At 37.8% G+C, this 107064-nt stretch overlaps 7 protein-coding genes across 10 annotated transcripts; all 7 read right to left on the bottom strand.

Annotated features, from left to right (window-relative positions):
• Window positions 1-4995: 4995 nt before the first annotated feature.
• On the bottom strand, window positions 4996-19271 carry LOC121956908 (troponin I, fast skeletal muscle-like). 4 transcript variants are annotated; one of them, XM_042505345.1, is made up of 7 exons: window positions 19229-19271; window positions 10126-10161; window positions 9235-9271; window positions 9017-9145; window positions 8667-8756; window positions 7413-7589; window positions 4996-5833 (listed from the first exon to the last, which is right to left on the bottom strand). In XM_042505345.1, the coding sequence occupies exons 2-7, from the start codon at window positions 10134-10136 to the stop codon at window positions 5753-5755; spliced, it is 525 nt and encodes a 174-aa protein (XP_042361279.1). In that variant the 5' UTR covers window positions 10137-10161; window positions 19229-19271; the 3' UTR covers window positions 4996-5752. The 4 variants fall into 4 exon arrangements, with proteins under 4 accessions (XP_042361279.1, XP_042361277.1, XP_042361280.1 ...); XM_042505343.1 differs by lacking the exon at window positions 19229-19271 and adding an exon at window positions 18036-18123; XM_042505346.1 differs by lacking the exon at window positions 19229-19271 and adding an exon at window positions 14493-14514.
• A 1205-nt stretch (window positions 19272-20476) lies between these two features.
• Window positions 20477-24342, bottom strand: tnni2a.1 (troponin I type 2a (skeletal, fast), tandem duplicate 1). Its single transcript, XM_042505342.1, has 6 exons — window positions 24309-24342; window positions 23832-23868; window positions 22557-22685; window positions 22380-22469; window positions 21617-21793; window positions 20477-20586 (listed from the first exon to the last, which is right to left on the bottom strand). Exons 1-6 carry the CDS (start codon window positions 24314-24316, stop codon window positions 20491-20493), a joined length of 537 nt encoding a protein of 178 aa, XP_042361276.1. The 5' UTR covers window positions 24317-24342; the 3' UTR covers window positions 20477-20490.
• Window positions 24343-34632: 10290 nt separating this feature from the next.
• LOC121956890 lies at window positions 34633-40917 on the bottom strand. Its single transcript, XM_042505319.1, has 4 exons — window positions 40265-40917; window positions 40097-40177; window positions 37902-38086; window positions 34633-36652 (listed from the first exon to the last, which is right to left on the bottom strand). The coding sequence occupies exons 1-4, from the start codon at window positions 40350-40352 to the stop codon at window positions 35771-35773; spliced, it is 1236 nt and encodes a 411-aa protein (XP_042361253.1). The 5' UTR covers window positions 40353-40917; the 3' UTR covers window positions 34633-35770.
• A 4401-nt stretch (window positions 40918-45318) lies between these two features.
• syt8 (synaptotagmin VIII) lies at window positions 45319-59431 on the bottom strand. The gene is given in 11 exon segments (XM_042505317.1): window positions 45319-46019; window positions 46917-47050; window positions 49579-49696; window positions 50620-50787; window positions 51772-51852; window positions 51854-51940; window positions 52682-52777; window positions 53840-54012; window positions 54993-55066; window positions 55068-55179; window positions 59352-59431. Coding segments are annotated over 10 exon segments (1275 nt in total). The 5' UTR covers window positions 55166-55179; window positions 59352-59431; the 3' UTR covers window positions 45319-45773.
• Window positions 59432-62890: 3459 nt separating this feature from the next.
• Window positions 62891-76211, bottom strand: dldh (dihydrolipoamide dehydrogenase). The gene is made up of 14 exons (XM_042505314.1): window positions 76106-76211; window positions 74523-74598; window positions 74057-74136; window positions 73041-73109; window positions 72581-72650; window positions 71223-71323; window positions 70995-71138; window positions 69781-69882; window positions 68572-68762; window positions 66943-67113; window positions 65461-65650; window positions 64096-64233; window positions 63556-63645; window positions 62891-63309 (listed from the first exon to the last, which is right to left on the bottom strand). The coding sequence occupies exons 1-14, from the start codon at window positions 76142-76144 to the stop codon at window positions 63244-63246; spliced, it is 1527 nt and encodes a 508-aa protein (XP_042361248.1). The 5' UTR covers window positions 76145-76211; the 3' UTR covers window positions 62891-63243.
• Window positions 76212-77028: 817 nt separating this feature from the next.
• Window positions 77029-87468, bottom strand: LOC121956327. The gene is made up of 3 exons (XM_042504473.1): window positions 85114-87468; window positions 81960-83282; window positions 77029-79272 (listed from the first exon to the last, which is right to left on the bottom strand). Exons 1-3 carry the CDS (start codon window positions 86758-86760, stop codon window positions 77632-77634), a joined length of 4611 nt encoding a protein of 1536 aa, XP_042360407.1. The 5' UTR covers window positions 86761-87468; the 3' UTR covers window positions 77029-77631.
• Window positions 80893-83916, bottom strand: LOC121956886 (E3 ubiquitin-protein ligase TRIM39-like). The gene is made up of 2 exons (XM_042505316.1): window positions 83835-83916; window positions 80893-83282 (listed from the first exon to the last, which is right to left on the bottom strand). The coding sequence occupies exon 2, from the start codon at window positions 83271-83273 to the stop codon at window positions 81948-81950; it is 1326 nt and encodes a 441-aa protein (XP_042361250.1). The 5' UTR covers window positions 83274-83282; window positions 83835-83916; the 3' UTR covers window positions 80893-81947.
• Window positions 87469-107064: the final 19596 nt, after the last annotated feature.

The raw sequence follows: 107064 nt of genomic DNA, 5'->3' as shown, positions 1-107064 counted from the left end.
TGGTTGGGACAGAAGGCAGAGAGTTCGTTGGTTACTGAGCGATAAGAAAACATGCATTTAGGAATGATCACGGCAACGATATAATCAGTCAGTCAGTCATGTACATTATGGCCGGTGATGCATTGAAAGGAAATTTTGTGGGGCGGGCAGCACTCGTCAAACAACAGTGTCACAGTGTCACAGAGAAACCATATTTTCCAAAACGCATCAAAACTTGAGAGATTTGATACAATAACATGTCAGTTTGAAGTAACTGCTACTTTTGTAGTTAACTCGTGTTTTATCTCTCATCTCTTCTAACCTTTTTTAGTGGAAATGATCCTCAAACTGTCAGCTGCTTCTTACCTGGAAGTCTTGAAGACAGTTTTCATTCATGTTCAGGGCTCTAAGATAACCTTTCACCTCCTGCCTGAAATAAAAAAAAAAACGTATCAATAAAGAGTAAAGAGATGTTTTTCTGAAGTTTTCCACATTATCACAGTGTAAAGTGTCTTCCCCACAGGTCAACAGCACAGCGGCCATTGTGAGAAGCAAACTGCCGCAGCTCTCTCTCTCCAGACGGCCCTCCTGCTCTGTTCACTCATTTCTAAATCTGGCTGGTGTGAGCCGAGGAGAAGAGGCAGCTGTTATCTGAGGATATGATACAGCCGTCAGCAGGGGTCATATATAACCTGCATTAACTCTGAGGAATGACATGCCAAACACAAGACATTGTTGAGGCTGTTTACTGTTTAGAGAGGTGTGAGCAAAATGGGAGCAACGAAACAAATCATAAAGATTATTTACCGCCCGGTGAGCCATAAAGCAGAGGCTGTTTTCGACATGTCGATATTACCTGTCAGTGCAGGTCAGAGGCCGACGTGATTCACACCGTCATGACTCGAGCGCTGTAACATTGTGCAGTAGAGATCAGGACAAACTCAGGCCTCTGGACTGAATCTGGCTTCATATTCTACAGCAGGGAGCCTCAACGTGCTTTGATTAGAGGGCACTCTTAAAAAATGACAGGAGGCCAGTTGCAGCAGCCCCATATTTCTAGAATTTTAGGACATCTCTTTATTTTAAGTACATTTCTAGGATTTCAGGATATTTCTCAGACTTTAGGACATTTCCAGGATTTTAGGACATCTCTAGGATTTTAGGATATTTGTTGGATTTTAAGACACTTCTGGGATTTAAGGACAATTCTTGGATTTTAGAATGTCTCTAGGTTTTTCGGACATTTGTACATTTTTTAGATATTTCTGGTAATACTAAAAGTACAAAAGAAATTACTAGAGCGAATCACTTTTTTTTCTATTTGAGTGAGATAATGGTTGGGTGGTGGTTTGTATTGTAAGATGAGTAACGCTGTTCCACAGGCATCATTATATACAAGATATACGACTGTTTGTTCAATACAGAAACAAATCATTATTTTTACAAGTTGGGAAGCCAACCATTGACAGGCCAAGTCCCCCTCCCACCTTCTGCACACTGACTTGTAATTTTAATCTGTGACACATCCACAAAACACTCCATCTGTCTTTATGGTACTGGAAACAACTGCACCTCTCACACCCAAAGAACGGAGCAGCTGAAACTGAAACCAGCACCCCCTCTGCATACACAGAAATAACTTTTCGACATTGTTATGCTTGTTTTTTATTTCACTGGCTGTCAAACCACAGGAATGGCTTCAGATTTATGGTGTAACTTACCAAAAATGACCCTTACTGTTAACCTGTTATATTTTTGACTTTGTGTATATTTTTTTACACCATATATATCCACTACTTCCTACTTTGTACTGCAACTGCTGCACAACAATTTTCTTCAGAATGAATGAAATAATATTTTATCTGTCTTATCTAACTGCAACAAGAAATTGAATAAACATACCTCTGCAGCAAACCATGCCAGGTCACATTTAAGTTAATCTGTAAGCAAGAAAAGAGAAAACCAAGTAAATACTGTGGGAAAAAAAACACAATTTTTAACATACACAAATGATGTAATAACTCACCTTATCTGCTCCAACTGGAAAAGGGTATATACATTTCCATTTATAGGTTTGAACCAACAGCAGATATATGCAAGGGCTTAAAAATAAAGAAACAATAATGAGGATTCTGCTGTCACAGATAGTGTCAAATTTTCTCTCAGTATCACAAATGAAAAACATACAAGTACTGGGGGCTCTAATACATTAACTGGACTTTTACTTGTCTAAAATAAACTTTATTTGCATTCCTATGAAGGTTATTGTTTTTTTACAGGAATACAGTTACCAAGTTTGCATAAAGATTGGCACCAAAATACTTTGTTTTCTTCAATCTTCTTCATAATCTGTTGTTCATGCTAACGGGTACAGGTTTGTTAATGGTTAGCTGCAGTATGAAAACCTTTCAAAAATAGTAATAACAAAATTTTAAAAAATCACAAATAATTAGCATTGTATTATATTCTGTGACTATACATTTTAGCACAAAATCATTTCTGTCTCTATTGATAAATAAAGATTAATATATTTTACAGATAGGCCTATCTATACCTGTATTGCTCATGCTAACGGTTACAAGTTCAGTAACGGTTAACTAAAATAATTGAGTGTAAGCTTAAGTAACCTTTCAAGAATCTTAATAAGATATGAAGAAAAAACTTTCGAATTATTACAATGGTTTTATCTTCTGTGACTTTACATTTTTGGTACGACAAGACTTTCTGTTTTTGTCGATATCTGTCTGTTGCTCATGCTAATGGTTACAAGTCTGCTTATGGTTACAAGTTCCCTAACAGTCACAAGTTTGCTAATGGTAAAAATTTCGCTAACGGTTACAGGTTTGCTAACGGTTACACGTTTGCTAACGCTTAAAAGTTCCCTAACGGTTAAAATTCGCTAACGGTTAAAAGTTCCCTAACGGTTACACGTTTGCTAACGGTTAAAAGTTCACAACGGTTACAGTTTTGCTAACGGTTACAGGTTTGCTAACGGTTACAGGTTTGCTAACGGTTACAGGTTTGCTAACGGTTAAAAGTCCGCTATCGGTTCGCTTACGGTTAAAGGTTCGCCAGCGGTTGGAAGTTCGCTAAAGGTTACCTTTATGCAAAGGAGTGTTAGATTATTTATGTAAACCTTTCCAAAATCCTGACAACGGATGAAAAAAAAAATCACAAATTATTAGCATTATTTCATATTCAGTGTCTTTAGGATTTAAACATTTTGGTACTAAAATATTTTTTGTTTTCATAGATATCTGTATGTTGTTTATGGTTACAAGTTAGCTAACTTTTACCTAAGGTAACCAAGTGTTATCTGTGTGTTAACTTTTCAAAAATCCCAAATTGTAAGTAATGTTACACAGTCTGTAACTTAAGAATTCATACATTAAAAACGTCTAAATCATATCACTGAGCTACTATAAATCACAATGATCTTCTCCATCATAAAATCTCATTAGCTACGGTATAGCATAAAGTTAACGTTAGCATAACGAGCATAGCAGCCTATTAAACCGAGGGCAGTTCAATTGCGTCGAAAAGGAGAACAACCGGTAATTTAAGCAAATAGTTATTTACCAGTCGTCCTACTGTACAGAAGCGTGGTGGATTTAAATGCCTTTCGACTGCTACAGGTTCGTCTTCACATCCGCTGTTTTTACTGATGGACAACTTCACTGTAGCCATTTCCGCGATATCGAGTTCCGCCCATACACCCAGCCGACCAATCGTGAGCAGCAGAATTGAACATACGCACACTGATTGGCTTCCACCGCTGTCAACCAAAATGCTTTTTCTAGCATCTTAAAGCTAATCAAAACCAAACGTATAAGAAAAACAAACACTTAAACAAACATCAGGGCGTCAGAATCGATCTTAAATGACTGAAACTATAGTTGGAAAAATGTATTTGACGTGTATTTATGCGTTTTTAGTGTGGCTCGTGTCCCATTGGCTAACGCGGAGGGGGCGGGTTTATGACCTATTCTGCAGCCAGGCACCAGGGGGCGATAGAGATGTTTTGGCTTCATTTTTTGGTGGCTGTCACGTCTTGTCATACAATGATCAGCTCATGTGCGTCGTTACCTAAGGGACTGTTGGTTATTTATGTGAAGGAGGGGGTGGTGTAAATACGGGGAGGCATATATTTTTGAAAGGCTGTATTTTTTGACAGATTTCTTTTAAATTCTTTTTTTTAAGAAAACATACCTTGAAGTAAGAGTTAGATGGAAGCAATTAAATCACAATTAATGTCAGGTGGATTTCATGCTTGTTTAATGTTCTTAAAAGTCTTCATCTATACTATTTGTTTTTTCTTCTATGTATTTTCTTTTTAATGAAGCCATATTAATTGATGTATTGATTTGCTGTTTATCCCTCGTGTTTTGGGGTTAGGCTGAGTGGATTTGTGTGCTGGATTGGTGTTCATTTTTTGTTTTGTGTAATTTAAAAAAAACCCAAAACAACTAAGTCATAAAAAGAAAACATGCCTTCAAAACTGCTGTTTTCATTAAAAAATCACCAAAATTACAGTTTTTCATACCCAGAATCTGTAAGTAGAAAGGAATTTAAAATTTCTGAGTTTACTTGGACAAATTATGCAATGAATGGTTACATCAGAAAAAAAATCGTAACCAAATCTGGGCTTAAAACAGTACTGTTTCATCAAAATCGCTTTATTCTACGTCTCATTTAAGCCAAATCAAGTGGTCCAAAATAAACCACTTGCACTGATTAACCAGCATGCACGAAAAGAGTGAGGTTTTTTTCAGCTCCATGATTTCATCTTCAACTTTTAACTTTCAAACATCAAACACTATTTAAAAACCAAATTCATGGTGGAGGGATGGTCATGCATTTTCTGCCGGCCACTCAGGGAAGATAAAGAAAAAACAATATTTGTGGAGGGTTAAAAATAAAACAAAAAAGATATGAAGTCAGACCCAGCCAAAATGAACCTGTGCGTACTACACAGCAAGCAATGTGTTTACAAATTCAACAAGACTATGAACAAGATGAACATGAAGCTTTTTGTATTTAATGTGACAGCAAGAAGAAGAGAAAAGTACATCACATTTCTGTTTGAACAGTTTAGAAAAGACGACATGATGCCGTTTAGTACAGACTGAAGGCTGAATTACACTCCTGCAGCAGAGAAGTCGTTTCTTTGAAGGTGTAGCGATATTTTTACGCCGCAGCGTAAGTCAGCCTTCACAGAATAAAAGCAGGTTTGATTCACCACGTACTAATACTGGCATCAGTACACAACTTGGAGTACAAATACATCACAGTACAGTGTAAATACAGGCAAAAGCAGAAGGAAGCTTAGATTCAACTGGAGAGTTTTGTTCCAATGACAGATATCCAGAAACGACCCAAACACTGCCTCAGGTTTTACTACAGGTTTTCTATATTTGAAAATAAAGTGTTTAACTCAACTCTTTCTTTGGAAGAAAAAATGGCCACATTAAAAGGTAAAAAGATTTTAAAATCCTGTAAACCAACTGAGGAGATTATCATTCATCACTTGCGGTACCAAATCAAAACACCATCTTTTTTTGTAAGATGTGTTGAAATATTATTCAACTGTTTATCGATCAAACCTCCACTTCAGTCATTTCTTATCCTCACATCTTATCTTCAGTAAAAGTAGTCCTTCAGTGGATATGCAGCTTTTTTTGGGAATAAAACTCTTCAGTTACAAACGACATCAGACCTGAATTCTGTCCTGAAAAGCGCTCGTTTAAGCCCAACAGTCGATGACGGATCACATTTAACTATCAAACATCTTCTTCCTATCAGACTTGTCTTCGATGTTCTTACGCCAGTCGCCCACATCGCGCAGCTGCTTGTCCTGTGAACACAGACGATATTTCATTTAGACCAAAGACAGAGAGAAAGAGGCGGCGAGTGTATAATAATCAGGGCTTCTACAGCTTCAGGCATGTTAGATTTAAGACTTTTTAAGACTTTTTTAATACCACCAGGGATGAAATTTAAGAACAATTTTACAGTAACCAAAATAAAAAAAAAATTAAAAAAAAATTAAATTAAAAAAATAATTATTTTTTTATTTAAAATAAAAAAAAAGTAGTTAAAAAAAAGTAATACATTTTTATTTTAGATTACAGTCAATTTCGTCCAAATGTTTATTGTTAAATGAAACATTCAAGTCCAGCGAAAAAAACTGGGAAATACCTGGCTTTTGTTGGCGAGTTTTCTTTGTGACTTTTTTTAAAATAGATGTTTCCATGTATTTTGAGATATTACAATGCAGCGTAAAAAAAAAATTGACTCATGCCATGTCTAAGCATTTCTAATATTTTTGAAATACTGATTTAAGACATTTGAATACCAATTAAGGCCTTATTTATAAAAGAATGAATTCAATGCCTTTTAAGACTTTTTAAGGATTTGCGTGAAATATGATATTTCACACAAAATAGTGGCAAGCTTTATTTTTGACAGTTAAATCTTTCAGTATCCTCGGCCACAGACGTTCTAATATGAATTGAATTTCAGGTTTTAATCGTTATTCCCGGTCCCGTGGCGTGTAATAGCGACTCTGCATGCACCCCGATATCTCCTTTGACACGGCCGGTTCATGGCAGGATATCACGCTGTTAAAAAATAACCACTGTGAAGTAGATCGACTTCTCTCGCCTTTAAGCCGGCGGCGAAGTTAATAACAACGCCAAACTGAGGTCTATGTGGAGTTTTTGACGGCGATTTAAAAAGCAGCTGATCACAGCAGTTAGCAGCTAGCTCAGCGGACGTAAATGTCCGCAAACACAATGACAATGAATAAAGTGCTTTTGGGGTTTTGTTACTCTTGAAAAGCAACAAGTAGCAGTGAGCCGCTAACGTGAAGAAAAAGAAGATCAGCAGCCGTACGTAAATGTCCACAAATTGGACCAACATTGCGGACCAGGACAAGAGGACGAGATCCGCCGCCACATAACGGGGACGCCGAATGGTTGTTACGGACATGTTGATGTCATCAGCTGTGTTTGAAACTGTTCACCATCACGATAATAATGCACTATATGTTGTGTTTGCCAATACTTGTAGTCGTGTTCAAATTCTCAGTTTCATCCACTATATAGTGCACTATAAAATACCCACAATGCAAAGCAAATTAGAACGTACGTATGATGTACCGTACATTTAACTCCCAATTCTGAATCATTTCCAGTATAATCTAAATATATTTACAGATTTCTTGCAATTTGCAGAGGATTTTTTTAAGCTTATTTTTTTCGAGTTTCTCATTGCCTTCCAACACGTTTTTCTTGCTCGGGAACCAAACGCTGAAATACTTGTGAAAAGCGTCTGAATGCAGCACAAAAAAGTGACGTTAATCAAAGGGTTAAAGCTGCTGTAAAGGCAGGATGATAAAAAGGGAAATGAGTCAGAGGACCATTGAAGCTCACCTCCTCTTTCACCTCCTTCTTGACCTGCTTCAGGTTGGCCCTCAGGTCCATGTTGACGGTGTGTTTGGAGCCCAGCAGAGCCTTCAGCATGGCGTCAGCAGACATGCGCACTTTCTTCAGACGGGGCCGCTTGAATTTTCCCCTCAGATCCACAATCTTTATGTTGAGGTCTCGGACCTTCGGGAGGATTCGGGATTATTACAGGTCAAATTATCATACGTCGTTACAGGCGTGACAAAATAATTTAAATTCTCACACAGAGAGGTGTTTGACTGCTGACACGTAACGTCACGATACATTCACAATTTATTTCAAACACTTCCAGACAGTGGCGAGCTGAAACACGACATAAGAGAAAGAATGTCAAAGTTCCTGAACAAGAAAAAGATCCTATGTGAGAACAAATTCACCTTAACACGGTGGAAAAATAATGTTTTAATCAAAATATTACCTACTTTTTTAAAATAAATTATAAATATATATATATGTATATGTGTGTGTGTGTGTGTGTGTGTGTGTGTGTGTGTGTCATTCTGGTGTTGTTTGTCTTGCTTTTATTTTATTTTGTTCATTACGCATGTTTGAAATAAAGAACAAACTTACTAAAACAGCACATCAGGTATTTTCTTGCCCTTTGAGTGAAGTTCATGTACAGAAGTGAATCACGGTAAACACCTCACAGAGCTGCACTATATTAACCCTTTGAAACCTGAGCAAAGTGACTTGATTTATTCAGGAAGTACAGAAATAAGAAAAGGAAGCAATAAGCAACATCACAAGAAAAGGCCCAAAAATGTGTGAGAAATCTTTAAAACAAGAAAATTTCCTTCAAAATAAGAAAAAAACGTTTTAAAGTAAAGTAAATTAAAAAGAAAAAAGAAATGAGTGGATTACCTTGAAAAACTGCTTTATTTTTTTCCCTGCAGCAGAATTTTAAATATATAATAATAATAAAAAAATATGAATATAGTTTTCTTGGCACTTTTTCCTTAAAAAAAACCCCCAAAAAACCCTAATAATCTCCCCAACAGCTAATTTTCAAGTTAATTTCTTGTCACTTTACACTCATTTTTTGCAATTCACTGGACATTTGTTGCCAAGTTACTCATTGCCTTTTTTTTCAAGTTTTCAAAAACCCCCAATTTTCTCAGGTCCCAGAGGTTTTAATGCTTCAACAAAACTGCCGTAAACCCAGCGTGTAAAGGGTTAACTTCAGGCGCAGGGGAAAGTGCTGTGAAAAGCGGAGAGTCTCACCTCATTCAGCACCATGTTCAGTTTGAACTCTATGCAGTATCTCTCCTCCTCACTGATGTCGATCTGCTCATGGAGTTTCTTGCAAAGTTCCTGCAGAGAAAACGATTTTTAAAAGTCGTCATTGTTGCACCTGTGAGCTGATGCAAGCTTTTATTATTAATTTGACTTCATTTTGACAAAAAAAAAGATTTTTAACAAGACTTAAACCAACAAAACAGCCAAAACTGAGTTAAAATGTGTCTCAGGATTTCCTCTGCGCTTTTGTTTCGGCAGGTTACAAACGTCTGAGCAGTGATGTACGTGAACTCTTTTCCTCGTAAAGACAATGCAGAGTCCGGTTTGTGTCTCACCAGGAGCTCGTCCCTCGAGTACGGCAGCTCCAGAGGAGGACACTTGTCTGCCAGGAACTTCTCTCTCTCGTCCACCTTCATTACTGATTCGGCCTCCAACAAGTTAGTCGCCACCAGCAGCATACATCCCTGTTAACGAAATTTAGCATTTTCAGCCAAAGATTTCAAAACAGCATTTCTGCTCTTTTTTGTAGAGAATAAAAAAACTCATTTCTTACCTTCAGAGTATGCTTACGCCGCGCAGACAGTCTCTTTCTGCAGGTGAAAACACAAAATATCAATCATTTTATTCACATTTTTTAAGTCAACAAATACATTACATACAAAAAATGTTTAACAAAGACTATTTTTATAAAAGTCAACAGTTATACTTAGACAAGTTGTTTTTTTCACCTTTTATTAACATATTTTTTTAAAAAAACACACACACACACATTTAACAAAGAGTGATGCTATAATGATCATTTCATATAAAATTTCCAGCTCTCGGATAAGATACAACCAATAATTTCTTTTTGTTATTTGATTATTTGACAAAAAGTGGGACAGTTTTTTGTAAAAGAGCAAAATTTTGATTTTTATATTTTTGGGTTGTTTTTTTTTCCCTTCAACTTGAATTGTACAAAAATAATGCCGAAAATAATATTGTCTTAGAGTTCTAGTGGATCTATAGAGAGGAACTTTCCCCAAATGGAAGCAGCAGCTACAGAACTTATATGACCACACACATCCTTTTATAAGGACAACCATAGAAAGGAACTGGCGTGGAACAGCGAAACCATGGCAACACGGGCGAAATCAAAGCCATTTCTGCTTATCTTATTATTATCGGCCAAAAATGTTGTAATTGGAATTATCAGTATGACGTCATCAGTTCCATTATTGGGCTGATAATTATCGTGCATCCCTAATATATACATATACATATAGGCTATATACATATATATATATATATATATATATATAACTATAACTATATAACTAAGTAGGAAAAAATATCAACACACTGTCAAAAACAGTATATGACAGTAGCCTATATATGACACACTGCTAACTAACTAACTAACAAAACAATAAGCGCAGTGACACAGATCAAACTGTGAACTCACTCAGTGGCCATCTTAGCTGCAGGATCTGGATATTATCTGAAAAAAAACAACAAAAAAACAACAAACAACACACAGACACACACAGAAACACACAAAAAAGATGCCATTAAAATTACAGTTGTACCTTCACATAGGCCTATGTGACATTTAAGTGTTTCTGCAGCATAAAAAGTAACACACATCACATACATGACCCCATCCGTTTTAGTGTTGCCAAGCAATAAATTACCCCAAAAAAAAGCAACAAAGGAGAAAAAAAAACAAGCAAGTGGCCTGGAAAACATTCTTTAAAATTAAAATATAGAATTATAAAAATATTTTGTTATTTTTTTCCTGTAATTTTATAATTACAATAATTCTTTTTTTTTGGACATTAAATATAAAATTTTCTAGTAATCCCATTTTTTAAGAAAGTTTTCAGGAAAAGTTTCTAACACACAAATTTATCGCAGTTTGCTCTACATTTCTTGTCAAATTGTTTACCTTTCCCCCATGTGTTTGGAAAGAGTAAACCTTTCTGCTCAGTTTTCAGAGGTTTTAACGTTTGTTTCAGGCGTCTGAAAGCAGCACAAGTGAATGTGACGTGATGCAGCTTTTCTGCCGACGGCTGTAGGAAAAAGCATCAGGTTGGTTTTGTTTTTTTCTTATAAAGTCTGTTTGTAGTTTCACAGAAAGGTAAAAGTTAAACTCGACACGTTCACTTTCAGCTGTTCTGAGCTCGTTCTGATCCCATCCTGCTGCAGAGACTCATCTGTCTCACATTTCATGTTTGGATCATATTAATTCTATCTTAAGACTTCAATGTTGATTCCAGGACATTAAATGCAACTGAACTTTGAAACTGAGGCCGCGTTAATGCCTTAAAGGACCAGAAGGCTATTTTTAGCTACGTGGCTCTGGGGACGGCGGTCCAAAATCTGTTTGTGGTGCAGAGCAAATAACTCCACAACTGTGAGATGGACTGGCACGAAATTTACTTTCAGACGTTTTAGAAACCAGAGGATGACTCGTGACGGCTTAATCCTCTGACTGTTCTTTCAGCGACACCAACAGGTCAAAACTCCTCACTTCATGGCAGGATAAATAATCCGGATTTTTTTTATGATGGCTTTTTGATCCATGCAGGTTTTGCATTTGTAAAACTTGTCTCAAGCACAGCGGAGCCAGCGGGAGAAACACTGCTGCGTGTGTTCAGCGGGCAGCGCACAACAGCAGTAAACCCAGAAACTGTGTTTGGCATGTGCACCAGGTGAGCAGCTGTTGAGCGATCCAGGGGTCCAGTATGTACTTATTATTACACCCAACCAAATGAAAAAACTCCCCCACACTGTCCGCATTCAAAAAGGTCCTCGAAGCTCACCGCAGCTTTAATATTCACTTTATTTTAATGATCACATTAAAGAAATGACTGTTTTTTCCTGCTGTCTTTTTCTTATGTATTTATATCTCATTTGAGGAAAAGAAAAGCACTATATAATTCTGATTTATTGTTATCGTCATTATTAATATTATTAATACTAGTTATGCAGTACGCAACATAGTTTTCTGGACACTTTTCCCAATTTACTTATTTTTTGTTATATTTTTCTAATATTGCTCCCTTCTTTTTTTTTGGGTCTTGGCATTTTTTCCTATTTTTCCACAAAGATCTCCCACAAATTAGGTTTCAAAAGGTCAAAAAGCTTGTGAAAGGCATTTAAACGTACACAAGAAAAACTATGTTGATCCAAACAAACAAAGCAAACAATAGCATGTTAGCATGTTGTCTATGCTATGCTAGTTCATAATGCTATAGCACATATAGCAAGGTAGCATGCTATTGTTACCATGTTACAATTAGCCTCAGTTAAGGTTGAAGGAAATTCAGTCTAATTTTAGAGGTTCTCTGCCATGATGAGAGAAGTTAGCATAACATGCTAAATTTCAATAATAGATCTTAACAAGCTAAATGACATTATGGCAACATATGCTAAATAACATGTTAGATGTGACATGCTAAAATGTAGAATTGTAGTAAACTAAATGCTACATATTAAATGTTAGCTTGATATCAGTTTACATTTCAGTCACTGAACTCCTGCTTTACGTGTACTTTGATTCAATTGCTAACATGACATGCTAACATTAGCATGTTAATATGCTAAACGTTACCTGACTTTCTAAATTTTATGTTGCTATAACAAATATAGGCAAGAAAGTATGTTAGCAAAGGTAAAATAAGCATGATAGAATGGTAGCTATGTCAAAATAACATGCTAAATAACATGTTAAATTTGACACATAGCATTATAGCACAGTAAATTCAACATAATACATGCTAGCATGATAACAGTCATATTTTTAGCATTTTAGAGCGACGTGCTATTAGCAAACCAAAATTAACACTTCATTTAATGATTTAATACCTCTAAAATTCAAATCATGAATGCTAACATGGCATGCTAACACTAGCATGCTAAAATGCTAAATGCTACCTGACTTTCTAAACCTTATCATGTCACAATAGCAAATATAGGAGAGAAATTATGCTAGCAAAGTTAAAATTAGCATGATAGAATGCTATTTATATTGACGTTAGCAAATCTAGCATGCAAACATGCAATTGTGCTATATTAGCATGAGCACAATAACATGCTAATGTTGCTCACATCTGTCTGGTGTTGTTAGAGCATCAAACAATCTTGTTTTGAGGTTTATAATTAGCATTTTAGCCTCTACAACCATGTAGTTTTTGTGTCTTTTTGTACTCTATCAACTATTAATGATCTATTCTAAACAGTAATACTGACCAAAGGCTAATTGTTAGATTAATTTCTAACTGTTCAGGGAGATTTCGATTATGTTTCAGTTATTCAGCCGGTGTGAAACGTGGACGTGAAACGTGCCTGCGAGGTAAACATCGTGTCTGCAGCTGCTGCTGTCAGTTCTGTTATTGGTGCTTATTTAAGTCTGCATGACCACACAGCAGTTACGTAATCTTAAAAACAGCTTTTCAGTTTTTTCTTTTGATACGTGGGAGCAAAGATTAGACTGTGCCTCTGTGCATGTTACTGTCACACACACGCCAACCACTGCAAATTTAAAGATATGGAAGATAAACAATGTTTTTCTTCAAGCACCACAAAGGAAATGACATTCACGTTTGGGGATAAAGCAGAAATCTGACTCACAAGTAAATAAAACCAAAATTTTGATCTTTTACTTGAAGTTAAAGAACCAACGCTGCAAAAGTAGATCTAACTTAACCCTTTGAAACCAAAGTGAATGGGCTTAATTTAAGTTACTTTTATTTAAACACCAAAAAGCAAAAGCAAAATAAAAAACAAACAAGAAAATGACCAGAAAAAAGTGCTTAAAAATTATAAAAATTCTGTGCCATGTTTTAAAAATGTAATTATGACAATTACAAATATAGTTTTTCCCAGGCTTTTTTCATAGTAAGATCAACTTGTCAGATTTGACAGTTACTGTGACAATATGAAAATACTCCTTTACAAGTAAAAGTCCCGAATTAATTAACTTTATTGGAGCGACATTATTTTCTTGTGCTGCTGTCAGATGACCTTTGAACCTTGAGAAAAATGATGCAAATTTCTTTCAGAAGCCTGAGGAAAAAGACAATGAGCGACTTGGTATGAAATGTTGCACATTTCGCAAGAAATTGGTAGATTTTACAAAATTATTTTACAAAAGCTGGAGAAAAAAGCTAGGGAAAAACTATGTACAGTTGTTGTAATTATGTATTTAAAATTATTTTACAGAATTATAAAAAATTTTGAGCACTATTCCAAGTCTTGTTTGCCTTATTAAAAGAAAAAACTAGGGAAAAACTATAATTATAATTATCATAATTATGTATTTTAAATTATGTTGCAGAATTATTATAATTAAGTGCTATCCCAAGTCTTGTTTGCCTTTTTTTGGTATCCCCCCCCCCCCCCCCCCACCGCCATCTCCCCACTCTTTTTTTTTTTCTAATTTATTGGTTGCTGTGTGTTGGATGATTTCTTCTTTGGTTGCTCATTACCCATTTTTTAAAAGAAACAAAGACAATTTAAAAGGTTTCAAAAGGTTAAAAAAAATCCCTCTCAAGTAAAATCATGGAAATATTAGTAGCTACATACACTTGTAGTATCACAGTAAATATAAACTCAGTAAAATATCCCCCCATAGAAGCATAAAGTAGCATCAAATGGGAATATTTAACTGCCAAATAACTCAAATCAGTACAGTGCTTGAGTCAATAAGTTAAATTCCACCACTGTATCCAGCAGACGCAGTAACAGGATGAAATAATGTAAATGGACCCTCTGAGGCCGAGCCCGGAGGACTTTGAGGCCACTTCCAGAGGTACCAGGAGGCCAGACCTGCTGTAATGTTTAGGAGCTGTGACGGAGCGGTGGATTAAAGCTCTATTCCTGGAGCCGCAGCTGTTCCCAACATCTTCATTATGGAGAAAAAAATAAACGACAGCAGGCTCGTCTTAAAAGAAAAGACGTCTGACAACCAGCGCAGGCATCCTACAACACATAGCTGGCCCGGGAACAAATGGCTGTAAACCAATAACGGGCAGGGGGCATCTCCGGGGCTGACGGGGTATTTTTAGGACACTCGAAACTCGCTGGACATAACAACATGTTGCTCTGGAGACGGGATAATATCTAAATCTGGGGCCTGATTTTGTCTTAAGTAAGTGCGAGTGTGTGTTATGTGCAGGATTGTCTCCAGAGGGACGATGAACGGGTTCACAGTAACTCAACACTGCAGAACATCCCTCAGGCGGACAAGACGCTATTGCAAAAATAACTCGCTGCTGGGCTGACGTCAGATGCATCTGCTTCACACAGACAGAAATACAGACAAGAGAGCACAATGGCATTTAAACCCCGTGCAAAAAAAAGAGCTGAGAGAGAAGAGATATCGCAGAGAAAACGTGCTGTTCACGTCTGTGAAACTACGAATTAAAAAAATTAAAAAAAGCTCCTCTATTGAAATAAAATGTTTGACAATCTGACAATTAACTCTTTGAAACTGCAATTTTTCTTTTTTTTCAAAATCTAGGTAATTAGCAACTTAAGAAGAAATTAACCCAAAAATAGCAAGAAAAACTGCAAAAAAAAAGACTCTAAAATTTTGAAATGAAAGGTTAAAAAAACAAACAAGTGAGAGTGAGAAAACAAAAATAAACAAGGAAATTACTTAAAAGTTCCTCAAATGTCCACTTGCATCAAGCTCAAACACACAGTCAGTCCCCAGAGACCTCCATGTAAAAACGGCCAAGAAATAAACACGTTAACAACCTGCTACAAAAAAACGTTTAAGATGAAAACGGCCAAAATGCTACATTTGAGTCTTTAAAACTCGGCCCCTATAAGTGCACTGCCTTAGAGGCCAATTTCCGTAATGGCAAAAAAGCAGAATTACAACTCTAGAGTCCGTCACTTTATGCCATTTGGCCCAAGAAGATTTTTTCCCGTTGATAAAATAGCAAAAAATTTCGAAAACTTTTTTAGTGTCACAGTCTCCACAAAATGTCTCTTATCTCCGTCAGAATTTGATGCATCAGGTTCGATAACATTTGGAAAGTCTGAAAAAGCCACAAGATTAAATCAGTTTATTTCCATTCAGATCAGAGTGTTAAACTAAAAGTAGTCAGCTCGAGGGTTTTGGCTTCGTGCATCACTGAGCGACTTTCACAGGAATGAACATGGCCCCCCCACCAACGCTGTATCCACGTCTCTGAAACAATCCACGTTCAAAACTAAACCAGCAGGTGACATCGTGGAAGTTACGTCTTTATTTTCAGTCTGCGGTGTAGACCAGTGGTCAGAAGAAGTCTAGCGATCTTTTACTCAAGTAAAACTAACAATAACACAGTATAAAAACACTGCATTTAAAATGCTGCCCAAGTAAAAAAGTCTAAGCATTAAACAGTACTTATAATATCTAAAATAAAGGTACTGCTTATGCAAAATGACTCAAGTAAAGTACTTGAGACTCAAAAGTACTTCGCTTTATAAATTAAGTTCTTGTACATTACTTAAGATACGCGCTTGTACCTTAAAAGTGTACACAGATACAATACTTAAATAAAAAGTTGCATTCAACAAGGTTCAACGAGGTTTAGGTGAGGTTTCCCTCCAAAGATTTGTCACTAATTACTGACAATTTAAGTCACTCATTATTTTCTGTTTAAGGTTTGACTGGGATTTAAGGAAATACATCATACGTACATTAATTAGATTTTTCTGTATATAATTATATTTTAAAAAACTAATCTCTTTAGAATTAAGACTTGAAATGACGACAGGACTTGAGGGCAAACGACAAGGTATTAAAAATTGGAAACCATCCTATGTGCTTCATGTTTTCCTCTTCACTTTGGGTTTAACCCTTTGAAACCTGAGCAAACTGGCCTTATTTCTTGAGCAACAAAAGACGAAATTACCCAAAAAATGGCAAGAAAATTGTTTAAAGGGGAAGAAATTTAGAAATATTTTTTTAAAAACACAGAAAAAGTGCACAAAACTTATAATGATTTTGTAAAATAATTTCAAATATATAATTACAATATTTATGAATATAACTTTTCTGTACCCTTTTCCCCTAGCTTTAAAAAAATAATTTTCTAAATCTAGTAACTTTTACTAAAAAGTTTTTCAGGGTTCAAAGGTCGAAGTACTTGTGAAAGTCATCTGAAAGCAGCAAAAGAAAAGTGATGTCGCTGCAGGTTACAAAAATCATTAAAATTTTCTCTTTCCTAAAAAATTAACCAAAATGCAGACGATGTGGAAGATCTCAGGTGTAATCTTGAGAATAAATATGAAACAAAATTTTCATCATCATACTCGCTGAATTAAAATCAAACACCATTAAAATGCTCCTCCCTGAGCAAAAACAAAAATTAAAAAAGACAGAATGTACTTTTTTGTTTGCCTGTCTACTTATTTTTTTTTACCTTTATTTTATTTTATTTTATTTTATTATTTTTATCTACCCCCCCCCCCCCCCCCCCCCCCATTTATTTGTATTTATTTTATTTTATTTATCTATTTATTTTCCATTTTTAAATGATTGAAAGGTCCTCCTCATGTTAAAAAAAATACTGTCCATGTAATTTCTTTCCATACAACCTAAAGCTACAAGTTAAAATAAAAAGAAAAGTTGCCGTTCAGGGCAGACGGAGACAAACTTGGTAATAAAAGCTCCTCTGTTGTCAGGTCCTTGTGCAGTAAATCACAGCTTTAACATCTGAACGCTTGAGGAAGAAAACAGTCTAAATTTGGTGAGCGGGGATCAGAGTGAAGACGGAGACCGGGTTTGGCAGCCGCTGCAGATTACCGCAGGGTCTCCGCTGAAGCCCCTCGGCGCTGACAGGAGGATAAACACTGACGGGTCCGCTTTCACGTTCATGCCTTGTCGTGGTGTTTCCTTTCAGCGTGCCACTATCACCAAGCCGTACATCACCGCTTTGCTACCACAGCACTTCTCCAAAACCCGCACAAAAAAAACCCTAATCCTGAAGAAACCAAAAACTTCACACTTTTTAACCTGATTTAACAACAAAAGGACATGAAAGTAATAAAATATCTATCAAACGTCATCTAGAGAGCGTGCAAATTGCTTTAACGCTTCCTAAAATCCCCCAAAACATCAAACAGTCGTGAATATTTGGCATTTTACCGTCACAAACACATCAAATATCACCTCCATAACAAATTTAACAAAACCAAATATTCAGCAGACTTTTTTTTCTAACTCACAACCGTCCACTGACAAAAGATTTAAACATACCGACAACATGAAGCACTTACAGCTGCTGCCCTGCAAACACTGCGCATGCAAACCAACACACACACGCACTCACACACACACACACACACACACACACACACAAAAAGAGGTCTTACTCGAAGAGAGCAGAGCGGTCGGCTTGTTAGAGACGCAGACTGAGTCCCGGACACACCGAGTGTTAAGAAGGTATATATTGCAATCTGTGATAGCCTCTAAATCCTCCACTTTCTCTTTATGGAAGTGGATTACTGGTCAAACCAATGAGCTGGCAAGGTCATGAAATACAGTACAGTGTCATCTGCCCCCTCTCTCTGCTGCCTCATTATAAATAACCCGCCCTTTAAGATTGTTATCTGTATTATCTTCCAGCTTCTGACGGACGCAGCGCAGGAAAAGTGATTAAACCACGCAGGCATTTCCTAATCAACAGTCCATAAATTAATGTATTAATGTTCTCTGCTGTTGGAAAGCTTGTAATCAGCTGTTATATTTATTATTTTCCTTTAAAAATAACCACGTCATCGGCGATAAAAACTGTAATTCAGACATCAAGTGTAAAATTTACGCCTGCATGTCACATCACATGTTAGTGTTTTATATATAGAGAGATTTACAGGAAGGAAACGCTCGCGGACACGCTGCTGCATGAAATCTGAGCCTGCGGAGAGTCCTTAACATTTTCATACTTTAGGATGTTTCTAGGATTTAAGCACATTTGTTCTTAATTTTGGGATTTCAAGACATTTCCAGGATTTTAGATATTTCTGTGATTTTAGGATACTTCTAAGATTTTAGGACATTTCTGGGACATTAAGACAATTTCAAGTAATTTAAGCCTTTCCCGGGGTTAACCACATTTCTACAGATGCTTCAAGGATTTTAGTACTTTTTTTTAGGATTTTAGGACATTTTTAGAATTTTAGGATGTTTAAGGACTTAAGGATGTTTCTACGATTATTGGACATTTCAATAATTTTAACACATTTCAAGGATTTTAGGATATTTCTAAGATTTTAAGACATTTACAGGATTTTAGGACATTTGTAGGACATTAGAACATTTTTAGAAATTTAGGCCTTTACTGGGTTTTTAGGACATTTGGAGTACTTACGGATGTTTGTAGGATTATAGGCAGTTTTTTTAGGATTTTATACATTTCTAGGATTTTAGTAAGTTTCATGAAGTTAAGGATGCTTCTATGATTTTGGGACGTAAGTGTCTTAGCTTTAGAGTTTGATCATGGTGCAGCACTTTTTCTTCACATTTAAATCACAGACTGTACCTAATAAAAAAAAAAAGTTGCACTCACAGTTGTTGTTGCAGCTCAGCAGCAGAAACTGAAACACTCATTTGAATACCTGAAACGCAAAAAAGAAAAGTGAGACAAAACAGACGACATCTCCTCGATGTAAAGTCATGAATCAAACTAAAACATATTAAAACAATAAATAATTTAAGACTTCACTAACCTCAGATCTGTTTCTCCTTTTCTGATTCAGTTTGTGTGTTTGATGTTCAAGTTCAGCAGCAGGAGGATAAATACGTTCAATTAAAGTTGAAGAAGTTGAGAAACTTTAAAAGAAATGATTCGGGTTCATATTTCTCTGCGTCTCCATCAGCGACGTGCTGAAGAGGACGCGTCTTAGTGGGAGTCCAAGCTTACTCCGTCCGTCTGACACCATTCGAGGCTTTGCACGTCATAAAACGGCAGAAACTGCAGCTCAGTGACACACACACACACACACACACACACACACACACACACACACACACACACACACACACACACACACACACACACACACACACACACACACTCATTCATGTCCATCAGCCCGCTGTATCGACCCTCGTCTTCAACACTCACAGATTAATTGTGCACAAATCATCCAGGCTGGGACTTTTTTTAAAATTTGTTTTGACAATTTTGATTATAATTTTTGTTAATTAAAAACAATAAAAACTATTGTTTTTTTTTGTTTCTACTTATTTTCTACCCTTGTTTTATTTTTATTTAATCACCCCTCCTTTTTTTTTCCATTTTTCTTACTAGTTTGTTCATTCTATTTTATTTTTGTTATTTATTTACCTTTTTATTTGATTTCTTTCTATATTTATCTGTTTATTTATTTACCTTTTTTTTTCTCTTTGCCTCCATTTGAGCTTGTAGCCGACGTTACTTTCACAGATTCGTTACGATGCTGGACATCAGTCACATTTCAATCAATTTTAAATATTGACGCAAAATATTTCACATTTAAGAGGGAAATTCTACATCTCGTTTGAAGTGTTGACATTAGCGTTTGTCGGTGTGTTGAGCTGCTTCTGCTTCACGCATTCATAAAATCCGTAAAAGCGACGATGATGATGAAAATATAAATCGGATTGGAGTAATCTGATTTTTTTTTTAGTACTGAGTCTCCATGTAAGCATCACAAAACGGCTCCTTCACCCTGTTTATTCAGCTTCTGCAGCTCACAACAATCGTTTAATTCGTTTTATCTAAATGTGTCTGATGTGATCAAACCGATCAGCGACAAAACCGCCGCAGCTTCGTTCAGAGCCGATCATTTAAGCCTCGGCCTCAAACATCTTCTTCCTCCCGTCCATGCCGGCTTTGTCTTCGATGTTTTTACGCCAGTCGCCAACGTCCCGCAGCTCTTTATCCTGAAACACCAAAATCGAGCAAAAATCTCAGCTGGACCGTCAAAGTTTCTCTGAAAATCACAGATCTGAACACACCATAACGGATCTGCTGATCCGACTCTCCGACGCCTCCTCACAGCTGATGATGAGGACTCAGTTAGGTTCAGTTTGGCGCCATTTTTTTAAAAACCGTTTTTCTTTTTTTCTTAAATCTCACATATGAAGTAGAAATAGAAGCTGTGAATCACAGCTGATGGCGCAAAAAATATGATATAATGTTTGTTGTGAAATACTACGACGGAGGATCAGGTCCATGTTAAATTTATTAAATTTTATTTTATTTAGTCTATATTTAACCAGGTTGGTCCCACTGAGATTAAAAATCTCCATTTCAATTTTTAAAAAAAAAATAAAGTCATAGTACGAGAAAAAAAAACTTTTATATAATGAAAATAAAGTTGTTATATTATGAGATTAAATTTACAAAAAAAAAGTCACAATATTACGAGGTTAAACTTGTACGTTTAGGTGAAAAGTCAGAATATTATGTGATTAAACTCGTAATTTTATGAGAAATAAAGTTGCAGCTTGAGACTGGAGAGTAGGGTTACACAAATGATCAGAAGTGATGGATGAATGGTCAAAATTATGAGATAAAATGTTGGAATTATTAGATAAAAAGTGGAAAATAATCTTCAACTTTATTCCTCATAACAGGACAAGTTTAGTCTCATGAAATGCCATGGTTGGTGCCGCTGGATTCCTCAGGTCTTTGAGTCTCATGTGTATCATCACTCTAGCTTTAAAAATCAGCCTGCTGCAGCCCCTAAAAGACACGAATGTCGGCCGGTATCGCCGGAAATAAACGTGATTCGACCCTTAACTGCATCACGATTAACACATCAACACAGACGGCCCTAACCCCCCCGCCCCCCCAAAATCTTCTGTTTCTATTCAAATGTGCAGAAATTCAAAACAAAAGCAGGCGAATACAACACACTTACAAACCTTTACTCTTCTTATAGCTACTGTTTTGTCTCCTCCTCCTCACCTCCTCTTTCACCTCCTTCTTGACCTGCTTCAGGTTGGCCCTCAGGTCCAGGTTCACCGTGTGTTTGGAGCCCAGCAGAGCCTTCAGCATGGCGTCGGCAGACATGCGCACTTTCCTCAGGACGGGCTTCTTAAATTTGCCCATCAGGTCCTGAACTTTGATCTTCAGGTCGTCAATCTGGAAAGTGGAAATTATTCAAAGGTCACAATGGATGAAAATAAAGTCAGCTTCAGGGTTCCCACACATTTTCATGGACAACATCTCATTTCCATGACTTTTCAAGGAACCACATTTTTTTCCTTGGCCCACTTGCCCACCATTTTTCAAATATATAAGATTCAAACTCTATTTTAACATAACTTCAGCTTCCCAAATGATGTGTTGAAGGACCATCGAAAACTAAACTTTGCTTTGTTTCAATACGTAGTGTAATTTGGCCAATTTTTAAAGAAAGCTTGCCTTTCAAACACCTTTTCTTGGGGGAAAAAAATCACCATTTTTTTTTCCAGTTTTGAATAAAAATGAAAATGCCGAAAAAAATCAGAAGAAAAGAGAAATCACCAAACATTAATAATAATAATAATAAGAAGAAGAAAAAATCAAGTATTTTAGGCCATATTCTTGGCAACTTTTCCTAATTTCTTTCAGTTTGGGGGACTTTTCTTGTTATGTTGGTCACTGCCTTCTGACAGAAATCAAACCGAGTCGTTCAGGTTTTCAAAGGGTCAAATAACTTCAGTATATCAGTAATTTCCTGACGTACCTCCTTGTTGGTTTTATGGACCTTCATGTCCAGGTCGTACCGCTCCTCGTCGATCACTTCGATCTTGTGGTGGATCTCTCTGCACAGCTCCTGAACACAAACATCAGTAACATCGTCACAACACCAGAATCACGGCGAATCGTCGCGCCGAGCTGAGAAGTGAATCACAGGACACACCTGCAGCTCCTGCATGGTCCTGGGCATGACCACACGAGGACAGTTCTCAGCCATGTACCTCGCCCTCTCCAGCTCTCGCTCCCGCTCCTCCTCCTCCAGTAAACCTTTGGCGATGGACAGCATCAAACTCTGCCAGACGACAGAAACGCAGTGAACATCTGTGGTTAACTCTTTGCAGCCAAAGGCATCATCTCTCTCGTCTTGTGACTGCAAAGATTTTTGTACGTTGCTGCTAGGGCTGGGGATATGGAAAAACGTCTTTAAACAATAATTTTTCACATCAGCCGATATCAATATATATCACGATACACATCAAATCACTATTTCTGTCGAGCTTGAAGGTTCCCTTTGACTCCTCAGTGAGATATGAAGATATCATCAGGTTAATTTTGGTTTAAATATGTATTTTCTGTCAGACATTGAACATGACAAATATACTGTAGAACAGGCGTCACCAACTGGAGGACCTATTCTACTAAAACTCACAGAGGTCCAGTTACTAAAATTTCCTCCTAGCAAAGGACCGAGCCACATACCTAAAATCAATATCACCATCAAACTTTCCAGCATTATATAAAAATGAAAAGCTCCATCTTAAACAAACTTCAGGTAAATTTCAGCACATTGTGCTGATAATAGGCCAACCTCTCCTGACTGCAGGACTCTGACTTCAGCTTCTATCAAACTTCTGTGCTATTAATCATTTTACTCAGGAATTAAAAACTTTTGAGTCGGCCTACTTCTCCTATAGCTGCCAACAGCCTGCTGCCAACATTCACAGTTTCAGACACTTTGGTGCTGTGAGGAGAAGCTGCGCTCTGTGCGTCTGTCTCACTGCGCTGCTGTCGGACCATCAGCTGTTTGATCCGCCGTGATGAAATGCTGTGGCTGTCAAACACTCAGCTGTTCTACAGTCAAAGTCCTTCACTGCATTTGGTTCTCCGCGGCGCTATTCTTATTATCATTGGCTGTTCGTGTTGTCTGTCAAAACATGGCTGGAATTCGTTCTATCGACATTCAATCGACAACGTCTCATATTTTTAATCGAGGAAAAATTATACTGCAATTGATATCGTTTTCCTTTTATCGCCCAGCCCTAGTTGCTGCAAACATTTTTCATATGCACATTCCTAGGATTTTAGGATGTTTCTAAGATTTGAGGACATTTCTTGGTTTGCAGAACATTATATGATTTAGGATGTTTCTATGATTTAAGGACGTTTCTAGGATTTAGGCACAGATTTGGCCCGTAGAAGATGTAAAGGAATCTTTTACCTTCAGATGATGCTTGCGACTCGACGACATCTTTTTCCTGAAGAGTGTGAGAAAACATCCATTTGTTATGATGCATTTCTAATTAAATTATTATATAGTTTATATTGATAACAAACCCAGCATGCAATTTAACTATTTCTTAAAAAAAAAACCAACAACCCTGAAATCAATTAATTTTTAGAGGAAAAAGTTGGAAGCAGTTATTTTTTTACTTATTTTCCAAAAAAATGCAAAAAGGTTTTTGGGACTCCTTCATGGACTAACTGTGATGACAGTTCAAAAATCACTTTAAAGATACGTCTGTTTTGTTTTGTTTTTCAATATAATATGTGGTTCTTCCAGTGGGATAATTTTATAAATATTAAACATTCTGTAAAAGTTTGACGTGGATGTGGCATTTAGAAATGTTGCTGTGTTTGTGATTAAAAAATGAAATAAAATTGAACATATGGATGAAAGAGGCCCAGAATTACTCACTCTGACATCTTGGTGTTTGTTTGGCTTCAAAGCCTGCAGAAAAAAACCAAAAAACATCTTAAAATATTGTAAAAGTAAAAATGTCAGAAAAAAAGAAAAGTCATTAAGTGCACAGCTGAAACAAACATGGGAACATGAAACCAGGTGAAGGTGGGGTCACACCGAAGAGGAATTCCTCTTTAAGAAATAATAACTCCACTTAGAGGAAACGGGACACCGAGCATCGGAAAAACATCTCGTCTATATTAGGACAAGGATCTGGAGTCCCCAGTTGTCCCCCCGGGCATCCCTGTCATCAAAGATCTGTCTTCTGGAAGATTATCAGAAAACACCGGACACCTCCTCTGTTAGTTCAAACATCTCGGACATGACTGAGACGGGATACGACTTCTCTGAAAATAGAGACAGTCCAGAACAGTCCAGAACAGTCCAGATCAACCATCCGTCCACCAAACCGAAAACTGAAGGCTCTGCCATCTTTGTCAAAATGTCTTAAATACTGCAATATTTTCTCCGCCATGATGTAGAGTCAGTAAACACAAGGGGTGTTGACATCATGTTTTCTTTTAACAATGATTATCTGCCAAAACTGTTACGGAGTTTGATCAATTTTTTCTTTTAAAAAACAGTCAATCTATATTTTAACCCTTTGAAATGTGGATCAGCATCATTTTTCTGCTGCTGCTTTCAGACGCCTTCACAAGCATTTTAACCTTTGAGCAACATGGTTTGTTTGCTTTTTTTAAAAACATAGGGGAAAAAAGGCAATGAGCAGCCTGGCAAGAACTGATCCGCAAATTGCAAGTAATATGTATATTTAGAAATTTATTTTTTAAAAATGCTAGGAATAAAAATTCAGAGAACCAAATTCATAATTATTATAATTACATATTTAAAATAATTATTTTCAAATTATTATTTAACACTGAAACCTGGAGAATGTCGAGAGAACTATATTCATAAATGTATATTTAAAGTTTTAAATCAACAGAAAAAAAATATTAATTTAATTTTTTAGCACTTTTTCAGGTAACTTTGTTTTTTATTTTTTTGCTTATTGTCATATTGTTTTTTTTTTTTTTTATTGTTGTTGTTGTTTTACTTTTAATTATTATCTTGATAATTTTTGGACCATTTCTTGAGGAGCTCATTGCCGTCTTCCCATAATTTTGGAAGAAATCAAGCTTATTAGAAGCTAATGGGTTTAAGGCTGTAATAGTTGATTATATATAGTCATATTTGCTTTAACTGTTGCTCTATTAGGAAATGTTTCCACCATTTGCAGAAAATCAGTAGATTTAGAAAATTAATTTTAAAAAAGCTAGGGGAAATGTCTGTAGAAAAAGATGTTTAAAATTATGTTACAGAATTTCTTGCTTATTTTTTGTAATTTCTTCTCTGATGCTCATTGCCTTCTTCCCATGATTTGAAAGAAATCAAACAAATTTTCTCTATATTTCCCACGACATCACTCACTGTCCCAATATCAGTTGAAACCGCTGAATGATTTCAGTGGAGACCGCTGGTGATTAGCAAGCCAGTGGAATACAAACATGCACTAACATGCAGAGAAGCTCGTATCACGACACAAAGACCTGAAGCGCGACTTCATTCTCCGCAATATCGTCACATACGTGTTACACATGTAATAGTGTTTTGCTGCTAATAATGCCCTGAATATCCCATAAAGCTTCTTTAAAGATACACTCCCTGAACTTTTGCAGAAGCAGAAAACAGTCACTTTCCCAAATTTCCTGATCAACACCGATGTTCAGAAACTCAACGAAGTTCACAATGAAATTTTTAAACATTAACAATGAACTTTTGATGGAGTCGGGGGGCAATGTCTCAAAATCAGAGAAAATATTGTCCAAAAGACCATCAGCTCAGTCCAGATCACAGCTTCACACACAACAGAAGAAATTAGACAAAAATGAGCCAGAACACGACATTTTTAGTGATTTTCTTCTTTTCTTTTTTGTGGGCCATATAGAAAATTTTAAATTTTTGGCAATTTTGTTTAATTTTTAGGGGTTGCTTTTATTGAAAACTTTAATATAGAATGTAGAAAACATAAAAAAAGAAAAAAAACAAGGGTTTGGAAGCCAAGTTTTCTTTAAAAAAATGTAGCTTTTCTTTTTCCTTTTTTAAGGATATATATGTATACATATATATATAATATATATATATATTGTATACATATATATATATATATATATTTGAGGGAGAGAGACAATCATGATCTTTTTCTTAAATATCGATGTCGTAATGATATTGCAATGATATTCAATAATAATACTTTCATATTATGCTCACAAAATGAGGATTATGATAAATAATTAGTTACAATATGGATATTATGACTAAGTGGGCACAGGGAAATAATAAAACAGCTTGGATAGTGGCTTTGGTAAGTTCAGAAAGAGCCTTTACAAACAGGAAAACACAACACACACGTTACCATATCTTAACTCTAAGACAATAGCTATTCTCAAATCACAATACTGATAAAATATCAAAACATTGCCCAGACTTGAAGACCATTTTATAAATCCAAGCCATCAGCCTGAGCTCTGACACGTTAAATCTATTCCAACAGTTGGTGGTGACAGCGATAAACACTGGGACTATCGCTTTCCAACTCCAGAGACCATTTACAACAACACACCTCATCATGCTTCACTTAACACCTGCAGCATCGACCGCTTCAACCCCAAAAATGAACCGATTAACATCAAAAACTGGACATCATCACCATCATGCCACCGTTTCACCAACCTGTCGATAACAGTTTTAAACATCCAAAAACAGCTAAAAGAAAACAAACTAAAACTTCAAAATCAAATCTGTGCAAAAGCAAGAAAAGAGAGAAGCTTTCTCACCACAGAAACCGAGCGGAGCGACAGATTTGGGAAGCAGCTCCGTTTTGGCATTATAAGTTGGTATATATTGCATTCCCCAAAGGCAGAGGAAACCCCAGCTTTCTGTTTATGGAAGTCGATTTTCTCACAGACCAATGGGCTCACCATCACGTGAAATATTATATCTGACCCCCCCTTCACCCTCCTATCTCCTCCCTATCTGACCATTATAAATATAACCCTTTCCCTCTAGATTGTTTCATTACATTATTCCCCAAATTACCCCCCCCAAAAGGTGCTCGAGAGCCTGGAGGTGACAACAAAGAAAAGCAGAGCGGAGATCATATAATCTGACTCAATATACAGATTATTAACATTGATGAACGCTGTGTGAAGCGTGGCATGATAACAGAAACCGGCGAGCGGCAGTGATGAAAGTTGAAGGGATGGCAGCTGGGAGGGAGTTTCAGGGCGATCATTTCAGAAACACAAGCTAAATGGATGCTATTAAGAAGCTGTTAACAGAAGCCCAGAGAGAGAGAGGAGGAGGAGGAAAGTGAGAGGAGGGAAACTTTCTGACGAAGATCACACAGGATTTTCTGTGCAGGAGGCGGGTTTGTAACCATGGCGATGGATGTTCAAAACATTAGCAGCTTTATTTCTACAGCAGCCACCGCACTCTGCGTCATTATTTCAATCCAAGGCCCCGTAGGCGTGTTATGGAGCCATGATGGAGCATGAGCGATAAACAACGATAAATACGTTCTTTCCGAGGAGCACATGGAGGCAGCATGAGGGATGATTGATTTTTCGACAGTCAGAAATGAAGCAAAGAGTAAAAAAAAGTTTATAAACATGCAACAAATATATAGAATAAACAAAAATATAAACACGTATAAAGAACATAAATAATAAACCAAACAAAATGAAACAATACTGCTGCACCCTGACAAAAGACGAAAGATAAACCTGTTTTACTTTAAAGTGACGCAGCAAAGATCTAAATACAGCTGTTATTAATATTATTATATTACACGAAAAGCATTCGCTGTGGTGTTTCTCTAAGAGTGGGGAGAGCCGGACAGACGGAGGTCAGTCATGGCTGCTGGTGACAGACGAGCTGCAGCATGTGAAGCCGCGAATAAATAAATGATGAGAAAAATAATTCTTAAACCAACATCCCCTCTAACACAGCTCATCACGGAGTCAAAGCTTAATTACACTGGAAAATGTGACGTGTGCCTGCTGCTTGTACGAGGGATCTTTTTGCTCTGAGCAATATTTTTCCATTTATCATCAGACATTCAATGAGGCACCAAAAGCACTTTTCTTTAATTTAATACGGTCATTAATTTTTCATTAAATTTAGAAGTCCTCATCTGTAGAATTCACAAACTAAACACTGACGTCATCTTCTTCCTTAATCACTTTCAAAACTCATTAAAAAAGTGGCAAATATCTAATTGAATTAACTATATGCAGTGCAACTCTTGCACACTTAAATTATTTATAGCATTTTCTTTTTCCATTTTTTAAATTTATTTTTTCTTGATTTTTGTTCTATTTTTAATTTACTAGGTTTTAATGACTTGTTGAAGTTCACTTTGTAGTTTTACTATTTAATATTTAAATTGTTAAATTTGTGCAAATAAACCAAACTTAACAGTTACTGCTGCACTTTTGAATTGTCAGCTGGTGAGTCTACAGGATGTTTGTGATGATGTTTGTGGTTTTTACACGTGTTTCAATGCATAAATTGTTTGGTCAGTAGTTTGATGCAAAGTGTTTTTTAGGACTATTGGAGGACAACTGCTGGAGCGATTTTAGTTAGTTTTTCAAAGCGTTCCACCCCTGCCCAGGACTAAATCCATCAAATCCTGTACCAGAGATGCTTTGAGGGGACAAAACCAAAAATAGAAAGAACAAATGTCACCTAACAAAGTGGATAACAAATTACAGCGATGACAGAGTTAAATCTGAACTCTGCAGCTCTCTGATACTGATTTGAGGGTACTGAGCTATTTCCACTTACAAAAATAAGGTAAAATTCATGATTCATGATTTCTTCCTAAAAAAAGCATCAAACTAATACCCATAACATAGAATAGAGTACATTTAACAAGTTAAAGTTCCCTTAAACATTTACTTACCAAACAAGCAGCTCCTCTGATGTCTCTGTGTCAGCATCGTCCCAGAAAACACCTGCACCTGCAATCTGGACACAAAACCACGAGACTGCATCTGTCTGCTGCATCATTTCAAACATCTGACTTCACTTTCATTTTTTTAACGATCACTTTGGTACCACGAGCTCTGTTCCACGTACTGCGGTTAACTGTAAAGACGAGTACGCTCAAAGTATTTTACTGCGTCTGAAACATGTTTAACCCTTTAGGGCTCACTTTAATATCACACACACTCTGCCCACAAAATGTGCTTCTCGAAATCAAGCTTTAAAAAATATTACACATAAATATTATTTTCTACTTTCATTTAGTTATTTTTTTAAACCAAAATCAGTCCTAATCATAAATATCTGTTCATTTTCAGAATTTTAACCCCTAAATTCTAGGTTTTTGTCATGATGCCACTTTGATTTTAGATGAAAAAAAAAATTAATTATTTTCCATATACTACATGCTATGTAGATTATTATTTGACTATCAGGCCTGGGACGTGATTAGCAGCAACATTGATAGTTTTACATTATTTTTTATGCAATGTCAAATATTCACATTCATACCGCTCTGCAAACAAATTGTGCTTCTCAAAATCAGGCTATAAAAATATTATTCCTTCATATGATTTTCTACTTTGAGTTCATTTTTTTAATCCAACATGAGTCCTAATATCATTATCAAATGTGAATTAACTTTCAGAATTTTAACCTTTTGAAGGCAAGGTTTTTGTCAAGATGCCACTATGTTTAAGAAATGAATGTATGTAAAAAATTAATTATTTTCAATATAATAAAAGCTGAGATTTTTTTGTTGCTGATGACAGTCTGGGGATACGTCAATGATGAGCAGCAACGCGGATTGTGGCAGTGCACCGTGTGGAAATAGCACGTATTTTCTCAGTATGTCAAATATAGTAAAAATGATGTTATCAAATTACATATCCCAAGTCCAAAATGACGCCCAGAAATAATACAAGTCGTGTTTTTCTGCTCTGATGGCTGTGGGATCAAAAATGTCAGTTTGAATGGGTTTCAATGGAGCATTTTTGACCTTAACAGTCTGAATGTAACTATTTAGTTTCCACAGTGTATTTTAGACTTATTGTAGGAGCTGAGCTGGAAATTCACTGATTAAACAAAAATACAATATCTTGACAAAATGTATGCCATCTGCATGAACACAGCCAAAATGATCAAAAATGGAGTATGAAAAAGCGAGTAAAATGCGCCAAACAGTCACCAAGGGTTAATGAAGTATCCTGTTTTGTACTTTTACTGCTTTGTCCTGCGCGGTCGGTTCGCTAAGTCATCACCAAAACAGCAGTTCAGTACATCCTTTTTTTTTTTTTAATATTTCAACAGTACAAATTATATCCGACTTACGAAACATGACATGAGAAATACATCGCTTCACATTTCTGAATATCATATTCATTGAGAACATTCTGGGCCACTGAGAAATTACCTGAGTGAACGAGTTAAGAAAACCTATTCAGTTTGATATGACCTTGCCTTGGAGCACGGAAAAACAAAAATATGCTGATACTGTTTACTACGGTGCCTCGCATGAACATGTCGAGAAATATATCGGTTTCTTTAGTCTTATCACCGCCTGCATTAGTAAAACACCGGTACTGTGTGACTAGCAAATATATTACAGCAAAGACCACTTCACAAAAATGTCATGTTCCTACTTTTTCTTTTTTTTTGCTCAAAATAAAACACCAAAAATATCCCACATTTTACATATCCAGAGGAGTTCAAGTCATACAAAGTGTGCAAATGTCACCGTACGGTCACAAGACGACTCCAAATGAAGGCACCATACTTTCAGCTTCCACTCCTCCCACACTGCTGGGGGTTAATGTCACGAATATTCGAAATATCCTGTACAACTGATTCTCACTGAGGCTGCCCGTGAACTCAAAACACATCAAAATAAAAATAAAAAAATCCAATTAAATCATAATTTCAGTATTTGCATGATCTTTATGGTCCAAAGGTTTTGTCACGCGCTTAATATCATGATGTTCAAAATTATTAGATTCAGAATTTTTTTTAACATTAGGGATAAAAAACAAATGTTAGGGAAAGACTATAATTAACATAACTACATATTTCAAATTGTTACATCATTTTAATTTTTAAGCATTATTTAAAGTCCTGTTTGCCATGTTGCTTTTTTTTTAAACTTTCATTTTAATTTTTTTGTTTTGTTGTTTTTCTAATTTTCAGGGTTTTGCTTTTTTTTGGGTCATTTCCTCATATCTCACTCAGTGCCTTCTTCCCATGATTTTGAAAGCTAAGGAAGTTAGGAAAAAGTCAGGGAAAGACTATATTATAATTAGCACACTACATATATAAAAAAAATATGTTAAAACAAAATTATTAGAACTTTTAAGCACTTTTCCCAGGTAATTTCCTTTTTTTTCAATTTTTCAGGTAATTTGCTTATACCTTTTCACCAATTTGTTGCAATTTTTTTAAATAGCACCCTCCAAAACATAAAAATTGCATTTTCAATTATTATCCCTATGCAATTATAACAGCATGACAAGCCATGATAGTATTTGCAAAGAGTCTGATGCATAAAATCAATCTCTCCTATTAGAGTACAGGCTCAAGAGCTAACCTTACTAGCAGCTAATAACAGCATCCCACAAGTTAACCCTTAGAAACCGGGATCAACATCATTTTTTGCGCTATGTTCAGATGCCTTTTACAAGCTCTTTGACCCTTTAAAAACTGAGAAAATTAGGGGGAAAAAAATGACCAATATGGTGACAAATATCCTACAAATTTCTAACTTTTTGTTTTTTAAAGAGGGCAGGAAAAAATAGGCAACAATATCTAAAAAAATAAATTTTTAGATATTATGTAATCGATAGGACGACACAGGAATAAAAATTAAAAATAAATCCATTTCATTCTTATTTTCTGCTTTTTCTTTTCTTTTTCACTTTTGCTTATTTTCAGGCAATTTTCTTCTAACTTTTCTACGATTTTTTGCTCATTTTAAGTTGCTTGTTGCCTTCACACTGCATTTAAAAATAAAACATTTTGCTTAGGTTTGAAAGGGTTAAAAAAAAATAGAAAAATCTTTGTCATTATCCCTTTCTGTTCTCTAGCCGCCATCCGAACAGCATCGCTCTTGTTCTGCATCAAGTTCTTATTTAAAAAGGGGGTTTACCTTCTAACTGTGAGGAAAAACATTATCTCAACTCAGAGCCCTACGATCCTCTTCACCTCCAGACTCATGCTGCTCTGTCTCACCGCCATTATTTGGCACCATCGCTGCTCTCACCTGGACAAACAAAAATAAAGCAGGATGAGTTTAGAGTTGAGATAATCTGGTGTAAAAAAAACAAAACACAACTAACATGTCATTTTCAAACAATTCACTACAGATAGCTGAAGTTTAAAAAAAAAAAAAAACATCCAATGTGAGGATTTGCCGATCTCATGTTTTATATTAATCTAAGTTGAACATTTTGGGGTTTGGGGCTTTTGAAGATACCTCATTAACTGTGAGGGCCATTTTTTTCCTATTTTCTGTCATTCTCTTCACCAAGATACTGAATATGTCATGAAAAAAATAATAAATCGTCTAGTCAGCACTGGTTATGTGTGACCAAAAATCAGCTGTATAAAAAGAAACATGTTTGTATACAGAAAAGTCTAAGACTAAAAAAAAAGGATTATGGTCGGACTAAAGCGTGTATTTTTGGGTGGCGGGCCCACACATCAAAAAAAAAAAGTAAACTCAGATGATCAGGGATATCATAAAAAAAACATGTAAACACTTTAATTGTACCAGCTATCCTAATAAGCTTGTAAACATCTTCCTTGTGTGAAATGTCATGAGCCATACTCCCAAAATAACAATAATTCAAACAATATTAAAATCAAAGGCAATAATTAGCATGTTGGACAACCCTGTGAGTAGTGCAAAATCATCTCTTGCAGTGTAAACCCTGGATCGCAGTTCAGTGGCACGACACTATAATACTGATAATCCACAGAGATGCACGTCAACCCAGCGTCACTGCATACACTAAAGTTCAAATTCACAAAGCAACAGTCTGAGCACCACCGAAGAGATTTAACCAAACAAACTGTGGCTGAAAATGGGGCTACAGTCTTCCTCACAGAGGACAGGTTCGGCCGTTCACCTTCCAGCGACGATGACCTCGGAAAACACACACACATAAAAAAAGAAAAAATGGCGTGAAAAGGTCACAGAAGAGAAGCAGATTTAAAATGTGTGTCCGTGTGCAAAGTTCCCTCCTGCGATAGAAGCAGAGTAACCAGTGATGTAATCCTGTCAGTGGCGATCGATCCGACGGTAACTAATCACATGTGCGTCCTCCAATCTTCAGAGTGTCAGCAGCAAAGTTGCCGCTTTGTTTCATCAGGAAAACAGCTCCTTTTTTTGTTTTTTTTGTTTTACCCACCGACCACAACGGCTAGTACATCCACACGACCATTTTACCAGCAAGATAGATTTTTAGGAAGAAAAACAAAGCTCCAAACAAATGGTGGACAGTTACTTGCTTCAGATCTTTGCAGACTGTGTCAAAACTCATCAAACTGTTCACACCTGGCATCAGAAATATTTGTAAAATGTATCTCTGGTGAGAGCTTGTGTCAGTTTTACTTAAAATTTTTGTTTTTTATCTGTGAGGTCCGTAAAACTGCATGTAAAACGGTATTCAGCATCAATAGGAATACAGCCAGAGAGGAAGGTTAGGCTGTGTGATAACTCACTTAAGAAGAAGATCTTTATTTAAGATACAAACTCAAAGGTGCTCTGAGCTGTTTTTGATCATGTGGTGCTACGGAGCCATGTTTTGAAGAATAGGTCCTTGTTTTATTTCCACACAGTGACACTAGGAGGGTTCCCGTTACAGATTTGCGCAAAACTTATGCGATATTTTTCAGAATGTCGATAAAATGCAATTGCGAGATGACTGCTTTTCTCCTCTGGTGATAACATTTCAAGAAGCATAGCGATGGATGTTCAGAACATTAACAGCTTTATTTCTATTGCGGCTAACCGCACTAGCTGTCTTTATTTCCAATCCAAGGCCACGTAGGCGTTTTATGGAGCCATCATGGAAAGACAAGCCCCTTATACGTAGGACCAACTGGATTTGTGGATTCAAAACTTCCGGATGATCCGCTCAACTTCCTCAGAGTTATGTGATGCAATAACAGCTCAATAACTTGTAGCTCCTGCTGCATCATGAGGGAGCCAGTTCCTACTGACAAGCACATAGCCATAGCATCATGTGACCTAGAAAAACGAGATAATTTTTGTTAAGTTTTTACTGACTATTTGAAGGCAGACTACATTTATGTGGGCATTTACGACTATAACACTTATTTTGTTGTAATTATGTATTCTTGAATTTAATAAGAACATTATCTCAATATCTTTGTCAAGAATATTGTTATCGGAAACCCTGAAATATGATATTACTTTACAGCCATATTGCCCATCTCCACTGGATATATTTCCTAACCTTAGGTGCTAACATAGGCTGTATATAAAGATGGACAACATGAGTTCACCCAAAGTGAATCGTTGGGAGTCAGTGTCGCCCCCTGGTGTTTCCCAAAGATGGTTTCTGTCACCGAAGGTAGTTCTCGTTATTCTGATGTTTGTGCAAGTGTTTGTTTATATTTTAAGTACTGATTTAATTCTACAAAAAGGGGATTTTCCGCCATGACTGACAGCTGGGACGGGACAGATGTTTTGGCAGGAGCTCCCCCACCACGGATATCGCCACTGCGCAGACTCTGGCTCCGAATGATGTCACCAGCGCACGATGGCAGCAACCTCATCCGGGATATTTTAGCTTTACTTAAACATGGTGGGGGGAAGTGGGGACTCATCATCAATCTTTTTATACAGTCTGTGGGTGCTACACACACAGCTCACAAAGACGCATTTTAGTGCCAGGTGTGAACGGGGTCGCAGACTAACCTCATGAGTAACCTCCCACCCTGTGCTGGAATGACATCAATAATCTCCTGAGATCTCCCGTTTAGAAATTCCCCTGATATAAAACACCACTACGATGGCATGGCACAGAACTGAAGCAGGACTATATCAACTATACAGCCAACACGATCACATCGTTATACCGAGAGAAGCCGAGTATATTACAGTGAAGTCTATTGCGTCTACTGTTGTGAGAGGGGGGATCGGCGTCACAGCCAGGTCACATTTACAGGTTTGAAGAGGAAATACATCAAATTCCTAACTTTTACGACCACTGAACTCAGGTGGGGACGATAACATCCAGGTGATCAGTCTACAAGGGAGAGTACAGCTGCCCTGGGTTGTCATGAGGAAAATATCTAACACCGTGGGAGGGTGGAGGAATAAAGAGAGCAGCGGCCGAGCACGCTGGGAATCAGGTCCACGCCACTCTGCGGGAGATGGCCTGTTTGAAGCACTCGGGGTCGACGTTGCCTCCGGGCCGCAGCGCCCTCTCCAGGCTCACCAGCACGTTTTGGTGGCACTCCCTGATGTTGACCGGGTACTTGGCCCTCAGGAGCTCGTAGGCGGCGATCAGCCTCATGTTTTGTTTCACCATCAGGTATTGGATGATGCACGTCGGCGCCAGAGAGAAGCCATCGCGACAGTGGACCAGGACGCGCTTCCTCTTCTCAGTGGAGGCGTCGATGCATTCGTTGATGTCCTCGAAGCAGCGCTGCTTCAGCGCAGGGCCGTCACCCAGAGCGTCCGGCACATCTCCGATGTCCACCTTGAGGCGGGACCAGCTGTGGCGGGCGCCGCGGGAGCAGGTGCACGGTATAAGGATGAGGCTGGGGCCCGGTTCTCCCGGCACACTGCTCATGTCAATGATGCTGTCAATGTTGTTGCGGCACAGGGTGCGCCCGTTGTACGCCGCATTCAGGTTGCCGACATAGATGTAGTCCGTCACCTTAGAGATGACGGGTTCAGAGTACTGGAAGTGTTCAGGGCCGCTGGGTTTGGGCTCAGGTGTATCCGGGCCCCTGGCACCTGCCGGCCCCGTGGCGGCTCTCCTGCTGTAGTTACGCAGCTTTTTCGAGCCTGAGCGGGAGGGTGGGTTGGAGTCGGACTCGGAGCTGCTGTTCCAGGGCGGAGAGAAGAGAGAAAAGCGGCTGGAGGATTTGCTCTTGTTGAGGATCTCCACTGGGCTGGACAGGCCCGAGCTGGACGCTGTGGTGGACGCTGAGGCGCAGAAGAGAGACGCTCGCTCCAGAGATCCTGTGCTGCTGGCTGCTCCCGCACTGTGGGCCTGCTCCATCTGCAACAAACACACACGCCCGACATGTACGCAACTGAGTTTCTCACGCTTCATGATCCAGTCGTGACAGTTTAATGACCCAGCAGTCAAAATGTCACAGTTATCTGAAGTTAATTATGGCACAGTTTTGCGTTCCACTTTTAGGAGCATGGAGTGAGCTCGTAAATAACTGCTTGGACAGGCGAGAAATCTTACACAGAGTTATGTCCTCCAATAACATTCAAATAAATTACCAAGGCATGTACTTTAACCCTTAGGGACTGTTTGGTGCATTTTACGTGCTTTTCATTCCTCTTATTTTGATCATTTTGGCTATTCTCATGCATATGGAAGAGTCCGCTCTGAGTCCTAGTCATAACGTCAAATATTCATTAATTTTCAGACTTTTAAACCTTTTTTTTAAACCTATTTTTGGGGCTTTAATTGCCTTTAATGGACAGGACAGTTTAAGCATGAAAGGGAGAGAGAGTGAGGGGGCGACATGCAGTAAAGGGTCGAGGCCGAAATTGAACCCGCGGTCGCTGTGGCGAGGATACAACCAGGTGCCCCAGACTTTCAGGCCTTCAAATGTCAGTTTTTTGTCAGTTTTTGTCTATTACAGCCTAGAATACATCAATAATTAACAGCAACATTAATTTTTATACTTTATCATTTAGTGTCAAATATTACACTCATACTGCTGTGCACACAAAACATGCTTTTTAAAATCAGGCTATAAAAAATATTATTTTCTGCTTTCGGTGAGTTTATTTTTTTAACCAACGTCAGTCCTAATCATAAATATCAAATATTCATTATTTTCAGAATTTGAATCCTCGAAATGCGAGGTTTTTATCATGATGTCACAATGTTTTTAGATTGAAAAAAAAAAACCAAAACTGAATTATTTTCAATATACTAGATGCAAAGTAGATTTTTTTCAACTATCACAGTCTGGGATATGTCAGTGATTAGCAGCAACACTGATTGTGACAGTGCACTCAGTAGAAATAGGACATTTTTTCTCCATATGCCAAATATGGTAAAAATGACGCAATCAGGTGCAAAACAGTAAAAATTACAAATTGCATTGCAAAAATTGCAGTTTTTAATTGGTTTCAATGGTGAATTTGTACTCCAGCGGGATTTTAAACTTTTCTATGAACTTTTTATTATGTCTATCTTTTTTTTCCAATAGTTACATGTTTTGCTCAGTTTAGTCCTGCTGAGGACCAAACAGGAGCTCAGCGACAGATGTGTTTGGACATACCTGAGCTTTGAGGTTGTTCTTCCACTCCTGTGTCTCCAGAGCTTTGAAGCGTCCGCTGCTGTCGGAGGAGACCGACATGCAGAGGGGCCGGTGAGCCCTGGGGGGGAGCTGGGGGGTAAGGGCCACGGGGACGGGCCTCCCATCGACGTGCTCGCTCCTACTCATCATCAGATTTGGACAAGAGCCTGCGTCACACAGGAAAGACAGGTCCAACATCAACAGCCAACACACAGATCATCTGTTCTTGGTGGATCAATCAGTAAAAAATGATCAGCCTTAATTTTCTACAGTTACATATAATATTTAACCCTTGCTTGTTTAGGACAACATTTTGCCAAATTTGGAAAACAGCTGTAAAAATGTATAAACTTAATTGATATTAAGCCATTTACATTACAGCGACGACACTCACTGGGCCTGACTTTATAGGTTCTTGACCCTTTGAAACTGGAGCAAACTGGCTTGTTTTCTTCAAAAAAACAAAAACAAACAGGGGAGCAACAAGCATCTTAACAAGAAATTACCCATATATTAACAAGAAATGAGTAAAAAGCTACAACAAAATTACCAGATAATAAGAGGAAAAATATTATTAAATATTGTTTTGCTTTTTTACTGTATCATAATTTTAGATATACAATTAACAGATTTTTTATACAGTTTTCTATTTTTTTGATAATATCTAATTCATTAGATAGCTCATTTTTAGATACGATTTTTTAAGTCACCTTTTATAACTTTTTTTGAGCCCCAGGGTTGTGGGACATTTCTTGCCAAGTTGCTCATTATATCTTTCATGTGTATCAGAAAGAAATCAAACCGATTTCTAGGTTTCTGAGGTTTAAATGCTTGCCCATCACACTGAATGCAGCGAAAGAAAACTGATGTCAATCCAGGTGTTAAAGTGTTCGTATAGAAAATATAGCTTAAAATATTATATTACACAAGCCAGTCATTTTAGACCTAAATCATGTCTTTACAAGTTTGGTTAAGTTGCAGCTGGAAATTACAGGTGTCTTTGTACAGCGTGAGCCACAATTAGAAACTTTTATTATCCATCAGTATCTTTCCGCTTATTATCTTTTTGGAAAGTCCCTTTGTATCTATGGCAACTGTCAAACAAACAATTATATCAAAACTCTCTATAGTTAAAGGCAGACATTTAACACCTGAGTGCACTGTTATACAACATCATCAGCAATCAAGAATTAAGTACAACAAAATGCAAATGACAGAAAATTTTATGCTCAGCTCTGTGACTTGAATGTAATACATGAGAGGCACAAGCTGGCATGAAACCATCAAGTTGGCGTCTCCCGTAAAATTATTCTTTAAAATACTCTGACACAGATCTCACAGGCCTCAGATAATGCTGAATTTAATCGCTTTATGTCTACAGCTGTCGATATGGAGACGGATTTGTCTCGATTTTTTTTTTGTGAGGACATCAACAATCCCTGTGTGCATGTTTTGAGACCATCGAAGAAAAAAAATCCTAAATCCTAGACATGTCCTAAAATCCTTAAAACATCCTAAAATTTGAGAAACTTCCTAGAATCCTAGAAACATCCCCAAATCTGAGCAATGTCCTAAAATCTGAGAAACTTCCTTAAGTCCTATTAACAACCTAAATTTTCAAAATCTGTTAAATTCCTAGAAACATCCTAAAGTCATTGAAATATCCTAGAAATGTCCTAAAACCTTTGAGATATCCTGAAATCCTAGACACATCCTAAAATCCTAGAGACATCCAGAAATCCTAGAAATGTTCTGATATCCTAGAAACATCCTAAAACTTCAATTTAGAGTCCCAAAAACCAGGAAGTTTTTATTCTGTATGCCACTTAGGCAATGGACACAGGATAATTGTACTAGGAGAACTATTATTTTGTAAGATGTGCTTTCTTGTACTATTTATTTATATTTATATTAATTGTTGTCTCAACTGCCTGTTTGCACTATTTTGTCTTGTGTATTGTACATTTGTGTTTTTAATGTTGTATAAATTTCCACTGAGGTGGACAACAAAGTCTATCTATCTTTCTATCTAAAATCCTAGAAACATTCTAGAAATCCTTGAAATGTCCTATAATCTATGAAAAAAATCTCCAATAAACGTCCTACAATCTAAGAAATGTCCTAAATTAAGTGGTTATCAGTTGTTTGTTTTTGATGCCATAGTGAATTTTACCTACCAGCACATTCTGAGCGGGTGATGGACTGAATCTGCAGTTTGTTTTGGGTTTTCAACAGGCTGTGAAGAGTTCGCACTATACCTGCGGATAGAGAGGTCACCTTGCAGTCAGCGTGCATGGAGAGATTTAGGATTATTTACATTTTGGAGAGAGGAGCATCAGTCTCACCGATTCTGCCATTCTGCTTGCAGAGCACCTTTTTATCCAGCAGTTTGTGTGCGCTCAGGTCTTTCTTCCACTCTTCCTCGGCTTCCATGTTCTGCCTCCTGCTGACAGAGGCACAAAAACCCGGCTCAGGCGGCCCGTCATCTTTGGCAAGCCGAGCGACGGTTCAGCTCCATCGGACAGACATCACTCAGCGGCTCGTAGACTCGCACTGCTGCTAGCAGAAGTTAGCCGCTAACGGGCAGGCTAACCCCAGCCCGGCTAGCTCACTGAGTGTGAGTCATGATGTCGGGCTGGAGGAGGCGCTAACTGTCGGTTATTTCTGCCCCGAGGGGAGACGTGAGGCCGCGGCGAACTGAAGCACACACACCGGAGGACGGAGCGAGCATGACGACTCAAGCAGATGTGCGTTAAATGTTAGCTGCTAGCGAGCTAACTAGCCGCCGCTGGTTAGCATAACCGCCCGCCGCTGCTCTGCGGGCACGCGGCTCACTGCGCGTGCACACCGACTACCGCCGCATCTCGAGTCCCGTTAAACACAAACACAGCGCCGGTTAACGTCGCGGAAAAATACCCCAGGACAGTTTTTATTTACCGGAGCTCCGGTGACCAGCCGTCCGGCTAGCAAACGGCTTCAGCAGCATCGCCACCGTGAGCGCGAGCCCGACCCCCTGCCGCGCGGACTCAATGCGGTTTGAGAAGATGAGCTTTTCCCCCTGATCTGAGCCTTCCAGGTTGTATTAAACCTCAATTAAATCTATTAAAACACTCAGGTAAAAAGTTATTAACACGGAATGAGATATGGCTCGAAATTAGGACTTTTAGGTTAGTATGATAAAAGTAGAATTGATAGCATTTAGAGAGGGCAAAAACTACCTTGAAGGCTAAACTCGGCGCAAAAAGACTCATAGGTTTAGTGTAGCTCGATAAATTCACTGGAATCTTTCAGACGGGCGGATTTAGTCCGTTTCTTATTAAATTGTACTTTACGGATGATACAGAACAATAAAACTAACGCTTCTCTAACAATTGACGTTTCACTTATATAAACACACTCAGACTGGTGATCATTTTTGATTTCTTATTAAATACAAATATTTAGCAAGTACTGATTATCAAAATACCACTATTTTATATCACCACTGTAGTAAAGCGACTCAGGAGGAACAACAGATCATTTTTTTTTATCATCATTATGACTTAATATGACACTTTATTAATATATATGTACTTAAAAAATATTTCACATGCCTTCCCCCTTTATTGCACCACCAATAATAATAATAATAATTATATGTCCAATACTGTAAAAAATAGTTATCTGTACTTAAATCTGTACACGACCAGCTGTAGTCTGGTTTCATGACCGTCAGTGTCATTAAAGTGTTCTTAACAGCTCTTACATTAATTTATACCAAATACATTTTTCCTTTTCCCCTTTAAACTCAATTTACCGAACCAGCTTCAATACATTGTCACATAAGTTGCCTGTTTAAATAAAAAAAAAAACATACTTTAAAGAACCATTTGATGAATAATTAAATCCCACATTTGTGTTTAAAAAAAAAAAAAAAGCTCGAACATTCACAGCATCAGAGTCGTTAGTGTACTCACCTTCTGTGTGTGTGTGTGTGAGGGTGTGTGTGTGTGTGTGTCCGGCTGTTTCTCGGTGTGTCAGCAGACCGACTGAAGCAGCAGCAGCTCAGTCTGAAAACAACAATTATCTGGGAGCTGATTTGGAGCCTGTTTTTTTTCCTCTTCTTCTTCTTGTGTTTAATTGGATGGCCGCGGCCTCTCTCCAGGTATCCTGGTAACCCACCGACCTGCTGATGTCACTGCTCTCCATAATGAAGTGTGAGTGTATCTAGCTGCCTTTGTCAATAACCAGGCAGGGAAATTCACAGGAGATAAGGCCGGCAGCGAAGGCCACGTCTGCCTGAACAGGACACGCTCGGCGCCTCTGACGATTATTATAACAGATTATAACCTCAGATTATTTCATTCTTATGAAATATTCTCAGTTCTAGTCTCTTTTTTTTACATTCAGATCCCCTTCAGACAAACAAAACAGCACATTAAAGGACCATGCTGGTGGTTTTTTGACAAGCTTTACCACAAATTATTATTTGTATTTATTAATACATGACTTTAAACCGACCAAAGTGCACATATCATCCTCCCTTTCAGGCTGCCATCAGTTTTCATTCCCCTTTCTCACTAAAAAACTAAAACTCTTAATATTTTACCGTAAAATTACACAAAACATACACTGAAATAATGCAATTTAGCTTTTTTTAAATGGGTTAGGGTTTTTGTGTGGGGAGATGATGTTTAACAGGTAAGTAAATGGATTATATTAAGTTTTTTTTATGATCATTTTTTGTTTTCACTCAGTAAATCTGTGAGCAGTCAGTGGGACAGTGTGCAGCAGTTTCTCTCTCTTAAGATTAGACTTAAAAAAAAAAAAACATAGCTAAGGTGACGGGGAGCTATATTAATGGCCCTGGAAGCTATTCGGGTTTAAGGATAAATTGTGCATATTTGATATATATTTGCAGATCTGGAAGACTTTATCAGCACAGTCCTTTAAAACAGGTTTTAACCACAAAATAATATGCTGAGTCTCATCTGAAACTCATTACAGTAAAGCCTCCAGCTGAGAATAATATCATTATTTAAAATAGCTTTAAAAATGGTGTTAATTGTTGCATCAGAGCCGGACGGGTGGGTGGGACATTTGCATTTCAAAGAGACCTCTTGAGCTCCTCAGCGCGTCACTGTCGGGTCTGTTGGACCGTCGCTGACCCTTTAAATCCTCTCTGATGCTGCCAAACACCTGCTGAGGTAACAGCAGCATCACCGCACCGAAAGACACATTAATGATCAGCACGCAGCAAGAAATTAAAGGTAAATACACCAAAATACAGCTTTGCTTTTCTCTGTGATCTTTACAACAGTGGCATGGCATTAATCAAAACCAGTGGCAGAAAATTCAAAAAGTACATTTATTCAAGTACAAATTTGAGGCACATATACTTAATTTGACGGGTTTTTTTTGCTACTTTAAACCCCATTCTCCACTACATTTTAGAGGCAAATAGTATATATATTTACTATGTTTAACTGATTTTTTTTCGTTTACACCACAGTTAATCCAAATGTTTAAAATGTTCCTTGTTTGATTTTTGGTCTATTGTCTCAAGCGTATTTATTTGTTTATTTCTTTATTTAAGTGGGGAAAATATTCTGCCTGCATCCACAATGTGGAATGAAAATTTCTTATAGATAGTTTTCCCCTACATTTTTCAAAAAAATTTCCTAAATCTACAAATTTTTGTGGAACATTTTGAACCGAGTTGCTCATTGCGAAAGGTGTCTGAAAGCAGCACAAAAATGCTTGAAAATAAATTTTAAAAAAGAAAATAAAAGAAATCAGATAAAATGTTATAAAAATACAGTAACATAATATTAAATGTGTAATTATGATCATTATAAATATACTTCCTTAGTTCCTTAATATTTCCTTAGCTTTTCTTTTTTCTTTATACATTTTCCCTAGCTTTTTTAAAATCATGTTTTCCCCTAATTTTTCTTATTTCTTGCAATGCCTGGAATATTTCTTACCAAGTTGCTCATTGCCTTTTGTTTTTTCTTTTTGTGTATTTCTTTTTTAAGAATTTGCACCTCTTTGCTCAGGGTTCAGAGGTTTAAATGCTTGTAAAAGGTGTCCGACAGCAGCACAAGGAAAGTGATGTCGCTCCAGTTTTCAGAGGTTTAAAGTTTTCTGGGGTTGTCTCCTGTTAGCACGGTTATTTCCTGCTCCAGGTAAGATGAGATCACGTCGGCATCAGGTGCAGACAAAGTAAAAATCAGTTTCGCTCAGAGCTCAGAGAGACTTTAATGAGGCTGATCTCTGGAGGCCCGAAGCTGCAGGAAGCTGCACCTGCTGAACTCAGCTTGATTGGTCTCAGCTCTTAATTTGAATCCTTCATCTTATTTCCGGCTGAACGCAGAGCACAGAGGTGAGGCTTTGCTGCTTTTGAATAATGATTTTAATTGGAATATATTTGTAATATGTTGAGCTTTAAGAAAAAAGAAAAAAAACTTGAATTCTTGTCAAATTATTATTATTATGTTGCTTTTATTATTTATTTGTAGGCTTGTTTTAATCTGAGATATATTTCAGTATGTGGAGAATATTGTGCTGTAAAGTTATAAAATCAATTTTTAAAAAAAAGTATTAATGCTGAAGCTGTGACTTTGGACTCTGCCTCATTTTTGACAAACATTTTTCACCATTTTCACTGTTTTTAAAAAACAAACGAACTCCAGTAAAGTATAAGTACCTCAAAGGTATACATAAGTAGAGTACTAAGCAGATGTACCTAATTATATTCCACCACTGAGGAGAAATTACACTGATTTACGACTCCGCATCACATCCTAAAACTTACCGCGGTTATTCGATGCACGTCAGACTGTGAATTTGAGCCGCATATAAGAGACTGTTCTTTTACAAAATTCTTAATTTTTAATTCTTTGAATTTAAACTATTTATTTTATTCAATTTTAATGTAATTTTAACTTATTTATTGGTGTTCTTATATATCAGCTTATTATTTTACGGTTTTTATTAATTATTTTGCACTGAATTAGTATGTGGTGGATGTAGCATAGAAATGACAAATAAAAGGAATCCGAATCTGAAACACTTTTTGGCTTTAACAAAGTGATTTTGAAGACATGACATTTCTTTTTCTTTCCTTTTTTTATAGTGGAAATGAGAAATAAACTTCTGTTTGAAGAGGTGATTTCATTTAATGATAAAATGCTTTGTGTTGGGGTTTTTTGGGGCTGAAAGTTAGAAATTATTTGTCATCAAAAAGTGCGATGATTAAATTTTAAACACTTTTAAAAAGTATTTAAGTTGTAACAGAACTTTTCTTTTTTTTCCTTTTTTTTAAATAGCAGAAATAAGAAATAAACTTCAGTTTGAAGACGTGATTCAGTTAAATGATAAAATATATATATTTTTTTTATTTTATTTTTTTTGCTGGGCTGAAACTATTTATCATCAAAAAAGTGCCATAATAAAACTTTAAACATGTTTTAAAAAAACATTTAAGTTGTGTCAGATCTGACACAAACAGACGTCGCTTCGAATAAATAACTTTCCAAAAATCTTTCAAAAACCTGATTGCATAAACATTTGAAATCAGCTGAATATTTTTAACAAACTGACTACATGTTTACATTTTACAGCAAACTTTATAATATTATAAGTTTGAGGGTTTTTGTATGATACAATTCATACAGGAAGAGCAAAGTGCTTATAGGTTTAAAATTAAAAAAGGATTTATCTCTTAAATTTCACACTAAAATATAATTCTTAAATGTAAAATATAAAGTGATCAGGTAGATTTGAGAAGAGCAGCAAAGAAATTATGTTTGAACATTATAAAAATCTTGTACTGACGCATCTGAAATGTTTGGATGTCGGCGTGCGACGCCGTCAGAGGGGCAGTTTGGGCAGTTTGTGCTGGAGGGGGATCTTCTTCTTCAGGGTCAGGGTGGAGTTGACCTGCTCGGACGACAGCAGGCTGTGCCACTGAGCGACCGGCCGCCGCGGGTTGGACAACATGTCGGCCCAGTGCCTCAGCTGGTTCCCCGCCGCGTCGCAGCCCAGGAAGATCTTCCCCATGGCGTCGTTTCGGGAAATGGCGTCGTGGTCCCACACGGAGATCACCAGGTTCACCCTCTGTGGACGACAGCAGAACAGATCACAAGTTCCTAAAATTGTCGTGATAACCCTTTAATCCTGGAGCTCGACACTTCTGATGCGACTTTTTTCAAAAACACAGGAAAAAAAGGAAATGAGCGACTAAAAAATGTTCCAGAAATCGTAAGAAAGTAGTAGATTTAGAAAATATATTTTTTTAAAAGCTAAGAAAAAAGAAGAAAAAGTCAGGGATAAGCTATACTTGTGAATATCACAACTTCACATATAAAATTATGTTACAGATTTTTTTAAATCAAATTTTATTTGATTTTGTAAACTTTATCCCCCATTTTTCATTTTCTTTTTTAAAAACTTATTTTCAGTCACTTTTCTTGTGCTGCTTTCAGACACCTCTCACAATAAGCAGCTTGGCTAGAAATGTTCCACAAACGGCAAAAAAACAGTAGATTTAGAAAATTATTTTTGGAAAAGCTAGGTGGAAACTCTTTATAGCTAATTATCAAAATTATATATTTAAATGTATGTTAAAAAATATTTTAAATATTGTTATAGCTTTTTATTTGTCTTTTTATTATTATTTTTTGTCCAGAAATCTATATTTATAATTATCATAATTACATTTTTAACTTACATATTTAAAGTTATGCTAGATAATTACTGTCTTTTCCCCAGTTATTTATTTTATTTTATGCTGTTTTGCTATTTTTTTTTTTTTTTTTGCAGGTTTTCCAACATTTGAGGCTGTGCGCATCTACTGTTTGTATGTATAGCTCTAAAAATTAATTCACCAGAATTATATATAACCCACAAAAACATTATAACAGCCACCCTCAGATTATGTTTTAAAACTCAAATTTTAAGATATTAAAGTTTAAAACAAACATTATTGCATCTGTCATGATCCTGTTCACTCACCTGGATTTGTTCAAATGTCACGTCGAAGGTGAAGGACTCGTTCCAGTACGGGTTTAGAGACTTCTTTTTAATAGACGTCTTCCTTTTCCTCCACTTTCTTTTGTCCAGAGCCAACTGCACCTTCACATAAGGATCTACAGACACCAGGCGCGCGTTAAACCCACGCATCGAAAATAAAAAGATGACGTAAAATTTGCTGTAAAAGATGAAATGTGGCTTTACTTGTCTTAGGAGTTAAATTGTCTGTAAATACAACGAAAAACAGAAAAATACACATTAAAGGTTAAAAAATAATTTGAAATATTTTTTCGATTTATACTGAAAACTAATCATTTAGACCAAACTTTACTCTAAATTTAACTAAAATCTGCTGATAGATTGCCGAGAAATTAAAAAATCAAAACATCCCCTTGCTGGAGGCGATAATTCATGTCTTTGCTTTAACTCACCATGTCAGACCACCACGCAGTTATTATGACCCACAGCACAAATTAATGAGTTCAATTACGAAAAAAAAGATACGTTAAAGGTCCGGTGTGTAGGATTTAGTGGCATCTAGTGGTGACGTTGCAGATGGCAGCAAACTGAAGTTTCAATTGCGTGCTAAGCGTGCTGGAGAGCAGAGGCTGGCACGAAAATGTGAATGTCGCCATCAATGCCATACACAAGGTTTTAGAAATACCGAGGCCCAAAAACTGAGCTTTCTAGTGGGGTTTTGGGGGAAATTTTCTTGCATTTCTACTGCAGAAATGCAGCAAATTTAATTTTTTTGTGTGTTCTTGATATATCACATTCACAGTTCACACACCATTACCTACTTGAATGTTTGTGCCAAATTTGAAGAAATTCCCTCAATGTATATCTGAGATATCGTGTTCACAAGAATGAGACTGATGAGGTCACAGTGACCTTCACCTTTGACCTTTGGCCACCAAAATCGAATCAGCTCGTGCTTGAGTCTACTTGAACATTTGTGCCAAATTTAAAGAAATTCCCTCAATGTGTTTTTGAGATATCACATTCACAAGAATGAGACTGATGAGGTCACAGTGACCTTCACCTTTGACCTTTGGTCACCAAAATTGAATCAGCTCACCCTCGAGTTCGAGTGAATGTTTGTGCCAAATTTGAAGAAATTCCCCACCGGCAGGACCAACAAACAACCCAAAACATAATTCCTCAGGCCTCGGCTGATGCTGCACAGAGGCATGCAGATTTGTAAATAATTAAATTTTGTTTTTATTTATTTATTTTATACAGCGTCCCAACTTTTTGGGAATTGGGTTTGTGTATTTTCTTCAATTTCTGCCTATATATCCCCTAAACCCTACACACTGGACCTTTAAAGGTATAAATTAAGACCAGTTTGAGTGAAAAAACATGATTTATGATTTTGTTTTTAAATTAATATTATCAAAATAACCCAACACCAGTTTGATTAATATTTCCTTATTTAAAAAAAAAAAAAAAAAAAAAACAGATTAAGAATAATTATTGGTAAGCAGCGGTGGCTGGTGATTGATTACCTGGTTTGGCACTGAGGACGTCTGCTAACACTAAACAGTTTGATGCACTAAGATTCAACTACAGAAGACTGTTAACGTTACATTTACCAGAAAAAAATCAGACACACTAACAGCTGCAGATTGTGGATAAAACGATAAAAAAACGATAATCCCGATTATTTTGATCAAGACTGAAATCACGATTATTCATCTCGATCATTTATTGTTTTTAGGGATGAAATATTTTCATTACACTAAAGTCACTAAATTAATGAAGTTATGCTAGACATTTATTATTACTATTGAAGCACTTTTTTCCAGGTTATGCTCTTATTTTATTTTATTTCGTTTTGACTAATTTTCTGGTAATTTCCATGCACTTTTTACTCATTTCTTCCAATTTGTTTTTTTTTTTTTAATTTAGCCATTTTTTTCAGGTTTCTTCCATGTTCTGCTACATTCCTGCTTCTGTAAAATTTTTCCAACATAATTCGAGCATTTAGTGCGTCTCGTATGGATGAATATCTACTGATGGTTTTTTGTTTGTTTTTTTACAGCTGATTCAGAGAGCTGGCTGTAGTTATGTTATTATTATTTTTTAATATTATTATTAGTTTGTTTTGTTTTTGTTTATTTGTGTTGTATTACGACGCAAAATAAATATAAACGCTGACAGTAAATGTATTTCTGTTTTAAATAAACATAATAAAACGCTTTCTTACAGTCGGTTTCATTTTCTGCTTCTGTGATTGTTACAATAATGCAAATATTCATCTACATATAAAAAGTGTCAGTGTTTCGTGTTGTGTTGTCGCCGCCTGCTGGACCTGTCGAGCTGGAAATGGAAAGTGGGCATCCTACAAAGGCTCCCAAAATACTTTCTATTAGATGTAAACATACAGAAGCTGAATAAAGTACCACAGTTTTACCCCCTCGTGTTGATAATAATAATATTTGATTGAATTATTGCTTAATTTCTTTACAGAGCAGGTAGAAGTCTCTGAAAGACTAACTTTTGTGATTAATTTCATGAAATAAAACTTGTGTTTTTGATATTAAATATTTAAAATAAATCATTATTATCGCGCCTTTTGTTGCCTGAGGGTGACCCTGAACTAAATGTTTGATTTGGATGTGAGATCTGGTCTCAGTCTGACCTGAAGCTCCTGCGTAGTCCATGCTCTTCAGGTTTTTGGCCTCCAGGATCACCACGGTCAGCTTGGCGGCGGTGGGAACGTATCGCAGAGAGAAGCAGATCTCGCCCAGGTTTTCTTCCTGCAGCACACACAAATCTTTACAGCGACGATCATCAAACTGTTCACTGAAAAATGAAGTGATTCTTCTGCTGTGGTGCTTTTTTGTGCTGGAAGTCGTTAAAAAACACATATTAATAAGACATATTCCATTTGTGTGTGAGTGTTGGAGGGATATAATAATAATAATAATAATAATAATAATAATAATAATAATAATAAATAATAATAATAATAATAATAATAATAAGAAGAAGAAGAAGAAGAAGAAGAAGAAGAAGAAGAAAGAAGAAGAAGAAGAAGAAGAAGAAGAAGAAGAAGAAGAAGAAGAAGAAGAAGAAGAAAAATAATAATAATAATAATAATAATAATAATAATAATAATAATAATAATAACAACAATTCTATTACTATTATAATAATCATTATTAATAATTATATTAAATATAATTATTACATTATTATTATTAATAATACTATTGATATAATAACAACAACAACAACAACAACAACGACAACAACAACAAAATATTAAATACGTTTGAATCTAACTGAAAAAATTAATTAAAAAATACATATTAGAGGGAAGACGGAGGATAATGAGAAAAAACATGTCAATAAAATAATGAATAATAATAAAGGTGAATATAATTAAAGCAGTAAACACAGTAAATAATAATAATAATAATAATAAATAAATAATAATAATAATCAGCAGGATCAAAACAGAAAAGAAAGATCAATTAGAAAACAAAATAAAATATAAAAGATGGTCTACGACAAAGTTTTAAGAAGTGATTTAAAGGGAGAAACTGATTCTGCTGGTTATTATGTTATCATGTTAATTATTCTTGCTGGAAAACACAAACATGAGTGACGTCTGAACGCCCCTCCAGCTGCCGTAGTTTGCATCGAGAGTGTGAAAAGGGAAGAAAGACAAAGAAACCTCAAACTTGGCGGGCTCGGCGAGGTCCCGCCACTCCTCGATGACGTGGTTCCAGTCGACGTTGCAGAGCTGCAGCCGCAGCTCGCCGATGATGTTGTGTTTGGAGAATCTGTTAAAGTCAAAAACCTGCATCACCACCGTCGACTTCAGCAGGGAAGATTTAGATATCTGCCGAAAAGAATGAACACGGTCAGAAGCAGGAACAAATTTAGGTTTTTAATCACCTGCTGATAAAACAGGAGAACAGGCAAACTTTTCTCCCTTTTTTTTTTTTTTTTTTTAGTTTTCAACATATATGTATATATATATATATAAATATTTTGTGCCTTACACTGCAATATATTATATATATATATATATTGCAGTAATATATATATAATATTACAAATTGGAAGTAAAGAGTTGAGATCGTTCAGTATCTCCAAAACACAACATGCTGACCAAACTTAAGACTTTTCAAGACTTTTTAAATTCTTAAATTCAAATATAATAAATAATAAAATTATAAATAAATAATTTAACCCTGAGAAAACTCGATTTCTTTCAAAAACATGGAAAGAAGGCAATGAGGTGTTAGATATCAGTAAAAACTTAAGGTAAAAAAATAGCTAAAATAAAATAAAAATAAAATAACATAATAATAATTCTCACTATAATTTTCTGGAAATTTTCCCCTATTTTGTTCTAAATTTTCTCTGCCTCTCTCTCTAATTTTTGAGGAATTTTCTTTTCACCTTTTTATATTTTTTTTTTGCAATTTGCAAAAAGTGCTTGTGAAAGCCGTGTGAATGCAGCACAAGGAAAGTGATGTCAGTCCAGGTTTCACCGTGTTTAGATTTGCTTCACAGCCATTCTGTCCAAAATCTGACATATAAAAAATAAAATAAAACCTGTAATTATTCATCATTATATCACTTTTTTTCAGCACTTAGTAAAATACAACAGCAGTGACCTTGACTGGATCTTCTCTGTGTAATTTATAGATCATAAATTTCTATTTCATTTTTGATTCTTGACGTTTATGACACCTGTTTTTAAGTTTTTTTCTCTGTTTATTTTATGCACTAAAAACACTGAGGCAGATTTCTTGCCGTCTTTATAAACCTGCGTGTGATTCAGCAGCTGCGGCTTCTCTGCACCGCCGCCTCGTACCTGGAAGCTGAACTGCTCGTTGAAGACGGGGTTCAGCGTGTTTCTGAACACTTTGGTCTCAAAGGTTTTGGATTTGTTGGGGGAGGATGTAGACTTTGACGTACGGGTCCGAGCTCCCGCCCAGGTCCATGGCCTTCAGGCTGTCGGCTTGTTTGATCCCGACTGTGAGCTGTGAAGACAGACGGAAACGCTCCCTGCCCAGGTCCAGCCTTCAGGCGGGTACCGAAAAGACTACCGACTTTTAGAGTTAAAGGGGAACCCTAAAACTCTTAAACGTCAGCGTGTTTGCTGGTGTTGAAAATTGGTCTCATTTCTTTAAAAGCAACTTCCCAAAACAAATGGAAAAATATCAGGAAATTTGTAAGAAAATTAAATGAAAACAAGCACAAAAAAAGACCCCAAAAAATTGTTAAAAGTGCTATATTTTTAAAAACATATGTATATTTTTTCTGTAATAAATTCTAAATAAAAAGTTAAAGTAAACATAAATATAGATTTCTGTTTCAGAGCAGTAATCTGATGAATCGGTGCAGTAAATAATGAATCAGAGCAGTAATCTGATGAATCAGCAGTAATCTGATGAATCGGTGCAGTAATCTGATGAATCGGTGCAGTAATCTGATGAATCGGTGCAGTAATCTGATGAATCGGTGCAGTAATATAATGACTCAGAGCAGTAATCTGATGAATCGGTGCAGTAATCTGATGAATCGGTGCAGTAATATAATGAATCAGAGCAGTAATCTGATGAATCGGTGCAGTAATCTGATGAATCGGTGCAGTAATCTGATGAATCGGTGCAGTAATCTGATGACTCAGAGCAGTAATCTGATGAATCGATGCAGTAATCTGATGAATCGGTGCAGTAATCTGATGAAGCAGCGCGGCAGAGTGGAGCTGGATTAATCACCTCAGACTGAGCCGCGTTGTAGTCCAGAGAGTAGAGCAGCTTCCCTCTCTGCTGTTTGGTCGAGCCGTAGCCCACATCCGTCACATCGGGCTGAACCTGCCGGAGCACAGGAAACACATCAGGTTTGGTTAAACCAAAATTGAACCAACAAACCATCTACCACTTATTTAACCCTGAGGGACTGTTCGGCACATTTTAAATGCTTTAAATTCTGCTTTAAATTCATTCATTCAGTTCTTTCTTTAAATTAGTACATTTGATATTATTATATGATAAAGACTAATGTTGGTTAAAAAATAAAATTCAATGAAAGTAGAAAATTTATATTATACTGTACATATTATAAATTTTATTTTATTTTTTAATATATATTCTAAATAAAATTAGAATATATTATATGCTACACAAAAAATAATAATGTATAAGAATCAATGTTGCTGCTAATCATTTACATGCCCTAAGATGTTATAATAATAATTAAAAAAATCCACTTTGCATGTAGTAAATTGAAAATATTTATAAAATAAATAATATTTTTTTGTTTTTTTAAATCTGAAAAACATAGTGGCAATATGACAAAAACCTGGTAATTAAAGGGTTAAAATTCTGACAATCAGTACGTATTTGATTTTTACGATAAGGACTAATTTTCAAAACTGCACTTTTATAGAAAAAATGAGTTTTGTTGTTTGTTATTGTTGTTTGTTTTGTTGTTTGTTTTGTTGTTTGTTGTTGTTTGTTGTTGTTTGTTTTGTTGTTGTTTGTTGTTATTGTTTATTTTTTTGTTTGTTGTTGTTTGTTTTGTTGTTTGTTGTTATTGTTTGTTTTGTTGTTTGTTGGTTTGCACTGACCTGCAGCTCCGCAGGGGTCTCACCTTTTTGTCTTCATGTACTGTAATACAGTTATTATACTTTTAGGATCTCTGAGGAATCCTGAATGCTTCTGAAGTTTCAGATTAGAGTGAAGCTGCAGGAGGAAATTATTTGTAAAATTATTTGTAAATTATTTGTAAGTGTCGGGGCTCGTATTTACCAGCTTTGATCGGGTGTTCCAGTTCACACGTCCAATTTTACTTCAAATCATGTTTGTATTTACGTTTTTTATGGACTGGTGAATAAACTATGATTTGTAGCAGACAGACGTGGCGAAATCTCTGACCAGAGCCGTGGTGGTTTTTCCGTTCACTCCGTTCAGACTGATGTTCTCCTTCTTCTTCTTCTGCCGCTTCTTCTTCTTCCCTTTGCAGCAGCACTTGATGTAGATACACAGACAGCACAGCAGAACCAGCAGGACGCCGGTCGCAAACAGGAAGAAAACCAGCCATTGAGGCACTGCGGGAGGCAAACGCAGCACATCGCGTATCTTATCACACTGTAAAAACACTCAAAGCACAAATTACAAATAAAACTACTGCAACGAAAATATCCGGGAATAAAGTCATTGCTGATAATACTTCTGTACTGTAACTTAAAGGTCCCATATTGGACATTTTAGATCCTTAATGAATAATTATCGCCATCAGCATGTAATTGTTTTTATCAATAGCTCTAATTTATCAACCACATTTATTTATTCATTCATCTGTTATTATTTTCATTATAATTATAATTATTATTGTTGTTATTATTATTATAATTATGATGAATATGTATTGGTGTTTGTTCTGTTGTTTTTTTTAATTGATTGTGTGTGTCCTGTCGATGAAATGCTATGTATATACACTCGGTGCCATAAAAACAAAGAAATAAAATAAAAGGGATATTGTTTAAAATAAAAAAAAATACAGAAATGAACATAAATAAAAGGCTTGTAGTCTGACATGCATTTTGATATTGAAAAACATTTTAAAAGAAAATATTTTCAAAAAATGCATGTTACCCTCAGACAACAATGCACCACTGCAGAGCTGCAGACTGAAAAAATATAAATATATTTCAGCAAATTTTACAGTTTATCAATTGAGGTTGTATCATATGAGTGTAAACAGCCAAAAATGGTTATGTTACCTGGAGGCAACATGGTATTAGAAAAAAAAAAATAAATAAATTTTTTTTGTTACTGTAGCTGTAAAGAAACAAAAAATCTTCACTTTTTTCCAGAGTGAGGACTTAAAAGTGTTACTCATCTTTATACATCTGTTCAGTTTGTTTGTTTGTTTGTGTTACATTATTATTATTATTATTATTATTATTATTATTATTTCATTATTATTATTATTATTATTATTATTGTTATTTAAAAAAAGGATTGAATATTTCCTTCAGCACTGATTTTGTCTCTTTATTTTGGGGGAAACTTTGAGTTCACTCACAGGGGATCCTTCTCAGAAGGTTGTGGAGGAAGCCTTCGATGGCGGCGGCGGCGGCGGGGTTGGCGGTGGCGTTGGTGAGGGGGGGGGGTGAAGATGGAGACGTTGGTGACGGGGCGAGGGCTGGTGAAGGAGGAGAGAGACGAATCTGGTGTCGAGTGATTGACGGTCGGCATGATGAGGAGAGGAGCTGTGGACGAGAGAAAAGAGAGTTTCAGTCTGATGAAATAAATAAATAAATAAATAAAAACCCAACGTCAGTTTCAGCTTGGCGTCAAACATGACGGACGTATAACCAGCAGTGGAATAAATACTCGAGTACTGTACTCACACTTTTAAGGTACTTTGCTTGAGGATTTGCATTTTTTGCTGCTTTACACATTCACTCAACACTTTGGAAGCCAATATTTTACTTTTCACACATTTATCTGACAGCTTAAGGATCTACAGATTCAGAATATTAACCCTTTGAAATCAGAGCAGCCTGGCTTGATTTGTTTCAAAAACACGCGAGGAAGGCAATGAGCAACATAACAAGAAATGACCCAAAAGTGAGAAAGAAAAAAAGTACAAGAAAATGACCAGAAATTTTTTGCAAAAAACAATCAATCAATCAATCAGTCAATCAATCCTTTATTCCAGACTCAGGGTCCATAAACTAAAAAATCATTTTAAAAAACCTACCTGGAAAAAGTGCTTAGATTGTAATAATAATTCTCTAACATGACTTGATTAAAATATAGAATTATGTTACTTATCTGGACATTTTGCCCAGCTTTTTAAAAATAGATAGATTTTTTGTGGTTAAAATTAATGAATAACTAAACAAATAACCTGGAAAATTGCATAAAAATTGCAATAATACTGTAACATAGTTTTAAATATGTAATTCTGATAATTTGCTATAAATATAAATAAATATAAATATATATCTTTTTTCCCTCAGACATTTTCAAATCATTACAGTCTTCCAGGTTTTGTGGGTTACATGTGAATTCTGGTCAATAACTAATCAATTATTTTTTGTAGTTCTACATATGAACATTGCATGAGAACAGCCTGAAATGTTGGAAAACCTGCAAATCTGAGAAAATGTCCTAAAATCCAAGAAATGTTCAGACAAGAAAGAAAATAAAAGAAAGGGACAGGAAGAAAAGAAGAAAGAAGAGGAAAAAAGAAGAAGAGGAGCAAGAAAAGTATTAGAAGTGGAAGAAGATGGAAAAGGAGAAAAAAGAAAGAGAAGACGATGAAAAAGAATAAAAAGGGGGAAGAGGAAAAACTCAGCAGTAGAGGATAAGTTATATTTGAACTCCCCTGAAGTCCTCCCGGAGGTTTCTTAACGACAGTGACGTCTGAAATCAAACAAACATCAGAGCCGACATGACTGAGCGAGCGAAACTCCACCATGAACAAACAGCAGCAGCTCATTAACCCTTCGTCTGATTCACTCTCTGATAACAACAACAAAGACTCAACACTGCAACCAACCAGCCACAGGAAGTCCACAATCCTGCAGGAAGACCTCCACTGCTGCACCGCTCCCACTATACTCAACAAATGTGGCCCCAATAGGGCCCCAGGTGGCTCCCCAGATATTTTCTAATTCACAAAAAAAATAAAGTGATTGACATTGTGGATAGTTTTTGTACTTTTAGTCTCCATAAAGTGTCAGAGACATAAAACAGCATCAAAATAGAGCTTGCTGATCAAAAAAAGAGCCAGAGGAGGATCCCCCACACCCCCGACAGAGGACACAGCTGAGACACTGATGTCCTAAAATCACAGAAATATCTTAAAAATCCTAGAAATGTCCTAAAATTTGAGACATGTCCTAGAATCCTAGAAATGCCCCTAAATCCAAGAAATGTCTTAAAATCCTAAAAAGGTCCTAAAATTTGTGAAATGCCCTAAAATGTTTTAAAAATCCTAAATCGAGTAATGTCCTAAAATCTAAAAAAAAACGTCCTCAAATTCCAGAATCGCGTTCAAATCATAAAAACGTCCTTAACCTCTTAGAAAGCTGAGCATATTGGCTTGATGTCTTTCCAAAATATGGGATGCTCGCAGAGAGCAACTTCAAAAGGAGTGACCAAAACTTTTACAAAAAGAAAAAATAAAAAATAAATCAACCAAAAAAGAACAAAAACACATAAAAATGATCTGAAGAAAGCGCTAAAAAATATACAAAGTATTTGTCAAATGTATAATTATAATAATTATACTTTTTGCCCCCCCCAGCTTTAAAAAAAAATCCAAATCTACTAATTTCTTGTAATTTACAGTAAATTTCTTTGCTTTTCCTCCTCGTGTTTTTCAAAGAAAGCACACATTTGCTCAGGTTTCAGAGGTTTAAACATTTGAGAAAGTGTCTTAACGCAGCAGAAAACAGTGATGCTGATTCAGGTGTCAAAGGTTAAACACACACCATACTGGTGATGAACCACCAGACTCTGCTCTCTTACTGGTCTGAACTGGTTTGAGAAAACCTGCCAGATTTCCTCCAACGCTCCTCACTAAAGTCACTTTCTGAAAAGTTTCCCTGAACATTCACGTCATAAAGTGCCGCATATTTAGTTTTAAAGGAGCAGCCGGTGATTTTATTTTCACGCTTTCATGAAGTCGTGAGACACACAAGAGACGGATTAAAACAAAAACGGTTAAAATCGAAGCAGCAGACGCTGAGATATCCTGACGTTAATCACAGTCTGCATCTACCGAGCGACTCATTAATGAAAGCTTTAGATATTTTACTCACTAATGACGAGTTTTACAGAAATCCCGACTCGCCGGCTGGAGTGTTTCTGATCCGTACGGCTCAGAACAAAAAAGGGAGTCGTGTTGGAGGAGTGAGGAGGAAGGAGGTGACGTCTGCGAGGAGAGTTTCCCTAAAAACAACAAACTGTTTGATCAGAGAGAGGAAACGTCTCCTCCCTCCGTCTGCACCCACAGATTTCACTGTAATCAGCAGAAAAAACACCTCAAACAGTCCGACAAGTAAATGTACCACCAGTACCACCAGTACCACCAGTACCACCTGTACCACCAGTACCACCAGTACCACCTGTACCACAGTACCACCGTACCTGTACAAATATTCTATTACAAGGAAAAGTCCTGCATTCAAGACCTAAATTAATCCAGATTAAGTCAAGACTGCTCCTGGGGACAGAAATGTCCTCTTAAAACTGCCTTTAAAAAAATCTAATAATATTATTTTCTTTTCTTTTTTGTTTTTGTTTCCATGTTTTAAGTAAATTCTGTCACAATCATAAATATCATTATATTATCATTAATTTTCAGAATTTTATATCTTTAAATTTCAATTTCTTTATAAAATGCATTTTTTCGCAATGACAAAAACCCAGAAAATGAATTCTTTTCTGGGTTTTTGTCATCAAATAAAGAAGTTCCTCTTGTAAGCCAATACTTCTGTAGTTGAGTAAAACTCTGAATGCAGGAATTTTACTAATAATGGAGTATTTTTATTCTGTGGTATTACTACGTTTCAGTACTACCTTTCACCACTGCATATACTGATATACTGAGCACTGGGCGGGAAATTTAACGTGAAAGAGTAAAAAAACCAGAAAAGTGCATTTCTGGAGAAAAATGAGTACTCTGGGAAAAAAGTGAATGATGTTAAACTAGAAGAAGAATGGAAGAAGAAAAAAGAAAGAAAGAAAGAAAGAAAGAAAGAAATTAAGAAAGAAAGAAAGAAAATTTTAAAGAAGAAAACAAGAGCAGGAAAAACAAGAAAACAGAAGACAATGAAAAAAGTAAAAGACAAGAACAAATATAAATATGGTAAACACACAAAATTAAAAGAAAAAGAAAGAAATAAAGCAACAGAAAGAAATAATACAGAAAGAAAAGGACAGAAAGACAGAAAAAAGTCAGAAAATAAATAAGAAAGAAAGAAAGAAAGAAAGAAAAGGACAGAAAGACAGTAAGAAAGAAAAAAATTAACACATAAAAATGGGGAAAGTGTGTAAGAAGAAATGAAAAAGACGAGAAACAAGAAAGAAAGTTAGGAGGAAGATAAAATTTAGGAAGAAAGAAAAGGAAAATGGAACAAAACTCAGAAGAAATGTTGAACAAATAAGAGGAGGATGATTGAAAAATGAAGAGATGAAAAATGTGACAAAATAAAGCAACAGAAAGACGGACAGACGAGTGAAGTTGGTGAAACAGTGAGAGCGGCAGCTGTGTGTGTTTTTGGGGGATTTGAAGACAAACGGAAGAAGCAGCTGCAGTTCAAACAAGCTGATCCAGTTTCTGACACAAACTGCTGCAAACTGTCAAATAACTCAAAAACACGAAGAGGTTCACAGCTAAAATAAAGACGTAAGAGAGGAGGCAGACCTGAGTGTAGCGATGACAGTTTCCGTCCACAAGTTTTATTTCCTTTTATTTGAATCTCATTTCTTCTCCTTTGTTCAGTCGGCTGTTAAAATCTTTAAACGTTGAGTCCTGCTGAGCTTCAGCCGGCCATCTTCAAACTCTGAGACTGTCGACCTGCAGACGCCAACACACCTGCTAAAAGCACGCGCACACACACACACGCACGTGCACACACACACACACACACGCACACACACACACACACACACACACGCACGCACGCACGCATGCACGCACACACACACGTGCACACACACAGTAGTTCAAACAGAGGTGGAGTCACTGCTGCTAAAATACCAGTTATTCAAATATGTCATCTCGACTCACTGAAACAAGAATCCAGCCAGTGAATTAAGAGCCTCCTTACAATACTTCACCTCCAAAATTATTGTGTATCAGTTGCTCACCGCATTTTATGTTAAATATGTGAAGAAAATGTTGTTTTTCTTGCATGCATCTGTGGATTACAAAAAAAGTTTAGTAATATATTATAGATATTAATAAACATGGGAAAAAGGCAACCAGAGGCTTAAAAAATGCCCCAAAATTAGCAAGAAAGTAGTAAAAAGTTACAAGAAAAAGATATGAAAAAAAAGCAAGAAAACACACAAAAAAAACCCAAAAACATTACCAAGAAATTGGTAAGAAAAATGTCTGAAAAAACAAAAAACATTAGCAAGAAATTAGTTAAAATAAATAAATAAAATAAAAATAAATAAAAAACTACAAGAAAAATGTCTGAAAATAAGCACACAAAAGAAACTACACAACAAACACACACTACACACACACACACAGAGAGAGAGAGAAAAAGGAAAAAACAAAAAACTAAAATCTGAAAAATATTTAAAAGTATATACAAATTATTTTAATTTCTTTAGGTAATTTTCTTTTTGACTTCATTTATTTTTCTTATTTTCAGGTAATTTTCTTTTAATTCATTTTTCCCTCTTATTTCTTTACAATTTTTGGGCCGGTTTTTCAGTTGCCGGTTTCCTTTCCTCCCGTGTTTTTGAAAGAAAATTTGTTTTTAAAGGGTAAAATATGTTTCATGGTTTTTACATTTTAATCCGTTCATGTTTGAGTCTTGAATAATTTTATGAAATGATGCTGTTTGTTCGTACGGTTCTTTATGGATGGAAATGTTCGTCCACCATCCGTCAACAAATACTGGTTGATGAAACGTGTTTCACACATTCATGCTCTCCACCTCTGACCTCACCTGGCACTATTTCCAGGTTGACATTTTAACCCTTTGAAAACCTGGATCGACATCACTTTTCTATACTGCGTTCAGACGCTTTCACGGGAATTAAAACCTTTGAAATTTGAGAAACTGAATCACTTTCTTTTGAAAACAGGAAAAAGCAAACTGGCAATAAATGTCCTGCAAACTGCAAGAAATTAGTAGTTTTGGAAAATTTGATTTAAAAAAAATAAGGTAGGGAAAAATGTCCAAAAAACCATACATTTATAATTATCATACAGAATTTTTATTATTTTGGGCATTCTTTTCCAGGTCATTTCCTCACTCACTGTTATTATTATTATTATTATTATTATTATTATTATATTATTATTACTATTTGCAGCTGTTTTCTTGTTTTTTTGGGGTAATTACCTGGTTGTTTTTTTTTTTTTATTTGATCAGGTGACACAGGGTTAAAAATAGAGTTAATGACATTCCCATCAGCCTCAGCTGAACTTGTTTTTACTAATAACTTGACTTTAGTACATTTTGATGCAAATACTTCTGTGGTTTCACTTGACCAGGATAATTTTAAAACAAGTGTTTAAACCTTTTTTTTAATTTATAAAACATACTTGGGACCTTTTTTTTATTACTGAATATTTTTTTATATTTGTAATTATTATTATTATTTTTTTAATATTTGTATTGTTCTTTTGCTGCTTATTCTGCACCTCATAGCTGCTGTAACAATGCAAATTTCCAAATTTCCCCACTGTGGGATTAATATCTTATTTATCTTATCTTATGACGTTTACTTGAGTGTAAGATCTCAATACTTCAGTCGGTCAGCAAAAAAACCCAAAACATTTACACTCCGCCGTCTTATTGAACTGAAACTGCATTTATTGGTTTAAATGGTGAGATAAGCAAGAACAGGCCAGAGCCAATCACAGCGAAGCAACTAGAGCAGGAAACCCAGCGACTACAGACGGCTTTTCCCAAAAAAAACTGGAGTTTTAACATCGACCTTTAGAGTTTAAATCAACACTGAAAACTGCTGCAAACACTCGAGCGCCTTAAAGCCGCCCTGTGGAGTTCCTCCGCACATGAACAAAAGTGATGTTTAGTGTTTCACCAAAACACCGAGTGAATCCTGGACCTCCAGCAGAGGTGCATCTCCTCCCTCATAAAAACACACATTCAATATTTCAAACCCTGATTGTTTAATTCACGTTTACCAGGTTGCAGTCTTCTTCTTTGCTGTCTTTGTCGGTGCATCGCTGCATGCCTCGGGCGAGTTACAGCCACCTGCAGAGCAGCACAAGATACAGAAAACAGGATCCACTCGTAAAAAAGCGGCTCTTTGGTGCTGAGAGGTCTAAAACTCCACAGAGGAACTGCACAGCCAACGCCTGTTTCATAAATGAGCCAAAGACATAATTCCCACAGCGGGGACGTTAAAATGAGTGTTCTCTGGTGCAACATCAGGAGGAAAATTTCTGATAATTCATGCATGTTTTATCTTCAACTTGCTCCCTCAATCCAATAATTTGCATCCTCGTATGACTTTATCGCCTCCACTGCATTTATTGTCTCGCACACAGGATTTTAGACTTTGATTTCTTATGTTCAGGTGTTTTGTTAAAGACTGAAACGGGTCTGAAGGTTAATTTTCGAAAGCATTTAAACCTCTGAAACCCAAGAAAACTGGTTTGATTTTCTTCAAAATTAGTTAAAAGTGACAAAGAAATGACTTGAAAATTAGCTAGGGAGGATTTTTAGATTTTTTTTAAAATTATTTAATTTCCAGAAACTAAATGTATAATTCTTTTAATTATATATTTAAAACTATGATACAGAAAAAAAAAGAAAAAATATATTTTAGCACTTACTTTAGGTCATTTTATTGACTTTTTCGTGCTTATTTTTAAGTAATTTTCTTGTTACTTTTTACTAAGTTCTTGCTATTTTTTGGGTCATTTCTTGTTACGTTGCACATCATCCTCTTCCCATGTTTTTGAACAAAATCAAGCAAATGTGAGCAGCTATCCAGAGGTTATAAATAAAGGTTTGAATTGCTAAATTCAGTTGCTAAGTTCTAAAAAATGTCTCTGCATTTCTGATTTTTACACTAGATTATGTTGATAATCACACCTGCCGTGACTCGGCCGACTGAAGCTCAACACGCTTCAACGATTCGACGCCTAAAGAGCAACTTTAAGAGTTGATTTAACCGTTAAAACTTTAGCCGCCGCTTGTTTCCTGCTCTGGATACACATCATGTTTGTGGTGTTGAATTCTGTAAAAAACAGAAAAACAAAAACATTTCCTTCTCCCCTCACAGGAGAAAGCACAGCCGGCCAGCCAAAATAATATTTATATCTCTATGTGCTGTAAATGAGTGAATAATATTCTCTCTGATCTTTTAACTACGCGTTTGGAGAGCAATAAGACTGATCTGCGGTCAGCGTTTTGTTTTTTTTACCGCCCAAACCATTTTTGTTTTTTGTTTTATTGAGAACATTTAAATAACATTAGAACTAAATGTGGTACAGGTTGGATGTACACGGAGGATCCCGCTGGGTTGGATGAAGGTTTCGACGCAGAGACACACAGCGTTCTCTCGTTATGTACAGTGAAGGTGCGACAGCGGCCGGCGGATCAGAAGTTGATGGCTTTGCCGAAGGAGGCGGCCAGGTTTGCTTCTCTGAAGGCCTCCGACACCGTCTGCAGCAGGAGGAGGAGGAGGAGGAGGAGGAGGAGGAGGAGGAGGAGGAGGAGGAGGAGGAGGAGGAGAAAAGAGATGAGAGTAAAGAAAAGGAGTTTTTTTTATCTTTTTGTAGCATCTTTAACTCATAGTCTAAAGTGCATTTCTTATTGAAACTGTGCATATTCTGTGTGTGTGTGTGTGTGTGTGTGTGTGTGTGTGTGTGTGTGTGTGTGTGTGTGTGTGTGTGTTGCAGCAGGACATACAGGGTGAGCGTGGCAGACTCTGGCGACGTCCTCACAGGAAGCGCCGTACTCCATGGCCAAAGCAGCTTCATTGATCATCTCTCCGGCTCCCTGCAGGAAAACACGAAAACACAACCGTATTACTACTATTATAATAACTACAACTACTACTACTATTAGTAATAATAATAATACCAACAAGATTATAATAACAACAACAACAACAACAATAATAATTATTATTATTATTGTTATTATTATTATTAAACCTGCGGCCGCTGCAGTGAGGGCGTAGCCTCTGTACGTGACCCCCAGAACATTTTATTTTTTGGCCATATTAGCAGTGAGAACACCTTTGACTGGTTCGATCTCTTCATGGTCTCACTTTAGCTGCACTAAAATGTGGCGTTGGCAGCGACGTCCCTGCAAACTTTTAACCTGTGCAGCTAAAATGAAATGAATCAACTCATTTGGGATCGCCAGCAGGACTGAAAACGACCGCTGGTCCTCTGCCGGTGATTAAATTCATTCACGGTGAGTCGTGTGCGGTCCGGCTCTTACAGATCCGACGATGTGAGCTCCCAGCATCCTGTCCGTCTCCTTGTGGCTGAGGATCTTCACCATGCCGTCAGTGTCGGCGTTGGTTTTGGCTCGGCTGTTGGCTGCGAAGGGGAACTTGCCGACTTTGTACGGGACGCCCTGAGGAGGAGAGAGGAGGAGTACGACTGTAAAAAACACCGAAAAACCACAAGGAGGCTCGGCTACACCGGAACATCAGATTCAACAGCGTCAAAGATCGTCCGTTACTGCTCGTGACTGTTAGTGTGACATTTGAGAACTGAAATTAATCTCTAATTTTAAAAAATGTTGGTAATAATGTGATTTGACCTCTCTGTCCTCTGCAGTACAAAAACATTCTGTGATGTGAAGGAAAACTTAATATTTCAAAAACAACAAAAATACACACAATACAGAGTCCAGGAGAGTTTTTATCTTCACTTTTTCAAGTTTGTATTATTCACATACTCAACAAACCTCTGAACTGAGCAGTGAAATACTCAGCTGCCCCCTCAGTACTGTGCTCAATGTAACAAATATACACAAAAATAAATGAAAATATAATATAGACACCAAAGATATATGTGCCAGTATGTCATGTTGTGCAGAATATTTTCACTAGAACAGAAAAAAATGATTAATTAGTTGATCAATAGAGGATTAAAACAAATTTGACTAATTTATTGATGAAATCATTTATCAAAAAAAATATATACATCTATAAATAAATAAATGAATATAAAAGAAATGGCTCAACTTTGATGATTTGGCTCTTTTCTCTATAAATAATCACGGTAACCTGAATTTGTTTTTTGGTTTTATTTTGGACTGTTTGTTTTGACCAATCAAGACATCTGAAGGCACATTTTTGGGAACTTTTTGGGACATTCGGTCAACTTCTTAAGATTGAAAAAATTACTGATGATGAAAATGATTGTTAGTTACATCTTTTGTTTTATCTATGTGGCGAGTTGACTGAAAAAGATTTTAAACAATCAGCAACATGATGATTATTTTGAACATTTAATTTTTATTTCTGCTGCAGCTGAAGAGTCGCAAAACTGACTTTTGTTGTTTTTAACAATGACAGTAAAGATCTGACGTATTAAAGTGATCACTGCAATCCTAAATCTTGTTTGTGCTGCAAAGTGGCAAAAAAAATCTGCTTTTGCAGCTGCAGCAGGAGACGAGGTGCACAGTGTTATCTGGAAACACCTCCTGCAATTTACACGTTGCATCGCCTTAATTTAGCGGGAAGATGATTTCTGTTTTTATCCTGGTGTTCTCGCTGCGTCTTCAATGTGCAAAAACTTTTCCATTTCCAAATGAATCCCGTCACCGTCCTCACCCCCCCGTCGTGGCTCTCACCTCCTCTTTGAGCTGCTCCTCGGTCTTGCCCACCCAGGCCACCTCTGGGTGTGTGTAGATGACGGAGGGGACGCAGTTGTAGTCGATGTGCACGGCGCCGCCGGCCATGCCCTCCACGGAGATGATGCCCTCGTCCTCGGCTTTGTGGGCCAACATCGGGCCGGCGACCACGTCGCCGATCGCATAAATACTGAGGGAGAGACAGTTTGAGGAGCGGACGTTCAGAGCTCTTATTCATCATTTTATGAAGACTGAATGGTGAAGACGAAAAACAAAAATCTATTTATTCTAATTATTTCATTAAGTGGTGACAGTCACCTGATGAACAGCTTTACTGCAAGTATCTGATTAAGATTCAAACAAAAAAAATCTGTATTTTAACCTGTTAAAAATTCTAGCTCTGTCTCCAGAAAATGTTATTAAAAACTAATGTAATAAAAATTATTATTAATAAATGTGTCAAGTAGCTCTATTTATCTACAGATAATTAACAGCAGCACATCAGATAGATCTTTTTTGCATTTTTTTTCATATTTTCGGTTGCAAATGTTTCTATTTTATATTATGTCTTGTGACTTCTGCACTATGGCTAAGGTCTATTTATCATTTTATAAGCTACATTTTTCTTTATTAAATTTTATTATTTGCTATCTCAACATTTTGTCATATTTTCACTGTATTTGTTGATGTTATTGTTATTCTTTAATTTCCGGTGAAGTGTATTATTTTCTATAATGACACACTTAAATGTCAGCTGAACATTTTGTGGTCACAATTTTTCCACATGAAAAAAAAATCGGAAATTTGAAAAAAAATCCCGGCCAGATTTTAATTATTACATTTTTCCCAAAAATGTTAATTACAAGTTGTCGACATGTATCAGACAGCTACATTTCATGTTTTATTAGACCTTTTCGAGATACTTTTTTGGACCAAATTTAAGACTTATTTTTGGAGAAATCATCTCTTTCTTATTTACGCACTGCAGGTCAGTATAAATGTAAGGAGAAGTTACGTGATCCTGTACAGAGGTAGTGTTTACGCAGGTTATCAGTCAGTAAGATTAATATAAATTTTCCAAACTGGTAGATTAAAGTTAAAAAATACAGTTTAACATCAGAAATGTGAACTTTCACTCAGAAAAGCTCGACTCATTTTGACTAATACAAATTAAAAGATGGATAAATGAAACATTTGGGTCAATTAAGACTTCACTTCTTCAAACCCAACACTATTTAATTGCTTTTCAGGCCTAATACTTAATATAATATTTAATTTAAGGCATTTTAAGGACCTGCAGACGCGTCAGACAGACAGAGGTTCAGCTGAGACTGGACTCAGATGTTAAACCCTCTCGGGAGCGTTTCTCTTTCATTTTCAGTGTAAAAGGATCAGGATGAACTTGTTTTAGACGATCAAAAAGCCGTATGAAGGTGTAATTACGACGCCGTCTCTCAGGCGGCGGCCTGAGCTCGCTGGTACCTGGGTACTTTGGTCTGGAAGCGGTTGTTGACGGGGATGCGGCCCCTGTTGTCCAGCTCGATGCCGACAGTCTCCAGACCCAGGTTCTGGGTGAAAGGTCGTCTGCCGATGCAGACCAGCAGCACGTCGCACGTCAGAGTCTCGGCCTTCCCTCCGGCCGCCGCCTCCACCCTGAAACACATCAGCAGTTACAATCGGCTGCTGCACTTTAGGCTGTGCAATTCATTTTAACTTCAATTTCAGCAATTTCAAAAACTATGTAATCGAGAAAAAACAATTATTTTTCCACATTACGTTCTTCAAGTGTACCCTTATTTTGTCTCAAGCATTTTCGCCCCTCGTTCCCACTCAACACCTGCAGCCGCTACCTGCTACCAACGAGGAGAGTTGTGTCAGCGCGAGGAAAGTAACGGAGGAAGAAGAGCAGCGTTTGGTGAGAAAATTTGGATTCGAGGCATCTGACGTGGAGCAAAAAAAACAAAAAAAACTGCAACATCTGCTGCATGGTGGCGTCTGCACCGCATGGCCACACGTCAAATCTTTTTAATCATGTTTAAACACAAAGTGGCCAAATAATAAAGGAAAAAAAGAAAACCCCATCGACATTACACAAAACAACTCATGAATTAAATTAAGGGATTAAAAGAAGCTCGATGGGAAAAGTATTTCAGGAAATGAAAATTCAACTGTTAATAGAAGTTTTTTATGTTTAATAAATGCAACACGTTTACAAAGTCAGTGAGTAACTGTGGAAAATAATTTAAAAATTGGCCAAAATATTTATGATTATGGTTTTTGCAAAAATCGAGCGGCCCTGGCTTCACTTTACATTTTTACATCCAAACGTGAGCTGTGTTCGAAACTGTCCCCTCACTCACTCACTCACTCACTCACTCACTCACTCACTCACTCACTCACTCACTCACTCACTCACTCTTCACTATGTAGAGAGTATTACAGTGTGTATTACAGTGTGTATTACAGTGTGTATTACAGTGTGTATTACAGTGTGTATTCATGTTAGGCTAAATCAGTTTTTATGTGTGACATTAACACACACTGGACTGGATTTCTTTACACTGATATTTGCACGGTGACTCTACATCACAATCCCTCCACTGCACCTTTTGTACACACGTTTTGTGTTTATATTCTATTTTGTCATTTTATAAATTTAAATTGCTCATATATTTTTTTTTCTTATGTCCTTTTCTATTTAAATTCACTATTTTTATTCTTCCTTTATGTTAAATGTTTTGCAACAACCAAGTCATATTTCTTGTATATGTAAATGTACTCGGCAATAAAACCGGATTCTGATTCTAGTATTAAATATGAACTATATAAGGAAGAACCAAATAAAATTTCGGACACTGCGTTGGACTTTTTACCCCCGGAAATGCATTGAATTGTGTTATACAGGAGTTAAATGTATGTTACATCGTATGCACACTCAAATTTGCTGTGGATTGAGTATTTTATCGTGTACTATATAGTGAATGAAATTAACCGCCGAGAATTCGAACACGACTACAAAACGGCGAACACACTATAAAGTGCACTAAATCCGTGATGGGGGACGATTTCGAACACAGCTGGAGTCTGAGGGCTCGGGCGGTTTTTACTCACGCCACGTCGATCTTGCCGTCGGGCCTCTTGGTGGCTCCCATGACTTTGGTGCTGAGCTTGAACTTGAGTCCCTGCTTCTGCAGGATGCGCTGGAAGTTTTTGGACATCTCCATGTCGATGCCCATGCCGCCCACGTGACCCAAAAACTCCACCGCTGTGACTTTGGAGCCCAGACGTTGCCACACTGACCCCTGCAGGACAAACACTTTACAGCCGCTGGCAGCTTCAAACAGTAAAAATGCACAAATTATATCAACGTTGACTGTTTTATTAATTTTGTTTTATTCTTTATTGTGTCATTACTTTGCAAATCGTACGTAGATTTACAGTTATTTATGTAGTCTGACTCAAACTTTATCTTTTTAGCATTTTTTTTCCTCACATGTAAAACACAGCGCTTCAGTCAAACACAATATAGAACACAAAATTATATGATACTAACGTACCCAAAATATTACTCATAGTACTCAAATATACCTATAAAGCTGGCAATGCAATCGAGAGGGGCAAGACTCCCTCATTTTGATATTCGAAATATCAGATTCACTTGCCCAGCTCTTAATACATGGACGAAAGTGAAAAAGAAATAAAAAATGTAAAAATAAATGAATAAATAATAACAATAATAACACAAAAAAGGAAAATTAGGCTTTGATATTTCATCCCTGATGTAATAATACTAATAATTAATATTGCATAATTTACTGTCAATTACTTTTACTTATTTTAAAGACGGCCCATCTTTTTGGGAACAGCTTTTCGTTCTTGGTGATTTTGTAGTTTACCTCTTTATTCTTTAAATGTCCTCGACTGTTTTTAACCCCATATTTACTTTGGGAGGTTCTACGTTTTTCCAATTCCTCGTTATTTGTTTGAGTGCTGTAAGTCTCAGAATGCAAAACAAATATCGTCCTTCTTTTTGCAGATTTTAAGGACTCGAATATCCCCACTTTCCCAAAAATCTTAGATCTTTAAGTCATTTTTGAAGTATCTATAAAAATCTAAGTGAAAATAACAGTTACCAAATATTAGAAAACCGAGTTCCAAACAGCTCATTTTGAAGATAACAGCATTTCTCCAGACTGCAGCAGATCACGTCTCCACGACGACAGCCATTTAGTGTATTTCACTTTAGTGCATTTTTAATTTCATGGCTTGTATTCTCTTCTAAATTGTCACGACAGAGAATCAGACTGAGGAGATACTGACCAGCTCCACTCCGATGACTCCGGCTCCGATCACAATCATCTCCTCTGGAACTTTCTTCAGCGAAAGAGCTCCAGTCGACGACACCACGCTCTCCTCATCGATCTAAGAAATTAAAAATAAATAAATTCAAGACTGTTTACATCACAGGGCCTTAATTTCTTACTTAACAAATGTAGATAGAAACTTCAGACTTTGCATTTACGGGTGCAGAGGCTTGATCTTATCAGGTGGTCAATGCGTCGTCTGAAAACCACTAAAACCTAAAACACTCTGAACTGCAAAAATCAATGTCTTTATATGAACGATGGCTTAAAAAATGGTGTTTAATATGAGAGACGTTAGAATGTAAACAGTAAACATCTACAGCAAGGATCTGAACACTGATGCTACCACTCACCATTTCTAATAAGACCGAACGCATTTAATCTCCTGTTTACTAAAATATTTATATTTATTAATCCACTTTAGATCTCAGAGCTCAAAAGATTCAACACCAGACGAGCAAATACGCATGTAGAGAGCAATGCATTTATTGTGTTAGGATATCTTTTAAAACTCTTTTTTTTTTTTTGCATGTGCCATCTGCTTATATTATTTTATGTTTGATGTGCTCTGTAAAGCAAAACTTTTTTTAACATTATTTCCAAATAAGCCCAATGTGTTTTCTCTCTGCCTGCACTGCATTTTTGGTCATTCTTATGCTTTTTTTTTTTTAATTGTGAAAAAAATAAAGCTTGTTATTTCAGTTTATACCAAAAGTGCAATTTTTCACAAGTGCAATTACCCTCCATGTGTAGTTGGTGTTTTTATATATATTTTTCCAGACTGTTGAGTTGTTGTGTTGTAATTTTGTGTTACTATTTTTGCACCTTGTTTGTTTATTATTTAATATTTATAATTTTTTTTTTTTTACAATTGTATTGTTCTTCTGCTGCTTATCTTGTACCTCATAGCTGTTGTAACAATGCAAATGTCCCCACAGTGGGGATTAAAATAAGGGATTATCTTATCTGATCTGGGTGCTGCAAGATCACTTTCTTTGTCTTTTGTGCAATTTGTATAAATTACAATTTAGAGAAAAGTACAGACATTTTTTTAGGAAAAGTCAGGAACCAGCGGCCCTGTCGTTTAATTCAACAAAGTTATAAGACATGTTTATGTGAAAACGGTCAAAATGACCATCATGGCCGTTATAGTGCTAAACAGCGGCGTACCTGGATGCCGGGGAAAGGCGTGACCTCGGAGCCGGTGGCGATGAGGATGTTCTTGGTGTTGATGACTTGCTCGCTGCCGTCTGCTGCTACGGCCGTCACCTGGTTCTTGCCGGTCACCCGCCCGAAACCGTTGACATGGGTCACCTGAGGGGAGAGATGACCATTTTCTTAATGAGATTTGATGGAAACGTTAAAATAAAAACGGAGTGAGAAAGAAGGAGGACTGACTTTGTTCTGTTTGAATAGATGTGCGATTCCTCCCGTCAGCGCTTTGACGGCGCCGCTCTTCTGAGCCATCATCTTCTCCAGGTTCAACGAGATGCCTGAAACTGAAAGACACAGACTTCGAATCAGCATTTTTATCCTGAAGAGGCCTTAAATATTCAGAAATGGAGAAGCAGCAGTTTTTATTCACACATCTGCAGCAAACTACCAGAGAACTGCAGATCTGCTCTGAAATCGAGGCTGAAGACGTTTTTTCCTTTCATTATATAAAATAAATATTCATTTCTATGGTTACTTTTATGTTGTACGAGATCTGGTCTGATGGTCTTTTAATTAAACTGGGCTGTTCATGCCGTAGAAGTGTGGTCGCGATCCAACAGTGGGTCCATTCTGAACAGACTACACGTAACATAAAAGCACGTCTGTAATTACGTAATTTTTTTCCCAAAGACAGTCTGCATTTAGGTTTAATGTGATGCATAATCGATGTATGTGGACCAGTAACCGGATTTAAATGACGCGACTCAACTCGAGATGTAACTGAGTGTTAGCATCGCGCTGGCTCCCTCGCAAAAAACATTATGGGATTTTTGAACGGGATTTTTGATTATCGCCAAAAAAAATTGTCGTGTGACAAACACGAGTTTGTGAGACTTACACCTTTTGTTCAGAGTGATAATCTTCACAGATGAACACCACTTTTGTGTGTTTTGAAGCGTAAATGAAATCACCAGAAGCAAAAAGCTGTTGTTAGGCGACACACGAAGTACATCGCAGTCACGCGACTTAAACATCACAACTACAAACGCTGTAAAAACACGTTAAAACACAAAGGAAAAATATTATTAACAGATAAATCTACAAGTCTGAGTGCGATTCTGTAAAGCTGTAAAGGCGGCGAGTGGGTTTAATGAGTTTCAGTGTCCGCTGTGATGACGTCTAACGACAAACACTGTCGTCCCATTTAGCAGTTTGTTAGCAACCGCCTTTTTTAAGACGAGTAAAACCTTAAAAGTTCAAAAAACAGGTTTAAGCGGATGTAATTTATGTTGCAGAACAAAACGTCTAAATATCTTTAGCCTGTGTTAAACACAGACCTTATTTAAGGCATTTTACCAAAAACCCAAAAAACCCAGAGACTTTGAGACGAGGGAACCGGAGGAGCTCAAAGACTAACGGACGTCCTCGTTTTAGGACTCATTACCTCACAGCTCTCTGTTACACGAGAGGACCCACGGGACTCGACAGCAGCATCGACAGGCTCAAATGTTATTGATTTTAGGGTTTTGAAAAAAACAGAACTGGGTCTTAAACAGAACCGGGTTTCCATCCCTTCTTTACAGTCCAGAGGAGTTTCTTACTTTCGATGCCTCTGCTCTCGAAGTCCTTGCCGTGAGCCATGTGGTACAGGTACGAGTTGTTCAGCAGAGCCTGCAGACACAAAATATCAATTAACTCAGCTGCAGGGAGCTTTTTAATATTTTTACTTCACATTTTTTTAAACATTCATTTTATTGTTTTACTCGTCTTATTTCCAATTACATGCAGACATTATGCCGGAAACAAGCTTCCCTAAAATGACAAAGGCTGACGGCAAAAAAGATTCAGTTCAGTTTTTGGATCATCACACCTGAGTTAAAGGCCGACTCCTCTAAGGCTGAGAAGTAAAACTCTGCAGCTTTGCTGACTCTAAATCATTTCTAAATCTGCTTCATGTGATAAACTGATGTTCAACTGAAGGCTGAATCACAGACACGTACTTTAAATTTTAGCCCAAACTACTACAGGGACGCGTTGATGGACATTAAAGCAGATAGTTACCTTGGAGGGGATGCAGCCGACGTTCAGACACGTCCCGCCCAGCGTGGGATTTTTCTCAACACACACTGTCTGTCGGAGGAGAAAAACCCAGCAGAGAGGTCGACGTTAATGCAGAATGTTAACAGAAGATCTGAATTATTTATCATTAAAATAAACTGTGAATAAGATGTTTTTCTATCAGACAGGATGGAGAGAAAAAAAGGGTGGGTGAACACCAGAAGTTGAGCTGCCCGATTACAGGAGGAAAATATATTTTTTCTTTCTTTTTTTATATTGTTTTTTGTTTGCTTGTTGATTGTTTTTAACGTCTTTGTTCATATTCGGCATCAACTGATTCACTGAGGTTAAGGTAAAGGCAAAGGTTTGAATGATTGAATGAATAAATGCTTGAGAGTTGACTGTTTACAACATAATTTCTTTAAAAAAAAAACCTATTTTCCGGCGACCATGCAGCACGACGACACAACTGTCACGCAACATCATCATAATAATAATAATACATTGGATTTATATAGCGCTAAAATTGTTTCAAGATATCAAAGGACAAATTTTTACTTCCGTGTTTGCAGATGTTTTACGATCATGATCTACAATGAGCAACACAATGAATAAATGTTTTATTCTGACTGAATCTTCAAAAAAAATTTCGCCTTTTGCAACCTAAAACTGCAAAACCACGAGACAAGATTTTACACCAAAATATCTACTTATTTAAATCTTTGAGTGCATTTAGCTGCACTTTAAAATCAATAATCAGAACCGATTGATCACGGTACTGGATTTACAGGATTTCAGCATCAACGTGATGACGGTCTTTGATTTTTCAAAGCTTTTAATGACACAATTTATTGACAATTACTGACAAAAACAAACATTGTCATGTGTTGGTTTTTCCTTACGCAATTTAATTTTTTTAAAAAAATCCATGAAGATTTTATCCATATTTTTTACCCCTAATTATTTCATTTTAATATTAAAAAATAAAAAAGTTTCAATATGCCCTGCAGGCAGCTTACCTTGAAGCCGAGCTGTGCGGCCTTGATGGCGGCGACGTAGCCGCCTGGACCGGAGCCGACCACAGTGACGTCTGCATCGACTGCAGAAACAACACACACACTTTTATCAGGAGTTCACAGAGATACAAAACCACAGAGATTTTCATTCATTTTACATTAAATTGTATCTTATTTTAGGCAATTTCAGAGTCACATTTAGACTCCAAATCCATCTAGATACAAAAAACCCTTATTAAAGCTTAAAAATTGACATAATAATTTTAACGCAAAGTATTTTTACATGACTTGTATGAGAAGTTGAATTCTGTTACAACATTTGTGAAAGCCGCGACTACTTTAACATGTGGTTCTTGCATGAGGTCCAATGTCTGCTGAATGTGGAGAAAAACCATCGCACATCTGGCTAAAGTTCATAAGAGAAACGGCCATTAATGAATCGGATGATAAGATGTAAGAGTTATCTTACTTGCTGCTTTGTCAGCGTAAGTTCTGACGGAAACGGCTGCAGCGCCGTGCAGTTTGCAGGGGAGGTGGTGGCTCCGCTGTGAGGTCGATCAAAAGAAAGTAAGTTAAGAAAAACTAATACAGTCAAACATAAAACACTCCTCGAGAAAGGGATTAAGGGTGGGGACGAAATACAAAATTATGAGGCATGCAATAATGTAATTAACTCCAGGGTCAGTGGCTTATTAAATGCTTTAAAACAACATCTGAAGAGTCTTCATCAAATGATTTCCGAGAATTAAAGTTAAAAAAAGTCAAAGTAATCTAACCAGTTCCACTTCTGGTGAAAAGAAGTATTTGTTCATGAGCCAACTCCCACAAACCAAAAGTATCAGTTTAAGTATTTTTCAGGAGACGCTCACTCAACAATACCCTGCTTGTTTGGTTTTTTTTATTGTTTTTTTTTTTGTGTATTTCCTTCATAACATTTCCTTGTGAAGCCACAAAAATGTGGAAATACACAGTGGAAACATATTTTGTGAAGATACAAAGTCTGCCAAAACATTTCTTACAAAAGCATGAAAGAACTAAACTAAATAAGACACGGCCCAAAAATTAGCAAACAAATAGCAAAAGAAAGTGACAAGGAAATACCCTGAAAATAAGTTTTACAAAAATCACCTAAAAAAGTGCTGATAAAAAGTATATATCATATACAATTTTAATTAAACACAATAAAATCATTATTTAGACAAAGAAACAGTTAGTAATTAGTTGTAGTAAAGTTCATGAGAATAAAATCAGGGTAAAATGTCCTGAAAATTGTTGTTGTAGAATATTTAATTTATATTATTGCCTTTTTTATTTTTATTTTGTGCAAAATTTCTTGTAATTTGTAAAGTCTTCCCATGTCCTTGAAGAAAATTGAGCCAATTTGTTCAGACTAAAGAGTTGAACTTCTTAAAAGAGATAAATAATCAGGTAATAATGAGCAGTTTAGCTGGTGAAGCTGTGAGACGACACAGACATTAGTCGCAGAGCCTCTGACATAAGCTAAAGTTAGGTAACTAATGCTAACTATCTTAGCATGCTAACATAGCTCTAAGGGGGTTAGCTGTCAGCAGAAACGTCAATTAACTAGTGAAATTTATTTCGTTAAAAGTAGCATATTCATATCGCGTAAGGCTGTCTAAAATGTTTTAATCTACGAACGAAAGAGCTAACATTAGCCATTTCCATAATGTGTTTACACTAGAGACACTGTCAACAAAAGTCGTGATTTGACGTAAATTTTGGCGTTTATCCTCATTTTAATTAAGCCGAATTAAAGAGTGGAAGTTATCAAATTAAATTATGTATAAAAAACCCACGTAGCGACGTATTTTTTCCACCAATATCCACATAAACATTGAACTGTACGTTTTTCCTGTGGAGTCTGGCGGTACGTGCTCTCCGTACGGACCGGAGCGGTTAGCTCACCCGCTAGCCAGGCCCGGGCCGCGGGTGTGAAAACACCGGGATCCCCGGGACCTACAGCCGGCGGGCCGGTCAGAGGCCGCTCCGGACGACATGTGCTGGTTAGCAGGTTAAAATGTCCGTCCTTACCGTGGCCAGAGAGCGGTATAACTGAGTCCAGCTCTGCATTTTGTCAGTGTCCCTTCACCGGATCCGTAACCTACAGCAGGCCGACCAGCCAAGGACTCCTGTCATTGCGCATGCGCAGTACGGATCCATAAAAACACGCCTGTAAGTCGCCTCTATATGACGTTTATGGCCTTACTTAACCCTTAGGACCCGCTTTTCATAAACAAGCTTAAAAAAACCCAAAAACATTAATGTTATTTTCTACTGTTATTGAGTTATTTTTTATTCAACATCAGTCCTAATTATAAATATCAAATGTTCATTCATTTTCAGAATTTTAATCCTTTAAATGTCAGGTTTTTGGCATCATGCCACTATGTTTTTAGATGAAAAAAAGAATTACATATACATTATTATTTTTTGTGCAGAGTCAAATACTCACTCATACCGCTCTGCACACAAAATGCGCTCTCATTCTCCACCGCTGTCCCTGCCGGTGTCCCTGCCAGTGTCCGCTCCGCTCTCATTCTCCGCCGGTGTCCCTGCCGGTGTCCACTCTGCTCTCATTCTCCACCAGTATACCGGTGGAGAACACTCATAATATATAAATGGATCAGAATATATAAATAGATATTCATACAGCAGAAAGCTATTCTATCTGTCTATGATACATATCATATATAGTTATTCTAGTACAAAACATAAAGAGTGAGACTTCATCTCTGAGTAGGGCTGAAGAGTTTTATTAAATCTGGTTGCTGTAAACTCTCTGCTGTGTTGTCGACCTGATTATTTTCGGTGTAATTATTAATTTAGTGAGAAAACACCAGTGACAGTTGAGCTCTTCTCTTTTGCTAAAAAAAAGATCTGCAAGAGAATGCAGCATCTTACATGTTAATTAGTTTAAGTTTACACAAAACAAGCATTCATTCCTTCATCCAATGTTATTTCAAATTTTCTTTATTGATTGAAAACAAATGCTGTGTGATTACTTACTTATTCATACAGTTTCTCTCAGTAACTGAACCAAAATCTAACACTTTCTACATTAGTGATTAAAGTTTAAAAAAAAAAGAACTGTTGGCAATGCATTGTTGATTAATTGCACTTATGATTAACTTCTTAATAATTACAGTATTTGTGGTGCTTTGTCTCAAACAAACAGGTGGAAATCATTAGATAAGTAATGTAAACAAGAAAATAGCTAAGAAAACAAAGACAGTCATAACATTACAAGAATATACAGTATATATATATATATTCCAGGTGAAAGACCAGGGTTTGTTGGACCCATCCACCGCTCCTCCTGCCTACACTATAGGGACCTTTCTGCTCCTGATATTACAGCGGCATATCATGCAGACTCGAAAGGTTTCGTTCAGCCACGTCTCAACTGACGACACCCGGCAGCGTATCAAACAGCATCCTTTGCAGCTTCTAACTTCTAATGGTCCATATTGGCTTGAACCTTGGATTTGCTGCTTGTGGGTATATTTTACATTGTTTTTACAATAAATGGCATGTTTATAGAAAACTGAGCTGTTATTCTACTTAGTTTGACTGACAGGAGAGATGATCAGAGGGGCAGAGTTTTTAATACCATTCTTAACACTGGGACAGAGGAATGGGTGGAGGTTGTCAGTGAAGGAGCAACCTTTAAATGTGTAGATAAGAGAAGCTGTATCAGCATCATAAAACGACACCAGACCCACCTTAAAATCCACAAACACCCCCACCTTCTGAGGCTGAGGGTTCAGAGACAGATAGTTATTAGAACCAGTATTAGCATAGTAGTAGTTATCTCTCAAACATATTGACCAGTAGCCATTCTGAGGACTCACTGCGATGCTTTTCTTCCTGTTGACCGACTCTTCGGCCACTCCTAAAGTCCATTCAGTCTTCTCTTTAACCTGAACCTCATAATAAAATCTCCCTGAAGAGAAACTCTGCTTGGCTAAGACATAAACACACATATCAAATCTCTTTGGGTTGTCTGGGACACTCTCCTGTGTCCCACCATGTTTAACTTGTTTTCCATCCTCAGACAGGATCAGTTCAGGATGTGCTGTATCAGGATCGAGTGTCACATCCACCGCACACCGCTGGATCTTCTTCAGCTCGACCTTGGCCAGCAGCTTCTTCATCTCTACGCTGATTGTCTTCTCCAGCTGATTCACAGCTTTGCTCACAGTCCCCTCATACAGTGGACGGACGTTGATTTCTGTCCAGTTCTTGGTGGTTGGAGCAGCATTACGGGACGGGAAGCTTTGCAGGACATGGAAGTGGTCTTCAGAGCGTGAGAGTGGCTTCGCCTCAGTGCTTCTCTTCCTCAGCTCAGAGATTTCCTGCTCCAGCTCCTTGATGAAGCCTTCAGCCTGTTTCTCCGTCTGTCTCTGCTTCTCTTTGATCGTATCGATGAGCTCGGCCTGTTTTCTCTCAACAGACTCCTTCAGAGCGGTGAAGACCTGAACACCATCTGCTATCTCTTTGTCTGCTTCTTCATTACTGAGCTTCACTGAGCGTTTGATCTCCTGAATCTTCAGTTGTCTCTTCTTGATCATCTGCTGCATTTCAACCTCCAGCTCGACTTGCTTTCCTTCATATCCTTCTTTCACAGGGACAACATCATGTGTTTTATGGTCTGAAACGTGGCAGACTGCGCAGATACAGGTCTGGTCCGTCTTACAGAACAGCTCCAGCAGTTTATCGTGCTTCGCACAGATCCTGTCCTCCAGGTTTTCCACAGGGTCGATCAGCTGATGTGATTTCAGGCATGAAGCTGTCAGATGAGGCTCCAGGTGAGTCTCACAGTAGGAGGTCAGACACACCAGGCAGGACTTCAGGGCCTTCAGTTTGGCTCCAGTGCAGACGTCACAGGGAACTTCTCCTGGTTTGAACTCTTGTTGCTCTGAGCTGCTGCTGCTGGTTTTCTGTTTAGCCGACTGTCTGAACTGAGCAGCCATCTCAGAGATTAAAGTGTTGACCCGCAGTTGAGGTCTTGGATCAAAAACCTCTTTACAGTTGGGACACTGACACTGGTCATTATTATCCCAGTGGTCAGTGATGCAGGTTTTGCAGAAGTTGTGTCCACATGGTATGGCAACTGGATCAGTGAAGACATCCAGACAGATGGAGCAGAGAAACTGATCTTCAGTCAGCAGACAGCTGGCAGCAGCCATATCTGCACTCTGAGGACAAAAGGTGAGGAAAAAAACAACAAAACTGAAATTATTTTTTAAATAAAATTACATTATGATGAGAGGAATATTAGGAGAGTCATCTTTAATGCTGTTGTCCTGCACCCGAAACCCACTAAGGAAATGCTGCAAAGCAAATATTTGCTTTATCTGTGAGTTAACTGTCACCGCATCTACGTAGCTTCTGATTATTACGACATTTTGCCGTCAGGTCCTGGACTGTGCTGTGAGTTCAGGTTTACTCTGGCGGGCAGTTTAATTGTGACACTTTAATGAGATCACCAGGCTAATAAAACAAGTAATAAGACAGGGATCTTTATTCCAAACATTTAGTTGCCTAACTTTAACTTTTAATGTGCAACTGAAGCTACTTTTAAGTATATATGACAATAAAGCAGAAGTTGAACCTCAGTTAAAAATGCGCTGAGTGTAAGTTCCTGTGTGCGTAGAGCTCAGGTTATCAGTTTATTTTGTCGTTGTTGGAAGTAAATATTATCACCTGTATGGTCTAATAAAGACAGACAGCAGTCATTACAGAAGCAGAGTTGAAGAGAAAGAAGGGTTGAAATTCAAGGCTGGTTACCAAAGTGTGTCAGTTATATAAGCTGTAAAACATCAGTTTGAGCTTTTATATTCAATCACATAAACTGACACATTAGACAGTGAATCCACAGGAAATCTGAACTAGGCCTGTTAGCTTTTAGCATGACTCATTTAGCTGCTGTTTCTGTCTTTATTGTGGATTCTGGTTTTAACTAAACTTTGACCAAATATTTAGTCGCCTCTTGTCTCTGTAGGACAGTGTACTCACCGGAGTTTGTTGTTGGTCAAAACCTGCTGGATTCAGATGAAGAGACACTTGTCTCGACTGCAGCTCTGCTGTCTCTCAGACAGACTTTAGGTTTCGTTTCAGGAAATGTGACTCACTGCTCTCCTCTTTCACTGATGCTCCGCCTCTAACACAAAACACTTCCTGCTCCCATCAGTCAGCATGTTTTTTATTGTCTTGTTACAGCTCGCCTCTCTATCAATTCACTTGATATCTTTTTTTTTTTATTCTTTCCAAAATGGTGTCCTGTAATATTTGGCAGAATGTCCTGTTTATTGATCTGTTGTAGCTGAAGGTTTAGATTAGATCCAGACAGCCTCTGAAATATGAGTTTAAATGAAGCTGTAAACCAAGAGCAGCGCTTAAAAATGTGTTGCTGTGTTTGTCTTGAGTGAAGACGAGCTGGTAAGAGACAGAGATGCTCTGTATGTGGTAGAAAAGCTTGCAGTGACCCCTGCTTGACAAAAATGGGAGTAGCACTCAAACAATCTGCTTTTTGGTGTAACGAGAGGAACGGACAGTTTACAATTGTGTGTTCTTGAAAAAAAGTAATTGCTGGAGTTTTATTTATTTTTTATTTTATCAGAATAAAAGGAAGAGTACTTTGATTTCTGATGATCAAGTGTCTTGGAGAAAGTTAAAGCAGTTATTAGAATCAAACAGTCTGCATTAGGGCTAGGTGATATGGGTTTAAAATAATACTGTGATATTTTTAGGCAATATCACGATACACAATATATATATGGATATTTCGAAATCTCCTCTTAACTACTAAAATACAAATTACTAAATGAGCTACAGTTACAAATAAAGTAAGCACTGCCAAACATAAAGTTACATAAACTACTGTTATAATTAAGTGAGATAAAATACGATTACATTCAATATTACAAATCAGTGCTGTAAAATTGGCAAAAAGTGTTAGTAAGTAGCAATGTGACAAATAAAAGAAAATAATTACAGAAAAAAATACAAAATGAAAGAAAGAACAACACTGACTAAAATCTGATAACAATGGAATATGTTACAATAAAATTCGATATAAAGATACAAGAGAATCACATTTGGAAATTAAGAGGAGGAATGAGGTGTGCCACATTACTTGCAGCCCATTCTCATTCCAAAGTCGCCAAATACTGCTGCTTTTGCTGTGATTTTTAAGCAAGATACCGACGCCAAGAGCCATATTTCGCACATGTATGATAATTCTGGGTGTTGTCAGCTGAGAACGCAGCTGGACAGAACAGGTCGTGGTGTTACGGTATGCCGCCTGGTGTCTGAATGGCACCTGCCGCGGCAGCATGATACGCAGATGAGCGGTGTCAGTTGAGAATGCAGCTGGACAAAATTTGTTGTGTCTGCATGCTATGCCACTGGACAGCGTCAGGTTGAAACGCTGCTGGTAACGACATAATGTTAGGACCACAAAGGTCTCTATGGGTGGCTGGGAGGGCCATGGATGGATTCAAAGCGTGAGTCCGGTGCTCGCTTCCTGTCTGAATGTGATGTTTTTGTTTTTTTTAAACATTACCATGTGCATCTTTTGCCTAATCCTCACCAACCGTGCCACCATGTTCTTTTGTTGATATCTCAACATTGGTTGTCATGTGCTTTTGTTGCCAAAATATAAGCACATGCTTTTGCAGAATAATCCAGAATAATCACCACAGTCTGCTCTTTTCGTACATGTAAACAGCAGGCACAGAGGGATGCCTAAAACTTAACATGCAGATGTTTGAAGTCCACTGACAAAGCGATGATATGTGACGACTTGGGATGAGAACGAGTTGTTATATGACACTGAACTTTAGTGCTGATAAATGTAAAATGTTTCGACTCATTGTAATACACAACCACTGTCGCTGCTATGGATTTTAACACCATCATTTGAACAGGAACTGAAGAATGGGTAGATTTTCTCAGAGAAGCAGCAGCCACTAAAGATGTAGATAAGAGCTGCAGCATCAACATCATAAAAGGAGACCAGACCCTCCTCATAATCCACAAACACCCCCACCCTCTCGGGCCGAGACTTCAGAGAGAGACAGACTCTTGGGTCAGCAGAAGCAAAGTACCAGCCTCGTTTGTTATGAAATACAGTCCAGTAGCCATTTGAGGGGCTCAGTGTTATTTTTTCCTTCATGTTGGTCAACTTTCTGGCTACTCCCAAAGTCCAGTAAGACCATGTGTCAACTGGAACCTCAAAGTAAAACCTTCCTGAAGTGAAAGCCTTCTTTGATAAGACACATTTACAGTCATTATCCTGATTTCCCTTTTCTCTCTCATTAGACTGGGTGGGTTTGGGATGCACTAGTTTAGGATCAAGTGTAACATTCACAGTATACCGCTGGACTCTCATCAGCTCAGCTTGAAACAGCTTCTTCATCTTTTGACTGATCATCTCCTCCAGCTGTTTCACAGCTCTCACCACAGTCCCCTCATACGCAGGTGGATGGACACTGACTTTGGTCCAGTCCTTGGTGGGTGGAGCGGTGTTCGGAGATGGTGAGCTTCGGAAATTATGGAGGTGGTCTTCAGAGCGTGAGAGCTGCTCCACCTCAGTGCTTCTCTTCCTCAGCTCAGAGATTTCCTGCTCCAGCTCCTTGATGAAGCCTTCAGCCTGTATCTCCGTCTGTCTCTGCTTCTCTTTGATCGTGTCGATGAGCTCGGCCTGTTTTCTCTCAACAGACTCCTTCAGAGCGGTGAAGACCTGAACACCATCTGCTATCTCTCTGTCTGCTTCTTCATTACTGAGCTTCACTGAGCGTTTGATTTCATCAATCTTCAGTCTTCTTATCTGGATCATCTGCTGAGTTTCAGCCTCTGTTTTTCCCAAGGCCTTCAGTTTGGCTCCGTCACAGGGAACGTCTCCTGGTTTGGAAACTTGTCGCTCTGAGCTGCTGCTGCTGGTTTTCTGTTGAGCTGACTGTCTGAACTGAGCAGCCATCTCAGAGATGAAAATATTAACCTGCAGCTCAGGTCTGGTGTTGAAAACTTTTTTACAGTAGGGACACTGACACTGGACATTTAATTTCCAGTGGTCAGTGATGCAGGTTTTGCAGAAGTTGTGTCCACATGGTATGGTGACCGGATCAGTGAAGACATCCAGACAGATGGAGCAGAGAAACTGATCTTCAGTCAGCAGACAGCTGGCAGCAGCCATATCTGCACTCTGAGGACAAAAAGCACAAAAAAGCCATAACTGTCATTGCATATCTCTGGCTTATTTGTTTTATAAAATGAAATTATGATGTAATAGAGAGAGCAGCCACACTGACTCTTAAATGTGGTTAAAACCTGTGGTGTTTTTAATTGATTTGTTTCTTTATATGGGCGCATATGAGTGACAGGTACAGTGGATTGTTTACATGACTTAACAGAAATAGAGAGAGATAAAGAGAAACATTAAACCTCAGTTTAACATTTGCTCTGGGAGGAACTTCCTGTCTGAGAAGAACTCAGTTTTTTTGTTTATATCGGTTGTTCAAACACGAATCTTTTTATCAGCTGCGCTGCCTTGCAATAACAGACAGCGGTAGAGTTTAGAAAAAACATTCAGATACAGCCTAGTTTGAAAAATCTCAACGGTATCTAAGGTAGGGCGGTTAGCTTTTAGCAGGCCTAGTTTAACTGGTGTTTTTTTTCATTGCTGTGGATTCTGGTTTTAACTTGATTAAGCCCAAAAATGTCATTGCATCTTGTCTCTGCAGGACAGTGTACTCACCAGAGTGTGTTGTTGATGAAAATCTGCTGGATTCAGTTGAATGTTTCTTTAGAGAAAAAACAGAGAGGCTTGTCTTGACTGCAGCTCTGCTGTTACTCACACAAACTTTCACTTTTGTCTCAGGAAATGTGACGTTGTAGTTCTCCTTTTTCATTGTTTCTCCACCTCTATGTCAAACTGTAAGAAGCATCTTAAAAAGACATGGGCTAAAGATGAGCCAAAAAATGAGTAAAAAAAGTTTTAAACAAGAAAACAAGAAAAAAATTAAATCAAGAAAAAAGGCAAAAAACAAACACAAAATGACCCAGTAAAAGTGCTGAAAATGTATTTATTTTATATATTTTTATTTTATTTTTTTTGCAACAATTTTCTGTCCATAATATTGTTATAATTATAAATATACATTCTCCTATTTTTTGCACTATATTTGTCTTTCAATTAAACCTCTTTCCTTTTTAAAACACATTTTTTGGTAACATTTCTTGCAATTTGTGGGACATTTCTAGTCAAACTGGTCATTTCCTTTTCTCTCCATGTTTCCCACAGAAGCCAAACCCATTTGCTCAGTTTTCAAAGAGGCAAATAGCTTGTTAGAGCCATCTGAATGCAGCACTTGAAAACTAATGTTGATTCAGGCTTCCTGAGATTAAGAGCAGGTCTTCCTGAGGCCGCAGGCTGCAGTTTGTTATGAGATGCATTACTGAGCGTCCTCAGATTTCACTTAATCTACAACAAGCAGCACTGGGTTACAGTTCATACCAGCTGCTTAAACACAGCTCAAACCTTAAATCACACCACATTACCTTAAACTACAAACCATCTCAGATGCTGATGATGTTTTTAATGGTTTTGTTTTTTTAAGGAGGTATAAGCAAATCAATTTAGCCATATTCATGATATGCCCCTCAGTAATTTGTGCCATAATAAAGCATAATTTAAATACACAATGATCAAATAATAGAAGATTTTTCCAATATGGTACCCAGACAGCTACAAAATTTGCAAACACTATGTGTATGCTTGTATTGTTTTGAGGTGATTTAGCAGTCTTGATGGCAGGTGATGCAGTTATTAAAATATCTCAGACTATACAATAGATAATATCAATCAATGTGGTAAAATCAGTGTATTTGACTAGCAGGTAGTTATGTGACACATAATAAAAGAAGAAAATGACATAAAAAGGGGAAAAACACTGATCAAAAGTTGGAAAAAAAAACCCATCTCAAATATATGCCTTACCTCCCTGCCTTAGTTTATTCTAGTCAGTGTGATTAACAACAGATATGATCAGAGGGGCAGTGTTTATATTATTTGAAAAGATATCACTGAATGGTTGCAGTTGTTGGTAACAAGGACTGAAGTACGGGTAGAGTTTTTCGGTGAAGCAGCAGTCAGTAAAGGAGTAGATAAGAGCTGCAGTGTCAACATCATAAAAGGAGACCAGACCCTCCTCATAATCCGCAAACACCCCCACCTTCTGAGGCCGAGACTTCAGAGAGAGACGGACTGAGGGGGCAGCGTAGTACTCATTTTCATACCTCAACCATATCATCCAGTGACCATCCTGAGGGTTCGGTGTGAAATCGTCCTTCCTGTTGATCGACTCTCCGACCACTCCTAAATCCCACTTAGTCTTCGTTCTAACCTGAACCTCATAATAAAATTTTCCTGAAGAGAAGCTCTGCTTTGCTAAGACACAGGGATAATTAACAAATCTCTCTGGATTGTTTGGGAGTTTATAGTTTTCATCACCATGTTCAACTTGTTTTCCATCATCAGACAGGATGAGTTCAGGATGCGCTGTCTCAGGATCAAGAGTCACATCCACCGCATACTGCTGGAGCCTCTTCAGCTCGGTCTCAAACAGCTTCTGCGTCTGTTTACTGAGCGTCTCCTCCAGCTGACTCACAGCTCTCACCACAGTCCCCTTATATGAAGATGGATGGACGCTGACTTCTTTGCAGCTCTTGGTGGGTGGAGCAGCATTCAAGGACGGGAAGTCTAAGAGAAAATGAAGGTGGTCTTCAGAGCGTGAGAGCTGCTTCGCCTCAGTGCTTCTCTTCCTCAGCTCAGAGATTTCCTGTTTCAGCTCCTTGATGAAGCCTTCAGCCTGTATCTCCGTCTGTCTCTGCTTCTCTTTGATCGCGTCGATGAGCTCGGCCTGTTTTCTCTCAACAGACTCCTTCAGAGCGGTGAAGACCTGAACACCATCTGCTATCTCTCTGTCTGCTTCTTCATTACTGAGCTTCACTGAGCGTTTGATCTCCTGAATCTTCAGTCGTCTCTTCTTGATCATCTGCTGCATTTCCGCCTCTGTCTTCCCCAGCTCTACCTTCTTTTCTTCATATCCGTCTTTCACAGGGACAACGTCATGTGTCTTGTGGTCTGAAATAGAGCACAGCATGCAGACACAGGTCTGGTCGGTCTTACAGAACAGCTCCAGCAGTTTATTGTGCTTCGCACACATCCTGCCTTCCAGGTTTTCCACAGGGTCGGTCAGCTGATGTGATTTCAGACCTGGCTTTGTCAGATGAAGCTCCAGGTGAGTCTCACAGTAGGAGGTCAGACACACCAGGCAGGACTTCAGGGCCTTCAGTTTGGCTCCAGTGCAGACGTCACAGGGAACTTCTCCTGGTTTGGACTCTTGTTGCTCTGAGCTGCTGCTGCTGGTTTTCTGTTTAGCCGACTGTCTGAACTGAGCAGCCATCTCAGAGATTAAAATGTTGACCCGCAGTTGAGGTCTTGGATCAAAAACCTCTTTACAGATGGGACACTGACACTTGTCATTAATATCCCAGTGGTCAGTGATGCAGGTTTTGCAGAAGTTGTGTCCACATGGTATGGCAAATGGATTGGTGAAGACATCCAGACAGATGGAGCAGAGAAACTGATCTTCAGTCAGCAGACAGCTGGCAGCAGCCATATCTGCACTCTGAGGACAAAAGGTGAAAAAACAAAACTGTAATTACATATCTTCCATGGTTTCCAACACATTCATTCATTTGTAGCAGACTGCCACAAATAAAATACCAGCCACCACAAGCAGATTTTCTTTTTACTGCTGAACTGTTAATTAGGAGTAATTTTGCACTACATATGCTGTTTAGTTATTTATAACGCCACTCTGTCAGAGCGCAGAGCGCACTCTGGGATGAGATGGAGCAGCAGAACATCAGGCGCAGTGCACGTGAAACTTAACCATGTAGAGCCGAAGAACACACTAATGATATGTCATCTTGCTGTGCATCATTTGTAAACCAAATCACACCCATAAAATATCAACATTTTTCCAGTTCTGATATGCGTGCAAAGTTTGGTGAGTTTTTGAGCGTCTTAAGCCCCTTAAATCACTCTAAAATACTCACTATAATAAAAAAAACAAAAAATACAAGGTATCTCTGAGATGCTTATGCATATGAACCCTCAAAGGCCCTCAGATAATAGGGGCCGACCTACTGACCGTCCCCAGAGCTAAAGAAAAACACGGTGAAGCAGCGTTTTATTATCATGCAGCACAAATCTGAAATAACCTCCTAGATTATGTAAGAGAAGCCTCAATCAAATCTAAAAACTGTCCTTTTTCACACTGCCAATCCGGCCCACTAATGACTGCAAACTTATTTTTAAACTGGATTTTGAATCATTTTGAATAATCTTGTTATCTTCGCACCTCTTGTCTGCACTTTTGCTATTTTTAATGATTTTTAGATTTAAAAAAAAAAGATTTAGTGATTAATTTTACCTTTTATATCTTATCCCTTTACTCTGTAAATCTGTATCCTTTAGTATGTTTATTATACATATATTTTATTGCTCTGTAAAGCACTTTGAATTGCTCTGTTATATGATATGTGCTATACAAAACAAAGCTAGCTTGCCTATAAAATGCCCTCAAAGAGGCCAAATAAAATTTTAAGAGGGCGTTATCGTCCATCTGTGTCCATCTCAGCAAGATATTGGTGAAGGAGGCCTATTGATCTGATCAAATCTGATCGAATGGACACATCAATTATCCACCTGATGATTCATAAATGTTAGAATTTAAGGAGGGCACACAGATTTTTTTTTTAAAAAAAGAAACGTACAATTTTTTTTAAGATCTGAAACACAGTAAATATTATCAGCTGCACTGTCTCACAAAGTCAGACAGCAATAACTACAGACATGGTGAAGCTGAGGATAAAAAATCTGATACTATATACTACACTATACATTACATACATTTTGTCCCAACAGGTACACCTTACACTGTACATTATATATGTTACACCCCAAGAGGTACGCTATGCACTGTACATTATATACACTTAGCTTGTAGTATGAGCAGTTAATCTGGTGTTACTGTCGTTGTTATGGCCTCTGGCTTTGACTGAATCATGACCAGGCGTTCAGCTCGGGTTGTTTGTTTTGTACTCACCGATCTTTGTATTGTTAAAAAACCTGCTGGATTCAGCTGATCGTGTCAAACAGAGAGACTTGTCTCGGCTGCCTTTTGTTGTCCCTCAGACATACTTTCACTTTCATTTCAGGAAAAATGTCCACCTCTCCTCTTTGACTGTAGCTCCTCCTCTCACTGGAGCTCATTGAGTGAGGTTTTGTTGTCTCATTGGGAAATACCTTAACTTTCAGACAAGATGAGTATTAGAAATAGAAGTATTTAGCAACCAGTAGTTGGTCATTGGTGTCAAAATCAGTCTGATTATAGTTATTAGTGAAAAGCATGTATCAGGCTGCAGTTTGCAATATTCTCCACCAGAGAGCGCCCTCAGCTGTCAGTTATTCCCTACACTGGCTCGTGATGCATCCTCTCAAACATTACTAAACATTACAACAACTTTATGTCACAAATCCCCTTATGCACTCTGAATTATATGTCATTACACTCTCAGTCTGTCCTTCCAAACTCTTAAATCATGCAGGTGTTTGGTTTTCAAAAACAGATGAATTATTGAGAAGCGTCGACCACCTGCTGCAGGTTTTGCTCTTGTTATGTGTTTTAATCACTGCTCGACAAAGGTTGATGTCATCAGACAGGATGTTATGCAACAGGATGCAATAAAAAATGTATATGTTTTTATAAGAGCTACTTATTCACATATTTTATACTTGTATTTTATTCATTAGCACAAAACACAAATCAAAATTTCTCTAAATGTGTCAGTTTTAGCCATCAGGCTTATTTTCAACTGTAGTCTGTTGGCGAGATGTTTTGAAATCTGTAAAATGATGAAATTCACATAACAACAACAGCAGGACATCATAAAGATAAAAAAAAACAATAAAACAAACAGAACAACAAGCCAAGCGAAGCAACAAGAAACAGCAGAACGACAGTACAAAACAATAGCACAATAGCCACAAAATAGCATTTTAGCACAAATAGTCATGCACGCAGCATGAAGCAATGACACACACTAAGCATAAGATGCAGACATGCAGAGCAGCAACGGTGACAGGAAGCAGCAAAAAACAGAACAAGAGATAAAATAAGGTAGACCCTTGATAAAATGTTTAAAGATGCAGTTACAAGTTTTTACAACTAGTTTTGTGTATTTTTGATGGTGTATAGTACTAGACTAGACTAGACTAAACTAGAGACTAAACTACAGTTTATATTTGCATTACTTCATTTTTTCTAAAAGAATACAGGCCAAGTTTTGTGCAGCGATGGGGCCGCAAGGCAGTTTAGTGTGGAGTATATATGGAGTAGATTTGTTTATTGAGATTTATTTTTTTATTTTATGTTTTATAGTAAAGGATCCAAGAATAAATACAGTGGGAATTGTTGATATATAATTAATAATTCAACTATTGGTGTCCTTATTTTTTAACAGCCATTCAGAGTACCTTTCTTTTACCGTTTTTACTAAAAACAACATTCATTGTTTAAAAGTTTGACTTCAACAGCGTGTAAAAGCCATTTGACCTTTTTTTTTTTATGTTTGTCCCTGGTTTTCTTCAGCAGGATCCCAGAAGATCGTTTTCATAATAAGCTTGTTTGGGCCCCTTTGAGACCCGCTGACAGTCAAATTCAATTAAAACATGATGCCAACATCCCGGCAAACACTCCCTACCACTCTGAGAGAAACGCCGGCTTTCAAAGTCAATTGTGTCCGATGTGAAGAGCCGGCCTTCATGTCCCCGTCTGGAGCCTTTTCACGTGCTAAAATAAGAGTTTCCCCCTCTTTCCCCGAGTCGACATGAGCAAAGTGAGCGCTGTGAAAGGCCCAGAGAGAGCTTCCATTTGACGACTGGCAGCCTCAGGTCTTGTGTCTGTGTGACACTATGGGCCACGACAAAAGCCCGTCCTTTCTGCTGCTGCAGAATAAAACTGAGAGAAAAGAAAGGAGTTGGTGCATGATGGGGAGGAGGGGGGATTTTAGAGGAAAAAAGGGGGTCTGGCTTTTGAAACCGACCCGGCGCAGATGTACGGGGCAGGAGGATTAGGCTGCGGGTGTTGGTGACGTTCACCCGGCTCGACTCTCCCTCCATCGTGGCCCTTTGTGGCTCCCAGCAGCCTCGCGGTGGTAAGCTGCCTGCCGGCGTGCCAACGGGGCTCAATGTGCGCCCGACAATGGTGAAGCGACCCCCCTCCAAACTCCACCAACCTCCGACTCTCAAATCCCTGCAACTCCTCACACAGAGGATGTGATAGGGGAGCTAATGTCACCCCATCTGACCAGACAACTGTGTGTGTGTGTGTGTGTGTGTGTGTGTTCATGGATCCATTACAATGTGAGAACAACAACCTGTTCACACACCCACATTGCGGGGACTCACCTTCTATCTGGGGACAAAAAACGTGTCCCCACAAGGTGACATGCAATATTTTGAATTTTTAAACATTAAAGTCTGATGACAGGTGTTGGGGAGTATTACTGTGTTTTAAAGGCAGTAAAAAGCTTTTAGTACTGTGATACTCAATTTATGGCTTGAGGGCCTAATCTGACCCCCATTAGGGTGCCAGACTTGGCCCCACAACCATTTTCTAATTCACAAAAAAACAAATTGATTCGTAACTTTAATATACAAGTTGCCAGAGTGCATAAAAAAAGCATGAAAAAAGAGCCAGTGGAGTATCCCCCTCAGGCTCCGACAGTGGTCCTAGATAAGACCCTGTTGTCCTAAAATCTTAGAAACGTCCAGAAACCCTTCAAATGTCCTAAAATCCTAGAAATGTCCCAAAATCTGAGAAATGTCCTAAAACCTTACAAAAGGCCTAACATTCCTAGAAACATCCTTAAATCCTCAAAACGTCCCAAAATCCTAGCAATGCCCTAAAATCCTAGAAATGTCCTGAAATCCTGTAAACCTCCTAAAATGCAAGAAATGTTCTCAAATCCAAGAAACATCCTCAAATACTTGAAATGTTCTCAAATCCTAGAAATGTTACGAAATCCAACAATGTCCTAAAATTTGAGCAATTTCCTAAAATCCTAGAAATGCCCATAAATCCTAAAAATGTCCTAAATTTCAAGACATATCCCAAAATTAGAGAATGGCCCTTAAATCCTAGAAAAGTTTTAATGCTCACATGAGGTTTCAGGCAATTTGAAAAAGCCATATTTGGCAAAACTGCAGTGGAAACACCTTTTTAGTCTTTTCTGGGTCACATGATGCTGTGTCTATGTGCTTGTCAGTAGGATCTGGCTTCCTCATGATGCAGCCGGAGCTACAAGAGCTGTTACTGCATCACATGACTCTGAGAAAGTTTCGAATCTACAATTCCTCTGTGAAATCGTGGACTATCAGCTCCCAGAAATCCCTCATACGTGGCCGCTCCCATGTATGAGGGGCTCGTCTTTCCATCATGGCTCCATAACACGTCTACATTGTTTTCGATTGGAAATAATGACGGCTAGCGCAGAAGCTGCAATAGAAATAAAGCTGCCTGGGTTTTGAACATCCATCGCCATGGTTACTGGGATGTTATCACCATAGCAGAAGTCGCAGAACATCACTTAACGGAAACGCAGTCATCTCGCAATTGTGCTTATGGACAGTTTGAAAATATCGCATAAGGTTTCATGTGAATCTGTAATGGAAACCCGCCTGCTGTGAGCATGTTTGTATGCTGAAATTAGCACTTAAATCATTTCTGTGCAGCTTCACACCGCCATGGCTGCAGACTCACGTCTCTGTTATCGTCTTCATTCTCACTTCTACGCGATTTGTATCATTTTGATGCATCAATATATCACTTCCTGATGCTCACACATCATCCTAATACATCACCCGTGGCTGAAAGAGAAGAGAGAGGGAGAAGGAGAGGGACAAGCGCATATTCTCAGAGGGCATTGTGGAGAGGAATGCCATTGAATTTGGGTGTTTTTTCATGCGCCAGCCTCTTTTGTGTGCAGCCTAAGGAAGTCCATTGTGCGGGCAGACACCCTGAGAAAAGAGGCGAGCTTGGAGCCGTTGTCTGCCGGTGCTTCTGCAGCGCTCGGGCCCTAAAAAGACCTGAATGAAGCTCTGCCATCGGAAGCAGCCGGCCCGAACCGAGAGACAATGCCACCGGGCAACTTTGAAGAGCGGCAACAATTAAAAATGCAGCTTCACTATATTAATTATGCATTCATGCTTTTGTCTTGATTTCTTTTTGTTTTGTTTTTTTTCTTGGGAGGGGAGAATGGGGGGTTTAAGATTCAACAGGTCCGAGGCAGAGTGAGAGATTACAGTGAAAAAAAACAACATGCAAATGCTTCTGCCAATGCTGCTGCTGGAAATTCATTGAGGGAGAAATGTGTGTGTGGTTGGATGTAAGTTTTTAGGGGATTACAAACACAAACAGGAACTCGAGCAATAAAAAACACCCGAGTTTTGATCTAATTAAATGAAACTTTGCTTCAGTACAATAAAACAGCTAAAAAGCAGATCTGAAGAGGTCGGCAAAACTCTGGGTTTCATCTTGCAGAGCATGTTGCTAGGAAACTCTGAGTTACAGCTCGGAGTTGCACTTTGCAGACTCTCTTTCTTTTCTCCTCTCTCCTCCCTCAGTTGCAGGCAGGACACACATAAAGCCGCTTTCTGAAGGCATTGAGGTGAATTTCTGCTGGCTGGCGGCTCTGTCAGGTGGCTCTGTTGTGCTCCGAGTCGCCAGCAAACGGCTCCTTTTGGACCAGTGGGAAGGTTTATTCAGAAAAGGCCAACACCGGTTTGAAAAATCGCTCTGTTTTTGGGGGAATTCATGCCTCGTTTACGACCAAATTTGTCACACTGAGGACAGAACGATGTGGAATCACAGAGTCTCCCCCCGCTGGTCTCAAAACAAACTGCATATTGGTCGAATTTCAGATTATAGATGATGTTTTTGGGTGTAATTGGGCCTCACGCAAGAAACTATACACAAACAATTTTTCTCTCATTTGTGCTCATATCCAGGATTTCTTCTTTGTGTCAGATACCAACGGCAAAAAGCCCCCTTTTACGTCCGTATAATATGCTGCTAGGCAGCATCAGTTTGAACCTCTCACAGTTTAATGATTTGCCGCTGATTGGCCTGACAGCACCTGGCGTGGCAGCATGAAAAAACTGATGGTGTCAGTTGATAAAGTACTGCTGTATGACACAAGGCTGGATGCCATCAGGTTGAAACACTGCCAGTAAGAAAATTGGCAATTTCTTTTTTTATTTCTATTAAATTTTTTGAAATTGTTTTTCTTTTAAAAAACGTTTGGATTTTTTTTTGTTGTTTTTTTTTGTTGCTTTTTTTCAAACTTTTTTATTTTTTTTTTTTCAGTAATATATAAAAATTTTTTGGCAATATTATTTTTCTCTAAAAGCTTTTGGTGATAAAAAAAAATGTTTTGGTAATTTTTCAAGAAAAAATGCCTTCTAAACCAGCAGGCCTGCCAAAGTAAATATCACATATATAAAGGCCTGTTGCTATTTTTATTTATTTATTTTTAAATTAAAAAAACAAACAAAAAAAGGCCACATAGTACCAAAATCAGGACAATAAAGTACTTACTGTTCTCAAAAAAAAAACCTCTCGCAAAAAACACACTTCAAAATAAAAGCTCTTTGCTGCAAATTCTCAATACACAAAATAAAGTGTATTTATGTGTATTTTTCACAAACTCGACATGTTTGTGAGTCTTTTGCGGTCCAATCAAAACGGATCCGTGACTCACCTTTGGACTGTGACCCACCATTTGGGAACCACTGTGTTAAGTTTATTAGTTGTAGCTGGATGTACCAAATAAAGTTCGCAAATAATATTTTTAAAACTACATAAATCTGAATCTGTGTGTGTGTGTGTGAATGACTTCTTACCATTTTCCCAGGTAAACTTCAGGTGACGGTTAAACAGCTCTGACTGATGCTTTTAGTAAACGCACAAAATGACTTCAAGCTTCTGCGGCGTCTCTCCCTCCGGCACAAACAGATTCAACACAAAATTCATGACGGTGTGTTTGCGGAGTGCAGCGGGGGTCAGAGGTCACGTGTGTTGGCAGCGTGTAGCTCGCCATGTGTTTCAAACACAAGCAGGAGCGCCTGAATGAGTGAACGGCTGAATGCAAAGCTCATTAGTGCTGCAGGAGAGTCAGAGATCGCAGAGCTGAAGTGAACGCAGAAGTGCCTCAACACATTCCTGCCTCTTTATTAAGGTGATCTGTGACCCCGTCCGTCCCAAAATAGAACGTTTTTCCATTGTGTGCATGTGTGTGTGTGGCGGTCGGGGCTAATACACTGCATATCGGACCTCTTCGCTCCTAAAAAGGAACTTGTTGTCAGTTGAGAGACCACTTAGTGCTCTTATACTCTCGTCAGTGTGCAGATAAAAGCAGCTCAGACCTGCTGTTTTCTGAAGCCTCCTCCACTGGAGAGGCTGGAGAGGAGCGTTTTGTTTCGCCGCTGGTATGCAGAGAGCGGCGCAGACACACAAAGACGCCGGTAATAACAGTTAATCTTCGCAAAGGTTCAATGGCCGCCAACCAACCGGCCGCGATTCAGAGCCGTCCCAACAAAGCTCGGGAAAAACATCAAAGTCGGAGGGAGCGCGGAGCGGCCGGTTCCCATCACCTAAATCAACAAGGCCCCGGCAGAAAGTAAACACGAAGAGTTAACAGGAGTCACACTCAGACGGATGTTACTGGCTGTTTGTTTGGACTCCTAAATATGTCACAACAGGCATTTCCACCTCACTTAAACATCCAATTACTGAAAATGTCTCTGAAGTAAACACTTTATCTGCTCAGAGTTCGTCCTGTCGGCTCCACCTGAGCTTCAAAGTTTCATAAAACTAATGAACTCATTTTCCAAAATGACCAGTCAACACAGAAAATGTTGGCTTTGTACGTTTCTGCAAACCACAGACGTCACATTTGACAATATTATGTTGCAGATACATTAAAACTTAAACGTCTTTTAACAAAGCTGCGTTTTTTTATTTATACATTTTAAAAATAATTTTTTTGCTATTCTCATATTTAAATGTAATATTTTATTTTAGCTTTAATAATCACACACAAATTGACACCCACAAATGACCAATTTACATTACGAATAACTCCAAAACAAACTGAGAGACAACAAGATACATTTTCACGCAATGATCCACATAAAATTTTATTGTGTTTATTCATTTTATTTTATTTTATTTTATTTTAGTTTAGTTTAGTTTAGTTTATTTTTACAGAGAAGGGTTAAATGCTAAACATGTGGCTGGGTGCAGGTCTGCCTGCTCTGCTGTTTCTGTGCTCCTGGCTGATCTCTGTGTTTGATGTGAGCGGATGTGGTCCGTCACTCTGAGCGCGCTCTGTTGTGAACTTGACCCGCGTGATCGATGGATCGGGCCGACGCTTTGTGACGTGACAGATGTGGGTCCGATGAGGATCCCCAGAGGGCTGTGGACCTGCCTCCTGACTGTTACCAGCTCCAGAGCGCGACCTCTGACCCCTCTGCCAGGACGCCGGGGGGCGTGATATACAGTGGGTGAGGTGGCAGTGGGGCGGGGGGAGGTTTCATGACACCCGGTCTGTTTTGTGTGACACGACCTCATTACCTCAATCCATGTATTGATAGAGAGGAGATTATCCGCAGTCTGACACCACTGCTGCTGTTAAAGGCTCACTTCACCCACATCACAAATTCATACGAAATATTTCTTTAACGGAAAATCAAACAATGCCGCAGAGTTTTATGTAAACATGTTTAAAATTTAAATTATGACATTTAAAAATAATAATGTTCATCTTAAAGGACCACATCTGTGGTTTTACATGTTTTTCACCATTTTAACTGCTGAAAAAATGGCTTTCTTACTTGTTTTGTCCAGCTTGTGTGTGTGTGTGTGTGTGTGTGTGTGTGTGTGTGTGTGTGTGTGTGTGTTTTCTCTCCTTCATTACTTTCTTTTGCGTTCTTCTTTCCTTGTTTTTATATTTTTTTTCTCTTTTAATTATGTTGTTTGTCAGGGGTTTTTTTTTCAAATTTCCTTTCTCATGTCTGTTTTTATGTTTTTCTTTATAACACATGATTACATTTTCTGTTTTTTTATTAGCATTTATTTTTTGTTTTTCTTTTGTTTTGTTGTTTGATTTTTTGTTGTATTGCCTTTTTTTGTTCATTTGTCTTTACGATCTTTCTTATATTTTCTTAATTTTCTTTTCAATTTTTCCCGATTTTTCTTGTTAATTTTTTCATTGTCTTCCTTTCATTTTTTAAAATTGTTTATTTTATTTCTTTTTGTGTCCATTTTCTTGTGTTTTTCCTTGATATTTTTTCTTGCTCTTGTTTTTTTCTTTTACAGTTGTTTGTGTTTCCCTTTTCTGTTTTTCTTTTCTTGTTTGCTTTTATTTTTTCTTTGTTTTATTTTCTGGTGTTATTGTCTTTTTGTCTTTACTTTTTATTTTAAATTTATTAATTAATTTATTTACCTAGTTACATTTTGACTTGTAGGTTACAGGAGGTACCCTATAGTAACCACACCATCCATCCATTTACTTTAAGGTAATATTACACCTCCAGCACATAGACTTTGTCACTGGACTGTCCTAATATCTGGCTCTGGCTGTTATTCGTTGTGTGAATTTGTCGACCTGCATTAACTTGGATCCGGGCGGAGCTGAAGACAAGCACAAAGCTCTGCAGAGTCTCTCTGTAAAAATAAAAACACATCAACAATAAAAACTTATCTGATGCCCTGAATAACGCCCTGGGAACCTTCCCTCGGGGGATTTCTTGTTGTCCGTTTGTTTCAATGGCCGCTGCTTTTTCCCACGAAACATCATCCGCGGGTGGAACCTGTCTGTGCATCTGAGAAGGATGTTTGCTGTGACTGTAAAGGGAAACAGGTGATATAGAAAAATAGAGAAAAAAACTTGCATTTATTGTTTTTATGCCCACATGAGGTGGTTCATGCTATTCAAAAAAACAAATTTCTCAAAACTGCAATGGAAACACTTTTTCTTCTTCTTTTTCAGGTCACATGATGCTGTGTCTGTGAGCTTGTCAGTAGGAACTGGCTCCCTCATGATGCAGCAGGAGCTACAAGAGCTGTTATTGCATCACATAACTCTGAGAAAGTTGAGCGGATCATCTGGAAGTTTTGAATCCAAAATTCCTCGTACGTGACCGCGTGGATTGGAAATAATGACGGCGGCTGCAATAGAAATAAAGCTGCTGATACATGCCACGGATATACGGATATTTATTTATTAATTACGTGCAAGACAAACAAAACTCATATAGACCACATCACTCCAAATTTACAAAACAAACATGAGCAAACAAAAATGCCAAAAAAAAAAAAAATCCCGCAGGGACTTCATAAAGATTCCAAGATAATTTAACCCCAAAATTTACATGTTGTCACAAAAGGTTGACAGAAAGACATAAACGTCTGGGAGCAACAGTGTCTCATTTGGGCAGTATGTCCTTAATCACCACCGCTCAGACTCAATAAACTTCCCCCATCTATCTAGGTAATCTTGGTTATTTGTATAAAATCCCTCCAGAAAGGAAATCCTTAAATCTGTAGATGTTTACGGATTCTGCCTCAGTTGCCTTATAAATGAACGTTTTGCCCAATAAGATTGCAATCTACAATCTAGGTCTTTGTTTCTGTAACGTCTCCCAACATCACAGAGAAAAGATCCAGCTCCATGTTCAGACTCTGTTTTGAACGCGTTTCTTGGACCTCTCCCCAAAATGCAAACACAACCTGGCAATACCAAAAACGATGGTCTGTTGACTCAGGTTTCATACAACAAAACCGTCAAGCTGCTAATGTTTCGAACGTCCGTCAGCATGCTTCTTGGAGTGTTATCGCACAAAATCACTCAGTGGAAATGCAGTCATCTCCTAATTGTGTTTTATCGACATTTTTGAAAATATCACTTAAGTTTTGTGCAAATCGGTGATGGAAACCTGCCTTTAAAACGCTCTGTCACTACTTCCTGTGCCGATTAGCTGATGGATTCAGAGTCGCTCTGCTCTCCCTGCAGGATCAATAATCTGTGCAAAACTGTTCGGAGCCACCAGACTGTTTTGTGCACGTTCACAGCGGCTTGTTTTGTCCTGGAAATGTGTTGTGCTGTTTGATCGTGTGGGCTGGGCGCGTGAGAAACGGCTCTTATCCAGTGAGTCACAGAGAAAATAAAGCTGATAGTTGTCCAGAGATCACCTCAGGTCAAAGGCTCGTGTTTGAGGGAAAAATCACTCTGAGTGCAGGAAAGTCACGGAAAAATGTCTGAAAGCTCCCCCCAAAAAAAATCGGTGAATGGGCGCTCTGTGGGAGTACAACTAATTTTATTAGCCCCCTTGGAAACATTCAACCTAACAAGTGGAAAGCAGTTTCTGCATAAATTAAAGATAATCCAGAGTAAATTATGCAAATGTATTCGCTCAGATAAAGGAGGGGGTGGTGTGGTCGTTTATTGTGAGGTTAAAAAATCTGAGCCAGTGGTTCAAACTGAACTGAGGGGAACTTCACTTAAAAGTCTGAGGGGGCTCGGCCTGCGCGAAATAACACCGCCATGTTGCATCATCTGTGAATCAAAGAGAGGAACGAACGAAAGACGCCTTAAAGAAAGAGTAAAGAGAAAAATCACAATCACAGGATCTTGGGTTGCTTGGTGTTTTATTTCCCGTAAAGTAACAAATAGATTCAAAGACGAATGTATAAAGTTTTAAAAGTTAATAGAGGCTCTCAAAAGTTTGTAATTAGATTTTAATCAGTATAAAGCTTCTTAGATCTTCACCGATTCAAATGTTTTAAATCCTTCGATTAAATGTGACAACAGCGTGAATAGACTACAGACTCACTGGACGACCCTGAATGTAAATAAAGATGGTTTATTCAGACGACAACAGGATTCAAACAGGTACAAGTACATTTAGGAATGTACTGTGATTAAGTCTTCAAATAAAATACCGTCTAGTTTTGTGCTGAACCGCTCTGTGAGCTCGTCTCGCTCTGTGAGCGCGGCCTCCACCTCTCCCGCTCTTCGTCAGCAGCTCTGTTAATATTGTCCATGATGCCTTTTTTCTTTTGCATTCTTCCTCGTCTTCCTTGTATATGACGCTAACCTGCAAACGGCAGATACATTCGCCTCAATAAGTTCAGTAAGTTCTGTCAGATCCTCTAGATTATCCTCTGTACGGCACGGGGACGTATCATTTCGATGCGCTGCTTTTGGACAATCAGCTTTTTCCGTAAAAAACTTCAAATCTGTGGACGATGTGACGATGCGAGGAGCTGCGGCTCTATCAGGACTTTCAAAACCACCTTGAAAAGTCGGTTAAAAGCTGCTCAGCTCTGCACTCACTGACCTTGAACTCTAGACTTTTAATTTGGCGATCATCCACCTGCGACGCACTGTCGTTTGTAGCTGCTTATTGTGCTCTTTGTGTAGTTTTATGTTGTGATGTCTGTCTTCTTTTTTGTATCACTTTATGTGCGATTGTGTGTATTATTCGTCTTATGTATCTTTTCTTTTTTCTTTCTTCCTGTTGTACAACTTTGTGTTGTGGTGTCAGTGTGCTGTGCATTTGTTCGACCTGCCGACGAGCAGCAGAATTAGCTCTAAACCATAATCTGGTACGGTGCTTCAGATGGTAACATTTATGTTTAACTGTGCATGCTCCCTTTTTGATAAAAAATATAAATAAATAAGTATATAAAACTCCAAAAACTCACTCGAAATACTCTTGCATTTCCTGTCAACGGTGTCTCTTGTGCACGCTCCTGCAGAGATCCCTGCTGCGCATGTGCGTGCAGACCTTCGCCGTGTGCAAGAAAAACAAAGTAAAAGTCGCCGAGAAGCTGAGGCTGAGCCCGGGCTATAGTCTGACACGCCAACCAAAGATTCACAGAAATCCAAAAACACTTTCAAAACATTTATTAAAGAAAAAGGAATCAACTTATTATAATGTGCACAAATTAAGAGTCAAAATAATCACAACGATTAAAGGAAAACTGCTGCTTTGCTTCTTTTTTTCAGCTTAAAAGGTGTCTGTAAAATAAATTTCAAACTTTTGGAAAGCGTGCTTCTATTGATGGAGCTGTGCTAACAGTTTCCCTCTGCTTCCAGTCTTTGTGCTAAGCTAAGCTAAACACACATCAGAGAAAACAGAGAAAAAAACAGGATTTCTTAAAATGTTCAACCAAGTCAATTAAAGAGGCGAAACAGCTCAGCAGATAATGTGCATCCTGTGATCCCGACCGACATTTTCTCACTCGTATACACATAAAAATGTCACTCTCTTTCTCTTTCTCTCTCTCTCACACACACACACACACACACACACACACACACACACACACACACACACACAGACACACACACTTCCACATTCCCGGAGTGAATTGTGATTTCTGGGTCACCGCTGATGTTTTGGTCTCCATTTCAGAGCGAGGTGGAAGCGTCTCTCAGGGGTCGGGAGGTCGGTCGCCCCGTGAAACTCCGCCACACACACTTGAAAACAGAAAGACACTCCTCTCAGCCGTTTTCACTCAATTACTCTTTATGTTGCGTCGATGACTCCCTGCTGTCTGCGGGAAACTGGGCCGCAGCAGCTGGTGACGTCCGCTGACAGAAACTCTGCTGATGCTGCGGGGAGGAAAAGTCGTACAGTATGATCAACAGGTTCCACGTGAAGTCTTTATTAATAACTTTATTGATAATGACTGTTATCAGGAGGCTAACTGGTGTGTCTGTTTGTAAAAAGCGTTTCCCTTATTTGTAGTGTGTTGAGCTCTCTGGGCCTCCGTATAATAGGGGCCCATGTTTCACTTTTGGCCCCTGGAGGCTGAATCCAGCCTTGTAATTCACCAGAAAGTCTGCAGAATCATTTTAAAACACATTTCTGTGGTAAGATATAGCATATGTTTGGCGGGTCAGTTCTTGCCTTCCTTTTCCATATTTTTTAGTTTGTCTTTCCCTTTTACTTAAGATTAATCTGTCTCATTTCTCCCATCATATTTTATTTTATTCTATTTTTTCCTCCTTTACTTATTTTTTACCTTCATTTCTTTCTTTGTCCCGTGAAAGTTTTCATATTTCTAACATTCGGTCATTTTTTCTTTCTAATATTTTTCTCCTTGAATACAAATTAAGAAAAATAAATAAATGAAAAAAATAAATAATAAACTTTATTCATATAGCACCTTTCAATCAAGTAATGCTGCTTAAAGTTCTTTGCAAGAAGGAAATTACATGCACCAAGTGCTTTACATCAAAAGACAAAATCTTAAAAGAATACAAAGAGTGCATCTTTTACATACCAAAAAGAATCCCCCCCCACCACTCAATTGCGAGGCAAAATGCAAAATATACAAATAAAATGGATAAAAAATACAAAAAAAATAAATAGAAATCTGCGAGTCTAAGTGTTGTTCGTGAGTGGGGTCTGTCGTGGTTGATGTGCGGAGGAAGTGAGGCCGGTGTGGCTGCGCGCTGTGGGCGGTGCACAGCGTCAGTCTGGCGGCTCGCCCTCACTCACTCAGTCGGTGTGGAGGACGGCGGACGGAGCGGAGCGGCGCACCGGGACCTTTAGGATCTGTACTACTCACACACGTAAACCCACCGAGACCACAACCGAGCTACAGGCAGGCGGGAGCCGTGCAGCATGGAGCTGTGAGCCGCGGGCCGACCCGGGACCTGCTCCCCGACAAAACATCACCGTTTCATTTGTTTGTTTACCGCAATTACGAGCTTTTTAACCCAACATGGAGAAAACAGGCTGCTGGCTGCTTCTGGCTGCACACTTGATCCTCATCTGCCAACAAGGTAAGACGCTATCACTCATGTTTTCTCCTCACGTGACGCAAAACACCCTAAAACTTTCGCATATATTCATATTCATACATATTTTATTGGGTGTTTCAACTCGCTGCGCAAACTTTGAGGTGAGCGCGCAGGTGAGCCTGGGACTGAGCTGTGTTTCCCAAAACAAACCAAATGTGTCCTCGTGCTGTTTGTCTATATTTGTTAGAATTAGAAACATTTTGCTCTCTTTTAGTCCCAGAATTGAAGCTGCGGTGCGTAACGCGCCGTGCGTCTTTTTTGAAACAAGTTAAACGCTTTTTAAACACAGATTTTCTCGTGTGTGTTTTTTTTCTGTTGATGATGAGCGTCACTGCTGCCTCTCGGGGTCTGTGGGATCGCAGATTAAAACGTTTGAGAGGCAGCAGGGCGTCACATATCAGCTCCAAACCGGAGCTGTCAAGCATGAAAAGAGAAGTTTGGACACGGTAGTCTGACTGGCTTATTAACGGTGTCAGAGGCTCCATATCTGGCAACAACAACAGCAGTAATCCCATAATGCCCCCTCAGAAACAGATACTATCGCTGCAGAAACCGGTGCACGTCTGTTTTATGTCGCTTTTTAGGGAACATTTACAGAAAGAAACACAGAGAACTCCTTAAATCTTTGTTAAAAACAACTAATGTGACAGGAAAGTCGTGAGCAGAGAGGCCCTGAGGTGTGTGATCAGGAGGAGACTTGTTGTGGTGCTGAGGTGTGTTTTTGGAGACTTTTCTGGCTGCTGTAAAAGATAATCAGCTTGCTTCAGGTTCAGCTGATGTCCGTTTGGACTGTGGTGATTGTTGCAACCTGCATGTTTGCCTAAATGATACACTGAAGACACACAGGAGAAGGAGCTTTATCATCAGGAGTTTTCAGGAGCCAACCAGCAATTTTTGGTTCTAAAAACATCCTTAGAGTGCTGTAATGAAGTTTTTCAGTAATGTTTTCTTTTAGTTCCCTGAATGTTCTTCTTAATGTAAGGCAAACATTTCTCTACAAACATAAAAAAAACATGTTAAAAAATGTCTTTTTTAAATTGTGAACACATCACTTCACATGGAAATCTGAAATCTCACTCTTTAGTAACATTCTGAATGTTGCTTTTAAAATATTCTTTCTTTGTTCTTGTGTAACGTTTTGGGAACGTTAGAAGAAATGTCACCTTTCAGGAAAACATCCTCAGAATGTTGCAGTTACATCTCAGTCAGCTTTTAACCTTATAGGAACATTATTTGAAATGATAAACATCCTTAAAACATTCTTTGAACATTAAATTAAAATATTTTCTTTAAAACATTGCAGCTTGTAGGTAAAGTTAGCCAATGTTGTGGGAACGTTCCCTGCCGGCTGGGAAACGTTTGCCTTGTGTTTGGCTCATTTAATGTTTTATGTTTGTGATGTGATGATTTGTGTTTATCTGAAAACATAGTGGCATCATAACAAAAACCTGGCACTTAAAGGGTTCATAAAATGAATGAATATTGGTTATTTATGATTAGGACTGATGTTGGTTAAGAAATTATCAATGAAAGTAGAAAATCTTGAAAGGTTTTTTGAGTGATGTGAGTGTGTAATATTTAAGGGTTAACTGAAGACAAAGTGAACTAATGAGCTATTTGGTAACAAACTGGCTGCTAATGAACTTGATCAATCAGTGATGGATTTTGGCACGTGAGTGTGCACTAATTGAATAACAGATCAGGAGTCCTCTGCACTTTTGGAGCGTCTTCAGTCAGTAAAAACACTCACTGAAACGTTCGATCGGTGGCTGTTCTGGAGCTTTCGTTCGTATCACATGGTATTCACCAGCTGATGGAGTTTGGCAGGTTGTGATGGAATCGTAGTTATTCAAATATTTATTTATTTGTTTTCTAAGAACCTTACAGGCTTCTTTTCCATGTTGGTTTTTCATGGTTGGTGTGTGTGTTTATTCTTGAAGTATCTCACCTCATTTAGCAGCAGCTCGGTCACTGTGTGTGTTTTGCAGATGACTTGTGTTGGTTTTATTTGGACTCTTTGTTTCGCTTTGACAAAATCACAGGTATACTATATTCTGTGAAATAAAGTCCTCAGTTTTGGGGGCAAATCCTGGCTGAAAAAGCAGTGATGTCCCAATAAGCAAAGTTCTGTGGCACTATCCCGGTGCAAAAAAATCAACAAGTTGCTAAAAAACATCCAAACAAACATTTGGGGGCTGAAAAACCCCTGAAAGTGCAATGATGATTACAGTGATTAAAATGATCAGTTTTGTTGTTGTGGTCTTGAACAGCGGTCTGCAGCTCGGCAACATCAAACTTGCTGTTGGACACAAGTTTATTAAGATCCATGTTGCAGAGAGCTGCAACATGGAAAAATGTATAAGATTGCAAAAAATCTCACAGTCTGCAGGAGGCTTAAGGCATCTTCTTCACCTCCTGATGACAAAAATCAGCTCACATTCGACGTCACTTTGCAGTTTTCCACACAGGATTAGAATCTATTTGTGATAGTTGCTGTCAACTTTCCTGTTTTTGTTTTTTGCTAATCTTATATGTGTGTCCCTTCGTATCAGTCTGTGTCCCCTCTCTAAATCCAGATGTTTTTGCTGGTGTATGAACACAGGAGAAACTCTTGGAAGTTCTTTTCTTCCTCAGCAGCAGTTTGTAAATCACGGAGCAGATATTAAATCTGTCAGTTCAATCACAGCTGATCAGATCAGATTGATGGATGAGAGGAGCAGCTGCTGCAGAGGCGAGTGAATGCAAACTTTTAAACCTGCAGCGTAATTAATGATTATGTTTAATTGTAATTGCACTCAGTTTTCTGCTGCTCCGTGTGTGCACAGAATCTGCTCCGCACAAATACAGTTTGTTCCAATAGTTCTCCAAATGAACAATCCAGCTCCAAAAATTTAAAATCACTACTTTTCAGCAGATGTTTTAATCGTCAAAAACAAATGAATGTTTGGGAAACGTTGCTTTAGAAACATTGATATAATATGCATGAAAAGTGCAAATGTAACATATTGTTGGTTTGCAGAAACATACGATATCAACATGAGCTGCACTTATTGCATAAAAAAGAGAAATGTTCTGGATAAGTAGTTCCTAACTGGTGACCCCAAAAGTGGGTCACAAGTCCACTTTGAATGGACCGCAAGTGACTCACAAGCGTGTCAAGTTTTAAGAAAACACACTTTATTTTGTACAGTGGTTTTCAGGCACAGAGTTTTTATTTTGAAGTACAATTTCCTGCTGTTTTGCAACTGTTTTATTGGCTTGTTCTTGGTATTATTTTGCTGATCAACAAGCTGTGCCTTTGCAGTGTTTTTATGTCACTGATCTTGAAGCAATATGCACTTTTTTGGTGACAGAGCAATTTATTTACTAAGTTTTGACTAATTGCACTTCATTCTTGCAATATGTTTTATTTCATTTATTGTGTTGTAAACCCATGAGTTGAGAGAACATTTTGTTAAATAAAACTGAATATATGATAATTTGTCTTATGTGTGGACCTTGAACTGGACCAGTTGGGAACCACTCTTCTAGATGTCTTGTTTTTGGGGTTTTTTTCTTGACATTTTTTGGGTAATTTTTTGGTGATTTTTTTGTGATTTAATTAATTTATTTATTTCTTTACATTTCTGGTGATTTTTAAAGAAACATGCTTTCCAAACCCACAGGCCCACCAAAAAAAAAAAAAAAAAAATCACCAAAATTACACCATATATTATAGCTAGAAACTGTAAAAACAGGAATTATAATTGGATTTTCAAATTTCCAATGGTCCTTCAACACTGTGCATTTTCCATTGTATGTGCATTGTATTTGGAGACATTTCTAAAGAATACAGCCTGATGTTATTGGTGGAAATTTACAGTCTCTACTAGAATTAAAAATCAATTTCAGTGGCTTTTGTAAGTGTTCATAATAACGGACCCACCAGTGCGTCCTGCGGGGTCCAAGAGGTTTAAGAAGTCAGTGGAGATGAATCAGGATTTGTCACCATAAGCCTGAATACTGGAAGGGTTTTCCAGCTCCTTATCCCCTGGTTTGCCCTCCTAGCCGTACGGTATAGTCGCAGCGTGCCAGAGAGGACACTGATCTGCTTGGTTGAATCTTTTCGGGGGGTGAGACTTGAAACAAAGATTAGGGTCGGGGGGAAAGAAGCTGGCCGGAGCCAGTTTTAGTTGAAGAGATGTGGAGCCTTTTGTGCCCGGGCCAGTGAGCCTGGATGTGTGCTGGATGGTTCGGTACCTGCAGAAAGCCTCCGGGCTCCCTCACGCCTCCTCCCCCCTTTTCATTTTTTTTTTTTAATGAAGCTTTGCTGAAATGTCGGGGCACAAAGGAGGTGCCAGCTCGCTGAGAAGGCAGCGCAGGAATGGTTGATGGTGGAAGAAAAGACACATGAGGAGAAAACTCGGCACCATCTGTCCTCCCAAAAGATATTTTGTGAATGGGCAGTGCCAGCCGGGCGCTGCGCTGCGGCTCCTGGAGACTCCGAGCCTCTTGTTGTCTATCAGGGAGTCTGCTGACAGATGGCCGTCACAGTCAGGCAGTCTGTCAGTCAAACACATGCAGGGGACGGCTGAGATGAGATGCCCACCACACACACACACACACACACACACACACACACACACACACACACACACCGAGCATGCCAACCTTGAGCTAAATACGACTGATAATATCTTTTATCTGTCTCTATAAAGGATAGATTTATATTTTTTTCATGTCTGTACGAAAACGTAAAAAAAGGTATAATTTTGATTATGAGATCGTGTAATTTAACAAATCCTCTTCTGATTTATTTCAGGGGTCGACTGATATTTATTTTTCAGGGCCGATACCAGTTATTAGTTAATGAGACAAATAAACGTTAAGCTGTTTTCTGTAAAAAAAAATGTCTTTAAATATAGTGCACATATAATGAAAATGTGTTCAAGGACCACCGAAAAATCCAACGATAATTTCTGTTTTTACAGTTTCTA

The sequence above is a fragment of the Plectropomus leopardus genome, chromosome 17, assembly GCF_008729295.1.
Source record: "Plectropomus leopardus isolate mb chromosome 17, YSFRI_Pleo_2.0, whole genome shotgun sequence".
Lineage (NCBI taxonomy): Eukaryota > Metazoa > Chordata > Actinopteri > Perciformes > Serranidae > Plectropomus > Plectropomus leopardus.
The sequence above is the reverse complement of the archived record's forward strand: the minus strand, read 5'-3'. Positions and strand labels throughout refer to the sequence as shown.

What these genes read in the sequence shown, in the direction of transcription:
- LOC121956908 (XM_042505345.1), bottom strand. An exon ending in GGCGTAAGCATACTCTGAAG is followed by an intron (nt 9,146 to 9,234) that starts GTAAGAAATGAG and finishes TTTCGTTAACAG; the next exon opens with GGATGTATGCTGCTGGTGGC. An exon ending in AGAAGGAGGTGAAAGAGGAG is followed by an intron (nt 5,834 to 7,412) that starts GTGAGCTTCAAT and finishes CTGTGTTCACAG; the next exon opens with GACAAGCAGCTGCGCGATGT.
- tnni2a.1 (XM_042505342.1), bottom strand. An exon ending in GTCGCAAGCATCATCTGAAG is followed by an intron (nt 22,686 to 23,831) that starts GTAAAAGATTCC and finishes GTCGTCTGGCAG; the next exon opens with AGTTTGATGCTGTCCATCGC. An exon ending in GGACCATGCAGGAGCTGCAG is followed by an intron (nt 22,470 to 22,556) that starts GTGTGTCCTGTG and finishes GTTTGTGTTCAG; the next exon opens with GAGCTGTGCAGAGAGATCCA.
- LOC121956890 (XM_042505319.1), bottom strand. Translation starts at nt 40,352, where the DNA reads ATGGAAGCCGAGGAAGAGTGGAAGAAAGACCTGAGCGCACACAAACTG. An exon ending in CAAGCAGAATGGCAGAATCG is followed by an intron (nt 40,178 to 40,264) that starts GTGAGACTGATG and finishes CTCTATCCGCAG; the next exon opens with GTATAGTGCGAACTCTTCAC. An exon ending in CACCCGCTCAGAATGTGCTG is followed by an intron (nt 38,087 to 40,096) that starts GTAGGTAAAATT and finishes TGTGTGACGCAG; the next exon opens with GCTCTTGTCCAAATCTGATG.
- dldh (XM_042505314.1), bottom strand. Translation starts at nt 76,144, where the DNA reads ATGCAGAGCTGGACTCAGTTATACCGCTCTCTGGCCACG. An exon ending in GAGTCATCGGAGTGGAGCTG is followed by an intron (nt 68,763 to 69,780) that starts GTCAGTATCTCC and finishes TTTGTCCTGCAG; the next exon opens with GGGTCAGTGTGGCAACGTCT. An exon ending in GAGTCTGCCACGCTCACCCT is followed by an intron (nt 63,310 to 63,555) that starts GTATGTCCTGCT and finishes CTCCTGCTGCAG; the next exon opens with ACGGTGTCGGAGGCCTTCAG.
- LOC121956886 (XM_042505316.1), bottom strand. Translation starts at nt 83,273, where the DNA reads ATGGCTGCTGCCAGCTGTCTGCTGACTGAAGATCAGTTTCTCTGCTCC.
- LOC121956327 (XM_042504473.1), bottom strand. Translation starts at nt 86,760, where the DNA reads ATGGCTGCTGCCAGCTGTCTGCTGACTGAAGATCAGTTTCTCTGCTCC. An exon ending in CCCCTCTGATCATATCTGTT is followed by an intron (nt 83,283 to 85,113) that starts GTTAATCACACT and finishes TTTTGTCCTCAG; the next exon opens with AGTGCAGATATGGCTGCTGC. An exon ending in ATAGCAGCGACAGTGGTTGT is followed by an intron (nt 79,273 to 81,959) that starts GTATTACAATGA and finishes TTTTGTCCTCAG; the next exon opens with AGTGCAGATATGGCTGCTGC.